Genomic DNA, 144,179 nt, shown 5'->3' with positions numbered 1-144,179 from the left:
GGAAATATTGATGAGAAAGGTCAGAAACATGGGCTGGGTATGTTTGGGGTCACAGTTTCAAATTGTAAACTTTGACAAGAGATTAGTTCATCTTCAACATGGTGATTGTATTGTAATGCATATGTAAGTAAAGATGAAGTGATTTTTTAAGATTTGTTAAATGATCTACTAAGCAGAATAGTCACTTTTAACCCAGAACCATTTCCATGCCTGAAGGACATGGGTTGAGGCTATTTGCATTACCAGAACATTTGCTGACTGAGTTTCCTTGAAATTAGATTAGATAAAAAATAACTTTCAGAATCTTCTCTTATTATGTAAAACTGCACAATATTTGTACTGTGACATGTATATGAAGAAAAACCAAGATTGTAAGTTTGATCTTCAACTGGAGATCAAATTTACTACTGTCTGATTATTTCTCAGGATTCAGAATAAGATCTATACAGTTAGAAAAAGGGAGCAAAAAACAGCTGAGGGGATTTTTTTTTAAAATTTTGTGGGGCTGCCAGTGGTAGGATGGGGGAAGGTTTGATATAGAAAGTTGTAGTGGAAATGATTTTAGTTTTGGAATCAAAACTACAAGCCTCAAATTCCAGTTCCATCAACTGTGTGGTCGTGGGCAGTTCCATTATTTTTCTGAGCCTCAATTTCTTCTATCAACCTATTAAATGCAGAATTAAAAGGGTGCCTATGTATAGTTGTGCATACTGAATTTGCACACTTCCAGGGCATGCAGTAGTGTTTAGCGGAGGTATTGCAGGAGTAATACAGGCATAATAGAGTTGTGTGGTAAGGAATCATCCTCATGGAGCAATTGAATCATGGTACTCTCAAAACCTCAAATTCCTCCCCATTCCCATTAAAGAATTTCAAACTCTATTTGGCAATAGTATCCTATGACTAAATAAAAACTACTTTTTGGGATTTCCCCTCCATTTCATTCCTTTCAATAATACTTTTCTTCAGTTTAATAATATTCTCAGTACCTGTGGAGGGAAGTCAGGGACCCCGAACGGAGGGACCGGCTGAAGCCGCAGCAGAAGAACATACATTGTGAAGATTTCATGGACATTTATCAGTTCCCCAAATTAATACTTTTATAATTTCTTACACCTGTCTTTACTGTAATCTCTGAACATAAATTGTGAAGATTTCATGGACACTTATCACTTCCCCAATCAATATCCTTGTGATTTCCTATGCCTGTCTTTACTTTAATCTCTTAATCCTGTCATCTTTTTTGTAAACTGAGGAGGATGAATGTCACCTCAGGACCCTGTGATGATTGTGTCAACTGCACAAATTGTTTGTAGAGCATGTGTGTTTGAACAATATGAAATCTGGGCATCTTCAAAAAAAGAACAGGATAACAGCCATCGATGTTCAGGGAACAAGAGAGGTAACTTTGAACTGGCCGCCAGTGAGCTGGACAGAACAGAGCTATATTTCTCCTCTTTCATAAGCAAATAGGAGAAATGTTGCTGAATTCTTTTTCTCAACAAGGAACATTCCTGAGAAAGAGAATGCACCCTGAAGATAGGCTTATAGACGGCCCCTTTTAAGGCATCCTATCGTCTTTTATGGTCAAAGCCGAAGGGATGAAATAAGCCCCGGCCTCCTGTAGCGCTCCCAGGCTTATTAGGAGGAGGAAAATTCCCACCTAATAAATTTTGGTCAGACCGGTTATCTGCTCTCAAACGCTGTTTCCTGATAAGATGTTATCGACAAGGCCTGCGGAAACTTCATTAACAATTTTAATTTCACCTCATCCAGTGGTCCTGTGATCTCGCCCTGCCTCCATTTGCTTTGTGATATTTTATTACCTTGTGAAGCATGTGATCTCTGTGACTCACACCCTATTTGTGCACTCCCTCCCCTTTTGAAAATCGCTAATAAAAACTTGCTGGTTTTACCGCTCGGGGAACATCACGGATCCTGGCAACATGTGACGTCTCCCCCGGACACCCAGCTTTAAATTTCTCTCTCTTGTGGTCTTTCCCTTTATTTCTCAAACCAGCTGAGACACTTAGGAAATAGGAAAGAACCCGTGTTAAACAGCAGGAGCAGGTTCTCCCGATAAGTACCCACTACACTCTTTTCTATTTCTGTGTTTCTCTTTGTAATGTTTTCATGTTCCTGGAATTCCCTGCTTTTCCATATTTACTTAAACCCCAAACTTACTGGTTCTTCAAGTTAAACCCAAAGTCCACCTATTCCATGAAGCCTTCCCTGATTCTCCTTTCCCTGACTGAAAAACGTCTTTCTTTCACCAATTTGCCCAGCATTATTCCTGCATCTGCCTCCACCTGAGTCTTCTGCCTTGGACTACTGGTTTTATTTACATGTCTTATCCTCTCTTTCCCATTGGGAGCAGGATGGAAACAAGATTCACACGCGCGTTACCATTGTATTCCTCACAACATTGAGCACAGGGCTATGCATAGTTGGTGTGCTGGATTACCTAGGGTCAACCTGGCATCACTGCTACCCCTTTCTAAGGTCTCCACTGCAGGAGAAGCTGAGAACGACATTTCCCAGAAACCCACTGCAATGGGAAGCACGTGCACAAGATTTGGAAGAGAAAGGGGTCATTATTTTCTGGAAGTGGCTGCAGGCACATGACCAAGATATGAGGTTTGAAGCAGTTTCCAGGTGAGCTTCCCGAAAAGCACCTGCATCACTCCTGCAGACTGAAAGGTCAGAGGGAATCTCCCAGAGGTTAATTTCAGCTGTCTTTTGTGCAAACTCTTGAGAACTTCATAGTGCATAGGCTGAGTTTGTTGCTGTCAGCCTTCTTCACCTTGGCTTCTGTAGCCTTCTAACCATTGGGTAAGCCTCTAATTCCCTGCATTGAAAATATTCATACTTGGAATATATTGAGAGGCTTCTGCTTTCATGTGTAATCTGTGACTGACTTGCTCAATAAATATTTGGAGAATGAATGAAAAATAATTCCATCATATTAAAAAGTCAGTAGTTATTCCACTGATATTTATCATTCAAGGGGAAGACGCTAATACTAATTGTGAGTCATATGGCAGGCAGTTTCCTATGCATTATTTACCACCTTCCAGTAATCTTGATAGATCACTGCTATTGTCTCATTTTATATGTGGGGATACGGAAAAATGAGAATCAAACAGATACACCAACTCACAAAGCATTGCCTTAATGCTCTACCATGTTACCTTAGTGTATATCAACTTAGTGCATGCTTTAGTGGATAATCACAAGCAATTTCAAGGCCCATTTGAAACTCAATATTAGCCACATTTTTCAGTTTTTCCTACCCACCCAGAGCAATAAATCCTGAGTTCCTCTCAATTATACCACTGAATGGACTACCTATAGCAAATGGATTCAATTAAAATATTTGAGTCTTTTTTTTTCAATTGTTTAGATATTATATACTTACCTATTGCTAAGAATGAGCATTTTTTATGGCAGGTGAAATGACAATGGTAGAAATAATTTTTTAATATCTAAAATTTGGGGTGAGGTGGATTTAAAAACTCAAAATGGAAAGGACATTGTATCATAAAAGACCAAGCAATATACATTACCAGTTATAGTTTAGTTACCCACTAAAATCTGTTTAGCTTGTTTGGAACATGTCCAATAACTACTTCTCCTTGACCTTATGTAAATGCTGAAGACTTTGATCCTAAATACAATCACCTGAAATACTTTTTAAAGAGTTATCGTTCATTGCAAATTATGCAGAATGTTTCAGAGAACATAATTATGTGTGTGCTTATAAATATTGCAGTCATTCAATAAGTAATTTTCTATATTTAACAATAAAGTTAATTTATACGTTTGATTTAAAAAGGAAATAGACAGAATTACCAAAAAATATAGTGGTAGGAAATGTAAAATTTGCAGTAATATATTTTAGAAAAAAATCTCATTCAAAAAGGATTAATGTTCATGAGTTAATATTTAACATTTTGCTAGAAAATTGGTAATCCCACGAAAAGATTAAAATACCTATGAATATAGCTAACTGGGGAAGTAAATTATCTGCAGTAAGAATTATAAAACACTGCAGAAAGAAATCAGAAATGACACAAACAAATAAAAAAAATTCCATGCTCATGGATAAGAAGAATCAATATTGTTATATTGGCCATACTGCCCAAACCAATTTACAGATTCAATGCTATTACTATCAAACTACCACTGTCATTTTGCACAGAATTAGAAAAAACTATTCTAACATTCATATGGAACCAAAAAAGAGCCTAAATAGCCAAAGCAATCCTAAGCAAAAAGAACAGAGGCATCACATTATCTGATTTCAAACTATACTACAAAGCTACAGTAGCCAAAACAACATGATACTGGTACAAAAACAGACACATAGACCTAGAGAACCCAGAAATAAAGCTGCACACCTACAATCATCTGACCTTCAACAAAGTCGAAGATAACATGCAATAGAGAAAGAAGTCGCTATTCAATAAATGGTGTTGGGATAAGTGGCTAGCCATATAGCTAACTATAAAAACCCTAGGAAAAAAATCAAAGAAATGCCTTTCTAGACATAGGCCTTAGCAAAGATTTCATGACAAAGTCTCCAAAAGCAGTTACAACAAAAACAAAATTTGACAAGTGGGAACTAATTGAACTAAAGAGCTTCTGCACACCAAAAGAAACTATCAACAGAGTAAACAGACAACCAACAGAATGGGAGAAAATATTTGCAAACTATGCATACAACAAGGGTCTAATATCCAGAATCTATAAGGACCTTAAACTCAATGAGAAAAAAACAAAGAACCTCATTTAAAAAGTAGGCAAAGGACATGAACAGACACTTCTTAAAAAAAGATATATAAGCAGCCAACTAACATGAAAAAATGCTCAACATCACTAATTAGTAGAGAGATGCAAATTAAAACCACAATGAGATACCATCTCACATCAGTCAGAATGGCTATTACTAAAAAGTCAAAAACTAACAGATGTTGGCAAGGCTATGGAGAAAAGGGAATGCCTATACACTGCTGGTGGGAGTGTAAATTAGTTCAGCCACTATGGAAGGCAGTTTGAAGATTTCTCAAAGAACTAAAAATGGAACTACCATTTAATCCAGTAATCCCATTATGGTTACATACCCAGCAGAATATAAATCATTCCACCAAAAAGACACATGCCCTTTATGTTCATTTCAGCACTGTTCACAATAGCAAAGACAGAGAATCAATATAGGTGCCCATCAACAGTGGATTGGATAAAGAAAATGTGGTATTTACACACCATGGAATACTATGCAGCCGTAAAAAAAGAATGAGATGGCCGGGCATGGTGGCTCACGCCTGAAATCCCAGCACTTTGGGAGGCCAAGGTGGGTGGATCACGAGGTCAGGAAATTGAGACCATCCTGGCTAACACGGTGAAATCCCGTCTCTACTAAAAATACAAAAAATTAGACAGGCCTGCTGGCGGGCACCTGTAGTCCCAGCTACTTGGGAGGCCGAGGCAGGAGAATGGCGTGAACCCGGGGGGAGGCAGAGCTTGCAGTGAGCCGAGATAGCACCACTGCACTCCAGCCTGGGCGACAGAATGAGACTCCATCTCAAAAAAAAAAGAAAAAAAAGAAAAAAAGAATGAGATCATGTCCTTTGCAGCAACACAGATGCACCTAGAAGCCATTATCCTAAGCGAATTAATACAGAAACAGAAAATCAAATATCACGTGTTCTCACTTATAAGTGAGTGATGAATCTTGGTTATACACATACATAAAGATGGGAACAATAGACACCAGGGATTCTAAAAGGAGAGAGGAAGGGAGAGGGGCAAGGCTTTAAAAACTTTCTATTTGGCACTTGGTTCACTATCTGGGTGACCAGATAAATAAAAGCCCAAACCTCAGCATCACACAATATACCCTTGAAACAAACCCGTGCATGTACCCCCCAAATTAAAAAAAATATATTTTTTAATCTCATTTTTAAAAACAATATGATCAATTAAAATAACTTAAATAACTTACCAGCAAAACATATAACAATCCAGAATTAAAATATTCAGAAAGCAAGCAAGTCATCTTGTACTACCAGATTCTTTTTGAAGAATAACATTTATAAAATGAAGAGAACCAATTTTACCTGCCTGTACTAAAGGAAAATAAGTTCAAGAAATGTCCTAGTTATAATTTTCAGTTAGCCCAACATTAACATTTCCCAGAGTTTAGTGTGACAGCCACTTTGAAGCCCTTGTAAATTCTATCACCTTGGATGAATCACAGCTGATTGGTTTATCAATGCATATAATTCAGATTGCTCTGAATAAAGTTGGCTTCCCTGAAGGACCCAAGATAACTTCATGAAATAAATGTATCACATCCAGTTAGTAGATGAGGCAAAGAACATTATTTATTTCAAAAGAGAAATCTTATTATTTTGTGGTAGAGTAAAAGCAAGACTGAATAGAAAATAAAATTGCTAATTAAGAAAAAGGAAAGCCACCTACACTCTTCACTCATGAAAAAGAAACCTAGCTGAGAAGACTGGCAGGCAAGAAACACCATGGACTAGTATGCAGGAAGAAGAATGTTGGAATAGAAAAGTTTATTAATTCTCTGAGATCTGCTCTTACTGAAGTGATTCAAGGAAGAAAATAATGAAATTTGAGCATCAGAAGACCTTCCAGTCTACTTGATGCATGAGCTCTACAGTTTTAAGAAGCAAAACTATAAAACAGTGTAAGAAGATGTATTTTTCCTCACCTCTATTTGTAATTTCATCTATTTATCCTTAAAAGCCACTCTTATAAAAGCATAAATTTTATACATATTTGCATGATAGGCACATTCACATATTGCTGTTGTGTTTTTCATTTTACAAGAACAATGTGCTTTCATTAGTGGGAAAATAAAAATGAACCATAGACAAGCAAAAGGCAGAAAATAGAAAACACTCAGAACTTCACTCACAGACCACTATCTTCAACTTTGTGTACCCACTTCTAAGGCCTATTCTTTTCTTAAAAATTCTTTAATTTTAAAATGCAGACATAAATATGCATTTCTACATGAACATGATCATATCAAACATATTTTTTCAATTTTTTCAAATGTTTTTATTTCAAAAGAGAAACCTTATTCCTTTGTGGTAGAGTAAAAGAAAGATTGAATAGAAAATAAAATTTCTAATTAAGAAAAAGAGGTCTAGGTGGCTGGCAAGATGGCCAAATAGGAACAGCTCCAGTCTGTACCTCCCAGCAAGATCAACACAGAAGGCAGGTGATTTCTGCATTTTCAACTGAGGTACCCGGCTCATCTCATTGCAAATGGTTAGACAGTGGGTGCAGCCCATAGAGGGTGAGCCGAAGCAAGGTGGGTCATTGCCCCACCTAGGAAGCACAAGGGGTCAGGGAACTCCCTCCTCTAGCCAAGGAAAGCAATGAGGGACTGTGCTGTGAGGAATGGTGCATTCCGGCCCACATACTATGGTTTTCCCACAGTCTTCACAACCCGCAAGCCAGGATATTACCTCAGGTGCCTACACCACCAGGGCCCTAGGTTTCAAGCACAAAACTGGGCAGCCATTTGGGCAGACTCCGAGCTAGCTCAGAAGTTTTTTTCATACCCCAGTGGCACCTGGAATGCCAGCGAGACAGAATCGTTCACTCCCATGGAAAGGGGGCTGAAGTCAGGGAGCTGAGTGGTCTAGCTCAGAGGATCCCACCCCCATGGAGCCCAGCAAGCTAAGATTCACTGGCTTGAAATTCTCACTGCCAGCACAGCAGTCTGAAGTCGACCTGGGATGCTCAAGCTTGGTGGGGGGAGGGGCGTTTACCATTACTGAGGCTTCAGTAGGGGGTTTTCCCCTCACAGTGTAAACAAAGCCACCAGGAAGTTCAAACTGGGCAGAGCCCACTGCAGCTCAGCAAAGCCGCTGTAGCCAGACTGCCTCTCTAGATTCCTCTTCTCAGGGCAGGGCATCTCTGAAAGAAAGGCAGCAACCCCAGTCAGGGGCTTATAGATTAAACTCCCATTTCCCTGGGACAGAGCACCTCAGGGTAGGGGCAGCTATGGGTGCAGCTTCAGCAGACTTAAACATTCCTGCCTGCCTGCTCTGAAGAGAGCAGCAGATCTCCCAGCACAGTGCTCAAGCTCTGCTAAGGGACAGAGTATGTCCTCAAGTGGGTCCCTGACCCCTGTGCCTCCTGACTGGGAGACACCTCCCAGCAGGAGTTGACAGACACCTCATACAGGAGAGCTCTGGCTGGCATCTGGCCAGTGCCCCTCTGAAACAAAGCTTTCAGAGGAAGGAAAAGGCAGCAATCTTTGCTGTTCTGCAGCCTCCACTGGTGATACCGAGGCAAACAGGGTCTGGAGTGGACCTCTGGCAAACTCCAGCAGACCTGCAGCAAAGGGGCCTGACTGTTAGAAGGAAAACAACCCACAGAAAGGAATAGTACCAACATCAACAAAAAGAACGTCCACACAGAAACCCCATCCAAAGGTCACCAACATCAAAGACCAAAGGTAGATAAATCCACGAAGATGAGGAAAAACCAGTGTAAAAAGGCAGACAATTCCAAAAACCAGAGCACCTCTTCTCCTCCAAAGGATCACAACCCCTTGCCAGCAAGGGAACAAAACTGGATGGAGAATAAGTTTGATGAATTGACAGAAGTACGCTTCAGAGGTGGGTAATAACAAACTCCTCTGAGCTAAAGGAGCATGTTCTAACCCAATGTAAGGACGCTAAGAACCTTGAAAAAATGTAAGAGGAATTGCTAACTAGAATAACCAGTTTAGAGAAGAACATAAATGACCTGATGGAGCTGAAAAACACAGCACAAGAACTTTGTGAAGCATACATAAGTATCAATACCCATAGCAACCAAGTGGAAGAAAGGATATCAGAGATTGAAGATCAACTTAATGAAATAAAGCGTTAGGACAAAATTAGAGGAAAAAAAAATGAAAAGGAACGAACAAAGACTCCAAGAAATATGGGACCATGTGAAAAGACCAAACCTACGTTTGATTGGTGTACCTGAGAGTGATGGGGAGAATGGAACCAAGTTGGAAAACACTCTTCAGGATACTATCCAGGAGAACTTCCCCAACCTAGCAAGACAGGCCAACATTCAAATTCAGAAAATACAGAGAACACCACAAGGACATTCCTCTAGAAGAACAACCCAAAGATACACAACCATCAGATTCATGAAGGTTGAAATGAAGGAAAAAATGTTAAGGGCAGCCAGAGAGAAAGGTCAGGTTACCCACAAAGGAAAGCCCATCAGAGTAACAGCAGATCTCTCTGCAGAAACCCTACAAGCCAGAAGAGAGTGAGGGCCAATATTCAACATTGTTAAAGAAAAGAATTTTCAATGCAGAATTTCATATCTAGCCAAACTAAGTTTCATAAGTGAAAGAGAAATAAAAACCTTTACAGACAAGCAAATGCTGAGAGAGTTTGTCACCACCAGGCCTGCCTTACAAGAGCTCCTGAAGGAGGCATTAAATACGGAAGGGAAAAACCCATCCCAGCCACTGCAAAAACGTATCAAATTGTAAAGACCATCGATAATATGAAGAAGCTACATCAACTAATGGGCAAAACAACCAACTAGCATCATAATGACAGGATCAAATTCACACATAACAATAGTAACCTTAAATGTAAATGGGCTAAATGCCCCAATTAAAAGACACAGATTGGCAAATTGGATAAAGAGTCGAGACCCATCAGTGTGCTGTTTTCAGGAGACCCATCTCACATGCAAAGACACACACAGGCTCAAAATGACGGAGGAAGGTTTACCAAGAAAATGGAAAGCAAAAAAATAAAAGCAGGGGTTGCAATCCTAGTCTCTGATAAAATAGACTTTAAACCAACAAAGATCAAAAAAGACAAAGAAGGGCATTACATAATGTAGAGGGATCAATACAACAAGAAGAACTAACTATCCTAAATATATATGCACCCAATACAGAAGCACCTGGATTCATAAAGCAAGTTCTTAGAGACCTACAAAAAGACTTAGACTCCCACACAATAATAGTGAAAGACTTTAACACCCCACTGTCAATATTAGACAGATCAACGTGACAGAAAATTTACGAGGATATTCAAGACTTGAACCCATCTCTGGACGAAGCGGACCTAATAGTTATATATGAACTATCCACCCCAAATCAACAGAATATACATTCTTCTCAGTACCACATTGCACTTATTCTAAAATTGACCACATAATTGGAAGTAAAACACTCCTCAGCAAATGCAAAACAATGAAAATCATAACAAACAGTCTCTCAGACCACAGTACAATCAAATTAGAACTCAGGATTAAGAAACTCACTCAAAACTGCACAACTACATGGAAACGGAACAACCTGCTCCTGAATGACTACTGGGTGAATAATGAAATTAAGGCAGAAATAAATAAGTTCTTAGCAACCAATAAGAACAAAGACACAATGTACCAGAATCTCTGGGACACAGCTACTGCAGCATTTAGAGGGAAATTTATAGCACTAAATGCCCACAAGAGAAAGAAAGAAAGATCTGAAATCGACACCCTAACATCACAAAAGAATTAGGGAAGGAAAAGTAAACAAGTTCAAAATCTAGCAGAAGACAAGAAATAACTAAGATCAGAGTAGAACTGAAGGAGATGGAGACACAAAAATCCCTTCAAAAAATTAATGAATCCAGGAGGTGGTTTTTTGAAAAGACCAACAAAATACATAGACTGCTAGTCAGACTTATACAGAAGGAATAGAGAGAAGAATCAAATAGACACAATAAAAAATGATAAAGGGGATATCACCACCAATCCCACAGAAATACAAACTACCATCAGAGAATATTATAAACACCTCTACACAAATAAACTAGAAAATCTAGAAGAAATGGACAAATTCCTGGACACATACACCCTCCCAAGACTAAACCAGGAAGAAGTTGAATCCCTGAATAGACCAATAACAAGTTCTGAAGTTGAGGTAGTAATTAATAGCCCACCAACCAAAAAAAAGCCCAGGACCAGATGGATTCACAGCCGAATTCTACCAGAGGTACAAAGAGGAGCTGGTACCATTCCTTCTGAAACTATTCCAAACAATAGAAAAAGAGGGAATCCTACCTAACTCATTTTATGAGGCCAGCATCATCCTGATACCAAAACCTGGCAGAGACACAACAAAAACAGAAAATTTCAGTTCAATATCTCTGATAAACATCTATGTGAAAATCCTCAGTAAAATGCTGGCAAACTGAATCCAGCAGCACATCAAAAAGCTTATTCACCACCATCAAGTTGGCTTCATCCCTAGAATGCAAGGCTGGTTCAACATATGCAAATCAATAAACATAATCCATCATATAAACAGAACCAATGACTAAAACCACATGATTATCTCAATAGATGAAGAAAAAGCCTTCAATAAAATTGAACACCCCTTCATGCTAAAAACTGTCAATAAACTAGGTATTGACGGAATATATCTCAAAATAACAAGAGCTATTTATGACAAACCCACAGCCAATATCATACTGAATGGGCAAAAGCTGGAAGCATTCCCTTTGAAAACTGGCACAAGACAAAGATGTCCTCTCTCACGACTCCTATTCAACATAGTATGGGAAATTCTGACCAGGGCAATCAGGCAAGAGAAAGAAATAAAGTGTATTCAAATAGGAAGAAAGGAAGTTAAATTGTCCCTGTTTGCGGATGACATGATTGTATATTTAGAAAACCCCATCATCTCAGCCCAAAATCTCCTTAAGCTGATAAGCAACTTCAGCAAAATCTCAGGATACAAAATCACTGTGCAAAAATCATAAGCATTTCTATACACCAATAATAGAGAGAGAGCCAAATCATGAGTGAACTCCCATTCACAATTGCCTCAAAGAGAATAAAAGGCCTAGGAATCCAACTTACAAGGGATGTGAAGAACCTCTTCAAAAAGAACTACAAACCACTGCTCAACAAAATAAAAGAGAACACAAACAAACGGAAGAACACTCCATGCTCATGGATAGGAAGAATCAATATGGTGAAAATGGCCATACTGCCCAAAGTAATTTACAGACTCAATGCTATCCCCATCAAGCTACCACTGACTTTCATTACAGAATTAGAAAAAACTACTTTAAATTTTATATGGAACCAAAAAAGAGCCTGTATAACCAAGACAATCCTATGCAAAAAAAAAACAAAAACAAAAAAACAAAGCTGGAGGCATCACACCACCTGACTTCAAACTATACTATAAGACTATAGTAACCAAAATAGCATGATACTGGTACCAAAACAGATACATAGACCAATGGAACAGAACAGAGGCCTCAGAAATAACACCACACATCTACAACCATCTGATCTTTAACAAACCTGACAAAAAAAAGAAATGGGGACAGGATTCTCTATTTAATAAATGGTTTTGGGAAAACTGGCTAGCCATATGCAGAAAATTGAAATTGGACCCTTTCCTTACACCTTATACAAAAATTAACTCAAGATGGATTAAAGACGTAAACGTAAGACCTAAAACCATACAAACCCTAGAACAACACCTAGGCAATACCATTCAGGACATAGGCAAGGGCAAAGACTTCATGATTAAAACACCAAAAACAATGGCAACAAAAGCCAAAATTGACAAATGGGATCTAATTAAACTCAAGAGCTTCTGCACAGCAAAATAAACTACCATCAGGGTGAACAGGCAACCTACAGAATGGGAGAAAGTTTTTGCAATCTATGCATTTGACAAAGGGCTAATATCCACCACCTATGAAGAGCTTAAACAAATTTATAAGAAAAAAACAAACAACCCCATTCAAAAGTGAGCAAAGGATATGAACAGACACTTCTCAAAAAAAGACATTTTTGCATCCAACAAACATGAAAAAAAAGCTCATCATCATTGGTCATCAAAGAAATACAAATCAAAACCACAATGAGATACCATCTCATGCCAGTTAGAATGGTGATCATTAAAAAGTCAGGAAACAACAGATGCTGGAGAGGATGTGGAGCAATAGGAACACTTTTACACTGTTGGTGGGAGTGTAACTAGCTCAACCATTGTGGAAGACAGTGTGGCTATTCCTCAAGGGCCTAGAACCAGAAATACCATTTGACCCATTACTGGGTATATACCCAAAGGATTACAAATCATTCTACTATAAAGACACATGCACACGTATGTTTATTGCGGCACTGTTCACAATAGCAAAGATTTGGAACCAATCCAAATGTCCATCAATGATAGAATGGATTAAGAAAATGTGGCACATATACAACACAGTATACTATACAGCCATAAAAAAGTATGAGTTCATGTCCTTTGCAGGGACGTGGATGAAGCTGGAAACCATCATTCTCAGCAAACTAACAGAGGAACAGAAAATCAAACACCACACGTTCTCACTCATAATTGGGAGTTGAACAATGAGAATACAGGGACACAGGGAGGGGAACATCACATACTGGGGCCTTTTGCGGGGTGGAGGGCTAGGGGAGGGATAGCATTAGGAGAACTACCTAATGCAGATGACGGTTTGATGGGTGCAGCAAACCACCATGGCAGGTGTATACTATGTAACAAACCTGCATGTTCTGCACATGTATCCCAGAACGTAAAGTATATAAAATAAATAAAGAAAAAGAAAAAGAAAGCCACCTATACTAGCTCACTCATGTTTAAATTTAATTTTTGTAAATTAAAAATATATATAATGATTATGTGAAGGCAGTAGAATGTTGAGAGAGGCAAATAGTGCAGGATTAAGCCCACAGACTCTAGAGCCAGACTACCTGGCTTTGTGTCCTGGCTGTGCTGCTTACCGGCAGTGTGATTTTTGGATAAGTGCTTAATTGTTCTGTGCCTCAGCTTTGTCATCTGTAAAATGAGGGATAATAATAGTATTAAGATTATATTTTAATATATGTTTTATATTCTATTACTATATAACGTTATGAGGATTAAATGACTTAACTGCTTTTGAAGTGCTTAGAACAGTATTTGATACATAACATTCCTTCATAGGCATTTACGTTATTACCACTTTTCTCCTACAATAGCCAATTTTGTAATGGACAGTTTGTTTTAACAAATGTCCATGCACACTTATTCAATTATTCTGTTAGATAAATTCCTAGAAATGGAATGGCTACGTCAAAGGATGTGTACATTTTAAATTCTGGTAAAGAGATTGCATGAAAAATTGGCACATTATAAAGGATACACCAATTTTTGCTCCCTCTGAACAGTACTGAATCTAAGTATAGTTGTATGTTTCAAAATCTAGTTCTCAAACTTTGGTTTTCATAAGAAACACCTAAGTGCTTATTAAAATAGTAAATTATCAGGACCCTCCTGCAGAGATTCAGTAGATCCAGTATGAAAACTTGGAATCTGCATTTTCTTTTTTTGAGATGGAGTCTTGCTCTGTTGCCCAGGCTGGAGTGCAGTGGCACCATCTCTGCTCACTGTAACTTCCTCCTCCCGGGTTCAAGCGATTCTCCTGCCTCAGCCTCCCAAGCAGCTGGGACTACAGGTGTGTGCCACCACACCCAGCCAATTTTTGTATTTTTAGTAGAGACAGGGTTTCACCATATTGGCCAGGCTGTTCTCAAACTCCTGACCTCGGGATCCACCTGCCACGGCCTCACAAAGTGCTGGGATTACAAGTGTGAGCCACCATGCCCCGCCTGAAGCTGCATTTCCTTAAACAACACCTTAAGTAATTCTGATGCAGGTGGCCAGTGGATTGAGAAATATTGTGCCTTATCTTTGACTTCCCTTCTGGCACTGATAACTAAAACCCCACTGACATGATAGTCATGTTCAGCAAAAACAATTCTACCAGGAGCTGGGCAGAAAATACCATATTTCACAAGCCAACTATTAATACATTTTTTTTTCTTTATGCGGTATAAGAAATTAACCCCTTTTTGGGTGGGTGCAGTGGCTCACGGCTGTAATCCCAACATTCTGGGAGGCCAAGGTGGGTGGATGGCATGAGGTCAGGAGTTCGAGACCAGCCTGGCCAGTGTGCTGAAACCCCATCTCTACTAAAAATACAAAAATTAGCCAGGCATGGTGGCAGGCGCCTGTAGTCCCAGCTATTCAGGAGGCTGAGGCAGGAGAATCACTTGAACTCGGGAGGCAGAGCTTGCACATTTCCATCAGTGACAAATTGTTCAGTTATATCTCCAAATCTGTTCACACTTAATTTTCCCAATGTAGATCTCATCATTTCAAATGTCATTTTTAATCCTACAAATGTGTCAGACTTCTACACAGTATTCCAAAGTGCGAAATAAAACCGGTTTTTAAGTGTGAGATAAAAGCCTGAGGCTAGCAGTCTTGCACAGTTGGGCAGACGCAAATGTTCTGTTTTTGTATATGTAAGACTTTTTGGCCTGGGTGTTCACCAAGATTGATATTTTTTTAAGCTACCAGTCTAATTAGTTTGTTAGCTCCCCTTCTCATAAAGGCTGGATGCAAAAGGTTGGAAAGAGGTCACTGTGTGCCAGCATCAGAGGCAGCTGTCAAGCAAAACAAGACTCCCTGGACTAGCTAAATAAAATTTTTAAATTGGAGGAAATCAGCGCCAGTCATTCAAATTAATAAGGTAATATCACACCTTTAACACCAACACATTTATAACTTAGTCTAGTTACAGTCTACCTTTATTTAAAATAATAAGGATGAATTCCAGAAACAGAGAAGTTGCTTTTAACAAAGAGTTTGCTTCTCAGCTAATCATTCTGCCAAATAAGTAAATATGTAAAGATTATTACTATTTTAGGCTAACATTTCAAAGCTTAATTCCACTTGATTATGTGAGTGCCCTGTGATCTCACCTCAACCTTTCCCTGATAATATGCTTCCTTCCCTCTATCTCCATAGATGACATATTTCTCTTCCCTTCCCCTCCTCATCCCTTTTGACTACCGTATGGAGTCTTTGCTTCTTTTCACTCCTAAACTCAAAGGATTTCTCTCTACTTTCACATCATTTACTTTCCTATTGATTCCCAGCAAGATGGTTTGTAACCCATCTATTCCTCTGATGAACCAGCAGTGTTGAAAGCCACAAAAAAATTTCTTAAGGTTAAATTCAATGGACATTGACTCTCCGACCTCATGCCTACTCAGTACTTTGTTAGGCCCAAATACTTTTTTCTCTTGTCTTTCTTTTCTTTTTCTTATCCTTGGCTCACTGCAAACTCTGTCTCCCAGGTTCAAGCGATCCTTCTGCCTCAGCCCCCCAGTAACTGGGATTACAGACACATGCCACTATACCCAGCTAATTTTTTTATTTTTAGTAGAGACAGGGTTTCGCCATGTTGGCCAGGCTGGTCTTGAACTCCGGACCTCAGATGATCACCCACCTCAGCTTCCCAAAGTGCTGGGATTACAGACGTGAGCCACCGTGACCGGCCTTCTTCTTCTTTTTATTTTTATTTTTGGTCAGCATGTTGTTTTAGCAAAAGTTGTATTTCTTCATTTCAGGCACTCACCTGTATCTTCAAACATTACTGCCTGACCACGAGGACATGTGCACATTTATAATGATGCATAGACTATTGTGAATCTCTCTTGACCTCTCTCCCTCTAGTTCCCACTCTTCTTCCCAAAGATAATTTATGGTCATCTAGCTCTTTTCATATCTATAAATTTATCATCCAACTTATAATTCACTCTAATAACATCAAATATTCTGTCCAAGCAATTATCCTAATTTTGACATTTTCAGTCTTTACTGCTGAAATCCCAGTTTTAGATTGCCAACTAATTTCCAGTATGAACTCTATGGTGGCATGCAAGGTATTGCTTCTGATGAAAGACTTTGCCACATACATCACATTTATATTGTTTCTCTCTTGAATGGGTTACGTGATGTCTCCTTAAGTGTGAGCTATAATTAAAGGCTTTGCCACACTCATTACATTGGAAAGGTTTTTCTCTCATGTGTACTTCCTGTATTTGTGTGAATAATGAAGAATGGAGGAAATTCTTCCCATACTTATTAGAAATATGGGTTTTGAGCCTACAAGAAATTATTTGGGATGTTGAAGCTGAGGAAGCATCATTGATAGACTGGTCCACTTGATTACCAATTTTCCATTCAGTCTGAAATATGTGCAGTTCAGGCAGATGCAAATGAAAGCTTAATCCAAGCTGGTCTTTAATAGGCTTGTTTCCAGCATGACTTTGATTGTGTCGGTCTGTACTACCAGTTAACTCTTTGATTTCTGTCATGGGTGCTTCATGGCCATTTCTTTCAATTTCTTGCCACTGAAACTGAAAGTCATGAATATCTTTCTCAATTTCTGGGAAGCAAAAATCTCCAATGTGATAATTTTCATGTCTTTCCAACGTCCCTGTGTGGAACACTTCTGTATTGCCTTGCCCTGTTGATGAGAACTCCATCATGGATTTTAAAGAGCTACCCACAGACTCCAGGTTCCTGTAGTTCTCCAACATCACGTCCCTGTATAAAGCCCTCTGTATAGGGTTCAGGCATTTCCACTCCTCCACTGAGAATTCTATAGCCACATCCCTGAAAGTCAAGTACTTGTCCCTGAGGAAGAGCTATCCCTGGCTCCTTTTCTTTGCTCTTGTTGGTGGCTTCCTTACATAACATGAGTCTTTGGAAATCAATCCCAGACGTCTCAATTTGCACTCAGTTGAGAAAGAGGGGCCAGAATTTCCAGGTCTGTGGGGACCCCACTTCCCTGGTATAGCAGCACCAGAGAACTCAAGACCCTTTCTTTTATGAGTCCTTTATTGCTTACTCATTTATGCTTCTTTAGTTACTAAATCTGATGAAGAAGGAAGCCAAGATTTAAGGCACTGGAGGACATATCACTGGCTAGTGACAAGGCTGTTAAATAACATCAAGGTTCTTGATGTTCACATTTAGTATTCTTTTCCCTAGCTAGGTGCAGTGGCTCACACCTGTAATCCCAACACTTCGGGAGGCGAAGGTGGGGGATCACTTGAGTTCAGGACTTTGAGACCAGCCTGGGCAACAGAGCAAGACACCATCTCTACAAAAAAATTTAAAATTAGTCAGGCATGGTAGTGCATATCTGTAGTTCCAGCTACTTGGGAGGCTGAGATGGGAGGATCACTTGAACCCTGATATTCAGGACTGCAGTGAGTTATGATCACACCACTGTACTCCAGCCTGGGCTACAGAGACTCTGTCTAAATAAATAAATAAGAAAAATAAAACAGTATTCTTTCAATTGAGTCAGTTTGCAATCCTGACAAGAGAATTTACTGCATTTTATCATAGGGCTCTGTGATGTAATGGTGAGCACTCTGGACTCTGAATCCAGAGAATTTACTGCATTCATGCAGTATTTTCTAATCCAAACAGTTTAGTAAGCAATATTGTCCTGAATATTAACATAATTTTAGGATGCTGAAAGAGTTCATTCAACTGACCAAAACATTAAGCATTAAACTAAAAAGCAAATTTACAAAGAAAAGGTAGATTTTATTTTTAAAAATAATTCCTAAAAATGTTCAATTTGAATCTAAGGAGACTTCGAGAATGTAGTAGTGATGAGGATTCTGATTCTAGCTAACATTCCTTGATGATGGATTTCATCTCATCTTCACAGCATCCCCATGAGGCATGTATGTATTATTAGGCCTGTTCATTGATAGATAAATGGAGGTTTATAAACATTAAGTAACTTGGACAAGGTCATGTAGTTAGATCCAGAGCTATAACCTAGGTCACCTGGCCTGATTCCAAACCTTGTGTTCTCAATTGAGAGGAAATGTGTGGGCCAAATTATTCTGGATTTCTCAGAAACTCTGCAGTTCACCGCATTGTTTCCTGATATTTTTTAAATGCCGGCAAATCTTTTCAATAGACTCTAATCCTAAATTATAGTGCTGATGTTTTCCAGGAATTAGACAAATCATGAACAAAGTGAGTGTTTCTCTGCAGAGCATTCTGCAGAACACAGGTAAGAGCAGACCCCTCCATGGCAAAGCTTCTCTTTGCCCAAGCAGTTGTAGAGACTGTCTTGTTTGTTATTCCTCGTAGAGAGACCACTTTCCTGCTGAAAAAACCTCGTAGAGAGACCACTTTCCTGCTGAAAAAACTTTTCAGCAGGAAAGTGGTTCGTTCAGAAAATATGTTTGGGAAGGGGTCACACATGTGAGGAGAGCAGCTGTGAACACTCATACAGCTCTTTGTTCCCTAACATTTTCTATATTCAGCTCATAATCCACTTGAGCAGTGGTGCCAGCTGGCAGGTCCAGCAGCTCATTTTTCTTCTCATTTTCAGCAGATCATCTAGTTTCTTCCCTGTGTGTTTCTACCCCCATTTCATAGCCACTCACCTATTGATAAACAGGTTCTGCCTAAAACACGTCTCATCTGCCAATCCATCAAGGCAGAATATGAAATTTTCCCAAACTCCAAATTACTGTTGGAGTCCTTAATATAACATACATATTTAAATGGGAACTGTGAACACACACAGAGGATGAAGGGCTGAAGTAATGAGTCCTCGTGCCTGGGTTCTAGGCCATCTGATAGTGGTTTACCCTCTTTGGCCTCTGTTCCCTCATTTACTTTGCAGATTAATTAAGGTTACTAATTCTTATGGGTTGTAAAGGATGCTGAATTCCTAACTCCCAGTCCCTGTGAATATGACCTTATTTAGAAACATGGGCCGGGCACGATGGCCTACACCTATAATCCCAGCACTTTGGGAGGCCAAGGCAGGTGGATCACTTGAGTGATCCAGCCTGACCAACGTGGTAAAACGCCATCTCTACTAAAATTACAAAATTAGCTGGGTGTGGGGGCAGGCACCTGTAATTCCTGCTACTCAGGAGGCTGAGGCAGGAGAATTGCTAGAACCCTGGAACCTCTGCAGTGAGCCGTGATGACACCATTGTGCCCCAGCTTGGGTGACAGAGTGAGACTCTGTGAAAAAGAAAGAAGGAAAGAGAGAAAGAGAGAAAGAGAGAAAGAGAGAAAGAGAGAAAGAAAGAGAGAAAGAGAGAAAGAAAGAAAGAAAGAAAGAAAGAAAGAAAGAAAGAAAGAAAGAAAGAAAGAAAGAAAGAAAGAAAGAAAGAAAGAAAGGAAGGAAGGAAGGAAGGGAAGGAAGGAAGGGAGGGAAAGAAGGAAAGAAAGAAAGAAAATAAGAAAAGAAAGAAAGGAAGAAAGAAAGAAAGGAAGGAGACAGAAAGAAAGAAAGAAAAAGAAAGAAAGAAAGAAAAAGAAAGAAAGAAAAGAAAGAAAGAAAAAGAAAGAAATAGAGAAAGAAAGAAAAAGAAAGGAAGGAAGGAAGGAAGGAAGGGTCTTTACAGATGTTCAAGTTAAAATGAGGTAGGTCATTAGGGTGGGCCCTAATCCATTATGACTTATGTCCTGACTTTTAAAAGGGGGAGAAATGTGTATACAGACAGATAGTAGTAAGGGGAAGACAATGTAAAGACACAGGGAGAAGGCCGTCTACAAGCCGAGGAATGCATAAGGCTGGGAGAACGTAGGAGAGAGGCATGGAACGGATTCTCCTTCACAGTCCTCAGAACGTTCCAACCTGCCAAACGCCTCCATTTCAGACTTTCAGCCTCCAGAACTGTTGAGACAACACATTTCTGTTGTTTAAACCACCCAGTTGCTGGTATTTTGTGATGGCACACTAGCAAATTATTGCACTACACAGTTGACTTTGAATTAAGCAAAAGGGAGGTTTTCTCAGGTGGGCACAATCTAATCACATGTGCCATTTAAACTCATTTAAAAGAGTAGCCAAAGAGCAAGTCAGAACTATTCCAACCATGAGAAGGAGTTGATGAGGTGGCACAGGGGCTCTGAAACGGGGGGCCCCATGGCAAGTAACAGAGGGAAGCTTCTATAAGGTAACAGTGATCCAACTAAAGACAAGAAAAGACTAAATTCATCTAACAACTGCAAGAAGCGATTCTGCCAACAACCTGAATGAGCCTGGAAGTGGATTCTTTCCCAGAGCCTCCAGATGTAGGAGGCCAGCCTGACATGGATTCCCTGAGCTAGAGGCCCTGGATGAACCCAGGCAGATTTCTAACCTACAGAACTATGACATAATAAACAGGTGTAGTGTTAAGCCGCTGTCTGGGGTAATTTGTTATGTAGCCATAGAAAATACACCCTAGCTAGCAAGTATTGAGTGCTTTCTTCACCAGTCACTATTCTAAATGTTTTACATTCAAGGGGAAAAACAAAATCCACAGCTAAGTACTGCCATAGGACTATTGTTGTCCCAAAGCAATAAAGATAAAGTTACAGCGGGGTGGTGAGGGGGGTGGGGGGGTGGGAATTATGTGACATCTGAGGAACAACAGCCTGCAACAGACAGACGATAAACAGAACACCCTACTAAACAGAAAGCAGAACCAGTAGAACAGACAGAATGGGAATTAAAAATAAACATAATAAATGTCTTTATAAAAATAAGGAAGAATGTCAGGAACATGACGCATGAACAAGCAATTACGAAGAACCACTTAGAAATATTTTTTAAATGTAATTGTTGAAATACAAACATAGTAAATGGCAAAACAAATCATGCCTGATGGTCCAGTAGAAGCCTGGGGCACCATTTTGCAACCCCCTGTGAGAGTTAATTTCCAAGTGCGTAGAAATTACTGTCAGAAGTTTTTGAAAGGCCAAAAAGAGACTAAAAGATATCTTTAGAGGAGTATAATCTAAATGTTTAAACAAGATAATCTTTTAAGAATAGAGACTCTTAAAATAGGAATTAAGAAGTACTATATCTAATTTATTCTCCCTCCCCAAATATCCCCCTGTATTACTAAGGCTAAATAAGCCTAGTAGATATGTGAGGAAAACTCAGAGCAAAACTTTTAGCCAGGTCACACATGTGATTTAGCTGCATCTTGATTCCTATGTAGACTTACAATTACCTCTCCTCAGGAGCTCGTAAACTTACCGTCACCTCTCCTCGGGAGCTCGTAAAGTCAAGAAGAGCAAATAGAACATCAACTAGGCTGAAAGGCTGACCCAGGTGGGGATATTCCCAGGCAAATGTTAAGTTTTGGCCAATTTCCAGCCTCTGTTTTCCTCCCGTCCTCACAGCTTGTCCCAGGACTAACCCTGAGGGTCAACAGGAGGGATAAAGCATCGCTACAGATGGCCTAGCTCCTCCTTGTCCAATTTTCCCCTAGTTGAAGGAGAGTCCAACCAGGGTCCAGAAGAAAGTGCCCTTAGTGCCCTATCTAGTGCCACAGTGAACTGGACACAGAGGATGGAGAGCAGACATGCAACCAAGGTCAAAAGCCAGGAGCGTGTTACAAAGCAAGCCAGCTCTGGCAAAGGGGGCTAAGGTACTGTGAACCCAAAATATCTGAGACAGGTCTCAGTAAATTTAGAAAGTTTATTTAACCAAGGTTAAGGACACACCCATGCCACAGCCTCAGGAGGTCCTGATGACATGTACCCAAGATGGTTGGGATACAGTTTGCTTTTATACATTTTAGGGAGATGTGAGACATCAATCAATATGTGTAAGATGTACATTGGTTCAGTCAGGTAAGGCAGGATAATTCTAAGTGGATAGTGGTGGGGGCCTTCCAGGTCATAGGTGGGTAAGAGACAAAAGGCTGTATGCTTTTGAGTCCTTGATCAGCCTTTCACTGAATACACAATACACAGTGTATTCACTGAATACACTGGCTCAGTGAATCTGCATTTTTACATATACAGGGTAGAAGAAGCAGTCAGATATGCATTTGCCTCAGATGAGCAGAGGGATGACTTTTGTACCTGTGAAGATAAGCTGTGAAATTCAACAGAACTGTTTTAGGGTAAAGATCTTGAGGCCTACAATGAATTTCCTCGTGGGCAAATTGTGAGGGAGGTAACTCGTATTCTTAGCTATCTTATTTAGGAATTAAAATAGGAGACAAGTTTGCCTGATGTAGTTCCCAGTTTGACTTTTCCCTTGGCTTAGTGATTTTGGGGTCCCAAGATTAATTTTCCCTTCACAGTACAAAGTCCAAATGCAGGAGATCAATGAATTAGGAAAGCCACAATTAAAGTAACCGGTGAACCAAGTACGAGCTGGACTGGAGAAGTTCCACTGACAAAAGGTACCTATCTGGGACAGCCCCTTCTATAGACTGATGGGGCATTTAGAGCACGAATGAGTGACTTGGAGTTTTGCCTCCAAACTCCAGCTAGTGGCAGTGTGAACCCTACTACCACTGACAAACTTTTCTGATATTGACTCCCAACCTGACTAGAAATGAAGGGTATTTCTCATTCTTAGATTTTTCCATCCGGACACTCTACAAATTTCGTTTGGAAGTCTAAGATCATTTGTCACACTCTTTGGACATCAAGCTCTGTCTGTTGCCACCTGAGTGGTTGGGACTTACCTGGCTTGGGCTGTGACTAGACTGCTTCATCCTGTTGCAGTTGAGTGATACATGCAAAGAGTCAGAAATGTGACAAAACTTCCAAGAACAGGAGAGGGCATATCATGTCTTGTAAATCATGAAGTCTGTGAGTAAAAGTCTTTGTGCATCACGTTCTGAATATAGATATTTTTGGAATCTCAGAGGTGGTCATTTAGATCAAATCAAAGTAGAGTTGACCTTCAAACAACATGGGTTTGAACTGTGCATGTTTACTTGTATGTGGTGCCTCTGCCACCCATGAGACAGCAAGAGCAACCTCTCCTCTTCCTCCTCCTCAGCCTACTCAACACGAACACGATGAAGATGAAGACCTTTGTGATGATCCACTTCCACTTACTGAATAGAAAATGTATTTTCTCTTCCTTATGATTTTCTTAATAATATTTTCTTTTCTCCAACTTACTTTATTATAAGAATACAGTATTTAATACATACACCATATAAAATATGTATTAATTGGCTATGTATGTTAGCAGTAAGGTTTCCAGTCAACAGCAGGCTACCAATAGTTAGGTTTTGGGGAAGTCAAAACTTAGACTCAGATTTTCAACTGCACAGAGGTTGGCATCCCTAATCCTCACGCTGTTCAAGGGTCAATTGTACTATTTTTTGCCTAAAGTAGTTATGTAAAAACTACCAGCAAAAATTTTATCGGAGTTGGTGGTTGTGGATCCATGATATAAGAAGATATTCATGAAGGATCTGAGCAAATCCAGGTACGAAAGCTCCGTAATGGATTATTCAGAGAAATTAGGGAATATTCTTAGTAGATGTCCTGAAGGACAACTGCGCGTGGACTTTTCCTTTTCGTGTATGTAACTAACTCCCTCACTCAGTGCATATGGACTTTCGTCGACTTTTTGGAAGGAAGGATATATCTCAGCACCCATTTTCCCTTCCTAAGAGCACCTTTATTTCACATAGGGGAATTATTTCTCCCAGGGATAAGCAGTCTTGGTGGCACTAAATGTGATCGGGACCTTTGCCTTTTCCCAGCAAAGAGTGTGTGATTTCATTTGGCACAATAGGAACTTCTCTCCTGGTACTTTGAATTGCCAGCAAGCTGAATTAAGATAAGGAAGACAACTTTTGAGCTTTTCATTCTAAAGAGAAGCCCAGAGTGGATCCTGCTGGCTAGATATCTGGTAGCTATTCTAAGACTTGTCTTGGTTCTTTGGTTGTCGAACCTCCCATCCACTCTGAGAGTTACTACAAAACTCCCGCTGGTTCTTGTTAACTGCAACAAAAAGAATCTCAATTGATATGCCCTCTGCAAAGTAGTATACAATAAAGGCATGGCTGATGTCTGCTCTTGGACTGACTTGGTTTGTGATTCTGAGAAACTAGATTAGCCTCACTGAGCCTTAGCATCTTCACCTGTAGAATGAGAAACAAAACCCTCCTTCCAGGTTGTCAATGGAATTAAATGGGCATTTATGTGAAAGCCTGCTAGCTTACCTACAAAGAAAATCTGTGAATTTCCATGTCAAAGTGGTTCATTAACAATGAAAAATTAGGCTGGGCGTGGTGGCTTATGTCTGTAATCCCAGCACTTTGGGAGGCCAAGGCAGGTGGATCATGATGTCAGGAGTTCGAGACCAGCCTGGCCAACATGGGGAAACCCCGTCTCTACTAAAAATACAAAAGTTAGCTGGGCACGGTAGCACGTGCCTGTAATCCCAGCTGCTTGGGAGGCTGAGGCAGGAGAATCACTTGAACCAAGGAGTCAGAGGTTGCAGTGAGCCAAAATCGCGCCACTGCACTCCAGCCTGGCGGCAGAGGAAGACTCGGTCTCAAAAAACAAAACAAACTATGAAAAATTGGTCATTTGGCTAACGATGCCAAGACGGAGTGTCAGGCAATCATTTAAAATCAGAGATTTTGTAAGAAAGTTATACTTAATAGTCAAAATACATTTCCCCCTTATTACTGTGCTTGGCAGAGGTCAGAATTAGATTTTCACGGGTATATTAATCCTAACAATACTTCTTCTTTGTTGGCAATAAAGGTAACAAAGTTTCCTATATGAATATTTAAGAAAAGGGCTTGGCATGGTGGCTTTGGGAGATGAGGCAGGAGGATTGCTTGAGGTCGGGAGTTTGAAACCAGCCTGGACAACAGAGTGAGACCCTGTGTCTATAAAAAATTTTTAAAATTAGCCAAACATGGTGGTGCATACCTGTAGTCCCAGCTCCTTGGGAGGCTGAGGCAGGAGGATTGCATGAGCCCTGGAGTTCCAGGCTGCAGTGAGCTATGATCACACCACTGCACTCCATCCTGAGTGATAGAGTGAGACCCTGTTGAAAGAAGAAAGGAAGGAAAGAATGCAGGCAGGCAGGCAGGCAGGCAGGCAGGCAGGCAGGAAGGAAGGAAGGAAGGAAGGAAGGAAGGAAGGAAGGAAGGACATCTCTGTTTACAATGCTGCTTTACATAAATGTTACTTTTCCATCTGAAATAAGGAATAGACAATACCGGTTTACCAAAAAAATAATTTTTGCCAGACTCCGTCTCAAAAAAATAATAATAATAATAATAATAATTTTTTGGAGCACTCATATCTCACAGAACTGGCCTTTTCCTGGAACAATTAGAATTGTACCTGGAAGGTTGCACTGTCTCTGGCTTACCAATGCTTTGTTTGGGTTAATATGCTGTAGGAGCTTCAAATCGTACGTGAATTCTTGCTATTGACCAGGAAAGTAAGAAAGCAAGTTGGCTTCTTTTGATCACTCTCCTAAAAGTGAGAATTTTAAAGTCATGCATTGGTGTAACAATAAATTTTTAAAACAAAGAACAGTAAAAAGTATCCTATAAACGGACCCAGCTCTGTGCTAGATAACACAGAGCAGTGGGTCATGAAGCCTGCTTGTGCCCTGCCCCACCTCTGCTCCCGCTCCATCAAGCAGGAGGAGAAGAGCATGATACAAAACTGGCCTTCTTTACCTGTGATCCACCTGGACTGAGTGAGCACATTTATTTATGAAAATGTTGGCAGTGGGGCAGTTCCAGCCAGGTGCGGTGGCTCACACATGTAATCCCAGCACTTTGGGAGGCCAAGGTGGGCAGATCATAAGGTCAAAAGAGCAAGAACTTCCTGGCCAACATGGTGAAACCCCGTCTCCACTAAAAATACAAAAATAGTAGCTGGGCATGGTGGCACGCGCCTGTAGTCTTGGCTACTTGGGAGGCTGAAGCAGGAGGAATTGCTCAAACCCAGGAGGCAAAGGTTGCAGTGAACCAAGATTGCAGCACTGCACTGCAGCCAGGCAACAGAGCGAGACAAGAAAGAAAGAAAGGAAAGAAAGAAAGAAAGAAAGAAAGGAAAGAAAGAAAGAAAGAAAGAAAGAAAGAAAGAAAGAAAGAAAGAAAGAAAGAAAGACAGACAGACAGAAAGAAAGAAAGAAAGGGAAAGAAGGAAAGAAGGAAAGAAGGAAAGAAAGGAAGGGAAGGAAAGCAGGAAGGAAGGAAGGAAGGAAAGCAGGAAAGAAGGAAGGAAGGGAGGAAGGAAGGAAGGAAAGAAGGAAAGAAGGAAAGAAGGGAAGGAAGGAAGGAAGGAAGGAAGGAAGGAAGGAAGGAAGGAAGGAAGGAAGGAAGGAAATGTGCGCAAACTGAACAGTCCATAGGTCCTGGCCAAAGGGGAAAAATGGAAAAGCCCAACTACTGCTTTAAGGCAACGTTTTTCAAAGTGTCATGTGAGATTTATTCTGCAACCAAATCATCTTGAAACTGTATTTTTTTTAAAAAGTGTATATGTGCGATTCACCTTGATTCAAGGAACCAGAATCTCTGCTACTAAGACCTTAAGAGACTCTTCTGCTGAACTCAAGTTTAAGAAACACTGTCCTGGGGACCTCAGAAATCTAATTCCTTGCCTTCTCCAATCTACCTTCTAGTCAGGAGAAAACTAGAAGAAACAATGCACTTAGTAAATAATTATAGATTCAGTGTTATGGGAGCTAAAATGCGAGAGAGAATTCTGGATAGAAAGGGATGCTCAAGACACTCTTATTAATTGCAAAAATATGTTTTCCTCCAATAATATAAGTCTCACTTAGTGGTCATCACCTGGCCACTAGAAGCCACCACAGAACATTTTCCCCCATAAACAGCATTGATCAGCACAGTGATTGTTGAAATTTGAATTATCTATGAGCATTTTAAACATAAAAAGATATGGAGTCCTTCCTGAAAAGTCAGATCGGCAATAATTGGTTGTCACTGAGTAGTAGACACCCCCTTTAGATGGGTATTTGGAGTTCATTTTACAATATCCCCAACATTCTCTCTTCTCCCCAGTAGGATGAAAGTGTCACTTGACATTTATCAATAAGCTTATGCTGGTTTTGTTGCTGTTTGATTAAGAAGAAAGTAAAAGAGCAACACTAGAAAGATGGCGGAGCAAGAGCAAAGAAAAACTCCTTTGGTTCCAGAAAATCTCCTGAAAAACAGGAAGGCTTATCAAGCCCTCACAGCCACCCAGGCGAAGCAGGCAGTTCGGCAAAGAAGGAGCAGAGGAAAGGAAAAAGACTCAGATTTAAACGACTGGAATCATTCCTACATGATTCCTGGCAGCAGAAACGTGACGAGGTGTGTCTCAGATGACTAGAAGTGAAACCTCACACCTTGGAATTACCAGATAAACATTCCTTGGCCTTTGCTGGACACATAGAAAAGATCAATAGCATGAGTTTACTGGTGCAGAGAACCATTGCAAGACTTCGCCTAAAGAAAATTTTTAGTGGTGTCTTTGTAAAAGTTACCCCCTAGAACCTAAAAATGCTGCATATAGTGGAACGTTACGTGACCTGGGGATTTCCAAATCTGAAGTGTGTCCAGGAACTCATTTTGAAACATGGACAATCTGAGGTCAAGAATAAGACCATCCCTCTGACACACAACACAGTGATTGAGGAGCACCTGGGGAAGTTTGGCATCATTTGCTTGGAAAACCTCATTGATGAAATTGCCTTCCCAGGGAAGCATTTCCAGGAGATCTCATGGTTCTTGCTCCCTTTCCACCTCTCAGTGGTCCATCATGCTACCCAAAATAGAGTGGGCTTCCTCAAGGAGATGGGCACACCTGGCTATCAGGGTGAACACATCAATCAGCTCATCCACCAGCTGAACTAGACCCAGGTGCCAAACTGCAGTAAATTTTTATCAATGAAGGGGAAGCATGTGTTTTTGTGTTTTGGGGGGAAATTTTTACTGAGTATCTTCAGAGATTATTTCCTGCTTTATCTTCAAAAACTAGAAAGGAAGGGTCAAAGGAAAAACAGTAGCTGGCCAGCTGTGATGGCACACATCTGAAATCCCAGCACTTTGGGAGGCTGAGGCTGGTGGATCACCAGAGGTTGGGAGTTCGAGACTAGCCTGACCAACATGGAGAAACCCTGCCTCTACTAAAAATACAAAAATTAGCTGGGTGTGGTGGAGCATGCCTGTAATCCTAGCTACTCGGGAGGCTGAGGCAGGAGAATCGCTTGAACCCAGGAGGCAGAGGTTGCAGTGAGCCAAGATCGCGCCACTGCACTCCAGCCCAGGCACCAAGAGTGAAACTCTGTTGGGGAAAAAAAAAAAAAAAAAGACAGTAGCTTATGTTTGTGGCAGGCACCTCTCTTCACAGTCCAGTTCCAAGGAAAAATTCCAGTGTTTTCTACATTGGCTGCCGCCTCATCTGAAATCAGCACATTCCATGGAAGAAGGCATCCTGCTTTGTTGCATCTTCTACCCCATGGTTTAATGTTGGTAAATGAGTAACTCTAGCGTTCGTGCAAGTCTCCCTAAGACTCCTGCAGCAGTCAACCAAGCCCAGGGACATAACTGAATCTGGAGATTCCTAGGGCCTTGTTTTGAAAAAGACTTGAAATACACATAGGGAGAAAGGCACAAAAATAAATGTTCACTTGTCTCTGCGAAGAAGAAAAAGAAGGGGAAGAAGAAGAAGAAGAAGAAGAAGAAGGGGAAGAAGAAGAAGAAGGAGGAGGAGGAGGAGGAGGAGGAGGAGGAGGAGGAGGAGGAGGAGGAAAAAGATTATCATTCTAGGGGTTGTCATTCATTACCCGCATGGCCCTGCCCCTGGAAGCATTTGAGTCTGAAAACTCTAGCAATGTTGAAGGAACCCATAATCCCAGCCATCCTGACCCCACTGTTTGCAAAATCTAGACAGATGTGGTTGCTTTGTCAGAAACGTAGGCTTTCCATTTTGTATAACTTTGCCCAAGCAGCATTCTTTATCAAAACTCTTGGAGTGCAATTCAGAGGAGGCATTTGAATACATAAAATCATCTAGTCAACAGAGGGGGAAAACACTACCTCTAAAAATGTCTTCCAGCATGTTGAAAAAGCACTCAATTTGGGGGCAAAACGCCAAGCCAATACTGACTGCACAAACAATAGGGTACTTCCTTTCAGATCAAGTAAGACATGCATACATAGGAAAATTTCAAAATAGGGTTTTCACAATCTGCTAGTGAAATAATTTATGAAGTATACATAACATTTTACATTTTATAAAATGATATTACACTACTCCTTTCCATGTTCACAGCAACCCTGCAGAGGTTATGTTATTATCTCATCGTGTAGATTAGGACTCTTCTATTTAGTAGTGAACTGATTTATGTAAGGTCAAATGGTACTAACCACTACTAACCAGCAAAGCTGGAGTCAGACATAGTTCTTTTGACCTAAATGTATTATTCCCTCTATTACAAAACAACCACATTCCATTATTTGCCTTTCACTATAATTTCAGAAATACATTCATAAAAATAAAGCCAGAAGGGATATAGCACTGCAAATCATACTAACCATCAAGAGACATCTCACATCCCAGACACTCAGATCTTTATTTCCCCCAAACAAAATGGAGAAATAAAAAGATAACTACTTTAAACAATTCTTCCTGTTCAGGTTTTAAAAGCAATGTTTTTGTTTTTATGTTCTAGATGATTAGTCAAGATATTTACTAGAGGCAGTGAAAGGTCATGGAACTACTTATGCTACATCAAGTTCATTGAAAATTTCAACAAGGAAGTGTGTATGGACATAGTCTATTAAAGCTGAAAGAGATTCTAAAATTGTGTAACTTGATTCTCTTATTTCTAAATGAGGATGCAGAGCCCAGAAAAAACGGCATTACTTCTAAAGCTGATGTGTAAACCTCCAATCTCCAAAACCCTAAGAGTGTACATTTCTCATTAAATTTATTTCTGAGTTCATCTTTTTTGTTCATATTGCAACTATGTTCTTTTCCCCCTTCATATTTTCTGTTTGGGAAGCAATTTCTTCTGTAATAATTGGCCTGTTAGAGTTTCTTTCTTTTCTGGTGTTCATCTTTGTATAAGAGCTATCGTTAAGTACTATGTGGTAACTTGGTGGCAGTGAAACCACCACTCAAACCAAAATCTAGGGCCTTGTCCACAACATGCTACAAATGAAGATACAGTCCTCTTCGTCCAATCTCTCCACACCACTTCATACACAATCTCTCCTTATGCCGAATCTTATACTCAGTCTTGCTGCCCTCTATATATGGGTTTATTGCATCTGTGTGTGCTCCTATACAGTTTGCATGTGTGTCTGAAAAAACCATTGGATTGGGAGGCCGAGGCGGGCGGCTCACGAGGTCAGGAGATTGAGACCATCCCAGCTAACACAGTGAAACCCCGTCCCTAATAAAAATACAAAAACTTAGCCGGGTGTGGTGGCGGCCACCTGTAGTCCCAGCTACTCGGGAGGCTGAGGCAGGAGAATGGCGTGATCCTGGGAGGCGGAGCTTGCAGTGAGCCGAGATCGCACCACTGCACTCCAGCCTGGGCGACAGAGACTCCATCTCAAAAAAAAAAAAAAAAAAAAAAAAAACCATTGGATTAAGAATATTCACGCTTTAGTTTTTGTTTTGTTTTGTTTTGCTCATCTCTTTTCTTCTTCTCACACTCTAACAATGATGTCTTCAAACAGTAATTAACTTTCTGCTTTTCTCTCTAGCAACTCTTTTTTTCACAGACTAGAGTCCCTCAGGCTTCAAACTCCAGAACCTTCACCTCTTACCTGGATTCCAGTGATGCTATAGTAGATTTCTAATCTCTGCCCACCTCTAATGACAACATCTTAATTGCTTTTGTACTTGGACATTGTTCTTTGAATTCACAATTTTTAAAGTTAGTAGTTACATAAGCAGAATATGCATGTACAACAAAAGAAAGAAAGTAACTAAACATATACTCTAAAGAAATCAAGGTGGCCAGGCGCGGTGACTCACACTTGTAATCCCAGCACTTTGGGAGGCCGAGGCGGGTGGATCACAAGGTCAGGAGTTCGAGACCACCCTGGTCAAGATGGTGAAACTCCATCTCTACTAAAAATTCAAAAATTAGTCAGGCATGGTGGTGGGCGCCTGTAATCCCAGTTACTCAGGAGACTGAGACTGGAGAACCACTTGAACCCGGGAGGCGGAGGTTGCAGTGAGCCAAGATCGTGCCACTGCACTCTAGCCTGGGCAACAAGAGTGAGACTCCATCTCCAAAAAAAAAAAAAAAAAAAAAAAAAAAAATCCAGGTTTGGCTAGGAAAAGGTAAATAGCAGAGATAATATTTAAGTTGGAGGAAGAACCTCATGGAGAAGAGCCACCATTTCAGACACCGATAACAGAAATCTGGACTTTTACACGACAGACAATTATTTTTACTTTAGCTAAGCTACTGCTACTTGAGCTCTTTCTATTACTTATCTCTGAACCTAATTATAGATAAAATGTTGGCTTCTGTGGGCCATAAAATAATAATGGCTAACATGAACGGCTTATTTATTAGTTTCCAAGACAGGTGTCAAGAACCGAACATCTATTACCTCATTTAATCTTCATACAACTCTCTGAGTTGGTTGCTACTCTCATTCTCACTTTAGATGAAGTTTTTTCTTTTAAAGCACCTGGTTCAGGGTCCTAGAGTCGGAAAGTGATTGAGCTGGGATTCCACATCTCCATTCTTCTTCCTCTCACAGATACTTCAAAACAACATATAGACTGCTATGTTATGACATTATAAACCACTAATCTGTTAGATAAACTGACTTTCTAAAAAGACTTTCTAATTACTTTATTTCAGTTACTGAAGGATCCAGTGAAAAGAACAAAGATCTTTTCACTCAGGGCCCAGATGCAGCCGTAGCAGGGTTTTCTTTCCCTTACCTACTGAATTTAAAAACGTCCAGGCCTGAGGACTTTTTGTAACTGGTCCTTCAGATGTAAATAGCAGTGTTTACCCTCTTGTATCACATAAAGATGCTGAGAGAATTTGTTTTATGGTTCAGAGAAGTATTGAAGCACAACTTTTCAATGCTTAAGGTAATTTTTACCAGTGAGGAATTGCTTCTGTCTGTTTGCAATGTGACCTGACTACGGTGGTCTATAAATTAGGGCTGTTTATTATTAGTGGCAAAAAGGAACTCATCCCAGCTGAATCAGGCCCTTTTAAGGAGATTTCCAGGAAGCCCCATCCAATAACATTCCTCATACATCTTATTGATTGTCCACCTATAAATGCCAGGAAAGTTTAGAAATGCAGCTTGGTATATGGCTATCATTAGCCTGGTATATGGCTGTCCCAAATACAATCTGTTGCTAAGGTAGAGAGGGAGGAGAGACTGGGAAGGCAACCAGCAGTCTCAGCCAAAAGCATAACCCCCATGGGTAGAGCACACAGACACTTCACTGTTGACTCTGCTTACCCTACATCTAGACCTTCACAGGAGTGTGGATGGTTTCAACCAACATGCAACACAACACACTTTTATCTTTTGAAGGTCAGCGTATCAGGCAGAGAATAAGAGAGTGAAGACCCTGGAAGATGCTGGAATGTCTGCTTCCAGTTTAGGAGATGATGGGCTCTTTTATTCATCTAGTTGGACTTCTTTTGTATTGATTGGGGTAACAGTTTTGTTATTAGAAAAGGGAACTTTTTCACCTTGGTTCCGATGCTGCACTGAAAACCTGACATTTTTATTCTTTTTAGATGGCCCTACTGAAAGCAACACAAGGAAAATACTTAGCATGTAAATCCCTTTCTTTTTCATCTGAAAATAACATCAGTTATTGCATCATCTGAAAAGAAGTTATCTCTTGCAGTTAATCAATGACATTGCCTTTGAATATTCAATTCCTGTTAACACAGAATTAGAAACTTCAGTTGAGTTGTATTAGTTAATGATTATCAGGCCTACAAAATGACCTTCTATAACCTGTCATCTGGGAAAATAGAAACAAAGGGATCTTTCCAGTAATTGCAGTTACTGGAATTATTTAATATATGCTTAGAATCGAAAAAATTTAAATATGTTAAAAATGACAGTATGCAAATTTAGATGATTAAAATGATGCTGTTGCATCTATAATATGGGATTATCATTAACTTTTGTAAGCTTTAATGCCATTAGGTTAGATAAATTAAAAATCCCTCTAAAAGTCAAGCCTTCCTTACATTTGGCCATCAATCAAGCACTTCCTGCTGGGTTCTCTGTCTTGGAAACAGACATCAGCCTTCTCCCCGGTATCCAGGCCAGACGCATGTTAACAGAATAACCAAATCTGTAAAATATTTAAAGAGGTTTACTTTGAGCCAATATGAGTGACCATGCCCCAGGGTACAGCCTCAAGCTATTCTGAAAAAGTGTAACCAAGGCAGTCAGGGTACTGTTTTGCTTTATGCATTTTAGGAAGACAAGAATTATAAGTAAATTCATAAATCAGTACATGGAAGGTATACATGGGTTCAGCCTAAAGAAGCAAGATATGTTGAAGTTGGGAGGTGGGAGGAGAGGTGAGGGGTTGGGTGAGGGGGCTTCCAGGTGATAGGTGGATTCAAAGGTTTTCTCATTGGCAATTGGTTGAAAGAATTAGACTTAGTCTAAAGATTTGAAGTCTGTGAAAGAAATGTTTGAGTTAAGATAAGGGGGGGTTGTGGAGACCAAGGTTCTAACAAAATAATAACGTACATGAAAACTCCAGATAGCAGCCTTCAGAGAGAATAGATGGTAAATGTCTCTCTTCAGACTTTTAAGGTGTCAGACTCTCATTTCATCTCTCCTAGATCCAGGAAAGACCTAGAAAGGGAAGTTCTGGCTGCATTAATGAAGATTCTTTACAGATGCAGGCTTCCTCCACAAGACATGGCTTTGCAGGCCATTTCAAAATATGTCAAAGAAATACATTCAGGGGTAAAATATTTTCATTGCCTTCAGGGTGTGCTATCCGTCTTGTGATGCTATACCAGAGTCAGGTTGGAATTTGATATCTTATTGACACAAAGAGTCTGTTTTGTCAGTCTTATGATCACTATTTCCATGTTAATGCTGGTCAATTGTGCCTAAACCCCAAAAGGAAGAAGGTATGACTTCCCTTTTCATCATGGACGGAATGCAGTTTTTCAGATTTTCCTGGGGTCCCCTTGACCAAGAGGGGGTCATTTCAGTTGGTGGGAAGGCTAAGGATTTTATTTCTGGTTAACAAGCCTGATAACCAACCTAGACTGTTCCTTTCTCTCGTGCCCACCCCCATCTAGCTAGTTATTTTGTCCTGAGGATTCTACCTTTCTGGTACTAATTGCATCTGCTCTGTACTTTCCTTTTCCAGGCTCCTTTTCCTTTTTCTTGCTGACCATGTTTCAGCAAGAGTCTATGATGGGGTCCCTCTGCCCACAATTTCAACTCATTCAATCCATTCAAATCCTGTAGAGTTCCAGAGACATTTCTAAATTACAAATCTGAACTTGTCACTACTCTCTTGTTGAAAATCCTTTATGGCTCTACAATTTTCAGGATAAAGGCCAGTCTCCTTGGCTTAGCATTTGAGGCCTTTTTGGCCTTGCTTTTGCCTGTCACTCTAATCTTATCCCTGTCACACCCTTATTCACATCCTTGCTCCAACCTCACTGAACAACTATTTACTCCCTACGTATGTCATGCTGTTTACTACCTCCATGACATTTCAGTTCCGTTCCCTCTAGAATTCCGCTGGAATCCCTTCCATTCTCTTCCTCAATTCTTCAGCATCTTTGTCTTGTCTTTCCAAACTGCTCAAGTGCTACCCTTCAAAGAAGCCCTCTTTTCCTACCTGTCTCATTTAGCCACCCAGCCACTGTGCTTCTAAATCACCCCGCATACCTCTAGAAGTAAGTCACTCTACTTGACCTCTTGAAACCCCTTCATCTACTTGGGTCTCACCACTAATAAAGAGCTCCTGGAGGACAGGAGCAATTTTTTTTTTCTTTTATATTCCTACAGCCCAGCACAGTGTCTGTCATAGAGTGGATGCTGAATAAAACTTTGGTAAGCAACATAAGGGAAGAATCACAGAGTTTGGAATATTAAGCAGTATCAGTTTTAGCAAGTACCCATAATAGCATACTCAAAACAAACAAACAAACAAACAGCCACCTCCCAGCCACCTTTCACTCATCTCTTACTGTTTGAGATTAACGCTGACATAGTGAAGAGCACATCCTCGTTCTCAACAGTTCTACTGGGGGAAAAAAATGAAGCACCTTTTTTAACCTTTTGATTATATTTAAAACACAGAAGAGCTTGAACAGGAATGGAAATTACCCAACACAAGTGCTGCTCCTCCCTTCTCACATTTACGGGAGACATAACTATGACAGCACTCTATTCTCTGAGATCTCAGAACCAGTCTCCTATCAGCCCACGAGACAGCCACAACTACTCAGTCAGCATGTGCTCTCCCTGAACTGGATTAATAGGTATGTGTGACATAGAAACCCAAAACTATTGGAGGGGAGACGGGGAGCAGGTTAGCACATGGGTCCCTCTAGACTGGGAAAGTGGAAGTGTCCCTTCCATCTTCAGAACGTCTCCCCTGTTCCTTCTGGAGAATGTCCTTGCCCACTCCAAACACAGGGCTTGGATGGATGCTGCCTTTTCTCATAGGCAGGCAGTGGGCACAAGACTAAACGTGACTTAATTATAAACCTTTTCTGCTATTTTAAAACTCAACACTATTAGTGTCACTATCAGTGTTGAGTTTTAAAATAGCAGAGGTAAAGTGAAATGGATATAATCTAGTAGTAGTATTAGGTTGGTGCAAAAGTAATGCGGTTTTTGTCATTACTTTTAATGGCATTAAATGCCATTAATGGCATTGCCATTGCTTCAAATTTGCCATTACTTCTAATCTGCCATTACTTTTAGTGGCAAAATGGCAATTAGTTTTTCACCAACCTACATAATCAAGTCATTGTGTAGTAGTATAATCAAGGAGAGTGAGGCTCAGGAACCGTTGGTCACCATTTTTACCTCCATGTTGACGAATCAATCTGCCACAAGAAAGAAACCAGGTGTGATAAAGAGCAGGTCTTGAAGGTTATTGGTGATCAAGACCCTAAGCCTCAAAGCAGCATCACATGTCAGCTCTTCCCACAGATAGTGGCTTGTCCTAAAATCTCTCCAATATGCCTCTGCTGACCTTAAACTGATGCAAGTTAGTTATCTGTAACTTGTAACCCAAAGAATTCTGGCTAATTCAAAACTGTAATACCTAGGACTTTGATATTCATAGAATTTAGCAAGACTTAGCCAAGAATTTGTGGCTTTAAAGCTGTTATGAGAAGTGTTGTAAAACATTGGCAAACAACTAATAGTTTTATAAGTAAAAACATGGTATTTTGTTTTGTTCCTGTGTTAGTTTGCTAAGGATAATGGCCTCCAGCTCCATTCATGCTTCTGCAAAGGACATGATCTCAGTGTTTTTTATGGCTGCATAGTATTCCATGGTGTATATATACTAGAGATTTTCTTTATCCAGTCTACCATTGATGGGCATTTAGGTTGATTCCATGTCTTTGCTATTGTGAAAAGTGCTGCAGTGAACATGTGGATGCATGTATCTTTACAATGGAATGATTCATACTCATTTGAGTATATATCCAGTAATGGAATTGTTGGGTCAAATGGTACTTCTGTCTTTAGCTCTTTGAGTAATCGCCACATTGTTTTCCACAATGGTGGAACTAATTTACATTCCCACCAGCAGTGCATAAGCATTCCCTTTTCTCTGCAACCTCACCAGCATCTGTTTTTTTTGTTTGTTTTCTTGTTTTTTTTGTTTTTTTTTTTTTAACTTTTTAGTAGTAGTAATTCTGACTGATGTGAGATGGTATCTCATTGTGGTTTTGATTTGCATTTCTCTAATGATCAATGATACTGAGCTTTTTACATATACTGTTGGCTGCATGTATGATTTCTTTTGAAGTGTCTGTTCATGTCCTTTGACCTTTTTTAATGACTTTTTTTCCTTGTAAATTTGTTTAAGTTCCTTATGTATACTAGGTATAAGTATATATGACTCCTTATATATACTAGGGATAAGACCTTTCTTAGATGTAGAATTTGCAAATATTTTCTCCCATTCTGTGGGTTGTCTGTTTACTCTGTTGATAGTTTCTTTTACTGCAGCTCTTTAGTACAATTAGATCCCATTTGTCAATTTTTGCTTTTGTTGCAATTGCTTTTGCTATCTTCGTCATGAAATTTTTGCCCATTCGATAGTTTCTTTTTTTACGCAGTTTCTTTTTTTACGCAGTAAAAGAAACTATCGAATGGGCAAAAATTTCATGATGAAGATAGTTCTTTAGTTTAATTAGATCCCATTTGTCAATTTTTGCTTTTGTTGCAATTGCTTTTGATGTCTTCATCATGAAATATTTACCAGTTTCTACGTCCAGAATGATACTGCTTAGGTTGTCTTCCAGGGTTTTTTGTTTTGGGTTTTACATTTAAGTCCTTAATCCATCTTGAGTTGATTTTTGTGTATGGTATAAGGAAGGCATCCAGTTTCAATCTTCTGTGTATGCAGAAGCATACTATTTATTGAATCCCAGCACCATTTATTGAATAAGAAATCCTTTCCCCATTGCTTGTTTTTCTCTTCATTAGTCTGGCTAGTAATCTATCTATTTTATTATTTTTTTCGAAAAACAAACTCCTGGGTCCATTGATCTTTTGCATAGTTTTCACATCTCAATCTCTTTTGGTTCAGCTCTCATTTTGGTTATTTCTTATCTTCTGCTAGCATTGAGATTGGTTTGCCCTTGCTTCTCTAGTTCTTTCTGTTGTGATGTTAGGTTTTTAAATTGAGATATTTCTAACTTTTTTATATGAGTGTTTAGTGCTATGAATTTCCTTCTTAATATTGCCTTAACTGTGTCCCAAAGATCCTGGCATATTGTATCGTTGTTCTCAGTTTCAAAGAACTTCTTGATTTGTGCCTTAATTTCATTATTTACCCAAAAGTCATTCAGGAGCAGCTTGTTTAATTTCCATGTACTTGTATGGTTTTGAGCAATTTTCTTAGTCTTTGTTTCTGTTTTTATTGCATTGTGGTCCAAGAGAGTGGCTGGTATGATTTCAGTTCTTTTGCATTTACTGAGGATTTTTTTATGTCCAATTGTGTGGTTATCTTTAGAGTATGTGCCATGTCGTGGTGAGAAAAATGTATATTTTGGTGCTTATGGTTGTAGAATTCTGTGGATGTCAATCAGGTCCAATTAGTCCAGTGTTGAGTTCAGGTCCTGAATATCTTTGCTAATTTTCTGCCTTGGTGATCTGTCTCATACTGTCAGTGGGGTGTTGAAGTCTCTCAATATTATTGTGTGGGAGCCTAAGACTCTTTGAAGGCCTCTAAGAACTTGCTTTATGAATCTGGGTGCTCCTGTGTTGGGTGCATATATACTTAGGATAGTTAGGTCTTCTTGTTGAGTTGAATCTCTTACCATTACGTAATGGCCTTCTTTGTGCTTTCTGTGATCTTTGTTGGTTTAAAGTCTGTTTTGTCTGAAGTTAGGATTGCAGCCCCTGCTTTTTTTCTGATTTCCATTTGCTTGGTAGATTTTTCTTCATCTCTTTATTTTGAGCCTCTGGGTATTGTTGCATGAGAGATGTGTCTCTTGAAAACAGCATACCATTGAGTCTTTCTTCTTTACCCAGCTTGCAGCTCTGTGCCTTTCAACTGGACATTTAGCCCATTTATATTAAGAATTAGTATTGATATGTGTGGATTGATCCTGTCATTATGCTGTTAGCTGGCTGTTTTGCAGACTTGTTTGTGTAGTTGCTTTATAGTGTCACTGGTTGGTGTACTTAAGTGTGTTAGTGTAGTGGCTGCTAACAATCTTTCCTTTCCATATTTAGAACTTCCTTCAGGAGCTGTTGTAAAGCAAGTCTGGTGGTAACAAATTCCCTCCACATTTGCTTGTCTGAAAAGGATCTTATTTCTCCTTCGCTTATAAAGCTTAGTATGGCCAGATATGAAATTCTTGGTTGGAAATTCTTTTCTTTAAGAATGTTGACTACGGCCAGGTGCAGTGGCTCACGCCTGTAATCCCAGCACTTTTGGGGAGGCCAAGGGGAGCAGATCATAAGGTTAGGAGTTTGAGACCAGCCTGGCCAATATGGTGAAACCCTGTCTCTACTAAAAATTCAAAAACTGGCTGGGTGTGGTGGTAGGCACCTGTAGTGCCAGCTACTTGGGAGGCTGAGGCAGGAGAATCGCTTGAACCTGGGAGGCAGAGGTTGCAGTCAGCTGAGATTGCACCACTGCACTCCAGCCTGGGTGACAGAGTGAGACTCTGTCTCAAAAAAAAAAAAGAATGTTGACTATAAGCCCCCAATCTCTTCTGGCTTGCAGGGTTTTTGCTGAGAGGTCTGCTGTTAGTTTTATGGGCTTCTTTTTGTAGGTAACCTGTCCTTTCTTTCTAGTTGCCTTTATCATTTTTTTCTTTCATTTCAACCTTGGAGAATCTAATGATTACGTGTGTTGGGGATGATCTTCTTGTGAAGTATTTTGTGTAGTTGAGGTTGGGGGGTCTTTGCATTTCCTGAATTTGGATCTTGACCTCTCTAGCTAGATTGGGGAAGTTGTCATGCATGGTATACTGAAATATGTTTTCCAAGTTGTTTCCATTGTCCCTATCTTTCAGGGATGCCAATGAGTCACAGATTTGGTCTCTTTACATAATCTCATATTTCTCAGAGGTTTCATTATTTCCTTTTTATTCTTTTTTCTTTATTCTTGTCTGACTGTTTTATTTTAGAAATCCAGTCTTCAAGCTCTGAGATTCCTCTGCTTGATCTATTCTGCTGTGATTGCATTATAAATTTCTTGTAGTGTTTTTTTCTTCTCTATCAGGTCAGTTATATTGCTTTCTAGACTGGCTATTTTGTCTGTCAGCTCCTGTATAATTTTACTATGACTCTTAGCTTCCTTGGATTGGGTTTCAACGTTCTCCTGAATCTCAATGATCTTCATTCCTATCCATATTCTGAAATCTATTTCTGTCATTTCAGCCATCTCAGCCCAGCTTAGAACCCTTGCTGGAGAATTAGTGCAGTTGTTTGGAGGAAAGAAGGTTTCCTGCCTTCCTGAGTTGTCAGAGTTTTTGTGCTCATTCTTTCTCATCTTTGTGGGCTGATGTTCCTTCAATCTTTGAAGTTGCTGTACTTTCGATGGGTTGGGTTTTTTTTTTTCCTCTTATTGTATTTGGGTGTTTGACTGTGATATAAGGTGGGTTCAGTTGGCAGGTTTCCTTTCTCGAAGACTTTATGAGGGGAAAGCCTCAGCTCAAGATCCCTGGACTGCATGGTCTAACTCTGGGGGAGTAGAATCCGCCTCTTACTGTTCTCTGACCCCTTATATTTGAGAATGGGCTGCACCGGAGGGTCTGAGGTGCTCCCACACTGCTAGTCACAACATTTCCATGAGTGTTGCCAGCCAAAGCTCTTTATAGGGTGATAGCAGCAGAATCCATCCTCATTCACCCATACCAGTGGCAGTGGCAGTGGCAGCATGGCAGGGTACATGCTAGTCACCTGTGGCAGAGTACTAGCAGGTGCCAGGGCGAGAGCCTCCATGTGAGCATTTGCATCAGTGGTTGCGGCATTCACAGCATTCACAGCAGTGGCAGTGTTTGCAGCATTTGCAGCATTCGCAGTGGTGGCAGCACAGCATGGGGGTGTTGCTCTCGCCCAATGTCTGTGCATATATTCTCATCAGTGGTGGTGTTAGCACAGGAGTGGGGTGCTGTTTGATGGGGGTTGCTCAGCTGTTCTCTGTGCCTAGATTTGCACTGTGGCAATGTCAGCACACGGATGGGGTACTGGCAGGGGAGAGTGCACTCATGCTGGCAGCAGTTGCATGACAGGGAGTAAGGGGCATGCAGACCCACAGGTTGACAGAAAAGGGGAAGCGAGGACTACCCATGCACACACATGCTGGCAAACTGATGCAGGGGGTGGCTGCGGACAAGTGCATATAGTCAAAGCAGCACAGGGGAGGCTGAAAGGTGGGGGGTGGGGCATGGGCAGCCTGGCACATGTTCATGTGGGCCACTGTGCTGGAGCTCTCTGCTGGTCAGACATTGTCTGCCAGGACAGGCACTGTCATGCAGGCCCCAGGGGGTACCTCCCCTCTGGGCTGCACTGCAAGGAGGTGCATCCAGGCTGGGGCCTCAGGAGAGACCAGCAGACTGAAGGATGCTCAGCTCAGACCAGCTCCCTCTCATGGGCAGGTTCATCCTGCAGAGTTCATGTCGGACAGTTCTTCATAAAGTCTCCTTTGGGAGCAAGTTGAGCCTAGGGAAACAAGCATTTCTGCTCATGCTCCACTACAGATGTTCCCGCACCAAAGCCTCTGGGCTCTGCATTGGCTGGAGTTCTGCCCCTACTACTTCTCTAAGCAGCTCTCCCTGTCAACGCAAGTGTCTGTGGTGGTCATGAGCTTTCCTTCTGCTGGGAATCCAGAGGCCTGTGGCAAGAGTGGGCTGTTCCTTGCCTATTCAATTAACCCATTCCCTCAGAGTCACTGGGGCCAGGAACAAGTCATGGTATGTGTGGTAGCCCCACACATGGTTCTCAGCTTCCTTCCCCTTCAGCCCTGCTTCTGTATCTTTCCTCCATCTGCTCTCAATGCCTTCCCTCTGAAGATCTGCTAGGGGTCCTGCCATGGACCTGCCAGTCCTCCTGGTGCCCCAGTTCATTGGTGGCAGCTGTTCCTCCTGGCACCATCTAGCTGGACATCTTGCTCCTCAATGTATTGATTTTGTCAAATTTTAAGAGGCCTTGTCTCTCCTAATTTTAGAAAAACAGATATATTTTATCACTTTTACAATTTTGACTTTAAATTTACATAATTATTCCTTCAGGAATTTATTTTTTGTAAATGGTTACAAGTTAAGTAAAAAACATTGATAGTTAATTGTCCCTATAAAAATAAATTCAATAAAAATTGAATTGACATCAGGTTTCTATTGAGTTTAAATGCCACTTTTAAAATAAATTTCCATATCTACCTGGGTAGATTTTGATATGTGACCATGTTTTTATTTCATCTGTTTATGTATTCCTGTAAAAATACCATACTATTTTGGGTATTATTACATGAAGTTTTGATATCTCATTGAGCAAGACTTCCCTTTCATTTTAAAAAAACTTTGTCTATTTTTATCCATTTTTCTTTTCCAGATTCATTTTAGAATGAGATAGTTAATTTCCATGAAAAAATATGTTGGAATGGTTTATTAATTGGAGGTTGACAATTTTCAACAAAGACTCTTCCTTTTTCCAGAATGTAGTAAGCTTTTTTATTTCTTCAGATCTCCTTTTATATCTTTCAGTAAACTTTTACATGAATGTCTCTTATTCATTAATTGTTAGTTTTTAAAATGTAGTTGAGGGCCAGGGATGGTGGCTCACACCTCTAATCCCAGGACTTTGGGAAGCTGAGGTGGGCAGATTACTTGAGGTCCAGAGTTTGAGACCAGACCACGGCCAACATGACAAAACCCCAACTCTACCAAAAATACAAAAATTAGCTGGGCATGGTGGCATACACCTATAATCCCAGCTACTCGGGTGACTGAGGCACGAAAATCGCTTGAATCCAGGAGGTGGAGGTTGAAGTGAGCCAAGATTGCACTACTGCACTCCAGCCTGGGCAACAGAGTGAGACTCTGTCACAGAGAGAGAGAGAGAGAGAGAGAGAGAGAGAGAGAGAGAGAGAGAGAGAGAGAGAGAAAGGAAGGAAGGAAGGAAGGAAGGAAGGAAGGAAGGAAGGAAGGAAGGAAGGAAGGAAGGAAGGAAGGAAGAAAGGAAGAAAGGAAGAAAGGAGAGAGAGAAAGTAAGTCAGTTTATGGTTTTTCTCTTATTCAATCAGACATTTTCCTATGATATTTTCATTTTAAATTTATTTTTATTAAGATTTTAAAAGTTTTGTATCATTTAAATTTATGTTATATTTAAATTTAAAAAGAAAAAGATTTGAATTTGTCTAAGATTCTTATTTAAATGTTAAATCCAGTTGAGGCACTTGTGTTAAAGGCAAAACTAGTTCCTGTAATAGATTCTAACTGGTTATTGGTGTGCACAGGAGAGCTATTGATTCTTTCTAACTTGATCATGGTAGAGAACTTTCTGGAATACATCAACTTTAGCAGTTCTATGAGTCAGTTTATTCTCTGGATTTTTTTTTTAGATAGACAATGATAATGCCTACAAATAAAAATATCTAATCAGAATGCTTTTGACTGTAAATAATAGCCACAGACTCAGACAATAAAGAGATGTATAATGTACATAATGCACATCCCTGAGGCAAATGCTTCAGAGTTCGTTAGTACAGCATCTTGAGGATGTCATTGCTGATCCAGGTTTTTACATCTTTCCAACTGCAATGTATAAGCTTTTTCTTAGGCTACTTCTCCTCACAATTACAAAATGACTGCAGCAACTCCAGAGAGCACATCCAACATGAAAATTAAAACTGGACAAAATTTGGGTTCTTATCAGCAAGGAAGAGAGGCGAATAAATGCTGTATCTGTAACTCCTTTTCAATACATATAATTATTGTTTCCTTTTTCACTTTCTGCCTTAACACATTACCTACAATTTCTTTCATCACAGTAATAGCAGCAATAGTGGAATCCTTGCCTTAAATTTAACTGAAATACATCTACACCATTTGAATAGTATGTAATAAATAATTCTACACCATTTGAATATTACTAACTGTGGATTAAGGATTGACAAATTAAAGGCCCCTTGGCCAGTGACCAGTTTTTGTATGACCTGAGAGCTAGAACAGCTGTTATGTTTTTAAAGGATCATAGAGAAATAGCAGCAGTGAAAAAGAAGGAGAAAGCAGGAGGAAAATGTGGAGGAGGAGGAGGAAGGAGAACATGCAACAGAGACAGCAAGTAGCCTGCAAAGCCTACAATATTTACTATCTGCCCGTATTAGAAAAGGCTTGACAACCCCTGCTATAGATTATGCTCTAACATACCAATATCCTTCATCAAGTTTAAGAAATTAACTAATCCCTAGTTTCCTAATTGTTTTTAAAATCAGAAATGAGGGTTAAATTTTATCAAATGTATTTTGATAAAATTTGAAATAATCTATTGCAATGATCATATGATTTCTTTCCTTGAGTCTGAATGTGAATGTAGGGAATTACATTAATAGATTTTCTGATGTTGAAGCGCTCTTGATTTTCTGTAATATATTTTACTTGGTTATGGTTTGAAGATTTTCTTTTGATTCTCTGTTGGATTTGAGTGATCTCTGTGTGGCTAATCTAAGAGTCAACTCTCAGTGTTCATAGCAGGCGATGTATCGGTAGTATTTGGCATGATACATCACTCTTTCCTGTTTGGAACACCTTCTTTACTTTCAGGACAGGATAGATTTATCATTTTTCAATTACTTGATTCCTTTATTCTTGCTCACATTTATTCATTCCAAGGTTCAATCCTAGGAAATGCTCTTTTCTCTACCTTCATTCTCTCGCTGGGTGATCCCAACTCTCTCATGACTTTGAATTCCACATGTAGACTGATGATTTTAAAATGTATTCAGTGTGGCTGAGTACGGTGGCTCATGCCTGTAATCCCAGCACTTTGAGAGGCCGAAGCAGGCAAATCAGTTGAGGTCAGGAGTCCAAGACCAGCCTGGTCAATATAGCAAGATCTCCATCTCTACTAAAGAACTAAATACAAAAATTAACAGGGTGTGGTGGCGCGTGCCTGTAGTCCCAATGAAATGGGAAACTGAGGCGGGAGAATCACTTGAATTTGGGAGGCAGAGGTTTGCAGTGAGCCAAGATTGTGCCACTGCACTCCAGTCTGGATGACAGAGTGAGACTCGGTCTCAAAAACAACGACAACAAAAATAAAACAAACAAAACGATATTCAGCATAAACCTGTCCTCAGACCTCATGTGCTATACGCTGCTGCATACACTACATCTCCACTTGGATTTTTAGTAGGCACCTCAAACTTAGTATGTCCAAAGCTGGACTCGATTCTTCTCCATGCTCTAAATCTACTCCTCCCACAGTCTGCCCCACTCAGTAAATGGTGATTCCATCTTTCCAGTAGGTGAAACAGAAACCTTGGAATTGTCCTTGCCCATCTACTCATTCACTCAACCTGGCTGGGCAAAGGTATGTGATTTTGATATGGTGGTCAGGGAAGGCTTCATTGAAAAGGTGAGATCTGCTATTTGCTAAGGCGGAAGACTGCAAAATAAATAGATTTGAGATCATTACATCCATTTTTATTTTTTATTTTTTCATTTTTTTTGAGACAGGGTTTCACTTTGTCACCCAGGCTGGAGTGCAGTGGTGTGAACACAGCTAACTGTAGCCTTGACCTCCCAGACTCAAGTGATCCTCCCACCTCAGCCTCCCAAGTAACTGGCACCACATGCTGGCACCACCACCCTCGCCTAATTTTTGTGTTTTTAGTAGAGATGGGGTTTCACCATGTTGGCCAGGTTGGTCTCAAACTCCTGATTTCAAGTGATCCACCTACCTCGGCCTCCCAAAGTGCTGAGATTACAGGCGTGAGCCACAGCGCCCAGCCCCTTTTAACGTTCTTAACTTGGGTTTCATTTGGTATGATACAAATATTGTTATAGCTGCTTTTTTTGTTACTACTGATATATCTATTGCCGATTCTTTATCTTCTACTTTTCTGAGTTATTTCATGGTGAAATTTTATTGTTCCAACCTAGAATTGTTTGTCTTTTAATATTATTGATTACTGATATTTTGGGACTTTATGACCATTATATTTTGCCTTCTTTGTACTATGCTTTCTCATTTTTTCTCTTCACATCCTTTTACTCAGTAAATAAAATCTTCTTTCTTTTATTTCATATGTCTTTTCTAGTGGTTAATCCTACTTACAAAATTTATAGACATTTAAATTTGATTTTTATCCAAGTAATACTTTCACATACATTAGAAAAATAAGATGGTGCCATAAAGCCTATTAAAAAATCAAGTTTTATCACAACCTGTCTTCTGAGATGGTGAAAGACACACAGAATGAGCTTACAGATGATCTCAGGAGCTGGCCTCCGGGCTCCTGGTTTCTCCTGGCATGGCAGCCACCAGGACATCTGCTCTGCCTCTGGGGCTTCCACATACAGCTCCTCCTAGGGAGGTGCCTCTCCTGGCTCCTGCTTGGCACAGCAGCTAGCTGCTCCCACTCTGGTACCCAATTGCTCCTCTGACCATGTCAACAGAGCACCGTCCTGCCCCATGTATTCCCTCCTTCTAAGACCCGGCTAAAGCCACTCCCATCTTTGGCAGCAAGTTTGGGACTGTAGTTCTCTCTCATTTGTTTCCCATCTTTTAGGTCTTTCTCACCACTTCTGGTCTACAGAACACACCAGAACCCCTTCTCATTTTCTAGTGAGAGACATCATCTGTCATTGGGGTGAGTGGGAGGCAGGAAGATGGGCTCAATCCACCATATTGAACCCAGTCCCAGGTATTCCTTTGATCATTAGGGGAAAAAAAAATTGACATGTTTTTATTTTGAGAGTAGTAATTCAGATTTGCTTGATGAGATGAAATGAGGTGAGGGGGCAAGCTGGACACTTAGGCCCCCAAATCTAGGAAATGTGCATGAGAATATATGAGGATATTGTCATGTCTTTCTCTCATGTTCTAGTTCTTGCCTTCCCAATTCCCTTTCTCATGGCTTACTCGTGTCCCACCACCATATATCCACTGCCCTTTCCTAATTCCCATCCCAGTCCTGACTTGATGCAGGAAACATTCAATAGCAACTCTCCCTAGAGGTGTGAGTTCATGGATGAATTAATAAATAGGTCAATGAATTGGGAGACATCATTCATCAAAATTCAAGGGATCTTTATCCTCAGTATCCCAGAGAGAATTTAGTTTTGACTTTGAACTGAAGACTGTGCTTCAAAGATTCTTGGTTCAGCAGAGAAAAAAACATGAATTAGAAAATCAGAATTGGGTTTACATCCCGGTGCTGCTCTCACTAGCCAGTTTACTTTGGTCTGGTTACATAACCTTTTTGAGTCTCAATTCCTTTTTTTTTTTTTTTTTTGAGACGGAGTCTCGCACTGTCGCCCAGGCTGGAGCGTGCAGTGGCTGTTCTCGGCTCACCGCAAGCTCTGCTTCCCTGGTTCACGCCATTCTCCTGCCTCAGCCTCCGAGTAACTGGGACTACAGGTGCCCGCCACCACGCCCGACTAAGTTTTTGGGTTTTTTTTAGTAGAGACGTGGTTTCACCGTATTAGCCAGGATGGTCTCGATCTGCTGACCTCGTGATCCGCCCGCCTCGGCCTCCGAAAGTGCTGGGATTACAGGCGTGAGGCACCATGCCCAGCGGAGTCTCAATTTCTTAACCTGTAAAACTGAAATAAGAACACCTCCTCTGAAAATAATAATGATGACTATCTTTTATACTTTGGCCCAAGCCACCATCAGTCCTCACTGGATTAATGCAAAGCTCCTGAATGCTCTCCCTGCCTTCACTTCTGCTGTCCCTCCAGTCTATTTCCTGCCCGTCAGCCTGTCAGATCGTGTCAGTCTCTGAGATTCAGAGGGGCTCCTCCATCTCACTTAGAGTAAAAGCCCAAGTCCTTACTACTAGACTCCTACCAGATCTGATCTCTTGTTAGGTCTCTGACCTCTTATTCTGCTTCTCTCCCCTCACTCACCACAGACCAGCTCCACAGGCTTCCTTGCTATGCTTCAAACGCACCAAGCACGCTTCTACTTCAGGACCTTGGCACTGACTCTACTCTTTGCCGGGAGTGCTCTTCTCCAGGTCTCTCTTTGGCTTTCTGTACTCAAATATCACCCTCTTAGTTAGGATCTCTCTTTGGTGTTCTGCCAAAAAACTCAACCTTTCCTTCTCCCAGACACCTTCTCTGCATCGGTTTTTCCTCTTAGCAGTTATCACTAGTTAACGGCAATGAACCTAGTGTGTCCTCCCCCCAATTCATATGTTGAAACCCTAACCGCTAATGTAATGGCATTAGGAGGTGGGGCCTCTGGGAGGTGATTATGTAATGAGCCCTCATGCGTGGGATTAGTGCCCTTACACAAAAAACCCCAGGGAGAAGCCTCGGCCCTTCCACCATGTGACAACACAGCAAGAAAACACCATTTGCGAACCAGAAAGCTGACTCTCACCAGACAACAAATCTGGGGGCACCTTGATCTTGAAATCCCCAGCCTCTGCAACCACGAGGAATACATTTCTATTGTTTATAAGCCAATTGGTCTATGATATTTTGTTAGAGCAGCCTGAACAGACTAAGACACTAACATACAATATATTTTACCTACTTATGCTAGCTACTGTCTATTTCTACAACTAGAACAGAAGCTCCATGTAGACAAGGATTTCTTTCTATTCTCATCACTTGTATTCCAGCACCAATAATTTATTCTGACTCATAGTAGATGCTCAAGACATATTTGTTGAATGAATGAACAATAATTAGAGATAGTGCTTGTAAAGCAAAAAAAAAAGTCTAGGGTATCAGTCCAGAGTACAGCTTTTGAAACCAGACTATGTAAGTTCCAATTTAACTTTAATGCTTAATAGGCATGTTACCTTGGGAAAGTTACTAAACCTCCATGGTCTCTGGTTTTATCATCTTTAATATGGAACTAATCATAGTACCTATGCATAGAGTTGTTGGGGAGATCAAAGGATATAATATATGTAAAGTGTCTAGAATAACAGCTGGCACATAGGAAGCTGTCAAAAAGGTATAGCAGTTGTGATGGACATATCTAGCCCGCGGTAGGTGTTTTGATAGTAGTTGTCATCGTTATTAAACTCAATCTCAAGAGGTTGGGGGCGTCAGAGAATGAGCAGGTTTAAGAGGTGGAGGATGCTGTTATCTTGGACATTAAAACTGAAAAAGTAAGCTTGTGAACTGCAGGGGAGTCTGTAGCTAAGCTGACCATCTCTAGTTCTACTATATGTATGCAGCTAAGCTAAGAACACCTGTACTCTAGACAGCTGAGTAAGCACAATATGATTAAAGGAGAAGTGGCACCACACAGGACCAAGGGTCAAGGCTGTGGTCACAAGGTTGTTCTAAGTCAGAAGGCTCACTTCATTTCTCTGGGAGTATAGAGTATAATTAAACAGAGGGGAGCACAGAGGCCTTCTGTTTCAGAGTCCCCTGAGCAGTCTTATAACAGCTGAATGAGGAGGCAGGCACAGGAGATTATTAACCATCCCATAAGCAAAGGCACATAAAAGCAAAGTTGTCCTTTGTCAGCAAATTCCATTGCAGACATATCATCCAGTGACAGAAGAGTAATCCTGGAAGCATAGGAGCTATTCATCACATGATTCTCAAACAAGTCAGTACCTCCTTTTCATCCAACTTCTCCCCCTTCTGATGATGAGTTTGTGAATTTTGGGGAATCGGTACAAATCATTGCTATTCTCAAATCACATAAGCTGTTAGATGATCTAAAAGAATTACAGGCTTTTATTATTAAATTATAATTTTTATATGATATATAAATATTATATAAATAATATAATTATAATTATGTAATTATTTTGTTAAAATAATTAATATTATATGATTGTACTTATAAAAGTGCTAGCTGAAAAATGGAAAAATACTTAAATTTGTTTTTTTGAATAACCAGTTTAACCTACTCTTGATGACTGAACTGCCTATTGTTATGTTATGGAGTCACTATCTAAGGTTGCTGCAAAAGTAATTGCAGTTTTGGACCGTGAATTTTAAATTGTTATAACTAGGCTCAAACGCATCTTTATTACTCAAAATAGGAACCATTAAAATCAACACATTTTTGCCAACAAGAAATAAGTTTGTTTATTACTGTAGTATAAAAATTTGAACTTTGGGATTCGACAAACTCTTGGAAAGCATTTTTTGCATCCTGCTGGTTGTGGAAGCATTTTCCCTGCAAAAAGTTGTTGAGATGCTTGAAGAAGTGGTAGTTGGTTGGCGAGAGGTCAAGTGAATTTGGTGGATGAGGCAAAACTTGGTACCCAATTCATTCAACTTTTGAAGCATTGGTTGTGAGATGTGCCATCAAACATTGTCGTGGTGAATTGGGCCCTTTCCGTTGACCAATGCTGGCTGCGGGCATTGCAGTTTTTGGTGCATCTCATCGATTTGCTGAGCATGCTTCTCAGATGTAATGGTTTCACTGGGATTCAGAAAGCTGTAGTGGATCATAATTGGCAGCAGATCACCAAACAGTGACCATGACCTTTTTTTGGTACAAGTTTGGCTTTGGGACTTTGGACTTACTTTCTTGGTCCAACCACTGAGCTGGTCATCGCTGGCTGTCATATAAAATTAACTTTTCATTGCACAATCCAATGGAGAAATGGTTCGTTGTTGTTGTGTAGACTAAGAGAAGATGACACTTCAAAATGATGATTTTGTTTTGTTTGCTCAGCTCATGAGGCACCCATTTATCGAGCTTCTTTGCCTTTCCATTTGCTTCAATGATGAACAAGCATAGAATGGTTGACGTTGAGTTCTTGGGCAACTTCTCATGTGGTTGTAAGAGAATCAGCTTCCATGAGTGCTCTCAGTTGGTCGTTGTCAACTTCCAATGGCTGGTCACTATGCTCCTCATCTTCAAGGCTCTCTTCCGCTTTGCAAAACTTCTTGAACCACCACTGCACTGTACATTTGTTCATTAGCAGTTCCTGGGCCAAATGCATTGTTGATGTTGTGAGTTGTTTCTGTTGCTTTATGACTCATTTTAAATTTGAATAAGAAAATCATTTGAATTTGCTTTTTGTCTAACATTATTTCCATAGTCTAAAATAAATATAAAATAAACAGCAAGTAATAAGTCATTAGCAAAAAAAAATGAGAAATATGCATTAGAATGATGTATAACATAGCCACATTTACTTAAGAATGTATTTCAGTATCAAATGGCAAATTTCAACAATGCAAAACCACAATTACTTTTGTACCAACTTACAATATATAGGTTGTTATATGAATCAATTCTATAACATATGGAATTATGAGGAAGAGAAATAAAGCCATGACCACATATCACTTGAATATCTGCAAAATGTCATTTATGTATTTCGTTGCCTCACCACCCATGGCTCCCCTTTCCCTCCTAAGGTGGGAGTCTTTGGGATCAATCTTGCCCCTGGATGGAAAGTAAACCCTCGTTCAACAATGCAGCATAAGTCCGTCTTAGGGCCAGACTGACTTGGGACCCCTATTCTAATTGCTGAGGTCCACTTCATTCCCTCAAGTCTGGATACCTATTGCTAGTCGGCTTCCCTAGAGTCAGAATTCCGACTTGGATGACCACTCTTGCCTGTCCTCACTGAGATAACAAACCGGTCCCTAACCCCCAAAGGGAACTGTTTCCTCACAGAAATCTCAGATTTTGGAGATCCCTAGATGCCATGAGGCTGAGTTCCAGCCATCAAGGAGACACTGACTTTCTCTCTTGACAAGCTTCTCTCTTGCTGACAATTTGCATAGATTACCACCCTCAGTGCTTCGCTCCCTTCTGGCTAGAGTTCTTTCTGTAGCCTGCAGCCGGGGCTGCTGCCTGCAGCTCTTCCCTCCAGCTCCACTCCGGTGGTTGGGTCTGGGTGTGGGTCTGGGTCTGGATCTGGGTCCAGCACATTCTGTTTGGCCTGATCATGTAGCAGGCACTTTCATGTTCAGTCCCCCATTTCATATACACACGATTTTGTGACACAGATAACCAAATTCTTATTCCCATCCCCATTTTAGAGTTCAGGAAATTGATGTTCAGAAAGGTTAGTGTCTTGTCCACCTCAAGGCAAGAACTAAGTGGAGTCTGGTCTCAAAACCAAGTCTTATACAATAGTCTTGTACAATAGAATATAACTCATCAAAAAAGGAATAAAGTGCTGGGACATGCTATAATGTGGATGAACCTCGAAAACATTATGCTAAGTGAAAGACGCCAGACACAAGGGGTCACATTAAATTATTCCATGCACATGAATACTCAGGATAGGTAAATCCATAGAGACAGAACACAGATTGTTAGCTGCCCATAAAATTGCTGATAATGAAACTGGTGATGAAAATATTTTGGAACTAGATAAAGGTGTTGGTTGCGTAACATGAACTGAATTGCTTACTTTAAAATGGTTCAGCTTAGTGAGGCATGGTGGCCGCACCTGTAGTACCAGCTACTTGGAAGGCTGAGGCTATGACTGTGTCTGTAAATAACCACTATACTCCAGACTAGGCAACATAGCAAGACGCCCATCTCTAAAAAAATAAAATAAAATAAAATGGTTACACTTACGTCATGTGAATTTCATGTCAATCTTTTTTTAAAAAAACCTAGGTATTTGGATTTCCACAGCCTGAACTTCCTTCACTGAATTACTTGTTTGCCAACTTTGAAGATACATAAAAATTTTATTATCTTCTCTTACGTTGTAAAATTAGATATAGAAAAGCAACTTATTACCTTATTACTTTTTTACTTCATTGCTTTAATATGTGATACAACAAGAAAGACTTTAAGTTTAAATAATATAAAAGTGAAGGCCGGCCGTGGTGGCTCACGCCTGTAATCCCAGCACTTTGGGAGGCTGAGGCAGGTGGATCACGAGGTCAGGAGATCGAGACTATCCTGGCTAACATGGTGAAACCCCATCTCTACGAAAAATACCAAAAAAAATTAGCCAGGCTTGGTGGCGGGCCTGTGTCCCAGCTACTTGGGAGACTGAGGCAGGAGAATGGCGTGAACCCGGGAGGCAGAGCTTGCAGTGAGCTGAGATCGTGCTACTGCACTCCAGCCTGGGTGACAGTGCGAGACTCCCTATCCAAAAAATAAATAAATAAATAAAATAAAAGTGAAGTAGGTACGTGAAAAAGTTTAAACAGTATACAATAGCACAGATAACAACACAAGCTTACAACTTTCCAGCCACCCCAATCTCACTCCCCAGGGATAAGCATTTTTAACAGTTCTCTATGTAATCTTCCAGAAGGTTTTCTGAGCGTACGTATAAGCATAGGGTCCTGTTTTTTCCTTCTTTTTGTGTGTGTGTGTGTGTCAATTAACAGCAGCTCTTGGAGAACGTTCATAAGAGAAAATATATCTAGCTTATAGATTCTAACACATGCGTAATATTCCATTTTATGGACATACCATAAATTTATTTCACTTCCCTTGTACCTTAATACCTAGTACTTCTCTCCAAATGGTCCTCCATTCTAAGGTGTCATGTTTAAAAGCCCTTTGTAGGCATAAGCAGTAACAGTAGTTTTCAAACTTTAGTATGTATAAAAATCATGTGTGGAGTTTAGTAAAAAAAAAAATGAGGATTCCTGAGCTTCATTCCCTAGAGAGTCTGATGTGGTATATCTAGGGTGGGTCCAATAATTTCCATTTTTCAAAATAAGTACCCTAGTTTATTCTGATGTAAGTGTTTCCTAATTCTACTCTGAATAATACTGAAACAAACCAGGGAACCTCATTCATTCCAGCAAACCACCGTTGAGTTGTTGCTATGTTCCACAATCTGTGCATGCCCTGGGAGTGCAAATATTAATAAAACACAGCCCTGCCCTGATGATAGAGAAGAAAAGTAAACCAGCCAACGCCACCACATGAGGAACATACAATAGAAGTACATACAGAGTTCTGGAGCTCAGACAAGGAAAGACTTACCTTGGGCAGAGGTCAGGGATAGGCTTCATCAAGGAGATGATGGCTAAGCCTAACAGTGGTGGATTTACAAGGGTTTTCCAAGAAGATGGAACTTGTGATGGCATATAGCTGAAGCTTCCAGACAAAAGGAGCATTTTGTGAATAGTCATCAAAGTAAGAGAGAACAGAGGAGAAACAATAACAAACATATTATTGAGTGCACCATGTTAAGGAGCTGGTCTTAATCTGTGGGTAATGAAAACCATGAACTATTCTGAACAGAAAAGTAACAGGATCCAACTTGCATTTTAAAGATCATGGTGGCCACTAGGGGAAAGATGGATTCAAGGGCTCCTGAAATTGTAGGCAGGGAGATTCATTAAGAGCCTATCACAAAATCATGACAAAATGATGATAGTTTTAAAAGAAATGTGTAAAAATACTAGAGGAAAACATGAAAAGATCTCCTTACAGTTTTAAGTAGAGAAAATGCTTTTTAAGTTTGTTATAAAACTCTCAAAACAATGATAAATTGGACAACATAAAAACAGAAAGTTCTGTGTATCCTAAAATATAAAGTTCAACACACAAACAACAAGCTGGGAGAAATGTTTACTACACTTATCACAAGTGCGAATTTCCTCAATATATACATGGAGAATTTCTGTGAATCAGTAAGAATAGACCAATGATCCACTAGAAAAATGAACAAAGAAAATGAGTATCTTTCACAAGAGGGACCTACAAACGGCTTTTACATAATAGTCAAAAGATGCTTAATCTCATCCATAATTAGAGCCTATCCAAAATGAAACTACCCTAAAATGTTAAATTTGCTTAGCAAATTATATTGCCATTTTAAAACTTTTGAAATTTTTTAAGAAAAAAAGTCCCAAAGACAATAAATTTTCAGAGCATAAGCTAATAAAATGGTTGTGATGCAGATAAATGTAAAGTCCAAATGCAGCAAGTACAGAGTGGATACAGGCCGCTATGCAAATGCCCATGTGGAAGAACACCTATGGCGTTAGCCGGCAACTAATGCAATAGGTTAATGCTGAAAAACAGTACTCTCAGGATGATTCCACTCATATAAAAATGTTTTAAGGGACTTCACAAAATCCAAGCACTTTTATAATCTGACATGGTTACAGAAGCAAAAACAAACAAAACCGAAGCATCCACCGGGGTTTTGGTCTGCCATAATAGAAATATATCGTCCAACTTAAGGAAAATGAAGCTTCCTCACACACTAAATATAGAACAGCCTGTACATTTATATTAGCTGAGTTTCAATTCTTTCTATTGAATGATTAGAGTCCAATAATTTTACCTTTCAAATCTTTCATTTTCCTGTTTGAAAAATGAGCTAACAATGACCCATTCTCAAAGTTTTGAGATTAAAGAGATAACGTGTGAAGCACCTTAGCTTTGGTGCTTGGCACAGAATCTTTGCTTAATTCGTGTTGATTTTCTTCTGTTTTCTTCTCCTCTTTCCTGAACCCCTCCCTTCCTAGGGGACTGCATTGGTGGAGAGGACTTAATCATCAAAAGAGACAATGGCAGAATTCTTAGAAGAGTTAAAGCTATGGAATTAAAAAAAAAAAAAAAATTTAACAGCTAAGCCAGCCAAGCAGAGCTTCAGGATAAAGTGGGATAGAAAGGGCTGAACGTCCAAGTTGAGAGAAAGGAAGAGGGGTCAAGGGTTTGTTCCAGAGAAGCAGTACTGAGCAGGCCGACTGCGTCAGTAGCCTGGGTCAGCCACAGGCACTTGCAGAAAATATTCACATCTGCAGCACATTTTCAGAAATATCTCCTTCGGCAGCAGTAGGAGGGTGAGAGGCAGATTGAGGAAGCTCCACTCAGAGCCAGAGTGGTAGCAATAGCCTATGTAGAACCAAGGAAATCAGAGTCCCAGCTGAATCCAAGCAGGTCAGAGGATGGTGAGCTGGAGCCAGATACCAAATTAGAGCAGTCCTCTGGCAACAGGCTGTGGAACTGGTGAGAATATCCACCAGCTTTGTTTCTCAGCCACAGAGCTGCTCCGAGAGGCTGGGAAAATTCAAAGGGATGCAGATAAATATGAGGGGAGAGGTGAGGGCCTCTCTACAAGGCCGTAGCTGTTGAGCCAGAAATCAAATGGAATCAAAACCACTAGGGACCTGAAAGGAGAATGTTAGCAATTCCTTGCTCCTAAAGCAAAGGTCAAACCTATGAACTGACCCCCATCACCTATGAAATAGCCCCAAACATTATTGGCAGGTCATTTGTCAGAAAATTAGGTGAGTTGGGAGGTCTTAGTGAGGATAAGAAAGAAATGGATATCTTGGTTTTAGAGAAGCTGTGGTCAGGTTAAAACCAAAGGCAGATTCCATCCTCAGCCTTTTCTCTCTTCTTCTCTCACCATGGTCCTCTCATCCACTGTGGCTTTAAATACTTCCCGTATGTCAGTGATGTACCCAGTTGGGCTCCATTCAATGCTGCTCCCTCTTCTCTCCCCACCCCACTCCATCATGGACAACCTCCTCCCTCTGCTCAAGTTCTGAGGTTAAATATTTCTTCATAAATGCTCAACTTTGCATATAATTACAAAATGCAAATTAAAATAAAAAGCCATGTTTAACCTATTAGACTGTCAAAGATTGATAAAATTAAGCCGGGCATAGTGGCTCATGCCCATAATCCCAGCAACTCAGAAGACTAAGTCAGAAGAATTGCCTCTGGCCTGGAGTTTCAGACCAGCTTGATCAACATAGCAAAACCGTGTCTCTACAAAAAATTTTTTTAAAAAAAATTTAGCCTGCACTCTAGCCTGGGTGACAGAGTGAGATCCTCATCTCTAAAAAATAAAAATATGTAAATAAATAATAAAATTGCAGATATCTAATATTTGGAAAGGTATGGGAAGACAACACTTTTGCAGAACAAAATTTTGGAGCAAACTCCTTAGAAAACAATTTTTTCCTGTCTTTTTAAATTTTTTTAACTGACAAATAATTGTAATGGAAAGCAATTTGAAAAATATTTTGCAAAATGCAAAAGGTGTGTATGTGTATATACATATAACTCCCTTTGACTCAGCAATTCCATTTCTAAGAATTTTTCTGACAATTTTTAAAATGAATATCCAAAGACAAATGTAGAAATTTTAATTGCAACATTGCTTATATTGCTTATATTGCAAATAAAAACAAAAACCAGCCTAAATGTGCATTAATAGAGAAATAGTTAACTAGACCATGATACACTGGAATAATCTGAAGCCATAAAAAAATTGAGGTAGAATTGCATGTGCTAATAAGCAACAACCTTCAGAAGACATTGTTCAGCTAAAAAAAAGTAATTGAATATGCAGTACAGTATGATTTCATTTCGTTTAAATATATATGTGTATGCATAGACATTTTCAGGAAGGATAATAATATGAACATTACCATAGTATAATTCCATTATTAATATACATAGAAGTTTTCTGGAAGAATGAAGAAGAACCTGTTCACAGTTATTTCTTCCAGAAGAGCAAAACTGAGTCAAGGAAGAATGAGGTAAATTTAATTTTCCTTCTGTTATTCTGCATTGTTGAGTTTTTAATCGTATGCATGCATTGCTTTTATTTTTAAAAATGATTACATTTTAAACTGTTTTTGTGTTTATTAGTCATTTATGTTTTCCATGGTCAATTTTTTTATTATTGCAGTTTCATTATTATTTTACATTTATCTGTCATACCCATGAAATATATTTTTACCTGTTTGCCTTTGACTTTTTATTGACTATATAGGTATGGATGAATATAAAATAAGTGTACTGTTCAGTGAGAAGTATAGCTATCATGTGATCAAACCCAGATCAACAAACACAGCACTATCAGCATCCTAGGCCCAGACACCTCCCCTTCCCCCTTTCAATCTCTACCTCCATGTCTGACTTCTAGTTTTATTTCTAATTTTTGATAAAGAAAGGTGTACTATGCTTTGGTTCTTCAACTTATTGCTCTATTCCTTTGAGAATATTTTCATTGCTTTTGTACATAAAAGTCTTTCTTCATCTAGAGATAAAATGAATACTCAACCATATTTTCGTCTAGTTTTAAGAATGTTGGCCAAGTGTGGTGGCTCATGCCTATAATCCCAGCACTTTGGGGGGTCTCGGCAGGTGGATCACCTGAGGTCAGGAGTTTGAAACCAGCCTTGACCAACATGGTGAAACCCTGTCTGTACTAAAAATACAAAAATTAGCTGGGCATCATGGCATCTGCCTGTAATCCAGCTACTAGGGAGACTAAGACAAGAGAATCACTTGAGCCCAGGAGACAGAGGTTTCAGTGAGCCAAGATTATGCCATTGCACTCCAGCCTGGGCAAGAAGAATGAAAGTCCATCTCAAAAAAAAAAAAAAAAAGAATGTTTTATTTCTTTACATCATGCTTAGTGAAATTTATTTTGAGATGTGGATGAGGATTTCAATTAAATTGTTTTGCCAAGTAGTCAATCTTTTGTTCTTAGGAGGTCACAGTTAGATAATTTAATGAACTTCATTTCATCATCTTCAAGGCCCCACAGCCCAAGAATCATGATTTTAGTTTAAGGAGAAGAGAAAGATCTCCCCGAAGTATTAGCCCTGGCTACTCATACTGAGAAAACCAGAAGAAATATTTATAATAGTGTAAAAGAGTATACATCCTTATGGTACAGTATTAAAGTGACTCAGAAGTTTTATATACATATTTAGACCTAGCTAAGCAGATATTCTGAAATGGGGTGGGTAGGCTTGGCTGAACATTATCCCAACAATATTAGATAAGTGAGAAAATTGAAAAAAGGCCACTGCCTTCACCAGGGAATGTCAAAATGATAGTCTTTGATATTTTCTGGGGAAAAAGGCCACAAAGTCATTCACAAACGAGCCAGGAAACAGTTAAAAAGGAGGCTCAGTGAGGGAGTTTGGCCGCAAACCACAAGAACAATGTGTTGTGTCCAGTGCACCACAGCTTTCCCATGCATGGGAGGACTGTGCTTGAGAGGCAAACTGGAGACAGCAGGCTGCAAACTGTGGAGATGAGTCAGGGGATGGGCTGCTCTGCCTGACTAGCTGTGGAACAGGAATTTCTGGTCAAGTGAATTAATTGAAAGAAAACTAGAAAAGTCATCGAAGATCAGATTGAAACTTTTGAGAATTTTATTTCTGTGCTCTCCTTCTGAATCGGAAAAGATCGTTCTGAAGCTATAGTGGAAAGAATGTGGACTTTGTAGTCATACTAGGATCCAAATCCTGGCTCTACTCCTTTGTATTCATGTGGCCTTAAGCACATTTGTTCACCTATGAACTGCAGTTACCTTCCTGTAAAACAGGAGAAAGAGCAATACTTCTTTCATAGAATTGTAAGGATGAGATGAAGATACACATAAAGGACCCAACAGAGTGGCTAGCATGAAGTTGGTGCTTCTTTATCATTTCTGTTAAGAGCATGTGTTTTCCTCTACCTACTTATGAATACCAGGTTTATTATTTTAATGTCAATAAAATTAAATTTGATAAGTGTAAACAAGAGATGTCCTTATTGGGATCCCCATGATATTAACATCCCCCATAATCTAGAGTGAAATTTCTCAACAGCAGCACTGTTGACATTTTGAGAAGGATCATTTTTGTGTGGGACTGCCCTGTGTATTGAAGGATGTTTAGCAGCATCCCTGGTCTCTGCCTAGTAGATTCCCATAGCATCCTCCAAGTTGTGGCAACCAAAAATGTCTCCAGATATTGCCAAATGTCCTCTGGTGGCAAAATTACCTCCAGTTGAAAACCATTACTCTAGGGGGTTTTTCTGGTAAATAAGGGAAGATAGGAAAGAGATCCATCAGGACAGGGGAATGGACAATCAAGGATATGGGGTTAGCTTCAAGTATGGTTTTCAATAGTAGAATATAGAACTGTTTTTCATTCTTTTATGAATATTTGCCCAGTAGTAAACTAATACAAGGGATAGGCTAGATGTATATTCAGGTAGCACAGAGCTTAAAAGTTAGGTAAGATGACTGTTTTTAAAAGGCTTATCTAAATATCGCCTATCAGCAAAACTGACTGAAACACTGGAAGAAAGCCTGATCATGACAGAAGATTTTGGTCATTTGGGTCATCTAAGTCAAAACCAGGAAGTAATTATATACAGATAGGTCCTGTAACTAACGATATGGAGGACATCTTCTAAACTCTCAGGAGCATAGATGAGCAACGAGTTCCATGACAGCCCTGTGATTCACCTGACACATCTCATAAGAATAAGCTGAGGCTCACACCTTGCTCCAGGAACCCTGCCTCAGCCCTACTTACTGGCACTCTCCTGCTCATCCTTGAAAAGTAGACTCCTCTAGAGTGGAAACTAGCAGCTGTTTAAACATCATCGGTGTACTGCGCTGAAGTTTAGAATAGAAAGCAAAGGGAACTTTTCCAATTAAAATCACACGGATCACTCAAGAAGTTAATAAACAAGCCACATGTGGTGGCATATAACTCTAGTCCTAGCTACTTGGGAGGCTTAGGCGGAAGGATCACTTGAGCCCAGGAGTTTTGAGTGTGTAGTGATCTATGATCATGCAACTGCATTCCAGTCTGGGTGACAGGAGCAAGACTCTAAAAAAAAAAAAGTTGAGGCCGGGCGCGGTGGCTCACACCTGTAATCCCAGCACTTTGGGAGGCCGAGGCGGGTGGATCACGAGGTCATGAGATCGAGACCATCCTGGCTAACACGGTGAAATTCCGTATCTACTAAAAATACAAAAAAAGAAAATTAGCTGGGCGTGGTGGCGGGCGCCTGTAGTCCCAGCTACTCGGGAGGCTGAGGCAGGAGAATGGCGTGAACCCTGGAGGCGGAGCTTGCAGTGAGCGGAGATCCGGCCACTGCACTCCAGCCTGGGCGACAGAGCGAGACTCAGTCTCAAAAAAAAAAAAAAAAAAAAAATTGATAAACAGGGGTCCTCTGACAGTGTGCTCTGCAAAGATCCACTGTGAGCACCATGACATAAAAGAACCACAGATAACCACTGAATGCCATTTCTTTTTAAAAACCTCATGAAAGTCTTTATTTAAAATCCTATGGAAATATGGGTGCTAGGAAAAAGGACTATGTGATGATGACTTTGAACTTCTGATTCCAAATCATGTATTCCCTCCACTAATATTTGTCTAGCACCTGTGCACCAAATATTGCCTAGGCATTGGAAACAGCAGTAATCAAGATAGTTCAGTTCTTTCCTTTTATCTGGGATTGTAAGACTAGCCTCAGATAAAAATAGGAAAACCGGAATTGCGTACCTTTCAAGTCTTTTCCAATCCTTATGCCCTAAGGTATGGCTTCAGTAACAAGTCTCTTTGGTACTACAAGAGGTAAAAATAAGGAAACAGTTAAGTAGACAAATTCTGATATACGGGTTCAAATATTGGTTTTACCATCTGCTAGCTATGAGACTTTTTGAAGTATATAACTTAGTGCCCAGTTTCCTCATCCGTAAAATGGGAAACAATGATAATACCTGCATTGTAGGATCTGTGAGGGAATTGAATGATAAAATCTATACAGTTATTAAGCACAAAGAAAATGCACAATCAGTAGTAATTAAAATAACGAAAACAACAAGCACACGTTGCTCCAGAACCTGGGGCCTCACACCATCTTTTGCTTGACCAGACCTCAAAAGCACCACTAGCATCCTCCACCGATACATGCTTTTCAAATCAGATTCTCCCAACCTGTGAAGCCTTGCACTGTGGAGCACTCAAACTCATCCAAATTCTAGTCTCCTTATTTGATTTCTCAGGGCTAGAATCGTTTGAATTGAATGGAGGCTACAAGGGATCCTATAGTTTAGGGGTTGCAATGGACCACCAATACCCTTGCTAGTTTGGGTTAAAAACTTCTGAGAGCTAACACTATATTAAATCGTAATATCAGAGAAATATACAGACATCTCAGAAAGAATGGTTTCTTTTTTTGAAATGTAATAACATTCTAGGACTCAAGAGAAATTCTGAACTATAAAAGTTAGACTCCAAAGAACGCTTCACTAAGTAGTGGGTTTTATTTGTGGGGAGGGAGAGCTGGGAAGCACATGCTGCAGTAGCATCATAGACCAACTATTACTAAGTGACAGCTGGCCCAATGATAGCAAAGCAATGTTCTTGCCTTTCGGCAAGAACAACAAGAAGTTGCTGGATGTGGGTGCTAATTAGCCATGTTGATTTTGCAGATATAATATCCATAAATATGATATTATTTTTATGGATTTAGCCCAGTGGAGGCATACAGCTGATTTGAGGTCACCTGATGTGATTTAGATAAAGGATAGCAGATGAGTTTTGTCATGAGTACCAATCAGATGATGCGGTAGTGGGCAACTGAAACAGTGTCTGGGGAGGGTGTGAGGTTATACACAGACTTTGTAAGGAGAGTATGTGGTGAACTCTCTATCTATTGATGATTGGGATGGGCAGATGAGCAGATAAGGAAGGAGTATCAACTTAATGCTACTAGTTGAAAATGAAGATTTAGGTTATTGTGTTTTTCTCCATTAGATTTTTTTTTTAATAGACTTTAAGAGTCCAAGCAAGTTTACTCAATAGATAAGTCCAAATAAAATGACTTTAATATAAAAAAGTATTTTCCTTTTTTTTTTTTTTTTTTTTTTTTTGCTCAACAAATTAGCCATTACATTTTAGACACCGTGCTGGATGCCGGGGGAAGGAGAATAGCAGGTGTGGTCTTTAACCTCAGAAGGCTTAGGTGGAGAGCCAGAACTTCAATAATCACCCAGATAAACACAGAAATGCAAAGTGAAATAAATGTCCTAAGAACAATATCAGGGAGCTACGTGTATATAACAAGGAGGTCTTAATATTTCCTCAGTAACTAGTTTGGCAAGTATGGTGCATAGCTTTCTCCTAGGGGGACAAGTACAAGCATCTTCATTCAATTAGTAATATGTATTGAAAGTCAAGTACTGAGTTAGTTGTTGAACATACTAAAATTTAAAAGACATTGCAACTCTCTGGACTTACTCTCTCAGTGATCTCTTCCCATCCCAAGGCACTGAATACCATCCCCTGATGATATTCAATTGATGACTGAATGAGATCAAACTGATGACTCCCAGAAGTATATTTCTAGTGAAGATATCTTCAATTGCTTTTACAGCATGGTCATCTGCATTTTTAATTGAGAACTTGCTCTTCTCATCCAACCTATCTTACTCCTCCCTCTCTCCCTCCCTCAGTCTTCCCCAGCTCAATCAATGGTAACTCTACCCATTCTTTTGCTCAGGCCAAAACACTTGTATTCATCTTTGACCCTTCCTTTTCTCTCACAACACACATTCAACCCATCAGCAAAGTCTGTTACCACTACATTGAAAATAGTTACAGAATCCATCCACTTCTCACCACTCCCACTAAAACTGCACTGGTTCAAGTCACCATTGTTACTCACTTGGATTGTTACTGTGGTCTCTTAACTGCTCTTTCACCTTGTGCTTGTGCCTCCTTCAATTTATTCTCTTCACAATAAATGCAACACCTAGAGAGATCTCTTTAAAATATAAATCAGGTCAAAATATGTGTCAGAATTCTTCCTGTAACCTTACACAATTCCATGTGGTCTGGCCTCCAGTCAACTCTCTGACCTCATCTCTTACTTCTGTTCCCTTTGTTCACACTGGCCTCCTCACTGTCATTCACATGGCAAGTGCCTTCTTGCCTCAGGGCCTAAGCACCTGCTGATCCTTCTTACAGGAACAATCTCTGTCTGCATTTCAAACACGTCATATCCCTGCCTCTTCCAGCTCTTTACTCAGAAGTCCCCTGCTCAGGAAACCTTGCTCCTGGGGTGTCCTATCTGAAACTTCAACTGTCCTTCTCCTAACACTTTTTTTATTTTTGAGACAGGTTCTCGCTCTGTCACTCAGATTGCAGTGTAGTGGCATGATCACAGCTCACCGCAGGCTTGACACTCCAGGCTCAAGCAATCCATCCCTCTCAGTCCCCTGAGTAGCTGGGACTACAGGCATGCACCACCACACCTGGATAATTTTTTTAAAACTTTTTTTTTGCAGAGAGGGGGTCTTGCTGTGTTGCCCAGGCAGGTGGTGAACTCTCAGGAGCTGATTTACTCATTAGGCAGAGTAATTACAATGTATAGGACCTATAATACTTTCAGGGGCCCACATAATTGTTTTAATTTTAACTTCATTTAAAATTAGAAGAAAAAAAAGAATATAAAATAATGAATCCAGCCTGGACTAGAATTGTTTTTATACTAATACAGTCTTCAAATAAAAATTCTAGTATTTTTCCATAGAGGAAGGGTCCCACAGAAGCAACATGCCTAAGGCCCATGAAAGTCACATGAAGTCCTGGGAGAGACACACAATAAACAAGATTTAAAGTAAAATATACAGATGTTCCTTGACTTATGATGGGGCTACATCCCAATAAACCCATTGTAAATGGAAAATAAGATAAGTTGAATTATGACATTTTCAATTTAAAGATGGGTTTATTTGGATGTAAACCCATCATAAATTGAGGAGCATACTGAATGCACGTGACTTTTGCATCATTGTAAATTCAAAAAATCATGTGTAACTAACTATTGCTAGATTTGGGGATTGTCTGTATAGTGTGTTAGAGAAAGAAACAAATCAAGAAATGGAAATTAAAAGTGTTTGGCAAAGGAGGCTGGGCATGGTGGCTCACTCCTAAGAACACTTTGGGAGGCCAAGGCAGAAGGATCAATTTGAACCAGGTGATGTGAGACAGTGGTATTCCCTGGACTTTTGTAACAGTGAAGCAGGAAATTTTCCCTGATCCCTTTGCAGGCAGGAACTGGAGTGCACAGGCACCAGCAGAGGCAAACTCCATTCACTCGAACTCACTGCACTCAACCTCTCCACAGGAGAGAGCATGCAGGTGAGCGGGTGCAGGAGCCGGGGCGAGTGCTTTGGGCACCAGCAGGAATTAACTCCGTGCTTGATCTGCAGCAGCATCTAGGAGGGTGCCCACGACCCCTGAAGCCCCAGAAGGAGTGTTATAGTCAGTACTCTTTTAGCTTTGCCATCCTTGGATAGCTTAAGTGTTAACAGCTCAGTGGGGGGTCAGTGTGACAGCCTTTTGAACCTGCACCCGAGTTCATGTCCAGCGCCCAGGAGAAATGAGGTCACACGAACAAATTAGAGATAGTAAATGAGGGGGATTTTATTGCCAATGAAAGTGGCTCTCAGTGGAAAAGGGAGCTGAAAATGGGACAGAGTGGAACAGAGTGGGAAGGTAATCTTCCCCCAAAGTCCAGCTGTCCTTAGCCCGACTCCTCTCCAAAGCAATCGTGTCAAACTGCTCCTTTGAAGTCAAGTTGCGTCTCCTTGATGTCCAACTGTAGTCTCCGGCATCCAGCTGCTTCTCTTCTTCTCCCTCTGCCAGCAGAGCCTGGGGTTTTTATGGGCACAGAATCGGGGGCAGGGTGGGCCATGGGTGGTTTTGGGAAAGGCAACATTCAAGTGGGGAAACCGGGATGTGAAGTTCTCACTTTGTGCTGAGGGTCCAGCTTGAGGGTGGGGTCCTAGCCAGGGACCTGCCCTCTTCCGCCCAGAATTCCCCTGCCTCCTGTTCCTGTCAACAGGTACCAAAAGGCCCATTCCTACAAGACACCCTTCTCTGTTGTAGACATCTCAGTCTGAACCCTCACAAGGGCAAGTAGAGTAAGTATTTGGCAGCTAAGCAAGTATTGGTAAAGGTTAGTATGATGGCCTGAAGATACCTCATAGAGACTATTTCCTGTGTTCTGCTGACCTTGTCAACAAGTGTGCTCTACTTCAGACAATTCTGTTTTAGAAGATGTTCTTTTACATCTTCTAAGAAGTGAGGCTGTCTCATCAACTAGGGCTTTTAAATACAGTAGTTGTATTCTCTCAGGAAATATCTTTGAAAGACTCCGTTTCAAACTCTAAATATAAGGCAATTCTGCCACATGTCCCCAACAAGGCTCTAACACCATACAGTTGAGGTTGTTGGAGCAACAACCAGCAATGTCTTCTCTAAGTTATAGATTATATTTGAGAAATTAGTTGTTTCACCTTTAAGTTGTCAAGTTTATCTGGTATTTGTACCTTGGGTGATGTTTATGTGTTCTACAAATTAAAAGATTATCAACAAGTTTCTTTTCTTTCAAACCCTCATTTTGTCTGTTATATAGCCAGGGTCACAATTTAATTTATATCATGTTTACCCCAGGATTCAGAGTGGGTAAACTATCATGAGTAGTCTATTTATATCAGTGGTCCAGGAGCATCCTGAGAAAAACTCATTTTTTCTTTAGAGGAAAAAGCGTCAAGACTCACAAGTTTCATTCAAGAATAATGAGGAAGTTTCTGAAGGGAGAAGGGAATTGAAATTGAGCACTATATTTGTCATATGTTTACAATCATGTCCCCCACCACAGAGAAGAATGTAGGTTTTATGAGAGCAAGGACTTCATCTATTTTGTTCACTGATGTGGCCCTAAACCTAGAACAATGTGTGTACATTGCAGGAGCTCAGTAAGTATGTGTTGAATAACTGAATGAATTGCACAGATTTCTCTGAATGGTCGTATGAGGGAGTTACAAAAACGAAAGCATAGTCCTGTTTGGCAAATTCTGAAGGCACAACACAGCTGCTAAACTGCTGACAGAAGTCTGAACAGTGGCCAGAGAGAGGGCTGGCACCTTCGGAAGGTTGCACCCTTACACCAACATCAATGTTCTTGGCTTCAGACATGGCACAGCCATGAGCAAAAGTAGTGGGTGGCATTAGAGGTCATGGCCTTGGTAGCCACTGGCAGAAGAGCTACTGCTTTTAATAGTGATGGAAGACATTAGTCCCAGAGAAGCAAAGCTTAGAGGGGAAAAAATGTAACCCACAAGGGAATCAAGAAAAGTAGTTCATAACTCAATAATCTCAAGTACCAAACATCACTATGTTCTAAGGTAGTTATTTTCAAACACCAGTACTTGTCTTGAATTGACTGTTGATCTTAAAAGTTGATTTGCCTTGCCTGCAGCCATCCAGCTTTCTGCTTTTAAAGGGATTCTTATTGGCATTAGAAGACATTTCGTAATGAGTCCTGATAATATCGATAAGAAAAAAGCAGGTTCCAATGATGTTCCTTTATTGCGACAAAATTACCTTGGGCTAATCCTGCCCTAAGTCGTTATTTCATACAGTGTCAGGGACTCAAAAGGAACATTATTGAACCACAGTTTTTGGCTTGTAAGTAACCCTGAAGTCTCTGTCCCTTCTCAGGCAACATACATTTTTACAAGGACTATTTACAAACAATATCTACATCTTTATCATTTAACCCCGATGCCAAATTTGAATAGGGAATTAGAGGTTAGTCAGGCGTGAACTACAGCTCAGTGATAAGCAAATTGAGGAGGGACCCTCAGAGGGGGCATATTTCAGTGCCCCTCACACCACACCACTGACCTGTGTGGAGGGCTGTTCTAGGATTATAATCATTAGTGTCGACTCTCTGGTCCCTGCTAGATCAAAATTTAGCCATGGATAAACCCAGTTAGGACTTGAGAGAAGCACAAAGATCTTCTTTCTAATTAGGAGAGTCTGTGAGATCCTTAAGAACTAGTCTTGAACTGGGACCAAATGGGCAGATGTTGGGGCCAGAAGAAGATAAACTAGCACTGGAGCTGGAGAAGTACCCACAAAGGAGGCTGATACCTGGAGGGGCATTCCTTTCATGAGATTTGGATCATAATCTCAAAAGACACAGTCCCAAACACCACAATCCCAAATGTTGAAATCCCAAAAGATCAAAATCCCTAAAGTCTAAAATCCCCAAAATCACAATCACAGGAATCATAGATAAATTTTTAAAAGAGCATCATCACATAGAAAATGAATATGAACATATTCTCCAAGAAAAGCCATGTCCTAAAAGAAAGAAAAAGCAGCTATTCATTGTGGTACAAGGCTTCAAAACACAGTTAATGATTGTGAAAGCTGGCCAGCTCTTATAGAGTATCTCTGTGCAATTGCCCATAACTTATCCCTGTAATATACTTTTTCATATGTTGTTTTTTTAGTTCTTTTATTGTTGTTGTTTTCTTTTCTTTTTTTTTTTTTAGCTTTTCATGCTATTTTAAATTGTCAGCATTATTTTTGACAATTCACTGTGCTCTGTATTTTTTCTTGGCATCATTTCCAGTGTTGGAGGTATAAATTGTGTAGAGATTTTTAGAGAGTTCTAATTTATTTTATGCAAATTTGATTTGACAAAAGTACACACAGTGTTGACTTGTGTGTGTACATATAAATGTTGAAACTCCCTCAATAAATGAAGAGATGTCCTTTTTTATCATCTACATTTGTGAAAGACAAAATTTCTCAGCTCTCTGGGTGACGTTATATGCAGTGGTGACCCATTACAGTTTTTGGTAGATCCCGTCAAAGGTTCCGGTTGCTTAGCACCGTATTTCAGATGACCACAGTTATAAAGTGGAGTGCACACAATTACCAACCATAGTGACATGCTTTTATTCATTTCCCTTTTTGACCTGTTTCTTCATAAATGTTTCATCTACTCATACTGTTACACCCACACAACTGTTTTTAGTATGTATGAGTATTTATGCTTGCAAAAATAGGTATGTTATCATTGCTTATTTTACTGTGTAAAGTGGCCTATGAAGTATTCTGTCATGTTTTTACGTGTTTCTCAAGTAAACTACCTTTTTAAATGTAAATAAGCCTGAGCAATATAGGGAGACCTTGCCGCTACCAAAAATTAAAAAAATTAATCTCTCTCTCAGTTTGAACTCTCACCAGCTTAAACTGCTTAATCTATTTCATTTGTGAAGCTTTAAGAAGATGGCCCTACTCCAGTTTGGCATTAAGATCAGCTAAAGTGCCTTTTAAATATATGAAAACATCCTGGATACTAAACTACTTGACTAAGTTTTAAATCCAAACCAAACATTGATACAGGAAAATTATGTTCTGCAAAAGTAAATAGCTGTTTCAACATTATACGATCTAGTTATAAAAAAGAGTGGTGAGGAGTTCGAGGCCAGCTAATTTAATAAATAAAACATCATCGTTGATTTCTCACTTTCTCTCAAAGGCTAATTTAATCTTACAGGAAGTCCTATAAGCTCTACCTTCAATGAATACCATGAACATGGTATGGTGGGCATGGTGGGCATGGTAATGCCTGCCTGTAATCCCAGCTACTCAGGAGGTTGAGACAGGAGGATCACTTGAGCCCAGGAGGCCAGGGCTGCAGAAAGCCATGATCCGATCACCGTACTCCAGCCTGGGTGATAGAGTGAGACCCTGGCTTAAAAAAAATTAAAAAAAATAAAAATGTAAATAAATATCTTTACATTTTAAAAATTATTTTTCCAGAATGATATTTTCAGGATTTTGATATTTCAAGATTTCAACATTTGGGACTGTGTCTTTCAGGATTATGATTGGCTTGCCTTCTGTGTTATTTTTGTTCTCCAGGTTGCCCTTTTATCTCCACTAGTCTCCACTAGTCTTTGGAGATAAAAGGGCAACCTGGAGTACAAAAACAACATGAAGAAAACAATAACAAACAAAACCAGAAATGCTGTGACACAGAAGCCACAGGAAGGGTGTGTTCTCAGGAAGAAGCTATCAGCAGTATTGAATGTGCTGAGAAGCCAAAGAAGACAAAGCCTTAAACTGCCCAGTACATTTTGAGATATGGAGGTCCTGAGAAATGAGGAGTGGGCAAACCAAGTGTGGCAGAAATATGTTGATTGTCTTCTAGTATCTGTTCCTCCCTTGCTCTTTGGTAGTAGGGTTTTTAGATGGGCACATGACACCCAGCATGAAAGCTCCATTTCCCAGCCTCCCTTGCAGCTAGGAGTGACCATGTGATTGACTTAAGGCCACTGGGATATCAGTTTAAGTGTCATATTCAGCTGCCAAGAACATTCCTTAAGAACCAGCTGGCACATGCCTTTTGCCACCTCTCCCCAGTTCTTGTACCCTGTTGCCTGAAACAGATGTAATTATCAGAATTCAAGCTTAGCTCATGAGGACCATATCCAAGGAATGACAGAACAGCTGGTTGAAAACAGCCTAAATCCCTAGCAACTTAATGGATCAGAGCTGCTTCTCCAGGCTTGAATTGTCAACCTTCAGACTTTTGTAATAGAGAAAAATGAAATTCCATCTTATTTAAGTAAATGTCTAACAGCTGTGTCAAACATGTCATGGCCAAAACATAATTCCTAACATTCCTCCACACAAATCTGCTCCTCACGTATTCTATCCCATCTCAGTTAATGACACCTCTATAAACCCAGTTGCTTAGACAAAGAAATAAAACATCATCGTTGATTTCTCACTTTCTCTCAAAGGCTAATTTAATCTTACAGGAAGTCCTATAAGCTCTACCTTCAATGAATACCATGAACATAAGTACTTTTCACACCCCACTTCCACATCAGTACGAGCCCTTACAATTTTCTTCCCAGATCACTGTTATGGCCTCCTCACTAGTCTTTATGCTCCTACATTTCCCTCTATAATCCATTCTCCACAGAGGAATCAAAATTATCTCTTTAAACATGTAAATTGGATCACAACAGAATTCTGCTCAAAACCATCCAATGGCTTTCCTTTCTACTTTGAACAAAATTGTAAGTCTTTGCCATGATCCACATGGACTCACACAGTAAGCCTCTGGCTACCTCCCCAACTTCATCTCCTACCTCTCTCCTCCTTGCTCACACCACTAAGGTTACATTGGCTTTCCTGATGTTCTTTGAATATCCTACCTCATAATAGTATGCATATTTGTTCTTCTGAGCCAGGTGTCTTGGGTTTTAGAAGAGCAGTTATCACTTCCTGGTTGCTGTCCTTGTTTCAGGGACAGCAGTTACCACATCCTGGTTGCCAGCAGAAGCCTCACCATCTGTCCCTAGCAGCCTATCCTGAGACAGACTGGGACAAATGGTGTCGTGTCCTTTCCTAGTAGCCTGTTATCTCAGTCTCTTTCAGCTTGCCATCAAATTCCAAGAACTGAGTAGGGGAATTATAGCCACAAGAACTAACATAAGGCCAGGTGCGGTAGCTTACATCTGTAATCCCAGCACTTTGGGAAGCCGAGGCTGGAGGATCAGTTTAGCCCAGTTCGAGGCCAGCCTGGGCAACATGACAAAAGCACATCTCTACAAACAAATACAAAAAATAGCCGGGCATAGTGGCGTGTGCCTGTAGTCCCAGCTACTCAGAAGGCTGAGACAGGGAAGTGGAGGTTGCAGTGAGCCGAAATGGTACCACTGCACTCCAGCCTGGGTGAAAGAGTGAGACTCTGACTCAAAATAATAATAATAATAATAATAATATGAGAGCTAATATTCATTGAGCATTTGATTTGAGTCAGAGAACTTCACATGTAGCACTTGTTTTATTAAGTAAAGAATATGATTATTTCCATCTTACTGATGAGAAAACTAACAATTAAATAGGTTAGGTGAGCTGGATAAGATCACAATTTAGTGAGAAGCAATGTCAACCCACTCACGTATATGCTCCACTTGAACATCAGCATCATGTGCAAGTCTGGTGTTCATGTAACAGTGAGAAAGAAAACCACAATGAAAGTAGCAAAACTGAATAGAATGCTTTGGGAAAACACAAAGAAAAACTATTTCCCTTTCTCTCTTTCTCTCTGTTTGAACTCTCACCAGCTTAAACTGCTTAATCTATCTCATTTACCAAGCTTTAAGAAGATGGCCCTACTCCAGTTTGGCATTAAGATCAGCTAAAGTGCCTTTTAAATGTATGAAAACGTCCTGGATACTAAACTACTTGACTAAGTTTTAAATCCAAACCAAACATTGATACAGGAAAATTATGTTCTGCAAAAGTAAATAGCTGTTTCAACATCATACGGTCTAGTTATAAAAAAGAGTGGTGGGAAATATTTCTATTAAATAAATTAGCGTTGAGTAATTCTACATACTCATCACAGAATATTTCTGAAGGCTTATTTTAAATATATTTTTATCATAGTTCTACATGTCAGGAAAGTGTATTCTTGCGAGCACTTATAAAATATGTGTGTGCCAATAATTAAGTTGTCTCTCAGCTCCAAACCCTCCCTCCTATTCTTCTTCTTTTTTTTTTCCCTTTGTTTTTGGTGGGGATTTTTTTGTGTGTGGCTTTTTTGTTTTTGTATTTTTGAGACAGGATCTTACTTTGTCACCCAGGCTGGTGTGCAGTGGCTCGATCATGGCTCCTGGCAGCCTTGACCTCCTGGGCTCAGGAGATCCTCCTGCCTTAGTTCCCCAAGTAGTTGGGACTACAGGTGCGCACTACAAAGCTGATCTAATTTTTGTACTTTTTGTAGAGACAAGGTTTCATTATGTTGCCCAAGCTGGTCTTGAACAGGACTCAAGTGATCCGCCCCCTTTGGCCTCCCAAGGTGCTAGTATTGCAGGCGTGAGCCACCACAGCCGGTCCCTCCCTCCTATTTGTTGGCAAATTGCTATTTCTTATTAGGATCCAATAATGAGAGCACAAAAGAAGACTGGAAGGCTGGAGGTAAAAGTGACTTAGGCCTTTGTGTTTGCATGCTGTTCCTGTCAGGTCACTCTGAAAACAGCTCTCCCCAACAGCAGCCTTGATTCAAGCTTCTAGCTTCTTCAGTCCCTAGAGGTCTGAGTCCTGCCTCTGTAGAGCTCCTCCTCTAAGCTTTTAGGTTATGGTAATCCCTTCTCTGGGTTACCTCAGTCATCTTTTTATTTGCTTTTCAGACTTCAATGTCTGCTTAACTAATTCCCTATATTAAACCCCCTCTATTTAAAAACCTAGTGTGGTTTCTAACTGCCCTGACTGATAGTTTACTTAAAAACAACCTATCTCATAGAACTGGTGTCAAGAAATCAATGAGATTATTTATGTATTTCTTTATTCATTCATTCATTTACTTTTTATTTGTTTATTTATTTGAGACAGGGTCTCTCTCTGTCCCCCTGGCTGGAGTGCAGTGGTGCGATCATGGCTCACTCACTGCAGCCTCAACCTCCCAGGCTCAAGCGATCCTCTTGCCTCAGCTTCATGTAGCTGGGACCACAGGCACATGCCAACACACCTGGCCAATTTTTTTGTTTGTTTGTTTGTTTGTTTGTTTGTTTGTTTGTTTGTTTTTGGAGATGAGATCTCACTTTGCTGCCCAGGCTGGTCTCCAACTCCTGGGCTCAAGCAATCCTCCTGCCTTGGCCTCCCAAACTGCTTAAATAAAGCACTTGACCATAGGTTAATGTGTCTGACACATAAGAGATATTCAGTAAATTTTCACTGAAGTCTAGAATGGATGAATGAATAAATATTATCCAAATATTATTTATTTATATTAGGCTTAATACAGATTGTGATAAAATAATAAAAATGAAAATTGATAAAATTTCAGTTGAGGATGTGAAATAATTTTTCTTTGTGAAAATAGTTTCAGGGATAGTAGTATGTGTGTCAGAGGAAGTTTGAAAGTGATATTTCATATCAGCTAAGTCATTGGTAGGAAATGTTTAATGAGTAGACCTAACAGCATGTTCTCTGAGCAGAGAAGGATGCAACGTATGCCATCTCATTGCTTGAATGGAGAAGTCTTCTGTAATTAAAAAATAAAAAACAGACTCCACACAATCTTTTTATTAACCCTTTTTTTTTAACCCTGCAATATAGCGTAATGGTTATAAACACAACTGCCTTGTTCTGCCACATCCTAGCTACGGATGGACCATAGATGAGTTATTAATCTCTTCCTGCGTCAGTGTTCTCACCTGTGAAATGAGAATAATAATAGTCTCTTAAAGGATTATAGTGACAATTAAATTAGTTTACATAGGGGGCTGTGCCTGCTACCTGGAGCAGCCAAGATTGTGCCTCTTCCAGGACTGAGGCCAGAATAAACGGCACCCACCAACTGCTTCTCTTGCCCTCCTCCGGTGCTGCAGAGATGGACTTCATTTCCTGAGGACTGGGCTGCAGTGGTCTTTGGGCTTGGCCTTGGCCATCAGCCACCAGGCACAAGGAAGCTTCCATCCCTGCACAGGAAAAGGAAAAATAAGGAGTGGAAGGAGATGCTGGCAAGGTTGCAGAAAAAAGGAGATGCTTATACACTGTTGGTGGGAGTGTAAATTAATTCAGCCATTGTGGAAAGCAATGTGGCGATTCCTCAAAGAGCCAAAAACAGAGCTACCATTCAACCCAGAAATCCCATTATTAGGTATACACCCAAAGGAATATAAATCATTCTATCATAAAGACATATGCATGCATTTGTTCACTGCAACACTATTCAGAAAGGCAAAGGCATGGAACCAACCTAAACACTCATCAATGGCAGATTGGATAATGAAAATTTGTTACATATACACCATGGAATATGATGCAGCCATAAAAGAGAATGAGATCATGTCCTTTGTGGGAACATGGATGGAGCTAGAGGCCGTTATCCTTAGCAAAGTAACGCAGGGACAGAAAACCAAAGACCGCATGTTCTCACTTCTAAGTGGGAACTAAGTAATGAGAACACATGGACACATAAAGAAGAACACACACTGGTGCCTGCTTGAGGGTGGAGGGTGGAAAGAGGGAGAGGAGGAGAAAAGATAACTCTTGGGTACTAGGCTTAATACCCGAGTGACAAAATAATCTGTACAACAAACGCCCGTGACACAAGCTCACCTATATAACAAACCTGCATATGTACCCCTGAAGCCAAAATAAAAGTTTAAAGAATTAAAAAAACAAAACAGTAAATAAATAAATCAGTTAACATATGAAGTGTTTAAAACAGGGCCTATCATGTTAATAAGTACTATATAGAATTTGTCGTTATTATCTTTATGTAAAATATGCTACCTGAGATGGGTAATTTTATGTGTCAACTTGACTGGGCCACAGTGCCCAGATATTTGGTCAAACATTATCTTGGATGTTTCTGTGAGGGCATTTTTTGGATGAGATCAACATTTAAATTGATAGACTTTGAGTAAAACAGATTGCCCTCTATATTGTGGGTGGGCCTCATCTAACCAATTGCAGGCCTTCACAGAGCAAAGACTGGCCTTCCCCAGACAAGAATGAATTCTGCCAGCAGACAGCCTTTGGAATTGAACTGCAATATTTGCTCTTCCCTGGGTCATTGGGCTGCCAGCCTACTCTACAGATTTTGGACTCACCAACTTCCATAATTCTGTGAGCCAATTTCTTAAAATAAATTTCTTTCAATAGATAATCTATATAGATAGATAATTCTAGGTAACTAGATCTAGATATACATACATACACATATACACATAGAAACAGATCCTCTGTTAGTTCTGTTTATCTAGAGAACTCTGACTAGTACGGTACCTAAGCCAGCATCAGACACAATCATAGGCATTGGAGCCCTGTGGGGTGTAGGTTGCTCCAGATTGTCTGTTTACTACATTAGGCTCCACAGAAAAAGATAATTTGTTTTTAAAGCAACAGTTTGCTTTGATTTGTAAAAACTACAGCTAACCCCTGCACCTGGCAGTTGATACATGGTAAGCACCAGTAAATATTTGGTAAATATTTTTAGACAACACAATTTAAAGTATCTAAAGTTATCTAATGGCATCATATTCTAACTGCTAAAATCAAACAAACAAAAAAAGCCACTCCTGGAAAGCTTAGCCTGAAGAGCTAAAGTAAAAGTCATAGCCAAAATACTGTGTGGTGTAGAGAAGTAGTGGAATTTGGAAATTGGAGATCTGGAGTTTTGCCACCCTTTTTCTCTTCCTGGAAGATAATTTTCTTCTGAAAAATCAATGTTTCACAATACAATGCAATGCAAAGAGATTTATTAAGAACAACACTTTCCTTCATGCTATACCTGATTATGTTAACATACATACATGATAGATTTGCTCCCATAAACTAATTAAATACTAGTGCAAGGATATAGAATTGCTGAACAAGTGCAGGATGGTTGATTTAAAGCTTATGTGTTCTCTGCTGTGTGAATCACACAGACCGTTTTCTCTATAAGGGGCAATGCTGAATGGGCAGGTATTGATTTCAGAATTCCAAATAATGTCAGCTTTCTTAAATTATAGGATAGAAGTTATTGAAGTGGAGACGGATGCCTTTGTGGGACCAGAGGCCAAAGGACAAAGCGTCACATTAAAAAAAGGAAAGAAGGGGAGAGTTCTCTCAAAGGAAAACACTCTTGAGGAACAGGAAATTTGGTATCTAGTTCTATGCCAAGCCCAAATAAACATTTACTTCACTACCATTGCAAAACTACATGGTTTCCCTAGAAGTTGTACATGATACTCATGAGAAAATGACTTTGTAGTATAGCAAATGTCATTTGTTTCATCAGATAACTGCAAGAAGTTGGGAGTTCTCACTAATCCCAAGTATAAACAGCATAGCAGAGACCACCTCCCTGGCAAATACAACTGATCTGTAATTCTCTCTTAGCCTTACATGGCCTTTGTTTGCAGCTTGCTCCTTCGGAATTACCAGAGGAGTGAGCCATGATCTCAGAGATAGATCATGCTCTCTTCCCACCCACGATTCCTGATCCCCTAAACCTAACCTGAGTCTTCTCTTCCTAATCATAAAGAGGAACATCCTTTCACAAGAGACTACTGACATATACTAAAGTTCACACAGGGCTCCAGTTGATCAACAAATTAATCTCATTTAGCACTTCACATGAATGGTGAAATCATTTGCATGTTTAGTGCTGACAATAAATCTCTACTCCCTATCCCATTGAAAGCTTTACCATAACGTCTACCTGCGTGGGGGTTATACTTTCAACATCTGCTGTTGCTACACATAAAAGATGAAGTTCAAATGTGTGACACATTCATGAGTATACTAAAATAAGCCTCACATTATGTGAATGAATCTGTAGTTCTGAGCCTTTTTCTCCCATTCTATAAAGCATTCGAGAATGTGTATGTGTGTGTGCGTGTGTGTGTGTGTGTGTGAAAGAGAGAGAGAAAGGTAGTTGATACCTAATTTAATATTTTTAAAATGCTTTCTTATTTCACCACCCTCCAGAAATGACTCCCAGGATGTTAGAGAACTAACCCCCCGGGGGCAATACTATCTCAAATGAAGCTACTGAATTACTAAGTTTAAAAATAAACCACAGTTTTCCACTCAACCATAATGAACAAACTGTTACTGGGCTTGCCCTTTGACAACTAAAAGAAATTCAAACTGGGAAAAATATATGAAGTGATCATTTTCAGACATTGGCAGCCCACCACCATGCTTCCTAATGGAGGGGACGCAAATGCGGTCAGCCTGACCATCAACCCCCATCTTGCTCTCTGGAGGGACTTTGCAGACTGAGACACAATGAGGTGCCAGAGCGCTTCTGACTGTCATGGAATTCAAAGGCAAGGAGCAGGATCCCCCACCTCACCCCCTCTTCAGCATTTCAAATCCCACTGCCTTAAAGCCCTCTTCTCCTCTAACCTGGATTACTGATATTTCTTCCCAAGTTTATCTTCCTCCTTTCATTTTCACACGTAAAAATCCGTCCTTGAAATATAGATCAGATTGATTTTTTTCTAAAATATAAATGTAATTGCAATTCTTTCACTTAAAATTATTAGGTGAGGCGGGCGCGGTGGCTCAAGCCTGTAATCCCAGCACTTTGGGAGGCCGAGGCGGGTGGATCACGAGGTCAGGAGATCGAGACTATCCTGGCTAACATGGTGAAACCCCGTCTCTACTAAAAATACAGAAAACTAGCCGGGCGTGGTGGCGGGCACCTGTAGTCTCAGCTACTTGGGAGGCTGAGGCGGGAGAATGGTGTGAACCCGGGAGGCGGAACTTGCAGTGAGCTGAGATCACGCCACTGCACTCCAGCCTGGGAGACACAGCGAGACTCCGTCTCAAAAAAAAAAAAAAAAAAAAAAAAAAAAAAAAATTATTAGGTGATTTTCTCTGCCTTTGGAATACATTAAAAATACTAGCATGGAACATAAAATTTTAGTGGCCTGGCTTCTCTATATATTACTACTCCCATCTCAGAGTAAATAAATGGCAGCAGTAACTCTGCCTTGCTTCTCTACCTCCATATCTGACACTCCAATCTTACTGGTAGTTGCCTGAATAGGACATTCTTTCACAAGGTCGTGGCCAGCTTCATGGGCACACAACCTGTGTGGCCCAAGAGGATCCCGTGCCCACAAGGGCCCTGTATTTGTTTTAAGACTCTGCTGTCACCATCTTGAAATACTCAATAATTTTTAACAAGGTGCCCCATATATTCATTTTGCACTGGGCTCCACAGGTACATGTGTACACACACACACACTAACACACACACACAGACACCTAGAATAAAACAAGACACATGGGGAATGGAATAGTGTGTAGGTGGAATATAAAAAGCATCGGCGCACTTAGGTTTGAGTTTCAGCCCTATAAGATTTTAGCTCTTAACTTCTCTTAATCTGTTTAATTACCTGTAATGAGGATTAAAATACCACTCCTGCATACCACAACAGGGCTGTTAAAAGAATTGACTGAAATAATATAAAAGTTTTATAAACAGTAAAATATAGTTAAGGGTTTTAATCGTATCGTCATTGTCTTAATTGGTTTACTTGCTTCAGTTAATATCAACTAATCTTCATTTCCAGAAGGAAGTATTAAGCATGTCAGAGAAACTCATTATCTTTTATTCTCCAACAAAAACTAGAAGGGCTCTTTAATAGTGGGTTTGTAAAGTTTGTGTTCAAGAATTGCATGGGTTTAGAAAAAAATGTTTATAATACGTTCCTCACAACATAAATGAGAATATATTGGCTACTGTGTAAGGAACAAATTATAGGTCAACTAAAGCAGAAATTATGAAAATATTTCACAATTGAATCATCTATTAATTTATTTTTGAAGAGGATGCCAGCTCCTGTAAAACGAACACACTCAGGTTGCTGGAAGAAATGGGAAAACAAAATGTCGATTCATACAACATAATATCATTCAGCAAGAAAAAGGAAGAAGCTACCGATACATGCTATATGATGAACCTGAAAAACAATGCAAAGAAAGAAGTACACAAAAGATCAGATATTTTATGATTTCATTAAATGAAATTCTTAGACAAAGCAAATTCATAGAGATAGAAAGCTGATCTGTGGTTGTCTGGGCCTAAGGGTGGGAGTGCAACTGATTGCAAATGGCACACAGCAACTTTTTGGAGTAATAGGAATGACCTAAACCCAGATTGCAATGATGGTTGCACAGCTATATGAGCTTACTAGAAATCATCTAATGATACAAACAGTGAGTGATTTCATAATTGTACCTCAATAAAGTCACTCAAAAAAGAAAATAAGGAGGGAAGGAAAGGCAGAAGAAAGGAAAGAAGGAAAAAAGACATGAGAAAGACAAAAGAAAATAAAAAGAAGAGAAAAACTCACTGCTATACCATGATCACTCCCAGCCCTAGTCCCACACTGCTTAGCACCAGCTCTAATACCAGCTTTGTGATCTTGGCCAGTCATTTAATAAATGAGAGCTTAAAACTCCTTCCACCAATCTTAAAGGAAAATGAACCAGATTTTAAAATTGTTAATAGCTGTTAAGATGACCTCCCCTTCTCTTCATTAGAACTTCCTAGCTTCTTATTTTCACTAGGAAGAAAAAGATCATATCAAAATAAACACCTCAGTTTGCAAACTAAAATTTTCTTTGGATATTCCTCCTTCTCCCTTGCTAGAAAATTTCTTATTCTGAATTCTTGAATCCATCATCTATTTTTTATTTTCTTGCATCATCATTCTTCCCCTTTCTGTGAATCCTCCTTGACCTATAAGTGTACTCAAACATCTCAAATTTAAAAACAAAACAAAACTCTATTTACTGTTCTTGGGCAGGGGTGGAATTTCTAATTACTAATTAGTCATATCTTAAATCTTCCTCCCTTGAGAGTCACCAATAATCTCCTAAATGTCAGATTCAGTAGTAGTTTCTCCAACCTCCTCAGTAGTCTCTCTAAAGCTCACATCTCCATAATGCAATATTTTTTGAAACCATTTACTTCTGGTGCTGCTGGAGTATTCTGGGTTATGTTGTTTTTCTCCTGCCTTTCCTATCTCTTCAGAGGCTGATTTTCATGCTTCATTTCTCTAGCTATTTTTAAATGGATCTTTTCATCTAGGTTCAAACATGTATGTTCCATACTATTCTATATTCTACACTCTACCCCCACCACCAGGCCTCTTTCATTTTTACAGTTTCAACCCCTGCCTCTAAGATTTTCAATCCTAACTTCTACCGCCATCTCCAGTCCCACATTTTTAACTTCTTTCTGGATAACTCCACCTGCATGTATAACTTTCAACACAAACTTAACATGCCCAACTCCAACTCAAAAGCTTGTGCTCATTTCAATCTGCCATAGTAACTCTTAAAAATATGTAAAATATAATACTAGCTTCCATCTGTTGGAACTATAGTAGGATATGGAGACTTTGAAAAGAAAGGCAAGAGGGCTCAAGGTGAACATGGTCTTGAATAATTTATTCAGGGAAAGAACTAAACATCCTGTAACATTGCAGGGAAAAAAGCAGGACTGTTGCAAACAATTTGATTTAATTATTACTTCAATTCAACTCTTTTTTAATAGGTTCTCTTGACTTGCCCTAATTCCATCCACCAAGCTGTACTCCTGGGCTTCCAGCATTTAGACTTAATTCTTTGGGATGACCAAACCAAGGAAATTCTGCACTTGATTGTTTGCCAGTAGACTGTACCACTTGACTTGGTGATTCCTGTAACAGAATATTAATCTTGAAGAATTACCACCCTGATATTGCTCTATACTTGGATGTGGCTCTAGTGTTACAGGATTTCTTCGGTGCTGCTTTGCCAGCTGGAAATCTCTGCAGCCACCACTGCCTCTATCCAGGTCTTGCTTGGGCCCACTGGGCTCACTCCACCTGCTCAGCCTTGCAGGTTGTGCTTGGCTCATGCCCACTTAGATCCCATTCCTGCCACAGCTCCACATTCAGCCCACTGCTGGACTGGGCATGCTGTGAACGGCTTCCATGCTGGGTGCCAGCATCTAGATGAAGGGAACATGGTGGCACCCAAAAACTCAGAGATGACAGCAACTGTGGAGCCCCAAAGGGTGTTACAGCTCTTGCTCAAGGAGTCCCAACGTCTGAGCCTCCAGAAATGTCACAGCTCTTTGTTCCTGCAGCTTGGTGAGGTGAGGGGTGTTACAACTCTCTTTCTCCTGTGGTCCCATGAGCAGGAGCATGTTACAGCTCTTTTATTCCCATTGTCTGCAGCTCAGCAACTTCTGGGCTCTTGTCCCACAACCAAGAGGAACGATGTGCATGGACACCAGAAAGTGAGTAAGACAGAGAAGTATTTTATTGAGTGACAGAAGAAAAGCTCACAGCTGCAAGAGGGAACCCAGAAAGCAGATGCAGCTGCCTGTGAGGCTTAGTCTGGGGTTTTTATGGGCTGAGAATGAGGGAGTGTGTGCTGATTGGTCCATGGGCAAACTTGGAAAAAGTACAATTTGATTGGTTAAAAGGCGTTATCCAGAAGCAATCAATGGAGAGGCTCTATCCTGAACCAGCCTTTTGGTTTTCAAAGTTTAAACTGGCTTTGGCTTGAAGGTCTGGTTCCATCAGGGTCCCATCCCTGTCTGCCTAGGAATTTGTCTGTCTCCTGTCACTATCACTAGTACTGCAGCAAGTTGTGGAAGACAGAGTCAATAACCATAAAAGAGAGACTGCTAACATAGCCATTGCTGAATATTCCATCATTGCCTTGCAAGAACAAACAAAAAATAAGACAGCATCCTCACCTGATTTTGCCATCAATTACTTTAATTTCAGAAATCTTTTGCATTTGAAATATGTTAGATTCAGGAGTGCTTTGGTGGTCCTTGAATTTCAGAGTATGTTTCATTCAGATTGAAATGTCACTAGCTTCTAATTGAATGACAGAAAAAGCTAAAGTGATCTCTCACTGGAAATAGCTCCTGAATTCTAAATATAAATCTTCTCTAATGTTAAAAGAAAAAATAAAGGCTTTCAGTAAAAATCTCACCAAAAATATTTTCCCTCTTTACTAAATACATACACTTTAATTGACATTTTTTAACTTTATTATAAAAACAAGTCAAAATATACCTATCACCCAGATGTAACAATTATTAATATTTTTAACATTTGTTTCTATTTTTACTGACATTTTAAACCTTAATGTATCAGGGTGCCCCCTTAAAAGATATGGGCATTTTTCTACCTAACTGTAATACTATTACTGTACCTAACTCAATAATAATTTATTTTCAATAATAATTTAGTATCCAGTTCATATCCAAAATTACCTTAGGTCCTCAAAATATCTATCTATTTACAGTTGGATTTGTTCAAATTAGTATTAAAAATCCACCTATTACATCTAGTTTTTGCCTTTTAAGTCTCTTTTAATTCATAACACTTTTAATGTCTATAGTTTTCCATTTGAAGAAAGAGCTATACTTTTTTATTACCATGTCTATAATTTATTTCATTGAATGTTAACTTCTTCATTTGTGAAAAATGATAATAACTCTGAATTATTTTCTGAAAAAATGACTGTAAGCTCTTCCATCTATAAATAAATTTATATCACACACCATAGCATATAAAGCCTGGCATAATTTTGAAGGTACAGTAAGATAAAAGGTCAGAAACAATTCTATTATACGAAAATTTTTTCCTAACCACATGGTATCAGAGATCTTTAGAAGAGGTGGTAATGTGGAAAAACAAAAATCCATTTACGAAAGTTGATTTAAGAAAGTTGACATATTGGAGGGCGCTTCTTAGGTTTTTGGAAGTGTCATAAAGCATGTTATCAACGTAAGTGTTAGAATTACAAACACAGTCAATGCACATAAAGGTCAAAGTAATTATAATTTCCACCAACAATAGATGAGTTTATTTACCTAAAACTGATTTCTCCTCAAAAGTAAGCTAAGAAGTGCCAGAAAATGAGAAAGAGAGGGACAGAAAAAGAGTAAGAGACAAGTATACACAAACCTCAAAATACAGTCTTTACTCATGATCATTTTATTCAGATAGGAGACGGAAGGTTCTCATCAATGAGCCATGCAATTTGCAATGGCATGATTTTGGCTCACTGCAACCTCTGCCTCCTGGGTTCAAGCTATTCTTGTGCCTCAGTCTCCCGAGTAGCTGGGGTTACAGGTGCATGCCACCATGCCTGGTTAATTTTTGAATTTTTAGTGAAGATGGGGTTTCACCATGTTAGCCAGGCTGGTCTCAAACTCCTGACCTCAAGTGATCTGCCTGCCTCAGCCTCCCAAAGTGCTAGGATTTCAGGTGTGAGTCGCCACGCCTGGCCTTCCCAGACTTGTTTAGAATGCAATTAAACTGTCCAAAATTTATCTTTCTGGCACTGTGTGTGATTTTTTTTTCCTCCACCTTCCTGTCCAGGCTCTCTGGTCATTTACTTTTTCTAACCATGCCACATACTTTTATATTAAAGTGGTTTTGTCTTTTGCCATTTCAGCCACCAAATAGCCAAAGTCCAAATTATTAGTATTGCCCCCATGCAGCTTTCTGAAATTTCGAATTTATCTAGTGAGCATAGCTCCTGTCTCTTTTGCTGCAGCATATTGCATACATCTGGTCCCTCTCTTATAGGCTAGTTTATCATTTGCATTTCTATGTTCTCCCTAGTTTTGAGTTCCTTAGCAGCCATGGCTCTTTTTAATTTCTATGTTCTTTTTGCATCTTGGATGAGTGCCTAGACCATAGTATATATTTGTTGAAATACATAAGATAGATTGATTGATTGATAGATAGATAGACACATAGGTCAGTAGATGATGAGATACATAGATACAGATAGAGAGATAGATGATAGATAAACAAATACATATCAGTCGTTTCTGGACTTTATTGTTTCATAGACCAATAACATTTCAAAAAAATTTGGAGACAAGTACAAAGTTGTTAGGTTTTGTTTGTCTAAATCAGAGCATTAAAAACACCACAAAACAGTCTTCCTATCCATCTTCACTTGACATGAGAAAGGACATATTAACCCCAAATTAGTAAGAAGGACATGAATTTTCAGCATTGTCCTTTCAATTGGATAAATTGAATAGCAAAATGGCAACAGCATAGTTTTGAATCTTCTCACTTCTGGAAATCAGATAGAGCGATGAGGATAACAACACTATCAACCACAATAAAAAATACAAACTACATCCTCAGCAAAATGACAATGCCAAAGTTCCAAACGACATTGAGGTGTGGTCAAAACATCAAAGACCTGAAAAGCAGATCCAAGAAGCAGCATGGGTGCAGTCCCAGCATTGGGAAGAATGAGAGAAAGAGGGGTCTGGTAGTGGTCAATCTCAGAGACTGACAGCAATCATTTTCTCCTAAAACCATGCAGTCTTGCCATGATGGGAAATACCAGGCCAAGATGGAATAGGGAGCGATAACTGGAGAAGGCAGAGGGAAAAACCATGGGGAGAGCTCGAGGAAGGCCTAAGATGACTAAACTCAGAAAACGCTCCTTTAAAAAAGGGAAAGATATAGTGGACGGCAGTAGCTAGGATTCTTGTTAGCCATGGCTCAGAAGACTCAATGCTTTTGTACACTCTTGTGAGAACAAGGAAAGGTGGAGCTACACAGTGGGGTCATAGTTTTGAAGAAATAATTCATCACTGCAGCATCAGAAGAGGAAGAACTTGAGTAGAAGAATCTGGAGAACCACCCTGGGCACTCCCTTACTCCACAGGAATCTTGCTAATGGCTAGTGTGGAAAAAAAAACATATTCAAGTAAGTGTAAGCATAACATCCAAACAAAGAAACTCTTTATTTTTTTAACCTTGAATAACATGGGTTTTAAAAAGAAACTCTTCAAAAGAATATGAAGAAAACATGTCAGAAAATAATGCTGCCACAAAGCAAATAAAAATTATAACTCCTACATAAATAGACAAAAAAAAAAAAAAAAAAAAAAAGCAACTCTGGACTTCAACTGTGAAGTTGGCTGATAGTAAGAACAAGGCCAAAAGACTAAAATTACTTGACACAAAAGTGTGTGGCATGATGAGAAAAAAATAAGTGGACCAATAAGACTGTAAGTTGGAGGGCAAAAAAATCATACATGATTCCAGAAAGTCTTCTGGCAGATAAATCGTAGGGAGTTTAATTGCTCCGCTAAACAAGTCTGGGCTTTTCTCAACAAGTAATGAAGGACCATTTAAGAGTGTTGAGGAGAGTGAGCTGAGTCATTCTGTGTTTTTGGAAGATAACTTTACTTCTTTGAGTGAAAGATAAATTGTAGAGGCAAGAGAGTGATAAACTAGATCAGTTTAAAAGAAAAAAACTATGGAAAAATTTCTGTTGATTTATTTATTCATCACCTATTTATTGAGTTTCTATGATGTGCCAGGAACTGTCTCAGGTTTGTGGAAATAACAGTGAATCACACAGAATCCCTGCCCTCAGGTAGATTATATTCTAACAAGGCGAGATAACTAATACAACAAACTGACATATGCTGTGCCAGGTGATGATATGCACTCTTGAGGCAAGATAGGTAGTCAAGGAAGTAACCAGGTTCTCAGGATATGAGAAGTGTGGCCACTGCACTGTCAACACAATAAGCCCCAGTATTTGCATCGTAGCCAAACTCCTTCAAGTATAGCTATCTCCAGTAGGGAATTTCTTCCATAGAGAGCAAGTGCGTTTTGATTTTGCCTGTCCTCAAATTGACCCTTTGGTCGTTAGAACAAGCATGTACAGCTACTGCGAACGTGCACCCAGAGGGCTACCCACAACATGCTTACTAGTTTCACTTTCTCCCACCCTCTTAGGAATAATCATGCAATATTCCCATAAAGAGTATCTACCCAGTAACAGTCAATGCTGTCATCCTCACGAGCAACCTGCCTGGAATCCTCTCTCGCAGAGCATGATGTCTATTCTACAAATAACTTTTGGAGTATTCTTTCTCCTTTGCAATAAATTGCTTTATGCTGCATCTCTTTTGCTGTGTGTCCCCTATTTAACTTCTTTTAAACTAAGAAGACAATGTATTAGTCCATTCTCACACTGCTATCAAGAACTACCTGAAACTGGGTAATTTATGAAGAAAAGAGATTTAATTGACTCACAGTTCTGCAGGCTGAACAGGAAGCATGGCTAGGAGACCTCAGGAAACTTACAATCATGGTGGAAGTTTAAGAGGAAGCAAGCACATCTTACCATGGCAGAGCAGGAGAGAAAGAGGGAGAAGGGGGAAGTGTCACACACTTTTAAACCATCAAATCTCATGAGAACTCACTCATGAGAACAGCAAGGGGGAAATCCTGCCCCCATGATCCAATCACCTTCCACCAAGTCTCTCCCTCAACATTGGGGATTACAATTCAACATGAAATTTGTGTGGAAACACAGAGCCAAACCATATCATTCCACCCTGGCCCCTCCCAAATCTCATGTCCTTCTCAAATTTCAAAACACAATCATGCCTTCCCAACAGTCCCCTAGGCTGTTAACTCATTTCAGTATTAATTCAAAAGTCCAAGTCCAAAGTCTCATCTGAGACAAGGCAAGTTGTTTCTACCTATGAGCCTGTAAAATAAAACACAAGTTAAGCTACTCTCAAGATACAGTGGGGGTACACGCATTGCATAAATAGACCCATTCCAAGAGGGAGAAATCAGTCAAAACAAAGGGGCTACAGGCCCCATGCAAATCTGAACCCCAGCAGGGCTGTCATCAATTCTTAAAGCTTCAAAATGATCTTCTTTGACTCCATGTCTCACATCCAGGCCATGCTGATGTAATGGATGGTCTCCTAAGATCTAGGGCAGCTTAGCCCCTGCAGCTGTTTTCACAGGCTATCATTGAGTGCCTTTAGCTTTTCCAGGTGTGCAGTGCAAGCAGTCAGTTGATCTACCATTCTGAGGTCTGAAGGACAGTGGCCCTCTTCCCACAGCTCCACTAGGCAGTGCCCAAGTAGGGACTCTGTCTGAGGGCTCCAACCTCATATTTTCCCTTTGCACTGCCCTAGTAGAGGTTCTTTTTGAGGGCTCTGCCCTACTGTAGACTTCTGCCTGAACATCTGGGCATTTCCCTACATCCTCTGAAATCTAGACAAAGGTTCCCAAGCCTCAACTCTTTCTGTCTGCATACCTGCAGGCCCAACACCATGTAGAAGCCACCAAAACTTAGGGCTTGCACCCTCTGAAGCAATGGCCCAAGCTGTACCTTGGCCCCTTTTAGGCAAGACTGGAGCTAGAGCAGCTGGGACATAGCACACTATGTCCTGGGGCTGCATAAGGCACGGGGCCCCAAACCATTTTTTCCTCCTAGGCCTCCAGAAGGCCTGTGATGGGAGGGGCTACCACAAAAATCTCCGAAATGCCCTGGAGACATTTTCCCCATTGTCTTGGCTATTAACATTCAGTTCCTTGTTACTTGTGCAAATTTCTGCAGCAGGCTTGAATTTCTCCCCCAAAAAAGGCATTTTTCATTTCTACTACGTGGCCAGGCTGCAAATTTTCCAAACTTTAAACTCCGTTTCCCTTTCAAATATAAGTTCCAGTTTCAGATAATCTTGGTTCACACATATGAGCATACACTTTTAGAAACAGCCAGGTTGCATCTTGAATGCTTTGCTGCTTAGAAATTTCTTCTGCCAGATAACCTAACTCATCTCTTTCAAGTTCAAATTTCCACAGATCTCTAGGGTAGGGGCAAAATGCCACCAATCTCTTTGCTAAAGCATAGTAAGAGTGACCTTTACTCCAGTTCCCAATAAGTTCCTCATTTCTGAGACCTCAGCCTCAACTTCATTGTCCATATCACCATCAGAATTTTGGTCAAGACCATTCAACAAGTCTCTAGGAACTTCCAAACTTGCCCTCATCTTCCTATCTTCTTTTGAACCCTCCAAACTCTTCCAACCTCTGTCCCTTACCCAACTCCAAAGTCACTTCCACATTTCAAGTATCTTTATAGCAATGTCCCACTTTCCTGGTACCAATTTTCTGTATTAGTCCATTCTCGCATTGCCATAAAGAACTACATGAGACTGGGTAATTTGTGAAGAAAAGAAGTTGAATTGAGTCACAGTTCCACAGGCTGTACAGGAAGCATGGCTAGGAGGCCTCAGGAAAATTACAATCATGGTGAAAGGTGAAGGGGAAGCCGGCATATCTTACATGGCCAGAGCAGGAGACAGAGAGAAGGGGGAAGTGCAAGACACTTTTAAACCATCAGATCTCATGTGAACTCACTCACTATCATGAGAACAGCAAGGGGGAATCTGCCCCCATGACCCAGTTATCTCCCACAAGGTCTCTCCCTCAACAATGGGAATTGCAATTCAACATGGGATTTGGGTGGGAACACAGAGCCAAACCATATCAGAAAAGGACCCAGCTTTCACAACAGCCATCAACATTTTGAGGAAAAATAAAACCAGTAAGAGCACAGAGAATGATTTTGGGGTGGGGCAGTCAGAGAAGTCCTATCAGATGAGGTACCATTTGTACTGAGACTTGGACAAAGTGAAGTAAGCCATGAGCCGATCTCAGTGAGAAGATGGTACTTGGCAGAAATCAGGAGCTGGGAATACGTGTTAAAGCAAATGGGTTGGAGAATCTCCATCATTTGAGATAGTGTTTAAACACAACCTGACACAAATAGAAGTACCAAATAACAAACCTGTGTGTCTTAGATGTGGAGAGATGTACTGTGGGAAGACACTGAGAAGGTGGAGTCTAGGAGGCTGAGATTTGGAAGCCCTCTGGGCTGGTTTTATCAGAGCAATGTCTTTTTGCTTAAGACAACTTACTCACCTTTGCCTGACGAACATAAAGCTAAGAACATTGCTTCTGGAAGTGAATTGGTCTTTTTTTTGTTTTGTTTTGTTTCCACCATGCATTAGGAATAAGCCCAATTGCACTAGGGAGGAAAACAAAACAGGAAGGAGAATGATTTGGCAACCAACTAGGGTAAAAAGACAATCAGTTGTTTCAGGAACATGGTATTACAGTCCTTTCCAGCTTACAAGGGGAAGTTAAGTAGAGTTGACCTTTTTAAAAACAGTCTTTCCTCATATATTTCTCATAAAATGAGATAGATACTCTGGAAGATCATTTGTCAGTTTCTTAAAAGCTAAACGTGCACTTATCATACAACCCAGCAATTGCATTCTTGGGCATTTACCCCAGAGAAATAAAAACTGATGCCCACACAAGAAAAACTGTAAGTAATTGTTCATAGCAGCTTTATTTGTAACACTTAAAAACGGAAAACAACAAAAATGCCCCTCAACAGATGAATGGTAAAACAAATACTGGCACATCCATACTATGGAAAACTACTCAACAATAAAAAGATACAAACTATTGACTGATACACGCAATAACTTGAATGGATCAAGAGGACATTGTGCTGAGTGGAAAGCCCCATCTTAAAAGGTCATATGCTGTATGATTCCATTCATATAACATTCTCTATATGACAAAATTGTAGGGATGAAAAATAGATTAGTGATTTCCAGGTGTCAGGGATGCTGGGGGATAGTGGGATGAGTTTCACTATAAAGGCACATGGGACACCTGTGTGGGATGGAATTTGACTTTGATGTTGGTTATACAAATCCTCACATGTGATAAAATGACATGGAGCTACATAACACATTGGTACCAACACCACATTTCTGGTTTTGATATTATACTATAATCATGTAAGATAGAACCATTGGGAGAAATGAGTGAAGGGTACATAAGATCCATCTGTACTATTTTTGCAACTTTCTGTGAATCTATACTTATTTTAATTTTTTTTTTCAATTTAAGATTTTTAAACCGTACTGAGGGTCTCTGGACCTTAGAAAAAAAATTATCTTCCACTTTTTCTGATCAGAGGAACTTACACAAACAGAATTGATGTCATTAAAACATATTTATACTTTACAGAATAGTATGGAATTTTCAGTGGAGTCTAGAGTTGCATAGATTTTAATCAAAAATCAAGTCTAAAATATTGTTCTATGGCTTCTGAAAAAGTTGAAGTCTGACCTCATTCAGGACCACTCAGGAGCCAATTTGGCTTTTGTCTGGTAGTCTGAGCAATTGCCTCTTCTCTTTCTTCTTCCGAGTTGAAAGAAATCCGCAAAGTGTCCACTCCTGATCATTAAAGTTCAGGCTAGTTCACACAGGCTGGCAAGAACAATGTAGCTGTCTACAATGTTAGCTGCTAGTTGCTTCTTTAATTTCTGTATGCAGAATGCTCCTTGGTGTTTTCTTCTCAATTCAAGAAAGTGTACCCAATGTCATACATATAGCCCTTGGCTTTTGGCCATCTAATATTTGATTGGATTTAAAAGGTATTTGATCACACAAGTTTTCCACTTGCTTATTCATGATGCCCAGCTCAACTGCCATTGTCTCCTTCAAGATTTCTCTGATGTCCCTCCCCAACCGCATGCCCATTGTTTTCCTTTTCTATGTCCACATGTGACTTATACTTACAACCTATAGGTGTCATGGATTCTAGTGATATATCTGTGCTTCCACTGAATTTTAAGATTTTGCTGGCAAAATCTTAAAGTATCTACTATAGTTCTTATAAAATAAGCATAAAGAAACATTGGTTAAATTTAATTTACACAATTATTTAATAAATTTCTTGCTGAAAACTCAGGCCCTAGAATTTAAGGGTTCTCAATAAGTAAAGTTATGAAAGAAAATAAATCTTACATTTCTAAGCTTCAAGTAGGCAAACTGTAATGTTAGGTGATTTCATTACAAAACTGTAAAGCAGGCATCTCTCATATTCTTAGGGAAAACTGTTACTTGGACAAAATCTTATTCTGAATGCAAATGCTCTAGACTAAAATCAGTGCATGCTGAGCATTTAGCACAGTGCCAGGCACAGAGTTAACACTCAATAAATGTTACCTACTACCTATTTCATCAATTTTTAAGATGTACCTGCTTTGCTCACCTTTTAACTTACAGAATCAGGATGCATCCTGTAATCCATGGTATCTTACAATATCTTTCAGCCAGAGGCAGTGCTGATGTAATTGTTTAAATGCCTTTCCTTGACACCATTTACTAAGATCAAGCAAGCACCAACAGCCAAGTGTCTTGGGCTTAGTGAAATATGCATACTAAAATTGTGCCTGGTTACATCCTGGAATAGTGCCTGTCACAGAGTAGATGTGAATATGTGTTGAATAATAACTAATATGATAACCTTTGGTTACAATTTACAATTTAAAATACCTTGTAAATTGGAAATGTGTCTAAAAGACAAGAGCTCCCTTCCTCTGGTAATGTCTATAAATGTCAGCAGAATGTCACCCTTGTTCTGTCTTATATTCTGACATTGGCATTACCAATTATTGCAGGAAAGGTGCAAATTAGAAAGGCAGATGGTATTTTGCAAATATATGCATTGAAGGGGCAAATACCTCACTGCCATTGTGGAATAGTTTCTGTTGCCATTTCTTCTCAACAGAGTTGATCTTGAGCTATTTCCTGCTTTCTTGGTAGAAGATGCATTCCCTATGTTACTCATTTCCAAAAGCAGCATGAGTTACTTTGTCTTAAAAAAGCAACGTGAATTTCTTGTGATAACAAAATATACATGGCTCAAGTACAATTTTTTAAAAATCATGTAGTATAACCATTATAAAAAAACATTATGAGGCTCCCTCAAAAAAGTAAAAATAGAAGTACCATACAATCCAGCAATCCCACTACTGAGTATATATCCAAAGGAAATGAAATCAGTATGTTAAAGAGTTATCTGCACCCTCATGTTCACTGTAACTTTATTCACAATAGCCAAGATATAAAACCAATCTAAGTGTCGTCCATCAATGAACGAGTAGATGAAGGAAATATGATACATAGACACAATGAAATACTATTCAGCCTTTTAAAAGAAAGAAATCTTGTCATTTGCAACCACATGGATGAACCTGGAGGATGTGATGTTACAGGAAATAAGCCAGGTACAGAAAGACAAATACTGCATGGTCTCACTTATGCATGGAATCTAAGAAAATCAAACTCATAGAAGCAGAGAGTAGAATGACGGTTACCAGGGGTTGGGGGTTTGAAGGAGTAGGAGGTTGGGGAGACATTGGTCAAATGGTAACAAAATTTCAGTTAGGAGAAACAAGTTCAAAAGACCTATTGAAAAACATGGTGACCACAGTTAATAACAATGTATTGTATTCTTGATAATTGCTGAAAGTAGATTTTAAGTGTTCTCACCACAAAAATTGATAATTATATAAGGTAATGTATATGTTAATTAGCTCCATTTGGCCATTCCACAATGTATACATATTTCAAAACATCATGTTGTACTGTAAATACATACAATTTTTCTTTATCAATTTTTAAAATTAATTTTTTTAAAGAATCACTGGAGGAAAGGCAGTATCAGAGGTCTTTTTCTCTTAAATCTGATAGGGTGTATTTTCCAGTTTCCTCCCTTGACCTTGAGATTTTATAAAAACAATACAATGAGAATTTTCTGTTTTAATTTCCAGGATACAAGAGAATTTAGGAAGAAATATAAAAATGAAAACACAGAGAAAAAGACGTCCTCTGATATTCATCTCTTCTCTTTTACTAATGTCATTAACCACTGTGCCATAAATCAGGCATTTTACCTCTTTCTCACCCCACAGATCAAACCAGTCACTGAGTCCTGGACATTCTGCCCGCAGGATAGTCACTGTCCTTCTGCCCATTTCCACGTCTACTGCCAGTTCAAGTTCAGGCTTTTCCTATCTATCCAGCCCAGGTTATAATAGCATCTAGGCCATTTACTCTAGTCCAGTCTTTCCTGTTTTGAGGTGTCCTGCACTGATGGAAATGGATTATCAATTTCACATTCAAAAATTTCAGAAGGTCTTTCTTGCCTCTTTGATGGCTAATAGTCATCTAAACTCAGTATGTCCAAAACTATGGCCCTGGCCTTTCCTTCCAAACTCTTATTTTCCATAATCTTTCTATTGCAGTCGATGGTAGACATCTCAAAATCAATGTGTTCAACTTGCAACACCCTATTTATTTATTTATTTATTTATTTATTTATTTATTTGAGATGGAGTCTCACTTTGTTGCCCAGGCTGGAGTGCAATGGCGTGATCTCAACTCACTACAACCTCCACCTCCCAGGTTCAAGTGATTCTCCTGCCTCAGCCTCCCAAGTAGCTGGGATTACAGGTGTGGGCCACCAGGCCCAGCTAAATTTTTTTATTTTTAGTAGAGACGAGATTTCACCATATTGGTCAGACTGGTCTCAAACTCCTGACCTCATGATCCACCTGCCTCGACCTCCCAAAGTGCTGGGAGGTGTGAGCCACCACACCCTGCCCACAACACCCAGTTTATGTTTCAAATCTCACTCCTCCCACAGTCTTCCCAGTCATTCCAGTTAATTGGGGGCAAAAGCCTTCAAATCTTTCTTGACACCTCTCTTATCCCCACATCTAATATCCAATCCATCAGAAAAAAAAAAAAAAATCTGTCAACTCTAATGTCAAAATAAATAGCCAGAATCCAGCTACTTCCTGATATCTCCATTGTTATTTTCATTAATACGTGGTTTGAGTCACTCTGGGCTTTTGCCTGGACTGCTGTAATAGCCCCTCCTCTAGCTTCCCAACTTCTATGCTTGACCCTCTAAAGTCTGCTATTCTTATCACAGGACTGCATGATCTTTTAAAAACATAAATCAGGCCAGGCACGGTGGCTCATGCCTGTAATCCCAGCACTTTGGGAGGCCGAGGCGGGTGGACCACCTGAGGTCAGAAATTCGAGACCAGCCTGGCCAACCTGGTGAAACCCCATCTCTACTAAAAATATAAAAATTAGCTTGGCATGGTGGCGGGTGCCTGTAATCCCAGCTACTCAGGAGGCCGAGGCAGGAGAATCACTTGAACCCGAGAGGCAGAGGTTGTAGTCAACCAAGATCATGTCATCGCACTCCAGCCTAGGCAACAGAGTAAGACTCCACCTCAAAAAAAAGAAAAAAAAAAAACATAAATCAGATTTCATTACTCCTTTGTTCAAGACTTGACAATGGCACTCGATTTCTTAGAATAGTTTGCAAGACCTCCAGGATCTGCTCGCTATTTCACCTCTCTGACCTCATCTTCTCCTGCTCCCCCTCTGGTTCACTCCACTGTAGCCACACTGGCCATCTTGCTGAGTTCTCTAAACAAACCAAACAAGCTCCCAAACTGAGGTCTTTGTACAGCCTAGTCCCTCTGCAGGAACTCCTCTTTCCCTGGATATTCACCTAGCTAACTCCCTTACATCCTTTATATTTTTGTTTAAATGTCATCTCCTCAATGAATAAAACACCTTATACAAAATCAAACCCTCCCCACTGCCCAGGATGCCTGAGCCCCCTTACCATGCTCGGCCTTTATTTTTCCAAAGTGTCACTTACCCCCTTCTAACACACTGCACTATTTTCTTATTTATTATTTTTATTGTCTTTCTCTCCCTGCTGCAATAGAAGCTCCACAAATACAGGGATCGTTGTCTTTTTTGTTCATGGATGTACACCAAGCAACCATAACTGTGCTGGATACATGTGAGCACTCAATTGATTTTTAGTGAACTGAATTAATTAAATGCCAAACAAGAATAAGTTTTCCAGGCATGGTAAGAAAACACCCACACATAAGCTCTAACACATTTTCCCATTTTAATCTACTTCAGTACTTTAATTTTTCTATGCTTCAAGCTGGAGTGCAGTGGCGCGATCTCGGCTCACTGAAACTTCCGCCTCCCGAGTTCAAGCTATTCTCGTGCCTCAGTCTCCTGCGTAGCTGGAATTACAGGTGCGCACTACCACACCCAGCTAATTTTTCTATTTTTAGTAAAGACGGGGTTTCACCACGTTGGCCAGGCTGGTCTCGAATTCCTGACCTCAAGTGATCTGCCCGCCTCAGCCTCCCAAAGTGCTGGGATTACAGGCGTGAGCCACTGCGTTAGTTCGTTTCTATGAAAATAAAATACTAGGATAAAATATTCCTTCATCTAAAAATTGTAACTCTGGGTCACTCGTCCAAATTACGATGCTTAAAAAAAAAGGAGGCTGATGCGGTTGGCTTTCAGCCGTTTCAAGGTGTTGCTTGAACAATGACTGAGTCAAGATGGAATAGCGCCATCTGCTGTCAGCCCGCTGATCTCAATGGAATTACTTATTTGGGTTGTTAGCTTCTTGAACTTTGTTATAATTCCCTTGCTATCATACAAATTTTTTTCTTTTTTTTCTCTTTTTTTTTCTTTTTCTTTCTTTCTTTCTTTTTTTTTTTTTTTAAGACAGAGTCTCTTTCTGTCACCCAGGCTGGAGTGCAGTGGCGCGATCTCGGCTCATTGCAACCTCCGCCTCCCAGGTTCGAGCGATTCTCCTGCCTCAGCCTCCAGAGTAGCTGGGACTACAGGCGCCTGCCCCAACGCCTGGCTAATTTTTTGTGTTTTTTTGTGTTTAAGTAGAGACGGGGTTTCACCGCGTTAGCCAGGATTGTCTCAATCTCCTGACCTCGTGATCTGCCCACCTCGGCCTCCCAAAGTGCTGGGATTACAGGCGTGAGCCACCGCGCCTGGCCCTACTTTTTTCTTTTTGAGCCAGTGTCTCACTCTGTCGCAGCAGCGCAATCATGGTTCATGGCAGCCTGGACCTCCTCCGGATCCTCCCACCTCAGCCTACCAAGTAGCTGAGACCACCATCACCATACTCGGCTATTTTTATTTTTTTGTAGAGATGAGATCTTACCATGTTGCCCAGGGTGGTCTTGAAGACCTAACCTCAAACAATTCTCCCACCTGGGCCACTCTAAGTGCTGGATTACAGGCGTGAGTCACTGAGCCTAGCTGCACACAAAATTTTTCAATCTGGCAATCTAAATTTTGTCTTTCTGTCTCTCCTCCTCCTCCTCCTCCTCCTCCTCTTCTTTTTCTTCCTCTTCCTCTTCTTCTTCTCTTTCTTCTTTCTTCTTCTTCTCTTTATCCTTCTTGCAAATTACATTACTACACTCACCTTTACAGTGATTTCAAGATTTATAGTTTAAATCACTTCTGTTTTCAACTGCTTTAGAGAAGTGAAATGACACAGTTGAGCAGTGGAAATACTTGGGCATGAATTACAATTCTCTGGCCTGGAATGCACCTCCTAGCAGGTTCACATTAGTCAGTGGAGTTTTCCAAGATAATTCCAGTTATGAATGACTAAACAAGACAGACATTAGATCAAAGGGCCCCCAAGGTTGCCAAGCACAAATGGTTTATTTTTCTTGAAAATGTCCTTGTGAATGTAGACAAAATTTTGTCTCCTTGGGCATATTATCCTTCAGGTGAGCTAAACTACCTTACCTCCATTTATTCATTTATTTATTTATTTAGAGACAGGGTCTGGCTCAGGTTGGAGCGTGGTGGCATGACCTTGGCTCACTGCACGCAACCTCTGACTCCTGAGTTTACATGATCCTCCCACCTTAGCCTCCCAGGTAGCTGGGACTACAGGTATGCACTACCACACTTGGCTAATCTGTATTTTTTGTAGAGATGGGGTTTTGCCATGTTGCCCAACCTGTTCTAGAACCCCAGTGCTCAAGTGATCTGTCTGTCTCAGTGTCCCAAAACACTGGGATTACAGGCATGGGCCACCTCACCTGGCTGTATTTATTCTATACAAAGTAAGTTTGTAATTACCACCCAAAAATTTGTCTAACTTAAATACAGAGTTTTATAATAATATAATAACTTTTATAACTTAAATAAAAAAGAAAATAATTTATCCAGGGAAATGTAGTAAATTTCAGATCTCATCTCTGGAAACTTAAGGAAAGAGTTAAGGTAGTAATTCCAGTTTGTCTAGCATATTAGTCATTTGACATAATGGTTAATGGTCCCGAGTAAAGATAATAGAATATTTCCTGCAGTAAAAATGTGCTTATGTCCTGATTTTTAGAAATATAGACATCTTTTTTTCCCCATAAGTGATTATTATGTTCATTGCTTATCATAGAGTCTATTCAATAAAGGCAACGTTAGTCTATCTAACTCTAAATGTCATTGGTTCATCCAACAAATATTTATTGGGTGCCTACTGTGTGCCACACTCCGTGGTAGGTGATGGTGATTCAACAGAATCCAAATCTGACAAATTCCCTGTCTTCAAGGAGTTTATGTTCCAGTTGTTGGTTATTCATTCATTCCCTTCTTTTTTTAGCTCGGTTGGGAAGACTGACAATCCCTGCCCTCTTGTCAACTGGGGGAAAACAAACAGTAAGCATGATAATTTAAACATATAGTATGTCGGCTGGAAGCAGTGGCTCACGCCTGTAATCCCAGCACTTTGGGAGGCTGAGGCAGGCAAATCACTTGAGGTCAGGAGTTCGAGACCAGCCTGGCCAACACGGTGAAACCCCATCTCTACTAAAAGTACAAGAATTAGCCAGGTGTGATGGTAGGCACCTGCAATCCCAGCTACTCAGGAGGCTGAGGCAGGATAATCGTCTGAACCTGGCAGGCATAGGTTGCAGTGAGCTGAGATTGTATCTCTGCACTCCAGCCTGGGCAACAGAGTGAGATTCCGTTTCCAAAAATAAAATAAAATAATGAATTAATTAAAACTATAGCATGGTGTTATGCATTGAGTAGTGTCCTCTCAAAATTCCTATGTAGAAGTCTTATCCCTTAGAGCCTAAGAAAGCGACCTTATTCGGAAATAGGGTCATTGCAGGTTTCATCAGTTAAGATGAGGTCATATGGAGTAGGGTGGACCCCAATCCAATATGACTAGTATCCTTATAACAAGGGGAACTTTGCACACTGATACACGCACATAGGGAGATGCCATGTGAATATGAGGGCAGAGATCAGGGTGATGGGCCTACAAACCAGGAACACCAACATTGCCAACAAAGCCAGAAGCTAAAAGAGAGGCATGGACAGATTCTCCCTTAAACCTTGAGAAGGAACCAACCCTGCTAACGCTTTGATCTCATGCTGGGAGCCTGCAGAACTATGAGATATTTCTGTTGTTCTAAGCCGCCTCGTTTTTAGTACTTTGATACGGCAGTCCTAGGAAACTAATACAATGGAGATGAGTTCTACACAGAAATAATTAAAGCAGGGAAGGAGGATACAGAGTGTGGCAGTTATGATTTAAAATGGAGTGAGCAACTGCCTTAATGGGGACAGAGTGTTTTCTTTGGGGGTGATATAAAACGTTTTAGAACTAGTTAGAAGTGATGGTTGTATAACATTGTCAATGTCCTACATACCACTAAGCTGTACACTTTAAAATATTTTTTTTTTTGAGACAGGGTCTGGCTCTGTCACCCAGGCTGGCGTACAGTGGTGCAATCTCAGCTCACTGCAACTTCCACTTCCTGGGCTCAGGTGATCCTCCCACCTCAGCCTCCCAAGTAGCTGGGACTACAGGCACACACACGCCACCAAAAATTAACCACACCAGGCTAATTTTTGTATTTTTTTGTAAAGACAGGGTCTCAGTATGTTGCCTAGGCTGGTCTTGAACTCCTGAGCTCAAGAGATCCACCCACCTCTGCCTCCTAAAGTGCTAGGATTACAGGTGTGAGCCACCATGCCCAGCCTTAAAATAATTTTATGTTACGTGAATTTTATCTCAATTTTTTTAAAAAACTGTGTCTAGGGAAGTCCTCTCTGAGAAGGTGAAATATTAGCAAAGACTTGAAGGTATAAGCTCTATGAGGACAGGCGGTAAGAATTGTTTTGTTCATATTCATATAGTAGGTACTCAGGAAATACATGTTATATGAGCAATAAATGAATGGAGAAGAGAAAGGACTATATGCATGTGTTTTAAAAGTGACTGACATTTTAAAAAATCTTTTTATTATGGACATTTTTAACTTTGAACTATAAAGGATGGAACAATAAGGCCCTATGCATACGTAACTTGCCTTCAACATTCATCAATATTTTGCCAATTTTTCTTATCTCTTTCCACACCAATGTTTTTTGCTCTAGTGTTTTAGAATAAATCCCAAGCACCATACAATTTTACTTGTAAATACTTCATTGTGTTTCTTAAAAGATAAGCCTTTTGACTTACATATTTACAGAATCACTCTGGCAGCTATGCTGGGAATTGATAGAAAAGGGGGAAAAGGTAAAAACAGAGAAAGGACTTAGGTGACTTTTGCCATCACACAGGTAAGAGACAAGGTGATAGCAATGAAGGGAGTGAGAAGGATTTGCTGGTGAATTGGATGCGGTAAAAGAGAGATGGATGCAAGGCTGATGCCAAGGTTTCTGGGCTGAGCAACTGGAAGAGTGGAATTGTCCTTAACCAAGATGAGAACCACTGTAGAGAAGCAGCTTTAGGTGGGCGGAAAATGAGGACAGGAGCTCAATAAGTTTCTCAAACAAAAATGTCTGGATCAAAAGGATGTTGGCACTAAATTTGAAGTGATTTCCACTTAGGATCCTTATTCGTTATGCAATAGTGAAACTTCTCAACTGCATAGGAAGAGCCGATCTGTTCAGCCCAAAGGTACCAAAGCAATGCAGAGTTCAGTGACTACATCATGGCCTGTTGAAAGCAGAATCAATAACTGGTCCTATATTTTATGTGACAGAAAGTGTTAATTATCTCCCAATAACTCTTCTCTACTTTTTCCATGGTGTCAAAGCAAACTAAATGTGGTCTGAGAAGGACTCCACTCTTCTATATTTGAGTTCTTGTGGATAAACCGCAACCTAACTTAGTAGGTAGACAAGATTGAAAACCTAACTTGGGAGTATGAGCCTGTGACAACAGCTAAGTCTTGGCCAATCCCAGAGCCATACTTCAACTACTCATACACTGATAAGTGTTCAAACTGTGTGCAAATAAGGCAAGTGTGGAGCTGTAACCAATCCAGTTGTTTCTGTACCTCACTTCTGATTTCTGTAGGTCACTTCCCTTTTGTTTTGTCTACAAATTTGTTCTGGAGTCTCCCTGAATCTGCTGTGATTCTGGGGACTGCCCAATTTGTGAATCTTTCATTGCTCAATTAAACTCCTTTACACTTAATTGGGCTGAAGTTTTTCTTTAACAATGCTAATATGTTTTTGCTAGTACGTGACTCTCCAGGATAAAGACTAAATTTCTCCAACTGCCCCTGGAGCCAGGAGCAGTATTATGAGTAATTCTGGCCAACGCATAGAAATGTCATGGGGCACCTTCCTCATGAGATGGCCAGTGAGCCCACTGACCATTATTCTTTGTCACTCTGTCCCTGATGCCTAGTGTGTAGATGTCACATCTGGCTGGAGCTCTGGCACTCCAGCCACTGTCTTGAATGAAGAGAATGGGGCTATTCCTTGGGGATCCCTGAAAGACATTTAGTTCTTGGAGGTTTCTGCAGAACAGACCTGACATACCATCCTTAATGGCAATGCCCTAAGCTTTTTTGTTGAGAGAGAAATAAACTTTTGTGTTGTTTATTTCTCTGTTTTGATAATAGCCACACTAATTCTAACTAATACAATCCAGAATTCAAGCTAGAGATTATTTAATCTAACACCGTGTAGATAAAGTGAAAATCAGAGAAAGCCAATGATATAGGTGGTCATTTCTATTAGATCTGAAGCCAGCTCTCCACAATTCCTCCCCTTTTTTGATTGCCTTCTAGCCTCAAAGAGGAAAAGTCCTATATATAGTGCCAGATGATCAATAACTAATGTGAAGATTTTAAAAATAACTTGACAAAGCAAATTCATAGTAATATCTACCACTTATTAAACACATTCTATGTCCCAAGTTCTGTACTAAGAGTCATACTGAAATCATTTCATTTAATCTTCACAACAACCTTATGAAGTATTATTAATATTTTCATTTTTCATTTAAGGAAACAACAGTTTCAAGAAATTGATTTTCCCAAGTGTTCACAATTAGTGAATGGCTAAACCAGAACACATTAACCCAGGCTTGATTGGCACCAAACTCTATGGTCTTCACTACTATGTAAACATAAATGAAAACAGATGATGGCTGGTTGCCACTTGTATAAGCCATCTGACCACAGTCCTTTTCTTTGTAACCATTTCTTTGCTACTTGGCAACAGGAAGCTCAGCTTCAGCATGGTGTGCTCTCTATGAAATTATTTTCCTCCTGATACACAGGGATTTTCCTTCTGTTTTATATGTGTTCTTAATCTATAATGTACATCATAGAAGGAAATGAAATTCTCTATTCACAAATATAGGCCCACCTATAGCATCTAATTAGAAATCTTGTTTGTTTGTTTGTTTTTGAAACGGAGTCTTGTGCTATCGCCCAGGCTGGAGTGCAGTGGTGCAATCTCGGCTCACTGCAACCTCCGCCTCCCGGGTTCAAGGGATTCTCCTTCCTCAACCTCCTGAGTAGCTGGGACTAAAGGCACGCACCACCACATCTGGCTAATTTTTGTATTTTTAGTAGAGATGGGGTTTTGCCATGTTGGCCAGGCTGGTCTCGGACTCCTGACCTTAGGTGATCCGCTCACCTCAGTCTCCCAGCCTCGAACTCCTGGGCTCAAGTGATCCTCCCACTTCAGCCTCCCTAGTACCTGGGATTACAGGTGCACACCACCACACCAAGCTACTTTTTAAATATTTTGTCGTGAGTGGGTCTCCCTTTGTTGCCTAAGCTGGTCTTGAACTCCTGGCCTCAGGCGATCCTCCTGCTTCAGCCTTCCAAAGTGCTGGCACTACAGGTATGAACCACTGCACCCAGTCAGATTTTTTTTTAGGAAAATGAAGTTTTCTGTCTTTTACAAAATTGTTGATAGCTCCTAAATTCATCTGTGAAATACAAAGTCTAAACTCGCCACTCTCTCATCCCTCCTTTCCCCACAACGCTAAGTTCTTTCATGTCTCCTTGCTTTGATATACTCCTCTCCTGGCAAGAATCATCAGCTCCTACTCATCCTTCCAGACCTGCTTCGAATGGCTCCTCTTCTGTGAAGCCCCTCCCTCCTGCACACCGGGCAGGCTACTTGCTCTTCTCTGTGGCCACTACGCTTGGCTCAGCTCCCTCTTTCACCCGTTCCCTAATTGGATTTGACTTCTCAACGTATCCGGCTATTTCCTCCACCAGATTCACAGCAATGTGACATCAGGGAACATGTCTTCCGCTGTTCTGAATTTTTAACACAGAACAGTATTAAGTTATGGGCACATAATATGTAAATTTTTTATTGATACGTAATAGGTGCACATATTTATGGGGTACATGTGATATTTTGTGGTAGACAAATACTGAAGAAATGAATAAAAATGTAATATAAATGGCATTATATAGTATTATTCTCTGCATAAAGTAAATGATGACAAGGTTTAAAGTAAGTTATTTGGAGTAAACAGTTTTACTATTTTATAATATTGAATTCAAAATTAATTTACTATATAAGCAAGAAATTATCCAAAAACAATTCCTCTGTCAAAGCCTTTCTTTACCATAACTAGTCTTGACATTTCAACTACATATTTTGACTTGTTTACAAGTCATGTTTGCGCCAGAAACACCACTTCTTCATTAGATTATAAGGGGTTTGATGGTTATAAATGTCCTTTTTGTGATATTCAGACATTCTCCCCCCTTTAAATCCAAATGAAAATTTTACTGAGCTAATAAATCATCAGTTCTATTACTGCTGCAAATTATAACTCTGTCTAGTTTTACAAAGATGCCAGATGTTAGATGATTCTGGTCAAAACTGAAAGTGTAAACAGTCTAAGGTCGCTAGCTACCAATGGCCTGCTACAGATGAGCATGTTTAACTTAGAACATACTACATAAACACGATTATATATAACCCTTTCTCCTATTCAACCGAACAATTATTCATACAATTCCTTGCATATTTTCAGAATGCTAGTCTGCAAGTTAGTCTTCTAGGAATAGAATCTCAGAAATTAAATAGAAAAGGCTTTGAAATTGGTAGTGTAGTAATACACTACTCAGAGCGATAATACTAGTGAAATGATTAGCTATTATATAGTTCCTTGTCTCTCACAATAAAATATGATTTTAAATGAAGTCTATATTTTCCTCCCCAGTCTAGTTCTAAAATTTTTCTCCACCTGCCCCACTCCAGAATAGTATGTCAGTGACTCCAGCATAAGGAGAGGAGACTAAATACAACATGCCAACATCCAAAACACAGAAGAGCTTGCAAAATGGAAAAAGATATTCTTTCTTTCATGAGCACATTTCCCTCACCTAAATATCTCTAAAGTTAAAGTAAAAAGTAAGCCTCAAGTTAAAGTAAAAAAGGGTTAAAATTAATTTGTAAGCCGAGGCGGATGGGTTGCTCAAACCCAGGAGTTTGAGACCAGCCTGGGCAACATGATGAAACACTGTCTGTAAAAAAAAAAAATACAAAAACTTAGCCAGGTGTGGTGATGTGCACCTGTAGTCCCAGTTACCCAGGAGGCTGAAGTGGGAGAATCACCAGGACCTAGGAGATGGAGGCTAGTGAGCTGTGATTACACCACTGCCCTCCAACCTGGGCAACAGGTGAAATCTTGCCTCAAAAAAAAAAAAAATTAACTTGTGTATAATATTTAATATAGCTAAAATGTTACCAATTTGGTATGTAATCAATAAAAAATAAAACATATTACACTTTTAAATTAAAATCCAGGGTGTATTTTACACTTAAGGAACATCTCAATCCAAACCAGCTACATTTCAATGCTTAACAGTTACATGTGGCTAGTGGCTATCATATGGAATAGGGTTAAGTTTGAAATATACTCTCCTTTATTAGTCTTAAGAAAACTTTTTGAAAAACACCAACTTGGAACAAGAAAAAAAACAATGAACTGTTAACAAACATTATAATTTGCCCACAATTGTGTTACCTATTCAGGAGTTATTCCAGTAGCAGTATCTGTTGTTGACAAGATCTTCATAATGTACCGTTATTATATATTAAATCAAATAAAATTCAGTTATGTGCACGTAAAATCAGGAGCTCTAAGCCACTACAAAGAGTAGTGAATGTATTCGCCAGAAATCAGGATCTAAGACTTTTTTTGCTATTCTAAGGATTAACAATCCAGAGTCCTTTACATCAATATGGATAAAAGCATGGCATTGGCATAAATGGAAAAGGGCATAATATAACTTTGGTATCATCAGTTCTCCAGTGAACATGGTAAAATCCTCTAGGTGACAAAGGTATTTTTAGTCCATGAACCCGGAGTGAATAAAGATCACTGGCCAATTTATCATGCTCTGGATGGCCTCTACCCATTGCCAAAGGCATTCCATGTGCATGCCTTGACCACATGCAAATATCTCTGAAACACTTCACCCATGGCTGGAGAGATTGTAGTTCTGCTGCCAAAGTCCTAATTGGAATAATTTCAATGTAAATGTTGAACCCATCTTATCCCCTCCAATTTGGCTAGCTGCCCAAAGAAAGTCACACAGAGATAAAATAAACTATTGAAATAATTCAGTTCAGTGTTGACAGAGCCTACTTTAAATGGCCAGCATAATTGTTCAAACTGTTCCCTGCATAAATCAGTTTAAATTACAGTTTTTAAATGACCAGGCTGCTCTGCCTATGGAATAGCCATTCTTTTATTCCTTCACTTTCTTAATAAACTTAAAAAAGAACAAAACTAAAAAAAATTAAATTACCAGAATAATGCTTCGACTGCCAGGAATTTGACTAGAAATATATAGAAAGGTTTTTCTCCTCTCTTGTAGAAGCTGTACTTCCAGTGGAGGAAAATTATTTATACCATTTTTTATTGTGTGAGAGAAGTTTAAATATAAATAATTTAAAATTTTAAATAATTATTTCACATTTTCTTTGATTTTTTTGTTTTTTAATGAATCCTTTACCTTTATTAGAAAGAAAAAAAAAAGTTCCATATATACACAAATTATATCATGAGTAACTCTTAATATTTATAATTCAAAAAATAAATGAACACTTTTATAAATGTATTACTCAGGAATTAGGTTAAATATGAACACATAGTTAAAACTAATTTACAAAGAAACACTCATTATTTTACAAATGCTCAATGTGTGCCCCTTGTGACACATGGCACACATCAATCCTGTATTTAATTAATCCCAGACCCTTTATAGCATATCATGGCTAAGGTTTGGAATGGCAGCTCTGTGCAATCTTTTATTTCCTCAAGGCAATAAGGAAAATCTATACTTTGGTGCATCTTACCTAATAGGATTAGCTCATTGTATTTGGCTATGTCTGCATGTGACTGTTTTAGATGTATTTGATATGTATTCATCTATAGCCCTAAATCTACTACATATTTCTTATTTGCACACACCAAATCCTTTTCAACCATATTCCTTCAGTGTAAGCTACCTTTTTATAGCACCTAATGCTTGGAACCATCAGCTTTCAAAAGTGATCACCTATCATATAATAATAGACAAAGTTGATAAACCAAGAAATAGCAATCTAAACATATTGTTTTAAGGATATGGAAGTCACCCTTAGGAGAACTCAAAATAGAAATGGCTAAAAGAAATTGCCCTAGAAAGCAAAATCAGGTGTGAAGAGAGTAGGGCCTAGATTGAGTAATTTCATAAAAACTACTTAGAAAGCACTCGGGACAAGTTAGACATCATTATTATCACCATCATTATTGTTAGTAACATTATTAACATTATAGGCTTGTCTATGTATTTGATATCATTTAAACCATAGATTAATTACTTTGGTTTACTTTCTTTATTAAAAACAAAACAAAACAAAACAAAAAACAAAGCAAAACAAAAAAGACTAGGCTAGGCATGGTGGCTCACACCTGTAATCCCAGCACTTTGGGAGGCTGAGGCGAGCGGATCACGAGGTCAAGAGATCAAGACCATCCTGGCCAACGTGGTGAAACCCCGTCTCTACTAAAAATACAAAAAATTAGCTGGGCATGGTGGCAGGCACCTGTACTCCCAGCTATTTGGGAGGCTGAGGTAGGAGAATCGCTTGAACCCGGGAGGCAGAGGTTGCAGTGAGCCGAGATCACACCACTGCGCTCCAGCCTGGGCAAAAAGAGTGAAACTCCATCTCAAAAAAAATTTAAAAAGACTTACTTGGAAATACTAGGATTTAGAAGTGTAAGCAACTTTTCAGATTATTATTCCAGTTACCTCATTTCATAAATGAAAAAACTGAGGCATAGACCACCTCAACCTCTTGTTCCTCACTCCAAAACCTACACCAATACTGATATTTCCACCTGTAGTGAACATGAAAATGTGCCTCTTGGCTTCCTGACTGCAGGGAGCATAACTGGCTGATGGTCTCAACTGCTGTACTCCAAATCTACCACAGAGTTTGAGGTGTGGCATTGATTCCCACGTGGCAGCCCATGACGGAAATGGCAGAGATAAGAAAGCGGGATTGCTCTGACTTTGACCGAAGGACTTCCCTTGTCAAAACTTTCTGAGAACTGTACTGCTTCCAAGACACCTTCTATTCAAACTTTCTTTCCCCATCTCTCCTTCACAGGAGTCATACCCAAATCAAAGTTCTCCAGCCTCCTCTCCCTTCCTTCGTATTTTCTCTAATAAGCATTTTCCCTAATGAATATCTAGGACATTTAATTTCGCCCTGATGTCTGCTCCCCAAAGGAGCCAAAGTAACACAACATCCATTCTGAGCTTCTTTCTCATCTGAAGGTTATTTCCTTCCCTCCTCCTGCTCAAGGATAGCCCCTTCAACAATCCTCTTGACTTTGCCTGTATTTTCTTCTCCAGGACCTCAACGCCCTCCCATTCTTATTTCTAATACCTCCAACTTTCTTCTTGGTATTTAGGCTCTCTCGGCTGAACAACAACCACCAAAACATCTGCTCTGGGAACTGAATCCTTTTCGGTCTATTTGGTTAAGAAAGCAAATCCACTCCAAGAATTCCAGAAATAAAGGGTTTAATATAAGAATTAGGATGTAATGGAAATGTAGAAGTGCTGAGGGAGCCACGTTCAGGGAATTCACCACCAAAGGTCAGGAAAGGTGAAACCAACTCTCATGACCACAACCTGAAGCTCTAAGGAAATAGGTTATCCATCTAAAGTTCATGGCAAAACGCGGAATTTTAAAGTCGAAAACGTTTCCATCAGCGAATTCACTTCAAAGTGTCACCAGTGGAGAGTGTCCAGGTTCTTGGTGTCTTGAACAAAGAACTGGACAAAATGCACAAAGCAAGGAAAGAAGAAAGAGACTTATTGAAAATGAAAGTACAGGCCGGACACGGCGGCTCATGCCTGTAATCCCAGCACTTTGGGAGGCCGAGGCAGGCGGATCACAAGGTCAGGAGTTCAAGACCTGCCTGACATCCATGGTGAAACCCTGTCTCTACTAAAAAATACAAAAATTAGCCTGGCGTGGTGGCACTTGCCTGTAATCCCTGCTACCCAGGAGGTTGCAGCAGGAGAATCACTTGAACCTGAGTGGCGGAGGTTGCAATGAGCCAAGATCACGCCATTGCACTCCAGCCTGTGTGACAGAGCGAGACTGTGTCTCAAAAAAAAAAAAAAAAAAAGAAAGTACACTTCATGGTGTGTGGGAGCAGGCCAGAGCATAGGGGCTCAAGGGCCCTGTTACAGAATTTTGGGGAGTTTTAATACCCTCTAGAGGATTCCACTGGTTACTTAGTGTACACCCTATGTAATTTGAAAGGATGAAGTAAAGGTACAAAGTCTTTTACTGGGCGTACACCCTATGAGGAGAATATTTCCTGTCATAGCTGAAGTGTGAATCTGTCTTATATTCCCTGCCTCCAGATCCTACTTTCCTGCCACAAAAGCAGTGAAAGTGGTTTTCAAATGCTCATCAAGAAGCCTCTGCAGATCTCACTCAAGTTTGGCATCTGTGAAATCTACCTGTCCCAAAAATAAATAAATAACAAGTGTTGGCTGGGTGCACTCGTTCATGCCTGTAATCCCAACACTTTGGGACGCTGAGGTAGGAGGATCACTTGAGGCTAGGAGTTGGAGAACAACTTAGGCAACATAGGGAGACTCTGCTCTACAAAAAATAAATAACAAGTGTTGCTAAGGATGTAGAGAAGTTGGAATATTCATAAACTACTAGTAGAAGTATAAAATAGAAATATAAAACTGCAACCACTTTAAAAAAAGAGTCCAGCAGTTCTTCCAAAAGTTTATAGAGTTACAATTTGACCCAGCACTTCTAGATGTACACTCATGAGAATCCTTATGTATACCTAGGTATGTTCCCATGAGAAATGAAGACATACGTCCATCCCAAATCTTGTACACCAATGTTTACAGTAACACTCTTCATAATAGTCAAAATGTAGACACAACCCGAGGTGTCTATCAACTAATAAATGGATAAACAAAGTGTGATGTATATGTACAATAGAATATTTGGCTATAAAAAGTAATGAAGTACTGACACATATTGCAACATGGATGAAACATTATGCTAAGTAAAGGAAACCAGTCACAAAAGACTACCTGGCATACAGTTCCACTTCCATGAAATGTCCAAAATAGGCAGAAAGAAAGTAGATTCACAGTTTCTTAGGGCTGGAGGCAAGGAGGAGATGGGGAGGTAAGAGCTAATGATGTGTACACGTTTTCTTTCTTTCTTTCTTTCTTTCTTTCTTTCTTTTTTTTTTTTGAGAGTGCAGTTTCACTCTTGTCACCCAGGCTGGAGTGCAATGGCACGATCTCAGCTCACTGCAACCTCCGCCTCCTGGATTCAAGTGATTCTCCTGCCTCAGCCTGCCAAGTAGCTGGGATTACAGGTGCCCGCCACCATGCCCAGCTAATTTTTGTATTTTTAGTAGAGATAGGGTTTCACCATGTTGGCCAGGATGGTCTCCAACTCCTGGCCTCAAGTGATCTGACTGCCTTGGCCTCCCAAAGTGCTGGGATTACAGACGTGAGCCACCATGCCCTGACCAGGCTTTCTTTTTGAGGCAATGAAAATATTCTAGAATCAATTGTGGGGATGGTTGCACAACTCTGTAAATATACTGAAGATCATTGAATTATACACTTTAAATTAGTCAATTGTATGGAATATGAATTATATCTCACAAAACTGTTTCCTCTAAAATCTATCCTATTTCTGCATAGCAGCAATAGCAACTAGAGAACAAAATTTTTAAAAAGATAATTGCCATATGCATCAAAAAACCTGAAACACATTGGAATAAATATAACGAAAAATGTGCCAGACTTCCAAACTCAAACGACAAAACATTTTGTGGTGTGTTAAGTCAAAGATTACTATTCAGCAATATAAAAGACTGCTGAGACATGAGAGCAAGGAAAACAAATCTCAAAACTTTATGTTGAGCAAAAAGAGCCAGAAATGAGGGAGGACAAACTGTATTCCATTGGTATGAAATTATAGCACAGGCCAAATCAATCTATGGTGATGCAAATCAGGACATGGCTTCCTTTTGTGGGAGGATTGGCTAGAAAGGGGCGGCAGATCACTCAGGGTGGGTACAATGGCCATGTACTATAACTTGTTTGGGTGATAGTTACACAGGTTTATACAAGTCTTGCAACTCACTGCATTCAACACTTAAAATGGCTGCATTTTACTATATATAAACTATACCTCAAAAAAAGTGTTTAAAGTAAAAAAGAAAAATGACCGCTCTCCAGAGTCACTATATTGACTTCATTATCCTCTAGTCAGTCTTAAAACATAGTTGGAATAATCTTATACCAGGTTTTATTCCTCAGTCTATATAATGCTTCTTGCTAAAAATAATCTCCCTACCTGATCTTATCCATACTCATTTCAACCAGCACCCATAGTGCAAATGACTTCTAATTCTTATTTACAATTCTGACCTCTTCTCTAAGTTTTAGACTCATCCCCAACTTCCTGATGGACATTTCTATGTGACTATTTAATACATTCAATTCAACAAGTCCAAAACTGAATACATCATCTCTACCCACTCCCTCCACTGCGCTCCCACCTCCTTATCCTGGTGAGCACAGCTAGTCTTTCTGTCTTGTCTCAGTAAATGACAACTTCCTTTACCCAATAAGGTGGGGCCATTTTAAACAATTCCCTCGGCCAGGCGCGGTGGCTCAAGCCTGTAATCCCAGCACTTTGGGAGGCCGAGACTGGTGGATCACGAGGTCGGGAGATCGAGACCATCGTGGCTAACACGGTGAAACCCCGTCTCTACTAAAAAAAAAAAAATACAAAAAACTAGCCGGGTGAGTTGGCGGGCGCCTGTAGTCCCAGCTACTCAGGAGGCTGAGGCAGGAGAATGGCGTAAACCCGGGAGGCGGAGCTTGCAGTGAGCTGAGATCCGGCCACTGCACTCCAGCCCGGGCGACAGAGCGAGACTCCGTCTCAAAAAAATAAATAAATAAATAAATAAACAATTCCCTCTTCTCTATTCACTGATGTTATAATTATAATATAATTAATTCCCTATTAGTAAAATTAAAATAATTTTATCATAAAGGTCTGTAATTTTACCCCATAATTATTTCTATTATTCTCTTCCTCTTTTGTAAACCTAGTATACTTCCCCCAATTCAGGCCCTTATTTCTTTTTTTCTTTCGTTTTTTTTTTTTTTTTTTTTTGAGACAGAGCAAGACTCTGTCTCCTAGGCTGGAGTGCAGTGGTGTGATCTCGGAGCACAACAACCTCTGCCTCCTGGGATCAAGCGACCCCCCTTCCTCAGCAACCCCTATAGCTGGGACTACAAGGGAGCACCATGCCCAGCTACTCTTTTTTTTTTTTTTTTTTTTTTTTGGGTACAGATGGGTTTCATCATGTTGGCCAGGCTGGTATTGAACTCCTGGCCACGAGTGATCCACCCACCTTGGCCTCCCAAATTGCTAGGATTACAGGTGTGAGCCACCACACCCAGCCACAGGCCTTATTTCTCATCTGGACTGTTGCATTAGCCACCAGACTCCAGTCCACTTTCCCACATGCTTCCCCCCAGCTGAGTACCTAAAACGAAACTCTGACCCTGCTACTTCTCTCTTTAACTCTTGAGTATCTCCTTATCACCTATAGAAAACAGTGTGAGCTCCTGAGCATGGCATGTGAGATCTTGTATTACCAGGCCTCTTCCTACCTCCCTAGACTCCTTCTTGCCATTTCTTATGCTTGATTTTAGATGCCCATGATCTTTTTCTTCCCATCCTCAAACCCACAGGATGAAGTGAATGTTTCCCCCTATTAGACACGTACTATATTGTGAACATAGGTCTATTACTTGCCTCAGTATATTTGTGAAAGAAAGAAATTGTAAAAATCCAATAGGAACAATCTCACAGTTAGTCCATAGCAGGCATGAACACATGCTGCTCTAAAGCACCGAAAAGTCCTTGACCTCAGGTTTAGATCGTATTCTTCATCTATATATTCTATGGCTCAGACTGGTAGTTCCACAATGGCTCCTCTCTGTTATCCAACTCATCATTGCCCTCTGCCTCAGGCTCTCTGGCCTCAGGCTCACCTACAAGGCCATCCTCTTTGGTCCATGGAAGAAAATATCCTCCTTGTTGTGTACTCTTTCTCTCTGTCTCTCCTCCCCTCCCCTCTCCTCTCCTCCTCTCTTCTTCTTCCTCCTTCCTCTTTCTCGCTCTCTCTTTTTTTTTTTTTTTTTTTTTTTTTTTGGACTATGGTTAGTTGGCAGAGTTTACAACCAGTCAGAAAAGCTGTGCCTCTGAGAAATCCAGAAGACCAGAAGACTGGGTCATTTCAGCTGCTCTTTTTCTCTCTTTACTCATAGCTCATTGTCCCTCATGACCAGGACTGATTATTCAGTTTCACTGAATTATCCAAAAATGAAAGAAAAAGATTCAATACTCTATTTCTCTATACCTAACTCAGGAAAGAAAAAATGTGAGGAGAATGCCACCTTTCTTAATACCTTTATCAGGACCTCAAAAACTCCGTGCAAAAAATAAGATATCTCTCCACATGTCTATAGCAATTAGAAAATGTTATGTTGGTTGTTTCCTTATTTGGAGACAAATGGCAAAACTGAAGAAAAACTAGGTGTCAATTACAAGCCTTTAAGAGAACCCAGGCCATCAGATTATCTGGCAAGTGTCTAGCCATCCTATTTCTATTGAAATATTTTTATCACATATGCAAAGTGTCCGTTGAACAGTTGATTCATTGTTCATCTCTAAATATTTACCCAAGAATGTAGATATGCTTCCACTTTTCTTTCACCTTTCTACATCTATATGCAAAGAGCTACCCAGAGCTGTTAAAACCCCAAGCTGGCATAGCATGTGTATTGTGTTTACTATAAAGACTTCAAGAATCTAATAATTAATAGCCTACCAACCAAAAAAAGTCCAGGACTAGACGGATTCACAGCCTAATTCTACCAGAGGTACAAAGAGGAGCTGGTACCATTCCTTCTGAAACTATTCCAATCAATAGAAAAAGAGAAAATCCTCCCTAATTCATTTTATGAGAGCAACATCATCCTGATACCAAAGCCTGGCAGAGACACAACAAAAAAAAAGAGAATTTTACACCAATATCCCTGATGAACATCAATGCAAAAATCCTCAATAAAACACTGGCAGACCGAATCCAGCAGCACATTAAAAAGCTTATCCACCACCATCAAGTTGGCTTCATCCCTGGGATGCAAGGCTGGTTCAACATACACAAATCAATAAATGTAATCCATCATATACACAGAACCAAAGACAAAAACCACATGATTATCTCAATAGATGCAGAAAAGGCCTTCGATAAAATGCAACAGTCCTTCATGCTAAAAACTCTCAATAAACTAGGTATTGATGGGACGTATCTCCAAATAATAAGAGCTATTTATGACAAACCCACAGCCAACATCATACTGAATGGGCAAAAACTGGAAAGCATTCCCTTTGAAAACTGGCACAAGACAGGGATGCCCTCTCTCACCACTCCTATTCAACATGGTGTTGGAAGTTCTGGCCAGGGCAATCAGGCAAGAGACAGAAATAAAGTGTATTCAATTAGGAAAAGAGGAAGTCAAATTGTCCCTGTTTGCAGATGACATGATTGTATATTTAGAAAACCCCATCGTCTCAGCCCAAAATCTCCTTAGGTTGATAAGCAACTTCATCAAACTCTCAGGATACAAAATCAATGTGCAAAAATCACAAGCATTCCTATACACCAATAACAGACAAACAGGGAGCCAAATCATGAGTGAACTCCCATTCACAATTGCTACAAAGAGAATAAAATACTTAGGAATCCAGTTTACAAGGAATGTGAAGGACCTCTTCAAGGAGAACTACAAACCACTGTTCAACGAAATAAAAGAGGACACAAACAAATGGAAGAACATACCGTGCTCATGGATAGGAAGACTCAATATTGTGAAAATGGTCATACTGCACAAGGTAATTTATACATTCAATGCCATCCCCGTCAAGCTACCAATGACTTTCTTCACAGAATTGGAAAAAACTACTTTAAAGTTCATATGGAACCAGAAAAGGGCCCACATTACCAACACTATCCTAAGCCAAAAGAACAAAGCTGGAAGCATCACACTACCTGACTTCAAACTATACTACAAGTCTACAGTAACCAAAACAGCATGGTACTGGTACCAAAACAGAAATATAGAGCAATGGAACAGAATAGAACCCTTGGAAATAATTCCACACATCTACAACCATCGGATCTTTGATAAACTTGATAAAAACAAGAAATGGGGAAAGTACTCCCTATTTAATAAATGGGGAAAACTGGCTAGCCATATGTAGAAAGTTGAAACTGGATCCCTTCCTTACACCTTATACAAAAATTAATTGAAGATGGATTAAAGACTTAAATGTTAGACCTAAAACCATAAAAACCCTAGAAGAAAACCTAGGCAATACCATTCAGGCCATAGGAATGGGCAAGGACTTCATGACTAAAACACCAAAAGCAATGGCAACAAAAGCCAAAATTGACAAATGGGATCTAATTAAACTAAAGAACTTCTGCACAGCAAAAGAAACTACCATCAGAGTGAATAGGCAACCTACAGAATGGGAGAAAATTTTTACAATCTACCTGTCTGACAAAGGGCTAATATCAAGAATCTACAAAGAACCTAAACAAATTTACAAGAAAAAATCAAACAACCCCACAAAAAGTGGGCAAAAGATATGATCAGACACTTCTCAAAAGAAGACATTTATGCAGCCAACAGACACATTAAAAAATGCTCATCATCACTGGCCATCAGAGAAATGCAAATCAAAACCATAATGAGATACCATCTCACACCAGTTAGAATGGTGATCATTAAAAAGTCAGGAAACAACAGGTGCTGGAGAGGATGTAGAGAAATAGGAACACTTTTACACTGTTGGTGGGACTGTAAACTAGTTCAACCATTGTGGAAGACAGTGTAGCAATTCCTCAAGGATCTAGAACTAGAAATACCATTTGACCCAGCCATTGCATTACTGGGCATATACCCAAAGGAATATAAATCATGCTGCTGTAAAGACACATGCACACGTATGTTTATGGCAGCACTATTCATGATAGCAAAGACTTGGAACCAACCCAAATGTCCATCAGTGACAGACTGGATTAAGAAAATGTGGCACATATACACCATGGAATACTATGCAGCCATAAAAAGGATGAGTTCATGTCCTTTGCAGAGACATAGATGAAGGTAGAAACCGTCATTCTGAGCAAACTATCACAAGGACAGAAAACCAAACACCACACGTTCTCACTCATAGGTGGGAAATGAACAATGAGAACACCTGGACACAGGGTGGGGAACACCACACACCAGGGCCTGTTGTGGGGTGAGAGGAGTGGGAAGGGATAGCATTAGGAGATATACCTAATGTAAATGACGAGTTAACTGGTGCAGCACACCAATATGGCATATGTATACATATGTAAAAAACCTGCACATTGTGCACACGTACCCTAGAACTTAAAGTATAATAAAAATATTTTAAAACACCTCAAGAACCAATTGCATTGACAGCTATAGGGTAATGCTGTGCTTGCATGCAAGAGCTGTGACACCAGCTCAAAGACTGCAGTTTAAAATACAATGTTTCCGCCAGGCATGGTGGCTCATGTCTGTAATCCCAGCACTTTGGGAGGCCAAGGTGAATCACTTGAGGTCAGGAGTTCAAAACCATCCTGGCCAACATAGTGGAACCCCATGTCTACTAAAAATACAAAAATTAGCTGGGCGTGGTGGTGGACGCCTGTAATCCCAGCTACTCGGGAAGCTGAGGCAGGAGAATCACTTGAACCTGGGAGGCAGAGGTTGCAGTGAGCCAAAATCGTGCCACTGCACTCCAGCCTGGGTGACAGAATGAGACTCCATAACAACTAAATAAATAAATAAATAAATAAATAAAATAAACAAATAAAATGTTTTGAGTTAACAGAAAGGTAAGTAAAATGTTTTTAAAAGTAAGCAGTCAACCAAGAAGTATGCATCTAGAGACATAACTAAGCCAAAAGCTCCCAGTTTGTAGAATGCTTTTTGGATACAAGCTGTACATTTACAGAAGCTGGAAAAATTTGGAGGAACCTTGTGTGTAACAACCTAAGACGTAACTTGCTCACATATTTGCCAAATATGTGAATAACCTGGGATTTTTTTTTAAGCTTCTAGCACCTCAGATTTCTTACTTGATTAAAAAAAAAAAATCAGCCTTAATTATCTCCAAAGCCTACTAAGAAAATCAATAGCAAAGGTGTGTGCAAATTACACATATGCATGCACACACATACACTCGCAAATACACATACACACATTAAAATTAAGGTAAAATAGTTATTATTTCCCAAAAGCTAACTGACACCCTGAAAAAGTCAGACTTATTCTGTTTCATATATCAGTGATTAAAGCAGTAGTATAATAATGTGTCCCTAGTTTTTTTTAATTAAAATACATTCTTTTTCTTCTTTAAAACTCAGCTCACAACTTTCTTTTACAAAAATATCCATATTGTTAAAAGGGCATGGGGAAGTATTCAAAGGTGAAATGTAATTACATCTGCAACTTATTTTCTTTTTTATAATTCTTATTGATATATAACAGCTTTACATGTTTGGGGGTACATATGATATTTTCATACCTGTATACAATGTGTAGTGATCAAATTCAGATCATTTGGATACTCATCACCTCAAACATTTATCTTTTCTTTGTGTTGGGAACATTGCAATTCTTCTCTTTTAGTTATTTTGGAATATGCGTTATTGTTAACTATAATTTCCCTACTGTATTATCAAATACTAGAACTTATTCCTTCTGTCTAACTGTATCTTTGTACACCTTTTCAACTTATTTTCAAATGTAGCAAAATATTACAGTTTTGAATCTAAGGGAAGGATGCTCATTGAAATAGTCATAACTTGTCTCTAAATTAAAACATTTCAAAATAAAAAGCTGGTGAGGGGAGGCAGAATATATTCTCTCTCTTCTCTCCCTTCAGTACCTCCTGCAAGCTGTTATTTCCCCTGGAAGGCTTTCCCTTCACCCTCTTTGTCCAGAGTTTGTCATCATGGTAAAGTTTAGAGTCATAGATACTAATTATGCCACATGCAAGGGATTGTGAAATCTCTCTAGAAAGGTATTTCATTTTTCTGAGCCTTGGTTTTCCTCTTTTGTCAAATAAGAACCCTAACAGTACTGAGTTCAAAGATACCTTGTTGACAATATCTGACTCATAGATTTATTCACTTTATAACTATGTGAAGTAGCTTGAGTAACCTTTTGGCCTTCATCTTTTTTACTTATAAGCAAAGACAATGACACCTCATATAATTGTTGGAAGATGAAAAGAGATGATAATTATGAAAGTATGCTGCAAACCACAAAGTTCAATTATTGTTTTCATTATTATTGTTGTCATTAATTTCTTTTTCATAAGTGTCTAATCATACTAGCCACATGGTATGGGTTCAGAAATAATTATGGATAGATTTATAAATTTAAAATTATTAGTAAGAAAACTTTTCTACAGTTAGATTATAACGCTGCTCTGTGCCCTTCAGCAAGTGTGTACCATTTGTAAGGTATGAATTTGTTGTTCATAGAACTTGATTTCCCTAGTTGTTAATAGCACTTGTTGGAAGGAAATCCAATATGGATCACTTTTGGGTCCCTTACCGTTCTCTTAATATTGTACAAGACTCCTAGTATTTATACAACTTGGGAAAGTTGAGGAAGATCTGGTGTGCTGTCTGTAGGGTCACTGCTGATGTCTGTGTCTACCTGTCCCAGATGAGAATCCCAGCAGTTTGGGAGACTGAGACAGGTGGAACACTTGAGGTCAGGAGTTCGAGATCAGCCTGGCCAATATGGTGAAACCCCGCCTCTACTAAAAATACAAAAATTAGCCAGATGTGGTGGTACGCACCTGTAATCCCAGCTACTCAGGAGTCTGAAGCATGAGAATCACTTGAATCTGGGAGGCAGAGGTTGCAGTGAGCCAAGATCACCTCTGCACACCAGTCTGGGCTACAGAATGAGACTCCATCTCAAAAAAAAAAAAAAAAAAGGTAAACATTAATTCATTCATCTACAGATCTCCAAAATCCCTCAGATGATCCCACCCAGAATTTTCTTGGATTTATTCTAAACCCTCCCAGGAAGAACTTCAATCAGAAATCGCAAATGGTGTGCCTGTGCCGTGTCCTAAGTATCTGTGATCCAAAACCTTCTCCAGGTTCTGCTGTCTTTGGGGAGTTTCCCCTTGGCAATTTCCAAGCAGGAGTTGCCTGATTGCAGAGGAGAAGAGGACCCATCAACTCAAAGCCTTTGTCTCTTTCTTCTTACATCTCTTTCTGTTCTCCACCTTTCCCTTTAGATTTCAAAGGCCATGGTTGGCCTTTGAGGTTCGAAACCAAGCTATATTTGCAGTATTTACAGCAACACATGCAACAGACTACCTCGAGGCTATGACTCATAAGACAAGTCTTCCTCCCTACAGGAAGCCACTGTCCCAGATGCCAAAGAAGCCGTGGTTGACACTGTTTCCCAAGGGAACATCCGCTCTCTATCCAAGCCCCATTGCTTTTTGTCCTGGGCCTCGGGCTCCGCCTCCACCCAATTAAGGTCATTCAGGTACAGAAAGACCTGCTTGTTGGGGGCCAGCCAGGTCCTCTTGGTGTTGACCATTTGGCTGCGGAATCAAAGAGACACTCCAGCACAACACAGGTGGCCAAACTCCTCCTAAGACTTGAAGTTCCTCAGCTCCTCCACCACCCGGGCATGTCATTCCTCCTGGTCCTCCAGGCCGCTGGTCTGGCAGCAGATCTCAGCCAGCATGCTATCGATCATGCAGGAGGGCTGAGGCACTGACCTCCCCAAGAACTTCTTCATGGGATGTTTTTCTGGCAAAAGGTAGATCTTGCATTGGCCAGCCAGTAGTTGCTGTCTTTGACCTTGTCCAGGAGGCCTTGGCCTCTGACCACACAGTTCTCCATCTGCTGCCTCTCGAAGGCAAACAGGAAGGGCAGCCTCTTGTAGTGTGGGTCCAGGAAGATGGTGACATTTGGAAACATGCCTATTTTAGGCATCTCCTGGCAGGTCTTGGAGAGCTCCTTGGCAATCATCTTCTTGGCCATGAGGATCTCCTTGGAGTCAGATTCCTTGTTGTTGAATGTGATATTTAGCAGCATGTGAAACAGCAGCTTCACCGTGCTGATGGTAGGATACTTCAAGGCAGACAATATCTCAGCCACTTGCTTGCAGAACTGTAGGAATTCCACCAGCCCCTGGATGGTGGACCACTTGGTAGCCTCCAACATCAGGTCGTGGTTGTTGCTGTCTTCAGATACACCAGGGATAACACACTGCTGCTCCTTGAGTGACTGCAGCATGGCCAGTGTGCTTTCTTACCAGGAGATGATTGCTCACCAGCATGCGGTACCCATGTTTTGCTCTTTCTGCTTCTCTGCGAGAGCATGTCAAAGGCCACGGTGCGCTGCTGGTAGTAGTCCACCAGTGGGCAGCACCAAGAGAGCAGGCTCTCCAGATTAAGGAGCTGGAAAGCCTGCTGGAGGCCAGCATAGAAGGTTTGCACAGGTAATGCATTTGAACGGCAATGTTGAGCAAGGAGCACACCTTCATGATGTCCTTGCCATAGTCGGTGGTGGCCCTGCACTCCTTGGTGCTGATGCCCCATTTGATGAAGAGCACCAGCATGATGGTTTCTGCTGTGTTCTTTTCGAGCATCTCAAAGGTCTTCAGGCACCTGGAACCCACATACAGGCTGTTAGGGGAGCTGACACTGAGGAAGTGGACAGCCAATATCACCAAGTCTTGATTCTGGTTCTCACTCCTCCACTTGTACCTGGAGATGCCACACCACAAGGCATTGGCCAGCTTCTTCAGGATCACCTCACTGACCCTCCATGCTTCTCAGGGATGGCCTTGGTGGAGATGTACTTTCTGCTCAGGAGCTGGTACCTGGGGTCGGCCATCTTCAGCAGCACCTTGGAAGTGGGCTCATCCTCTCTGGATGTCCTTGCCCCTTGCAGATGAGCGCAAGGACAGTGGACATCAGTTCCTACTGCTGCTTGCTCTCATCACTGTGGCCAGCCTTTGTGGCCAGCGGGTCCTATGCCAGCTGCTAGGATTACTTGGGCTTCGGTTTGGAGGAGGTGGGAGTGAAGGCTTCCCACATCTGCTGGGTGACTGTGAAACTCTTGGAGGTCATCTCCTTCAGGTGGTAGGACAGGTTGGAGGTGTTTCATAATAAGTGATCTGGGTCAGGCAGATGCAGCAGTAGATTTTATTCCATGGCAAGATTCATGACTTGGTGTTGGTGTTCAAGCTGCAACACTTCCACATCTTGCCGTGGGTGTAGGGGTGGGCCTGTAACTTCAGGTCTGTCTGGGAGTTCCAGGTCTTTATTCTCCATTGCTTCTCCATGAGACCCTGCCTGCTGAACTTCCACTCACTTGTGGGGACCCGGCTCTAGGAAGGCACCACCCGTCCTTAGGCAGCTGCATAGCAGCTGTGCCACAATCACCAGGGCACCAGCTATGTAGACCTGCAGGGCCATCCCAGGCAGACAGGAAAAGCCATCTTTGTTATTCTGGATATTTCAATCTACGAACATTGTATGTCTCTCCATGTATTTATTTAATAAATACCTTATTTTTTTAATTGACAGATAAAATTATATGTATCATGCACAACATAATGTTTTGAAGTACATATACATTGTGGAATGAGTAGATCTAGCCAATCAGCATATTTATTACCTCACATAGTTAAGATTTTTGTAGTCAAAACCTAGTTTTTCAAATGGCTCTGTGTTCTTTTTTTATAGTGTTCTTATTGAAAAGATTTTCAAGTGCCTGGAATTCTCAAAACACTGAATATATTACCTTAATAGAGAAAATTGGCACGGAACTTGTCATATCATGAAATTAAAACTGAGTCTTTCCTTGGGTGCCATGTGTTCTTGTCTTGACTCATCACTTTCATAATTTTTGGTACCATTGCCATTCATCCTGTTATCCAAGGATTTGGGAATGAAGTAGAAGCTTGCTATTGCTCAGTTGCGCGCACTGTGGTTATATTTTCCAAAGTGTTGACAAAAACTTTTCTTAAGAATGATAAAATCAAAACTAAAAAAGAATCTCCTGTTCTCTGGGTTTAGACTATAAATACCTGAGATAATAGCTCTTTGTGGGGAAAGCAGTCATTTTAATATACATAAACAGTCAAAAGCTAAAAGAGAGGGTAAAACACATGTAGTTCAATTCATGTATTACAAAGAAGAAAAAAAAAGACCCAAAGATGTTATTTGAGGTCAGTCGGTATAGTGGCTATTATTGAATTATTCGGTTCCATACAAAAACATTTCCCATCAATACTCTCTAGTATGAGTGCACTTGTTCACTATCATCTTAGTCTTAACAATAGAAGTATTTTCTACTTTTTTGGTTGCTTTTCCTTAAAAAAAAAAAAAAAAAAAAAAAGCAGACAGAGCCCTGACCCTTTGAGAATCTATTAAATGTATTAATAGTTTTTATGTTTTTTTATTTGGTTGCTTTATTTTAGCTAAGGCTTATCTTACTTCATTTTATCCACAAGTAAGGCAACTGTGACTAGACTGACCCTGACCCTGTTGGGTGGGCTGAACTTCTACTCCATACTCAGAGTGAAATAAAATCACAGAACTTTATTGTAACCCAGTAAAACACAAACCTACTCCAAAATGCATTATCAGTTAATTTAGTTTTCTTAAACACATCTTTAAATGTATCTCCTCTCTAGCTCCCAGTTTTTCTCTCATAATTCAGTCTTCAGATTTTTCTTCTCCTTTTTTTATCCACATCTGGCATCTCTGTGTTAGTTACTAAGCTATTGTCTGTCAGCTTCAAACCTTCTCTTCTAGCTCTGTGATGCTGGGACTAGGATTCTGCAAACGTGTTTCTCCTTTACCATCTGTTTTCCTGTTAGGTTCTGCTGGTAGAAGAAACTAGAGGGAGACAAGAAAGCAGGAAGAGGAAGAAGGAATTCGCAATTTTCTATTTGCTTTCTATTATTCTCTGGTCACCACAGAAATGCATCCTCACCCTAGAAGCACAGTTGATTGCAGAAGCAAATGATTCCAGATTCAAGCTTTTTTCCACCCATTAGAACTAGCTTTATAATGATACCCCTCACAAGCCAAGAGATACCAGCACAAGCCAAGAGGTTCTAACAGTGCCTGTCCTCCAAGCCCATAAGCTTTTGAGAACCCCAATATTTCCTCTTGGTTCTACCACTACTATGGGATGTAAGCTGCTTCCTGCAGTTACTCTCTGTGTTATCTGAATTCCCTCCAATACCCTTTTAACCAATTCTGCCCCCACCCCCAACCTTTTTATTTTGAGACGTAGTTTCACTCTGTCACCCAGGCTGAAGTGCAGTGGCATGATCTTGGCTCACTGCAACCTCCACCTTCTGGGTTCAAGCAATTCTCCTGACTCAGCCTCCCAAGTAGCTGGGATTACAGGCGTCCGCCATCACGCCAGGCTTTTTTTTTTTTTTTTTTTTTTGTATTTTTAGTAGAGATGGGGCTTCACCATGTTGGCCAGGCTAGTTTCAAACTCCTGACCTCAAGTGATCTGCCCGCCTCATCATTCCAAAGTGCTAGGACTACAGGCATAGCCACCACACCTGGCTCAATTCCCTATGTTAAACTTCCTTGTTAAAATAATTGTTATGGTTTCTCCTTTCCTTATTGGATCCTGAGTAACACATACTCTACATCCATTCTATTGATTCAGGTCTTTTCCTCACCTCTCTCTTGCGTTCCGAACCCCACTTAGTAAAATGTTAAAGGAAGCATTCACCTATAATTCTTTTTTCTCCTACCCTCTGGTTTGCTTGTACACCCATAAGTCTTCAAGCATGTCCTTGTGAGCTTCAATTCACCCTGTTCCATCCCTTTTGTCTTTCCGTGTTAAATGATGAACAGAAAAATCCTGCTCAAAGAGAGTAAGTTCAAGATAGTCTTGGTTCTAAAAAGAGAAGCTGAAAACCTGCTATCTTTTGATTGGCTGTCAAGACTCTTCATCAAAGCAGATGTCCCAGACCAATTTCAACAATTCTTCATCTTAAATTCAAGACTTTAAAAAACCTTGACAGACTTGCAGAAGCCTTTCATCTGAGGAACTCAGAAAATCACAGATTGAACATCCCCCATAAAGAAGAAAGGAAAATAAGCCCAAAATGTAGCCCAGACTATGACATTCTTTGAGGACAATTCTGTATGAATTAAAGCTGCAGCCTGTGGACAATTGCTTGAACCCAGGAGTTTGAGACCAGCCTGGGCAACATAGTTGGACCCCATCTCTACAAAAAAATTAAAAATTTAAAAATTAGTTGGGTGTGGTGGTGCACATCTGTAGTACCAGCTACTCAGGAGGCTGAAACAGGAGGATTGCTTAAGACTGAGAGGTCAAGGCTGTAGTGAGCTATGATCTCACCACTATACTCCAGCCTGGGTAACAGAGTGATGTTTCTTTAGTTCCAGAAGTTGTTAACTTTCTGCAAAAACTCCTTTATGAGAAATGATATTCGTATGGAAAGAATATTCTCTTTATACACTGATGTGTTATTAATTTCACTTCTCTAGGATCAAGCCAGATCATCAGAAAGATTTATACTTAGAATATCCTCTATATCCCCGGCTACTCTTACTGATATAAGCTCTGATATAATGCTTTAGCTTTTGAACAATCACCTGATCAGAAAATTTGATTAACATCCTCTTATATAAAACAATTTGACTAGGCTGGGCGCAGTGGCTCACGCCTGTAATCCTAGCACTTTGGGAGGCCAAGGCAGGTGGATCACTTGAGGTCAGGAGTTCAAGACCAGGCCTGGCATGGTGGCTCGTGCCTGTAATCCTAGCACTTTGAGAGGCCAAGGTGGGTAGATTACCTGAGGTCAGGAGTTCCAGACCAGCCTGGCCAACATGGTGAAACTCCATCTCTACTCGAAATGCAAAAATTAGCTGGGCGTGGTAGCAGGCACCTGTAATCCCAGCTACTTGGGAGACTGAGGCAGGAGAATTGCTTGAACTCTTGAACCTGGGAGGTTGCAGTGAGTCAAAATCGCACCACTGCACTCCAGCCTAGGTGAGAGAGCAAGACTTCCCTCTCAAAAAAAAAAAAAAAAGAATGTTCAGAGAAAGACTTACCAATCCTGAATGCTGACTTCCCAAAACATCACTAAGACAACCTATCAAAAGACAAAGCTGAGTGTCAGGTCTCTGAGCCCAAGCGAAGCCATCGCATCCCCTGTGACTTGCACGTATATAGCCAGATGGCCTAAAGTAACCGAAGAATCACAAAAGAAGTGAAAATGCCCTGTCCCGCCTTAACTGATGACATTCACCACAAAAGAAGTGAAAATGGCCGGTCCTTGCTTTAAGTGATGACATAACCTTGTGAAAGTCCTTTTCCTGGCTCATCCTGGCTCAAAAAGCTCCCCTACTGAGCACCTTGTGACCCCTACTCCTGCCCGCCAGAGAACAACCTGTAATTTTCCTTTACCTACTCAAATCCTATAAAACGGCCCCACCCTTATCTCCCTTCACTGACTCTCCTTTCGGACTCAGCCCGCCTGCCCCCAGGTTGTAGCAGGACTAGCAGCAGACAAAACTCCTCAGACATCGAGTTAAAGAAGGAAGGGGTTTATTCGGCCGGGAGCATCAGCAAGATTTCTGTCTCAAGAGCCGAGCTCCCCAGGTGAGCAATTCCTGTCCCTTTTAAGGTCTCACAACTCTAAGGGGGCACATGTGATAGGGTCGTGACTGATTGAGCAAGCAGGGGGTACGTGACTGGGGGCTGCATGCACCGGTAATTAGATCGGAACAAAACAAGATAGGAATTTTCACAGTGCATTTCTATATAATGTCTGTAATCTATAGATAACAGAACCAATTAGGTCAGAGGTCGATGCTTAACTACCAGGCCCAGGGTGCGGCACTGGGCTGTCTGCCTGTGGATTTCATTTCTGCCTTTTATTTTTTACTTCTTTCTTTGGAGGCAGAAATTGGGCATAAGACAATATGAGGGGTGGTCTCCTCCCTTATTCTCCCCTTTTAAGACTCTCATTCATTTTATTAGTGGGAGTTCTCACTTTTATTTTTACTATCCATGTCTTCTTGCAAGACAGATAGATAGTGATTTATATAGTACATTTGTGCTGAGGCATTTTGGTGAACTAAGGTAGCAATGAAGCTTTTTATCATTTGAAGAAGTACAAGTAGCAAACAAGGGAGCAGTAGGCAGGTTCCTATTATTATTATAACTTCTATTATAAGAGTTTTAAATCCTCCTAGCACTGGGAACCATTTTCCAAACATGGCCCCAGGATCAAATCCATGCCACACTTGCATGGGCACATGTGCCAGTTTTGTCATATCTCTAACTATGTCTTCAATGACTTGCCCTTGATTATCTATGTGTAGGCAGCAATTAGCAAGGTTAAATTTCCTGCAGATCTCTCCTTCAGCTGCTAGCAAGTAGTCGAGAACTAATCTATTTTGATAGATAGCATTTCTCATCAGAGTTTCTTGCCTGGCAAGAATAGTCAAGGCTCTGCCAGTTTTATTAGTGATTATTTCTAAGACAGCTTGTAACCGTATGATTCAGTTGATCATGTAAATGGGGGTCTGGTATCCCCATGAGCCATCTTGTGCCCAAGTAGCAGGCCTATAATATTGTATGATTCTCTCAGGGGGCCATTTATCATTTTTTCAATTTCTTATAGCTATGCTTCTCTTTTTGCGGGAAGCATAGACAGGAAAGCCCAGGAGTTCGCCTGTTTTTATGGGCAGTAGGAAGAAAGGTGGTTTAATAGTGCCAATAACACAACTACCTGCCCACTGGTCAGGTAATTTGGCACAAGCTCTATGCCCACATATCCAGTATAATCCAGTGGGGACTGTCCAGCGCCGGTGGGACTCCGGGTGGGTTCACACAGTTTGCAACTTTGGGAATTTGCTAAATGGATTTCTCTGTGTGATTTGAACTCCACCAAGTTACTGTTTCTGTGGTACCATTATACAATTTCTGTCTCAGACAACTAAGTCATCCTATGGGGTGAGTGAATTCTTTTCCTTTTTTAGCTACGCAATATTGTCCAATAATTGAGGCTTTTAGGACCCAGAAATTATCAGGGTGATTCTTTTGAGCTGGGAATTCATGAGGAACTGGGTTTGTAGGACTAATTCTCGGGCTTCCGATGGCCATTGATCTCTTATTACAGTTCCTCCACATACATATAACATGAAGTGACATTGAGAGCCTGTGCTACATGCTCAGCTAATTGCAAAAACATATTTCTTGTTTTTCCTAGAATTTCTGGTACTGGCACATTTAGTTTATCATAGAATGTTTGAAATACTGGCTCAGGACAGCGTTTATAAACTTTTTTTCAAACCACGATATTTACTTGAAGATCCAGTCTAGCTCCATCAATTTTTAGGGTTACACGTTCCCCTTTTGTTTCCAGCGAGGATCAAGGGGATTGGTTATTACTAGCTCTAAGGGGTTACATTGTCCCTTAGTACAGAAAGGGCCATTTTTTCCTTTCTAAAGGTGGACTGGATCCTTTTCATCATTTTTTTTTCTTTTATCCAAGTGGCCTAAATGACACAAGACCAGTATTTACATTTATTTCCACACAGTCCTAATTTATGACCGATGTATTTATTTTCTGCCATATAGCCTCTTTTCTAATTAAGAGAACCACACCTTATTCCTAACTTATTACTATTAATGACAGCACAGACGTCAAATTTTAAGGTGACTTGTTTGGGCACCCTTTTTTTTATTTTTTATTTTTTGGCTAACACTTTACTCATATCATTTATGAGCTCCCACCAGTCCTTAGTTCTTAATCTTATTTTAAGAACTGTGGTCATGGGAGGCTCAGATGGGTCATAACACACATCAGGTTGGTCTTTTCCTGGGCTACATACCTTGTATAGAATAATATTATACAAACAAGTTCTTTTAAGAGTTCCAGTACACTTATAATAACCGTAAAATAATAGGACCATAGGAACCTTTTGTCCTACCTCAGTGACTTGCTGTATACACTGGGAACAGCCCTCAGTCTGAGGAAGGTCAGTTGAGGTCCTTACTATACAAGTCCAAATTTTAAGGAAAATGAGTCCTGTGATGAGTTTCCTCACGCTTCAGCCGTGCGTGGACCAGTCAGCTTCCGGGTGTGACTGGAGCAGGGCTTGTTGTCTTTTTCAGAGTCACTTTGCAGGAGTTGGCGAAGCTGCTCCCGTCCATGTACTGCTTACAGTCTACTAATGTTTAAGGATGGTCTCGGAGGTTGGCCTGCTAGAATAAACTGAGTCCAACACCTCTACACAGTTATATTCAACTGGGCTCTCTGATACTGGGAGCAAGGTGGTGGGATTTAGGGTGTTGCAAACTTCAACGGTTATGTGGGGAGTTTCACATAGCAAGCTTTGGTACTTGGTTAATCTAGCATTTTTTAACCAGTGATGTCCTTTGGTATTTATTAAAGTTACCACAGCATGAGGGGCCTTTATATTCAGGTTTTGCCTAAGGGTTAGTTTATCTGCTTGTTGTGCTAATAGGGCCATTGCTGCCAGGGCCGTTAGACCTGGGGGCCAGCCTTTGGAAACTCTGTCTAGCTGTTTTGAGAGATAGGCCACTGGCCTTGGCCAGACGCCAGTCTGGGTTAAAACTCCAATTGCCATTTTTTCTCTTTCTGACACATAGAGTGTAAAGAGTTTTGTCGGGTCAGGTAACCTCAGGGCTGGGGCCGACATGAGTTTTTCTTTTAACTCATGAAAAGTTCATTGCTGTTGGTTGTAATAGATGTAGTTTATCTAATCTACATTTTTATTAACTGTCACCTACCAAAATATTGACTCAAATCCTGCAGCTATTTGATTTCAAGCTTTAAATTGATCTGATATTCCTCGTGGGACTCCAATTGCGTCTAAATAGACATGAGAGTCGAAAGACCCATAAGGGGCTTCTCTCGCTTTATGATGTCTTATTATTATTATTTTTCCTTCTGGTTGATGAAATGCCAGGGTGAAAGGGATAGCCAATTGGACTAAAGTACAGGTGCCACTCCAGTTATTCAGCAGAGTGCCTAGTAAAGGTCCATCACAATACCACCACACATCTGCTCAGGGATGAACAAGGGCTGACTGATTGATAAACTCTTGAAAATTCTTAAGCTCACTGCATCCTTTCAAGTCTCCAAGGAATGCTAAGTTTCCTCTCTGTTGTGAGAGACACGAAGTGAACTTAGTGTTGGGAGACAGAAGCTGGATGGCCCTCGGGGGCTAACCCACAGGGACTTTGGGATGTAGCAGAGAGAGCTTGGCATGACTTATTACTCCAGGCTGTAGAATCCTGGAAAAGAGCTATCATGCAGCCTATGCCTGGTCGACTGGGGGACCACCGTAGTGGAAGGGGGACAATCTGGGCCTCTGGCCTGCCATGTGCACAAGCATAACAATTGCTTTTGCTTAATGTGCAGATGGAATATTTGATCCATTTTAACCAGGCATTTGCATCTTGGTATCCTGTCTTAATTGCTAAAGTTTGTTTTAAGTCTTTAACTTCTATGATCCTCTAGTAAAATGAACGTATGGTTTTAGGGAAATTACAAAAACCAGTTGGGGCAGTCCATCCTTGCTCTTTAGTGGTCCACAGAACGTTGGACCAACTATGGCATGAAAGCCGTACATGGGGGGACAACACTCCTTGTTGGCACTGGGGTCTTTATCGAAATCTCCCCGGATTAAATGGTACTAGTTTACTAATGCCTAGTCTGAGGAGAGTCAGGAGGGACAGAAGTACTTTTCTGAAGTAGAAAGCTGTCTTTGACTTGGCAAGTCCTCACAGGGTGTAACAAAGTAAGCATTAAATGCAATAATTTGAGGTGAAATTGACTTGGTTATATTAATAACTAGATGGTCAGCAATAGAATGAGGAAAGAAGAAAGAGTAATAGAATAGATTAAAAGAGTTAAATTTTTCTTAGCTTTAGTTTGGTAGGGTTTTCCCCTGGGACTATGGCCCACGACTCTGGAGGGGGTGGCACTCTCTTGACTCGGGTGTGATGAGTCCAGCCTGTTTTTTTTTTTTTTGGTTTTTTTTTTGTCTTTTTTTTTTTTTTTTTTTTTTTTTTTTGCTGTACTAACAGCAGTCTTGGTGGTTAGCAGCACAGGGTAGGGTCCTTCCCAGGCTGGCTTGAGTTTTTCTTCTTTCCACCTTTCGATGAGAATGTGATCTTCAGGCTGGTGTTGGTTTACCGGAAATTCTAAGGGTGGTACATGTGCTAAAAGACTTTTAGTTTGTTTTTTGTTTTTTTGTTTTTTTCTTTTGTGAGAAAGGAAAGTGGAAGATAAACCAAGTACATAATTTTTAAGAAATTGACCTTTTGTTTTAAATGTGGGGACCTTGGCAGTGGACTTTATAGTCCTTAGTGTCTTTTTATTGAGAAATTTCCTTTAGCACCTATTTTTACTAGTTTTTAAACCAAAGAAAGTCAAATACCATTTTACATTTAACAATGCTTCTTATATGATTTTTATACCAGATAAGCTAAATTGTATCTTCATATTAGTGTGTTATTAATGTTAAACCTAATTTTAATAAAACCTTGCGGACATATTTATTTAATTTTCAATGCTTGACCATAAGGTAAGATTTTATAGACTCTTTTTAATCTTTTATAATTTTTGCTAAAGAGCAGGTTGGTGCTTTAAGAAAAACCTGTTATGCTTTTACTTTAATGTCCAGTTCACAGAAAAACTGGATGATACTTCTTTAACTTTAGCTAATATGTTTACACACAGAATGTTCTTTACAATTAACGTTTTAAACCTTGCTTAAACCTTCAAAACAGCAATTTTTAACTTTTCAATGTAGGTAAAAATGTACATTCTTACGCCTCCTTATAATCCTTTTACCAAAGGTATATTTTGCTTTTCTTATAAACCTTGTGCATAAACTGGTTTTTTTTGTTTTGTTTTGTTTTGTTTCAATAGTTTTACATTCAGGAGACCTAGTTACTTTTAAATTATAAAATATTTTTTGCATAAATTCTTTTTTTAACACACTTTTTTTATAACCTTTTTTTTTTTCTTAACTACTTGTATATCTCTCTTTCTTTCTTCCTCTCTTTGACTTTGTCTCTCTCTGACTTTCCTTTTGCCTCTGTCTCTTCCTCTCTCTGCCTCTGTCTTTCTCTCTCTGCTTGACTCCCTCTTTGTCTTTCTCTTTCTCTCCGTCTCTTCCTCTCTCTCTCTTTGCCTCTTTTCCTCTCTGTCTCTTTCCTTTCTCTCTCTCTGCTGGTCTTTCCTTGCCTCTGCCAGCTGCTTATGCTACTGTTCTCTCAACCGCCGTGTGTTGGGGTCGGGGGATCTAAAACAAGCTGGTCTGGGTTCCCTGGCTTACAGGTTACCTTGTGCCATATCTTTGAAACAAGGGACCTGTCCAGGCTTCATTCTAATGGCCAACCTACCTCTAATGCTGGCCAGTCTATCTTACACAAAGTTTTAAGTTTTCCTGGTGTCACAGTACTCCATAGTCTCCCTTAAATCCTTTTTTTGAAAATTTTCAACATAGTTCCTAGTAGGGTGGGCTGACTTTGTGCCTCAGCCATGTTTCCTCTAGACAAAACACCACGCTCACACCACATGCACACCACAAAACAAAGAACGGGTAAAAAGGGCACATGCACACTTTTGTAGTTTACACCAAACAAAAATCAAAACCAAAATCAGAGTATCCAGAAATCCAAGCCAGGTCAAAACCAAAACCAAAGTATCAAGCAATCCAAGTCAAGTCAAAAACAAAAACCAAAGTGCCAGTACAGGCACACTCTGGGTGATCAGGCCACGCTTCCACTCAAATGGAGTGGACAAGTTCCCAAGACTGGTCCTGTCAAGCAGTTCAAACCAAATCAAAACCAAAACCAAAGTGCCGGTAAAGGCACACCATGGGTGATCAGGCCAGGCTTCCACTCAAACAGAGTGGGCAAGTTTCAAAGACTAGTCTTACCAAGTTTTAGATGTCCAGACTCCAAGTGCCTGTTCCTTCCCGGTGTTCAGCCACCATGCTGATCCTCCACGGGGGCCTGCCACGCACTGCTCTGGTGAAGCGTCCCACCTGGGGAAATGCCTACCCGGGAACGGTTGGGCTGGTCGGAGTCCCCAGCAGGGATGTTCCACAGGGCAGGCTTAAGCCGCCTAAGGAGTTGCCTCCACCATCCACCATTCACCTCGCTTCCCGGTCAGGGAACCAAGAAATGTAGCAGGACGAGCAGCAGACAAAACTCCTCGGACACGGAGTTAAAGAAGGAAGGGGTTTATTCGGCCGGGAGGATCAGCAAGATTTCTGTCTCAAGAGTCGAGCTCCCCGAGTGAGCAATTCCTGTCCCTTTTAAGGGCTCACAGCTCTAAGGGGGTGCATGTGATAGGGTTGTGACTGATTGAGCAAGCAGGGGGTACGTGACTGGGGGCTGCATGCACCGGTAATTAGATCGGAACAAAACAAGATAGGAATTTTCACAGTGCATTTCTGTACAATGTCTGTAATCTATAGATAACAGAACCAATTAGGTCAGAGGTCAATGCTTAACTACCAGGCCCAGGGTGCGGCGCCGGGCTGTCTGCCTGTGGATTTCACTTCTGCCTTTTAGTTTTTACTTCTTCTTTCTTTGGAGGCAGAAACTGGGCATAAGACAATATGAGGGGTGGTCTCCTCCTTTAAGGTGATTAAAAAGTTTTGTTGCTCACACAAAGCCTGTTTGGTGGTCTCCTCACACGGACGCGCAGGACACTGAGCTTATACTGATCTTGGTAAGGGAGTACTCCCTCCACAGAATCTTAGAGCATCTCAGAAGAGGGAGAACGAAGTTGGGCTATTTATTGGGACTCTGAGTCAGTTTAAGGCAGATCTTATCCAAAGCAGTGCTTAATGAAGACTCTGTAAGGATTATGACTTAATAGTTTAAGATTTGTGGTCACAGCAAAGTGAAGATGTAAAGACAAGGTTTTCAAAGAGTCTTGGGTTCAAGCAGTCTTGGGGTTTCAACTGTAGTTTTGATACGGCTCCCAAGACTGGAGGAACAAATTGATGCTTTTCATGAAGAGTTGATGGCCTTTTAGGACATTGCTGAAATGAATGATAATATTATTCACAACTTTTATCTTCTTCAGCAAGAGTTTCCTAGAATAGTAAAGCTATGTTAATGAAATCTAGACTAACAAAGGCCTGTAAACATACACAGTAAGCTATGTGAGTGTATACAGTTTCGGTTCTCACTGACAAAAAGAAATTTGAGCTCATTCTCAAAGGAGTGAGGGAATGAGTCATGCCAACATTTGAAAGCAGAGTTCCAAGCCAGGCCCAAGTCCAGCTTTTGCAGGTCCTGTGGCAAGGTTATAGATGAATGCCTACTATATGCCCAAATATTTAATTGTTGGAAATCAAGTTAGCAAACTTTTTTTTTCTTAGAGATGAGGTCTCACTATGTTGACCAGGCTGGTCTCGAACTCCTGGCCTCAAAGAATCCTCCCATCTCAGCCTCCCAAGTGCTGGGATTACAGGCATGAGTCACTGCACCTGACCTAGTAAACTCTTAAATAAAATGTTAGCCAGGTGGGGTGGCATGTGCCTCTAGTCCCCCCTACTCCAGAAGCTAACGCAGGAGGATCCCTTGGGCTCAGAAGTTCAAGGCTACAGTAAGCTATGTTTGTTCCACTGCACTCCAGCCAAGATGACAGAGCGAAACCCCGACTCTAAAACAAAGCAAAGCAAAACAAAATACCCGATCAACACCCTCCAATAAAACAAAATAAACGAGTTAGTTGAAAAATAAATAAATAAAATAAAATGTTTTAGGCGCCCACCTTGATAAATATAACTTTACAGTGACTAAGTAAAAAAATGTAAAGCTATGCTTTTCATGTGCCTGAAAAACATCAAAAACAACTAATATATTCACACATGTGTGTATATCTGAGTATTCTATTGATGTGTGGTTGAATAATAAAATAAGGATACATACACCATATAAATCATTTTATAGTATACTTATTTCATAAAATTTTATTTATTTGCCTTCATTTGAGGAAAATCATGAATTCAATTCTTATAATAAAGATTTTCACATATTTTGTTTTTCTATTGACAACAGTGACCTAAAGATACACTGTCATATACGGTACATGCTGAGCACTTGAAGTGTGTGGCCTGTCCAAATTGACATGTGTTACAAGTATAAAATACGTACCTATTCCAAGACTTAATTTTTAAAAAAGCAAACTATCTCATTAATAATTTTATATTGAATACATATTTAAATGGTAATGATTTTAATATACTAGTAAATAAAATATATTATTAAAATTAATTTTACTTTTTTTACTTCTTTCATGTGACCATTAGAACACTTAGAATCACCATGTGGCTCACGTTTGTGACTCATGTTATATTTCTTTTTTTTTTCAGCTTTATTGAAGTACTATTGACAAATAAAAATTATATCTATTTAACATGTTCAACAGTTGATTTGATATACATATACTTTGTGTAATAATTACCAAAATCAAATTAATTAACACATCCATCACCATATATATGTACTCTGTGTGTGTGTGTGTGTGTGTGTGTGTGTGTGTGTGTGAGAGAGAGAGATAAGAACACTTAAGGCTTGCTCTCTTGGCAAATTTTAAGTAAACAATATGGTTATTATTATCTATAGTTATCATGCTATACAGTAGATCCCCAAAATTTATTCATGTTATAAATGAAAGTTTGTAACCTTTGACCAACATCTCCCATTTTCACCACCCCACAGCAGCTGGTAGTCACTGCTCTACTCTCTTCTTCAATGAGATTGACTTTTTAGATTCCACATATAAATGAGATCATACAATATTTGTGTGAGTCTGGCTCGTTTCGCTTAACATAATGTCCTCCAAGTTCATCCATGTTGTCAAAAATGGCAAAATTTCCTTCTTTTTCAAGCCTGACTAATATTTCACAGTGTATGTGTGTGTGTGTGATTTTCTTTATCCATTTAGCTGTCAATTAACACTTAGATTGTTTCCACATTGATTGTGATATGAACAATGAAATGAACAAGCAGGTGCAGATATCACTTCGAGATACTGATTTTATTTCCTTTTTGTCTGTTTTTTAGGGATGAGGTCTCACTCTTTCACCCAGGTTGGACTACAGTGGCACAATCACAGGTCGCTGCAGCCTCAAACACCTGGGCTTAAGTGATCCTGATGCCTCAGCCTTTCAAAGTGCTCAGATTTGAGGAATCAGCCACCATGCCTTGCCTCTATTTTTAATTTTTTCAGAACTCTCTATAGTTTTTTGCCTAATGGCTATATCAATTTACATTCCCATCAACAGTATACAAAGGTTTCCTTTTCTCCACACCCTCATCAACACTTGTTGTCTCTCACCTTTTTGATAATAGCTATCCTAAACAGGTGCGAGGCAATATCTCATTGTGGTTTTGATTTGCATTTTCCTGATGATTAGTGATGTTGAGCGCCTTTTCATAAGTTGTCCATTAGTATGTTTTCCTTGGAAAAATGTCTTTTAGGTCCTTGGCCCATCTTTTAATCAGATTATTTGGGTTTTTGTTTTGTTTTTGTTGCTATTGAGTTGTATGAATTTCTTATATATTTTGGATGTTAGCCAGATTAATGGTTTGCAAATATTTTCTCTCATTCTGTAGATTGTCTTTTCATTTGGTTGTTTTCTTTGCTGCGTTTTCTTTGCTTTTCAGTTTGATGTAGCCCCATGTGTTTTTGTTGTTGTTGTTGGGGGTTTTTCTTTGAGACATAGTTTCACTCTTGTTACCCAGGCTGGAGTGCAATGGCGTGGTCTTTGCTCACTGCAACCTCTACCTCCAGGGTTCAAGCAACTTCCACACCTCAGCCTCTCAAGTAGCTGGGATTACAGGTGCCTACCACCACATCTGGTTATTTTTTTTTTATTTTTTATTTTTTTGTAGAGATAGGAGTCTCACTATGTTGCCCAGGCTGGTCTCAAACTCCTGGGCTCAAGTGATCCTCTCACCTCGGCCTTCCTAAGTCCTAGGATTACTGCACCTGGCTAAATTTTTAATTATATGAAATTGTAATTATTAAAATTAATTAATTTTAATATTTTTAAATTTTAAATTTAAGTTAAATTTTTTTAATTTTAAAAGAATTTTTTAATTAAAATAAAAATACCCTCTTTTGGTCCCCTCCCTTTGTTTGGGAGCTCTGTTTCCACTCTATTAAATCTTGCAACTGCACTCTCTTCTGTTACGTGTTTGTTATGGCTCAAGCTAAGCTTTTGCTCGCTGTCCACCACTGCTGTTTGCCGCATCACAGACATCCCCCCGACTTCCATCCCTCCAGATCTGGCAGGGTGTCTGCTGTGCTCCTGATCCAGCAAGGCGCCCATTGCCGCTCCTGATCAGGCTAGAGGCCTGTCATTGTTCCTGCATGGCTAAGTGCCCGGGTTCATCCTAATCGAGCTGAACACTAGTCACTGGGTTCCACGGTTCTCTTCCATGACCCACAGCTTCTAATAGAGCTATAACACTCACTGCATGGCCCCAGATTCCATTCCTTGGAATCCATGAGGCCAAGAATCCCAGGTCAGAGAACACGAGGCTTGCCACCGTCTTGGAAGTGGCCTGCCATCATCTTGGAAGTGGCCTGCCATCATCTTGGAAGTGGCCTGCCACCATCTTGGAAGTGGCCTGCCACTGTCTTGGGAGCTCTGGGAGCAAGGACCCCCTGGTAACATTTTGGTGACCATGAAAGGACCTCCAAAAGCGATGGGAAACATTCCCCCCAAGGCAAAAACACCCCTAAGATGTATTCTGGAGAACTGGGACCAATTTGACCCTCAGACGCTAAGAAAGATATGACTTATATTCTTCTGCAGTACCACCTGGCCATGAAATCCTCTTCAAGAGGGAGAAACTGACCGCCTGAGGGAAGTATAAATTATAACACCATCTTACGGCTAGACCTCTTCCGTAGAAAAGAAGGCAAATGGAGTGAATTGCCATATGTACAAACTTTCTTTTCATTAAGAGACAACTCGCAATTATGTAAAAAGTGTGATTTATGCCCTGCAGGAAGCCTTCAGAGTCTACCTCCCTACCCCAGTGTCCCCCTGACTCCTTCTCCAACTAATAAGGACCCCCTTCAACCCAAACGGTCAAAAAGGAGATAGACAAAGGGGTAAACAATGAACCAGAGAGTGCCAGTATTCCCCAATTATGCCCCCTCCAAGCAGTGGGAGGAGGAGAATTCAGCCCAGCCAGAGGGCATGTACCTTTTTCTCTCTCAGACTTAAAGCAAATTAAAATAGACCCAGGTAAATGCTTAGATAACCCTGATGGCTACATTGATGTTTTGCAAGGGTTAGGACAATCCTTTGATCTGACATGGAGAGATATAATGTTACTGCTAAATCAGACACTAACCCCAAATGAGAGAAGTGCTGCTGTAACTGCAGCCCGAGAGTTTGGCGATCTCTGGTATGTCAGTCAGGTCAATGACAGGATGACAACAGAGGAAAGAGAATGATTCCCCATAGCAGGCAGTTCCCAGTGTAGACCCTCACTGGGACACAGAATCAGAACATGGAGATTGGTGCCGCAGACATTTGCTAACTTGCATGCTAGAAGGACTAAGGCAAACTAGGAAGAAGTCTATGAATTATTCAGTGATGTCCACTATAACACAGGGAAGGGAAGAAAATCCTACTGCCTTTCTGGAGAGACTGAGACATTGAGGAAGCATACCTCCCTGTCACCTGACTCTATTGAAGGCCAACTAATCTTAAAGGGTAAGTTTATCACTCAGTCAGCTGCAGACATTAGAAAAAAACTTCAAAAGTCTGTCTTAGGCCCCAAACAAGACTTAGAAACTCTATTGAACTTGGCAACCTTGGTTTTTTATAATAGAGATCAGGAGGAACAGGCAGAATGAGACAAATGGGGAGAAAAAAAAGGCCACCGCTTTAGTCATGGCCCTCAGGCAAGTGGACTTTGGGGGCTCTGGAAAAGGGAAAAGCTGGGCAAATCGAATGCCTAATAGGGCTTGCTTCCAGTGCAGTCTACAAGGACACTTTTAAAAAGATTGTCCAAGTAGAAGTAAGCCGCCCCCTCATCCATGCCTCTTATGTCAAGGGAATCACTGGAAGGCCCACTGCCCCAGGGGATGAAGGTCCTCTGAGTCAGAAGCCAGTAACCAGATGATCCCGCAGCAGGACTGAGGGTGCCCGGGGCAAGTGCCAGCCCATGACATCACCCTCACAGAGCCCCGGGTATGCTTGACCATTGAAGGCCAGGAGGTTAACTGTCTCCTGGACACTGGCTCGGCCTTCTCAGTCTACTCTCCTGTCCCAGACAACTGTCTTCCAGATCCATCACTATCCGAGGGTTCCTAGGACAGCCAGTCACTAGATACTTCTCCCAGCCACAAAGCTGTGACTGGGGAGCTTTACTCCTTTCACATGCTTTTCTAATTATGCCTGAAAGTCCCACTCGCTTGTTAGGGAGAGACATTCTAGGAAAAGCAGGGACCATTATACACCCTGACACAGGAGAAGGAACACCCATTTGTTGTCCCCTACTTGAGGAAGGAATTAATCCTGAAGTCTGGGCAACAGAAGGACAATATGGATGAGCAAAGAATGCCCATCCCGTTCAAGTTAAACTGAAGGATTCCGCCTCCTTTCCCTACCAAAGGCAGTACCCCCTTAGACCGAGGCCCAACAAGGACTCCAGAAGATAAAGGACTTAAAAGTCCAAGGCCTAGTAAAACCACACAATAGCCCCTGCAATACTCCAGTTTTAGGATTACAGAAACCCAATGGACAGTGGAAGTTATTGCAGGATCTCAGGATTATCAATGAGGCCATTGTCCCCCTATACCCAGCTGTACCTAACCCTTATACTCTGCTTTCCCAAATACCAGAGGAAGCAGAGTGGTTTACAGTCCTGCACCTTAATGATGCCTTTTTCTGCATCCCTATACATCCTGACTCTCAATTCTTGCTTGCCTTTGAAGATCCTTTGAACTCAACGTCTCAGCTCACCTGGACTGTTTTACCCCAGGGGTTCAGGGATAGCCCCCATCTATTTAGCCAGGCATTAGTCCAAGACTTGAGCCAATTCTCATACCTGGACACTCCTGTCCATTGGCACATGGATGATTTACTTTTAGCCGCCCGTTCGGAAACCTTGTGCCATCAAGCTACCCAAGTGCTCTTAAATTTCCTCGCTACCTGTGGCTACAAGGTTTCCAAACCAAAGGCTCAGCTCTGCTCACAGCAGGTTAAATACTTAGGGCTAAAATTACCCAAAGGCACCAGGCCCTCAGTGAGGAACGTATCCAGCCTATACTGGCTTATCCTTATCCCCATACCCTAAAGCAACTAAGAGGGTTCCTTGGCATAACAGGTTTCTGCCGAATATGGATTCCCAGGCACGGCGAAATAGCCAGACCATTATATCCACTAATTAAGGAAACTCAGAAAGCCAATACCCATTTAGTAAGATGGACACCTGAAGCAGAAGCGGCTTTCCAGGCCCTAAAGAAGGCTCTAACCCAAGCCCCAGTGTTAAGCTTGCCAATGGGGCAAGACTTTTCTTTATATGTCACAGAAAAAACAGGAATGGCTCTAGGAGTCCTTACACAGGTCCAAGGGACGAGCTTGCAACCTGTGGCATACCTGAGTAGGAAAATTGATGCAGTGGCAAAGGGTTGGCTTCATTGTTTACAGGTAGTGGTGGCAGTAGCAGTCTTAGCATCTGAAGCAGTTAAAATAATACAGGGAAGAGATCTTACTGTGTGGACATCTCATGATGTGAACAGCATACTCACTGCTAAAGGAAACTTGCGGCGGTCAGACAACCGTTTACTTAAATATCAGGCTCTATAACTTGAAGGACCAGTGCTATGACTGAGCACTTGTGCAGCTCTTAACCCAGCCACATTTCTTCCAGACAATGAAGAAAAGATAGAACATAACTGTCAACAAGTAATTGCTCAAACCTACGCCACTCGAGGGGACCTTTTAGAGGTTCCCTTGACTGATCCCGAACTCAACTTGTACACTGATGGAAGCTCCTTTGTAGAAAAAGGACTTCAAAAAGCAGGGTGTGCTGTGTTCAGTGACAATGGAATACTTGAAAGTAATCCCCGCACTCCAGGAACTACTAGTGCTCAGCTGGCAGAACTAACAGCCTTCACTCGGGCACTAGAATTAGGAGAAGGAAAAAGGGTAAATATATAAACAGACTCCAAGTATGCTTACCTTGTCCTCCATGTGCACGCAGCAATATGGAGAGAAAAGGAATTCCTAACTTCCGAGGGAACACCTATCAAACCTCAAGAAGCCATTAGGAGATTATTATTGGCTGTACAGAAACCTAAAGAGGTGGCAGTCTTACATTGCTGGGGTCATCAGAAAGGAAAGGGAAATGAAAGGGAACCGCCAAGTGGATATTGAAGCCAAAAGAGCCACAAGGCGGGACTCTCCATTAGAAATGCTTATAGAAGGACCTGTAGTATGGGATAATCCCCTCCGGGAAACCAAGCCCCAGTACTCAGAAAAAGAAATAGAATGGGGAACCTCACGAGGACATAGTTTCCTCCCCTCAGGATGGCTAGCCACCGAAGAAGGAAAAATACTTTTGCCTGCAGCTAACCAATGGAAATTACTTAAAACCCTTCACCAAACCTTTCACTTAGGCATTGATAGCACCCACCAGATGGCCAAATTATTATTTACTGGATCAGGCCTTTTCAAAACTATCAAGCAGATAGTCAGGGCCTGTGAAGTGTGCCAAAGACATATTCCCCTGCCTTATCACCAAGTTCCTTCAGGAGAACAAAGAACAGGCCATTACGCAGGAGAAGACTGGCAACTAGATTTTACCCACATGCCCAAATCTCAGGGATTTCAGTATCTACTAGTCTGGGTAAATACTTTCACTGGCTGGGCAGCGACCTTCCCCTGTAGGACAGAAAAGTCCCAAGAGGTAATAAAGGCATTAGTTCATGAAATAATTCCCAGATTCAGACTTCCCTGAGGTTTACAGAGTGACAATGGCCCTGCTTTCAAGGCTACAGTAACTCAGGGAGTATCCCAGGTGTTAGGTATACAATATCACTTACACTGTGCCTGGAGGCCACAGTCCTCACGGAAGGTCGAGAAAATGAACGAAACACTCAAACGACATCTAAAAAAGCTAACCCAGGAAACCCACCTCACATGGCCTGCTCTGTTGCCTATAACCTTACTAAGAATCAGAAACTCTCCCCAAAAAGCAGGACTTAACCCATAGGAAATGCTATATGGACTGCCCTTCCTAGCCTTATGTTTGACCAAGAGATGGCCAACTTAGTTGCAGACATCACCTCCTTAGCCAAATATCAACAAGTTCCTAAAACATTACAAGGAGCCTGTGCCCGAGAAGAGGGAAAGGAACTATTCCACCCTGGTGACATAGTATTAGTCAAGTCCCTTCCCTCTAATTCCACATCCCTAGACACATCCTGGGAAGGACCCTACCCAGTCATTTTATCTACCCCAACTGCGGTTAAAGTGGCTGGAGTGGAGTCTTGGATACATCACACTCGAGTTAAACCCTGGATACTGCCAAAGGAACCCGAAAATCCAGGAGACAACGCTAGCTATTCCTGTGAACTTCTAGAGGATCTGCGCCTGCTCTTCAAGCGACAACCGGGAGGAAAGTAACTAAAATCATAAATCCCCATGATCCTCCCTTATCATATTTTTCTCCTCACTGTTCTCTCACCCTCTTTCACTCTCACTGCACCCCCTCCATGCCGTTGTACGACCAGTAGCTCCCCTCACCAAGAGTTTCTGTGGAGAATGCAGCTTCCCATAAATATTGATGCCCCATTATACAGCAGCTTATCTAAGGGAAAACCCACCTTCACTGCCCACACCCATATGCCCCGCAACTGCTATAACTCTGCCACTCTTTGCATGCATGCAAATACTCATTATTGGACAGGGAAAATGATTAATCCTAGTTGTCCTGGAGGACTTGGAGCCACTCTCTGTTGGACTTACTTCACCCATACTGGTATGTCTGATGGGGGTGGAGTACAAGATCAGGCAAGAGAAAAACACATAAAGGAAGTAATCTCCCAACTGACCCGGGTACATAGCACCCCTAGCCCCTACAAAGGACTAGATGTCTCAAAACTACATAAAACCCTCCGCACCCATACTTGCCTAGTAACCCTCACTGGGCTCCATGAAGTCTCGGCCCAAAACCCTACTAACTGTTGGATGTGCCTCCCCCTGCACTTCAGGCCATACATTTCAATCCCTGTACCTCACAACGGAACAACCTCAGCAGAGAAATAAACACCACTTCCATTTTAGTAGGACTTCTTGTCTCCAATCTGGAAATAACTCATACCTCAAACTTCACCCGTGTAAAATTTAGCAATACTATAGACACAACCAACTCCCAATGCAATCAGGTGGGTAACTCCTCCCACACGAATAGTCTGCCTGCCCTCAGGAATATTTTTTGTCCGTGGTACCTCAGACTATCGTTGTTTGAATGGCTCTTCAGAATCTATGTGCTTCCTCTCATTCTTAGTGTCCCCATGACCATCTACACTGAACAAGATTTATACAATCATGTTGTACCTAAGACCCGCAACAAAAGAGTACCCATTCCTCCTTTTGTTATCAGAGCAGGAGTGCTAGGTGGACTAGGTAGTGGCATTGGCAGTATCACAACCTCTACTCAGTTCTACAAACTATCTCAAGAACTAAATGGTGACATGGAATGGGTCGCCGACTCCCTAGTCACCTTGCAATTTCAACTTAACCCCCTAGCAGCAGTAGTCCTTCAAAATCAAAGAGCTTTAGACTTGGTAACCACCGAAAGACGGGGAACCTGTTTATTTTTAGGGGAAGAATGCTATTATTACATCAATCAATCCAGAATCATCACCAAGAAATTTAAAGAAATTCAAGATCGAATACAATGTAGAGCAGAGGAGCTTCAAAACACTGGACCCTGGGGCCTCCTCAGCCAATAGATGCCCTGAATCCTCCCCTTCTTAGGACCTCTAGCAACTATAATATTGTTACTCCTCTTTGGACCCTGTATCTTTAACCTCCTTGTTAAGTTTGTCTCTTCCAGAATTGAAGCTGTAAAGCTACAAATGTTCTTCAAATGAATCCCCAGAGGCAGTCCATGACTAAAATCTACCATGGACCCTGGACCGGCCTACTAGTCCATGCTTCGATGTTAATGACATCAAAGGTACCCCTCCCAAAGAAATCTCAACTGCACAACCCCTACTACACCCCAGTTCAGCAGGAAGCAGTTAGAGCGGTCATCGGCCAACCTCCCTAAGAGCACTTGGGTTTTCCTGTTGAGAGGGGGGACTGAGAGACAGGACCAGCTGGATTTCCTAGGCTGGCTAAGAATCCCTAAGCCTACCTGAGAAGGTGACCGCTTCCACCTTTAAACATGGGGCTTGCAACTTAGCTCACACCCAACCAATCAGATAGTAAAGAGAGCTCACTAAAATGCAAATGAGGCAAAAACAGGAGGTAAAGAAATAGCCAATCATCTATTGCCTGAGAGCACAGCAGGAGGGACACTGATCAGGATATAAACCCAGGCATTCGAGCCGGCAATGGCTACCCTCTTTGGGTCCCCTCCCTTTGTATGAGAGCTCTGTTTCCACTCTATTAAATCTTGCAACTGCAAAAAAAAAAAAAAAAAAAAAAAAAAAAAATAAGAAGAATTAGTTTTAATTCTTATTAAATTTCTAAGAAAAACATATTCACAATTCCAGATTTCAAAGTCCATCTCATCAGTTTTACCTCCTACCACAGACTGTCATTTTTCTTTCTCTTCATTAACACAAAGGTCACTTTGTGATTCCTTCAATATGAGCTGGTATTATTTATTCCAACCCTGTGGTACGTCTTTTTTGCTCATTTTACTTTATAGACATTTCTCCCTCAAAAGTCTCAAATAATTTTCTATTAAATAAGTTGAATGACCTCTTTGTGGCATTCTTACCACTCCACCTTTCTGCAGCATTCAGCTGAGTTAAACTCACTCCTTTGAAAGTATCTCCCCAATCTATGACACTCTGATGTCCTCATTTTCCTCCTACAACTAGCCCCCAATCTTCAGAGGACCCTCTAAAATTGGCATTTGATGAAGTTCCCCTAAGTCCTTTTAAAACCTCACTGCTCTTCTGGAGAAGGTTTCAGCTGCTGTTTATTTGCAGTGACTCACAACCTGTATCTCACTAACAAGTTCCAAATACAGCTTTATTTTTCTTCACACATTTGTGTGTCATTCTTGTGCAGGGGCCATGCCAATTTTCTCTGTATCGTTCCAACTTCAGTACATGCACTGCTGAAGTGAGCACCCAAATATAAATTTTTAACTCAACATTACCAATCCGTTCTTGCTTCTGAAAAACCAGCTCTCTTTCCTGTATTCTCTGCCTAACTAAACTTATGGCAAAAGAATCCTTTCAGTGACTCAGGCTGGAGGCAGGTGGAATGCCTGCCTTTCCCTTACTTCCCACATCTAATCAATAGCCTCACCCTGTCGATCCTATCTACCCAGTGATACTGGACTCCTTTGCATTCATTCCCAGGGCTCCTGTTCAATTTCTCCTAAATGGGTTATCGCTTTTTAATCTTGGTCAACTTGATAGGATAAAAAATGGTATCTCTTCATTGTTTTAATTTTAACTTCCTGACTTTCTAGTTATATGTTGTAACCTATCTCATTTCTCCTCTGCCCAGTTTTACTCTAGTTTTTGCTGTGATAGCCAGACTTTAAGCAAGTGTAATCTGACAGCACCTTGACTTGCCTGCTTTGGAGCTTCCCTGGTGTCACGTAAAGAGGTGCCTGGGGGAAACTGCAGGCCACTGATACGTGTACAAAACTGGAATTGCAAGGTATTAATCCCCA

At 40.3% G+C, this 144,179-nt stretch overlaps 1 protein-coding gene, 2 long non-coding RNA genes, 2 other non-coding genes and 2 pseudogenes across 5 annotated transcripts; 3 read left to right on the top strand and 4 right to left on the bottom strand.

Annotated features, from left to right (window-relative positions):
* The first annotated feature begins 6,616 nt into the window (after window positions 1–6,616).
* LOC114678580 (small nucleolar RNA U2-19) lies at window positions 6,617–6,696 on the top strand. Its single transcript, XR_003730014.1, has one exon. It is a non-coding gene; the product is annotated as a small nucleolar RNA U2-19 (small nucleolar RNA).
* Window positions 6,697–16,942: 10,246 nt separating this feature from the next.
* Window positions 16,943–17,644, bottom strand: LOC100428965 (putative protein ZNF321). Its single transcript, XM_015138972.3, is given in 3 exon segments — window positions 16,943–16,983; window positions 16,986–17,574; window positions 17,576–17,644. Coding segments are annotated over 3 exon segments (699 nt in total).
* Window positions 17,645–27,844: 10,200 nt separating this feature from the next.
* LOC699363 (large ribosomal subunit protein uL30-like 1 pseudogene) lies at window positions 27,845–28,587 on the top strand (annotated as a pseudogene).
* A 21,940-nt stretch (window positions 28,588–50,527) lies between these two features.
* On the bottom strand, window positions 50,528–64,088 carry LOC144340992 (uncharacterized). Its single transcript, XR_013417531.1, has 4 exons — window positions 63,964–64,088; window positions 61,797–61,859; window positions 54,508–54,621; window positions 50,528–51,632 (listed from the first exon to the last, which is right to left on the bottom strand). It is a non-coding gene; the product is annotated as an uncharacterized LOC144340992 (long non-coding RNA).
* Window positions 64,089–73,927: 9,839 nt separating this feature from the next.
* On the bottom strand, window positions 73,928–131,576 carry LOC144340991 (uncharacterized). The gene is made up of 3 exons (XR_013417530.1): window positions 131,198–131,576; window positions 74,485–74,608; window positions 73,928–74,344 (listed from the first exon to the last, which is right to left on the bottom strand). It is a non-coding gene; the product is annotated as an uncharacterized LOC144340991 (long non-coding RNA).
* Window positions 131,577–135,995: 4,419 nt separating this feature from the next.
* LOC144340955 (uncharacterized) lies at window positions 135,996–140,518 on the top strand (annotated as a pseudogene).
* Window positions 140,519–143,518: 3,000 nt separating this feature from the next.
* LOC114678493 (U6 spliceosomal RNA) lies at window positions 143,519–143,625 on the bottom strand. The gene has a single exon (XR_003729939.2). It is a non-coding gene; the product is annotated as a U6 spliceosomal RNA (small nuclear RNA).
* Between the last annotated feature and the right edge of the window lie 554 nt (window positions 143,626–144,179).

This window comes from Macaca mulatta, chromosome 5 (assembly GCF_049350105.2).
Source record: "Macaca mulatta isolate MMU2019108-1 chromosome 5, T2T-MMU8v2.0, whole genome shotgun sequence".
NCBI classification, from domain to species: Eukaryota; Metazoa; Chordata; class Mammalia; order Primates; family Cercopithecidae; genus Macaca; species Macaca mulatta.
The sequence above is the reverse complement of the archived record's forward strand: the minus strand, read 5'-3'. Positions and strand labels throughout refer to the sequence as shown.